Here is a 144,179-nt window from a genome sequence, read left to right as displayed (position 1 = left end):
CTATTCGTTACCTACCTCCCTGCCATACCGTAATAGTAGGGCACTCAGCTGGAAAGAGTTAAGAGAAAAACAAATCTACATTTTTAAACCAAACTCTCATCTAAACCAAACTCTCATCTAGTTTTCTCTTCATTACAGTTTTCAGCAGTTTCTAAATGCTACTGTGCTACAGCAATTACATCATGGTGTGTGTGTATGTGTAATATATATATATATATATCTCTATCTATCTTTTGTTCACTTATGCAATCACTATGGGATGCAGATTCTCAGAACCAGCTGATTAATCTGTGTGGAAGATGTATGTGACATATGCATTATGCTCCAAGGGGCTGGTGCTTTGTGTCAGTACTAATGAACACAGACACATCCGCTTGCAGTGGGACATTGATATAGAGAAGAACAATAAAACAAGCAGGAGCAGGAACAGAAACAAACTGAGGAAGTGAGATTGACATTAAGCAAACAGGAATTTAGCAGATAGATGAGAGATGTGAGCTCAGGTAGATTGGAAATTATATTCATGGCAAAGTAAAGACCTTACCTATACTCACAAGTTTGCAAACTATTTACTGATCATAAAACATAAAAACTATGAAAAACGATCCATGGTTGTAAACCACACTGGGCGCAGCACAAATTTTACTTTAAAGGGACACTGTCACCTGGATTTCACTTACTGAGCTATTAACATCACCACATCAGTCTCCACGATTTATATTAAAATATACTAGTATTACTGCCCTGTGTTTGTAATTTGTCTAGAAAATCGCTTTTATTAATATGCTAATTACCTCAATAAGGAGCCCAAGGGGCTGTCCCTCCGGCCGTTGGAGCCCAGCCGCGCCCATTATCTTGGAGCCCAGCACCACCCCACTCTTTATTTATTCACTGCTCATCGCCGATGTAATGTGTTTGTTGCGCCCGAAATATTGCGCATTTCCGGGTCCAGCGAATATGGAGCATGTGCACTTCGTTCTGTAAGGCCAATGCCAGGATGCTGACTTGAGTATCCAAGGTGCATGCACAAGATTTCGGGCGCTACAAACACATTACGTCGGCGATGAGCAGTGAATAAATTAGCAGTGGGGCAGTGCTGGGCTCCAACGGCCGGAGGGACAGCCCCTTGGGCTCCTTATTGAAGTAATTAGCATATTAATAAAAGTGATTTTATAGACAAATTACAAGACACAGGGCAGTAATACTAGTATATTTTAATGTAAATCGTGGAGACTGATGTGGTGATGTTAATAGCTCAGTAAGTGAAATCCAGGTGACAGCGACCCTTTAACTGTATTTATTTTCATTCCGGTCAGTGGGAGTGATCCAGAAGTAGAGCACAAAATCAAAGAAACATCAATTTCTTTATGGCTGCCCTGAGGTTCCTTTAAAAGGAATCTATCATCTCTTAAACACCCCCACCACCAAACTAGAGTAAGCGGTGTATCGTAAAATGATGCCAAGTCTAATTTTGTAATTTGTGTATTCACTCGCTTTTTAACGTTGTGCTACCCCAAACCTGCAGTAAACTGCATTCAGATGACTCCCAAGCTCACGCACATAATGGAGAAGACTCCAAGAGGAGTCTTCTCAATGCATTTTATGGTTGGTTTGTAGGAGCACAGCATCATAATGTGAGTATGAAGATACAAATGACATATTTGGACTCAGCATGATTTACATCATACACCATTTGCTCTAGTTTAGGAGCTGACAGATTCCCCTTAAATTACTACAAGCGGCTGCTTATAGGACACACTGCACACGGTCATTACAGACCCTAGTCTGTTCACAGGAAAGCTTCAGTGATGTGAAAAATATTTAGAAATCATGAGTTCTTATAATTTTGCACAGTTGCAACAATAGACCTGAGGCTACTGGGCCCTAATACAAAATCGGAACGAGGACTCCCACCTACCTTATGGTACTGTATGTGTATCTCTTTTACATGGCAAAAGGGTCCTTAGGTACCAAGTCCTAAGTGCAACTGCTACCTCAGCACCCTCTACGACTACATAGCTTTTTGTTAAACTTGACAAATAACTAAGCTCCAAAATGCATTACGTTCTGTTTGGTTGCATTCCCATACCAGAAAGCAAACTGCAGCACGCTGCGGTTTTCTGTCCGGCATGGGATGCAGAGCAAAACGGATCTGGCACCATTGACTTGCATTGTGTGTCATGCCGTTGTGCTCCGCATCCCATGTCGGACAGAAAACCGCAGCTTGCTGTGGATTGCTCTCTGGTATGGGAACGCACTCAAACGAACACAATCGAAAACTGATCCGGCATCTATTGACTTTCAATGGTGTTCATGTCGGATCCGTCATTGCTATTTTAAAGATAATACAATCAGATCCATTCACAACGGATGCAGCCAGTTGTATTATAAGAAACGGAAGTGTTTTTGCTGATCCATGCCGAATCAGGCAAAAACGCAAGTGTGAAAGTAGCCTAAGTGTGATCTCCCCCTCCTTATCTATTCCGTGAGCTCCGGAGTTGAAAACAAACATAGTGGGAAGTAGGGGAAAGGATTTCACAGCAGCATAGTGCTGGCAGATTCCACAGAAGGGAGACACTCTCTGCTTCTGCGTGAAATACATCTAGCTGTGCAGCTGGAGCAAGAAATAAAATGGCTGAAAAATATTTTAGGGAAGCCCAAAGAACACCTTTTTCCTTCACAGGAATTGATTGTAGAAAGAAGCACAGCCATTAAGCAAACTTTTTTTTTTTTTAACTGACGTACGCTTTAAAGTTACACAATAAAAACGTTTTAGTTATGAAAATAATTTGTTTCTTTGTCAATGCATTCAAAGGCCTATAACATTTTCACTTAAAATGTCATTATCAATTAACTGCATACAGTACATAGAACATACTAACATATACACAAACAATAGAAGAAAAAAAAGAAGATATAAGTAGTAAATGCTAAACTAAATCCTGACATAAAAATACTAAGTAGCTGTGCCCAGCATTGCCCTGCCCAAGTGTTAGAAGAAGAATAGAAGAAAAGAGAGACAAAAAAGCTATACCATATTAGCAAACCAGTGTTAATTACCTATCCATGTTCACATATGGGATTGAGACATGTATCCATATAGCCCATTTTTATGAAGGTCTCTGGCTAGGTAAACCCCATGTAGAGTTCTTACAAATGATACTGATTCACTTTCAACATTACATTCTCTAACCTTGGAATCTTCCCTGATTTCCAGTTTGACACAATTACTAATCAAGCCACAGTGAAAACTATTTGGGTAATCCATCAGCAACTAATAGGAAAAATGTGCATACAACGGTCAGGTAGAGCAAATTCAGGTAGGTGAGGAATATGCATACAACTTATTTGGAGACTAGCCCCAAAACTTCCTGCCAAAATGTTGTTACTTTAGGGTACTCCTACTATATATACTAGCCTCACATTAGTGCCATCATCTGGCAGAATTTACCCAACCAAATTGGTGTTGGATACCATCTAATATTTTTACCTTTACTTCTTCATGGCTTTGTGAGGGCTTGTTTTTGCAGGACAACTTGCAGTTTTTATTGGGCCAATTATGGGGTATATACAACTTTTGATCAGAATTTATGAAGTTTTAAGAGAAAGAGTAAACAAAAAAATGCAATTTTTGTGTCATTTTAATTTTCATGAGTCAATTTGACTTTTTTTTTCCCCAAAGACCGATTTGGGAACTTTTTTATTGCCATGCGTTGTACTTGTAACTATAAATTCTTACAGAGTGCCTATTTGACCCTGCCAATGGCCGGGCCTAATAGATGACCATACACAGCAGGTGTGGAAGCAGTTGTTAGGTCCCTGGCTGCCATTGCAATCCCTTAGCACCCCTAAATTGTGTCATAGGAGGTCCAAAGGCTAAGATAGGTCAATATTGATCATGACATTTAAGGGATTAAACAATTGGGTTAAGAGTTATCTATGATCCTGGCCATAAGAGTGGTGTGTCAACTGTGTAATACAGCTGGCACCTGCAAATTAAGGAGGAATTCAGAGAGACCCAGCCTATTAGAATTCATTACCGGCATCCCCAATCGCTGCACTGGGATGCCGGTATTAACCCAGAAGCATGTACTTCTGATCAATGCATCTGAAAGCTGTAATGTCCCTGATCGGCATTATTGCTGGTCGCACTCATTAGCCACGGCCCTCTGCTGTTTGAAACAGCAGAGACCCGCAGGCCATGGTGCCCGCTGCATGCGCGAGTGGGCGCCATGCTTAAACATTGATCCAGCGCCGTACATGTACGGCGCTGACAGCAAAAGGATTTAACATATTGATTTAAACAATATGTCATTTTTCTTTGAAACATTCCTTTTAAGTGATTTAAAAAATGTTTGTTTTGTAATAATCACATTTCCAAAATTGCACATCATATAAAATATAGTAACTGCATACTGCAATCACTTAAAGCAATCATCCCACCAATTTTTTTTTTTTCAGAGTTAAACCCAGCCCATATTTATAAACATTTTTAAATTTAAACTTATTAAAGAATGCTTATATCTACAGATACTACCTTAATAATGTAATGGCTATAGAGGCACCTGTTGTTTCCATTAAACAGCCTCTCTAAGTTCGGCTCAGTAAAAGTGCTGAGGTGAACAGACATGCTTAGTCTGCTTCTATACTGCTTCAGGTATCAGGAGGGATCCCTGGCGTGGTGAGCTGGTGGCTAAGTCTTCTCTGCTTCTCAGAGGAAATACTGAGCAAGTGCTATTACAGTAATGCAATCCTTTATCACTAGCTCAGCTTACCACAGCAGGGATCCCTTCTCATACCTATAGCAGCATAGAGGCAAACTGAGCTTGTCTGTCCACCTCAGCACTGTTAGCCTTCATGCACACGACTGTGTGCCGGCCATGACCGTGCCGCAGACCAGAAATTGCGTTCCTCAATGCACAGGCACCAACTGTGTGCCCGCCGTCTGTGGGACACAGACCCATTTACTTGAATGGGGTCCATAATCCGCAGAGCAAAAAAGTAGTGCATGCACTACTTTTCTGCGGTGCGGAGGCACGGACAGAAAACCCACAGAAGCACTCTGTAGTGCTTGTGTGGGCTTTCGATCCATGCCTCCGTCCCCAGCGAATGGACACGGGCTGCCTACGGTCGTGTGCATGAGGCCTTACTGAGGTGGACATATAAAATAAGATTAAGATAGCATTACTGTAATTGCGCTCACTCAGCATCTCCTCTGAGAAGCCCAGGGGACATTGCAGTTTTAGAAGCAGACAGTTCACCTAAACCTCCACATACCTATAGGAGCAGAAAGAGAGCAAGAGGCAAGACTGAGCAGGTGCATCCACCTCTGCACACTTGCTGAAGTAGATGTAGAAATGCTGCTCAATGGAAACAGCAGGGGGCACTATAGTAACATTATTCCTGGGCTACCTGCATATGAGCAATATTTTAATAAGTCTAAGTGCAAAAATGTTTTCATAATTATGGGATGGATTAAGTAATGAACAATGTTTTTCCTGGAATTAACCCCATATTACCACTGTGGTAAAAATATTGTTAAATAAGTAAATACCACCACCGTCAACAAGGCTTTTCAAATATATATTTTTTTAACTTTGTCTTAAAATGTTTTGTTTTTTTTAGTCCGAAAATATTACAAATTCAAGATTTGGATCCTACTAATTGCACATAAAAAAGCAAAAATGTTGATGAGACCACCCTGCAGTGAAGGACACGGAATTAAATCAGTATATGGTGTCTCTGGAAAGCTATTACCATTACAGTGATGAACAGGAAAATCCAAATGGCAGATGCCGTGTATGGGGAAACTCAGCAGGTCGGCTTGTCTCTCATTAGCAATGATTACATTGAATGACAGCCATACAGTCACCTTCATCAGACTCCAAGCTGGATGAAGTGAACACCAGTTCAGTTTTATACGGTTCTCAAAGGTACAATAGTTCAACACACACTTAACGGAAGGCATTCTATTCCCATCTGCAGCTGCCGTATTACACTCCAATTTCTACCAAAGTAAAGCTGTCACGTGCAGTCACAAATGAACCCGCTGAACAGAATGCATGTTAAATACTACAAAAAATAACTACTGAGTTTGGATTTGCTAATGTATGAAAATTCATCAGTGACAGCTTCTTTTTTTTTTTTTTTTTTCAGATGAGCTGATATGAGACCCTTTTAAAGAACAGGTAAATTAGGTGTGAACCCAAACTCTGTGACCCCCAAGATTAGGAATCCAAATCTCATTGATGGCCAGGGAGCAAGAAGAATATGTACTGTTTCTCATCAGAACAAACAGGAAGGGATCCCTTAGTTGTTTTGACACTCAGGGGTGGGATTCAAATTTTTAACAGGTCCCCTACTCAACTGTGGACACGCAACGTCACGACACATGTTTACTTATACATACACCATATATATGCAACACACATAAATACACCATATACAGGTGAAACTCGAAAAATTAGAATATCGTGCAAAAGTCCATTTATTTCAGTAATACAAATTAAAAGGAATTGCATTAATGCAGCTTAAAATTAGAATTTTGTGAAAAGGCTCAATATTCTAGGCTTAAAGTGGCACACTCTAGTCAGCTAATTACTCCATACCCCCTGAGCAAAGGGTACCTCAAAATTGTGACTTTGGGGTTTCATAAGCTGTAAGCCATAATCATCCAAATTATAACAAATAAAGGCTTGAAATATCTCACTTTGCATGTAATGAGTCTATCTCATATGTTAGTTTCACTTTTTAAGTTCCATTACTGAAATAAATGAACTTTGCATTATATTCAAATTTTTCGAGTTTCACCTGTATATGCAACACACATAAATACACCATATACATGGTACACATACATAAATACACCAAATACGTGGTACACATACATAAATACACCATATACGTGGTACACATACATAAATACACCATATACGTGGTACACATACATATATACACCATATATACACTATACACATACCACCCAACTTTTAAAAAGCCTAAGGAGCTAAAAACTTTGGAATGGAAGTGCTCATCTCCAGCTGCCGCTGAGGGAACTGGCCTTTATAGAAAGTGAATCCACATGATCTACCTGCTCACTAACCAAGAACAAGCATTTGACGCTCCTCATCCTCTGCAACAGCTGGGCATTAGTGATGTCGCGAACATAAAATTTTCAGTTCGCGAACAGCGAACGCGAACTTCCGCAAATGTTCGCGAACTGGCGAACCGGGCGAACCGCCATAGACTTCAATAGACAGGCGAATTTTAAAACCCACAGGGACTCTTTCTGGCCACAATAGTGATGAGAAAGTTGTTTCAAGGGGTCTAACACCTGGACTGTGGCATGCCGGAGGGGGATCTATGGCAAAACTCCCATGGAAAATTACGTAGTGGACGCAGAGTCGGGTTTTAATCCATAAAGGGCATAAATCAACTAACATTCCTAAATTGTTTGGAATAACGTGCTTTAAAACATCCAGTGTGTGTATACGATCAGGTATGATGTTGTATCGATCAGGTAGTGTAAGGGTTACGCCCGCATCACAGACATTGACAGACCAAACTCCCCTTTTAATGCACCGCAAACAGTTCATTTGCACAACCGCAAACTCCCCATTTGCACAAGGTTGGATACCAAGCTAGCCACGTCCCGGTGATGTCATTGAAGGTTTCTTCCTCCACCCAGCCACGTACAACACCAAGGGTCCCCGAAAGGTCAATTGAATTGATTTTTCGAACGGGGAGATGGTTAAAAAAACGCTGGCTCCCTCCCCTTTGTTTTTATCCACGGTGACTGCGTCTGCGCCGTGCAATTTACTGTCACACCCGATATGAGTGGTATTTTCTGTAGTACTATTCTCATCAGTTTAATCCCTCTAACGTCCCCAATCTGGGTGCCATTTATTGAATAGATTTTTCGAACGGGGAGATGGTATCAGTGGTTGGCACTGGCAGTGGGCACACTACAGTCAGTAGAAGCGGGCCTGACACACACTGGCAGCAGGCAAGCAACTGAAATTACACTAAAGTGTAAAAATTAAATGCCTTATTTATCGGCAAGCTACTGTGCCACCCGGTATGAGTGGTTGGCACTGGCAGTGGGCACACTACAGTCAGTGGAAGAGGGCCTGACACACACTGGCAGCAGGCAAGCAACTGAATTTAGACTACTGTCTAAAAATTAAATGCCTTATTTATCGGCAAGCTACTGTGCCACCCGGTATCAGTGGTTGGCACTGGCAGTGGGCACACTACAGTCAGTGGAAGCGGGCCTGACACACACTGGCAGCAGGCAAGCAACTGAATTTAGACTACTGTCTAAAAATTAAATGCCTTATTTATCGGCAAGCTACTGTGCCACCCGGTATCAGTGGTTGGCACTGGCAGTGGGCACACTACAGTCAGTGGAAGCGGGCCTGACACACACTGGCAGCAGGCAAGCAACTGAATTTAGACTACTGTCTAAAAATTAAATGCCTTATTTATCGGCAAGCTACTGTGCCACCCGGTATCAGTGGTTGGCACTGGCAGTGGGCACACTACAGTCAGTTGAAGTCGGCCTGACACACACTAGCAGCAGGCAAGCAGCTGAAATTACATTAAAGTGTAAAAATTAAATGCCTTTTTTAAGCAAAGTCCTGTGCCAGCCGGTATGAGTGGTGGGCACTGGCAGTGGGCACACTACAGTCAGTGGAAGTCAGCCTGACACACACTGGCAGGCAACTAACCTTAGATTAAAGTGTAAAAATTAAGTGCCTATTTTTTAAGCAAAGTCCTGTGCCACTCGGTATGACAGGGGTGGGCACTGGCAGTGGGCACACTACAGTCAGTTGAAGTCGGCCTGACACACACTAGCAGCAGGCAAGCAGCTGAAATTACACTAAAGTGTAAAAATTAAATGCCTTTTTTATGCAAAGTCCTGTGCCAGCCGGTATGAGTGGTGGGCACTGGCAGTGGGCACACTACAGTCAGTGGAAGTCAGCCTGACACACACTGGCAGGCAACTAACCTTAGATTAAAGTGTAAAAATTAAGTGCCTATTTTTTAAGCAAAGTCCTGTGCCACTCGGTATGACAGGGGTGGGCACTGGCAGTGGGCACACTACAGTCAGTTGAAGTCGGCCTGACACACACTAGCAGCAGGCAAGCAGCTGAAATTACATTAAAGTGTAAAAATTAAATGCCTTTTTTAAGCAAAGTCCTGTGCCAGCCGGTATGAGTGGTGGGCACTGGCAGTGGGCACACTACAGTCAGTGGAAGTCAGCCTGACACACACTGGCAGGCAACTAACCTTAGATTAAAGTGTAAAAATTAAGTGCCTATTTTTTAAGCAAAGTCCTGTGCCACTCGGGATGACAGGGGTGGGCACTGGCAGTGGGCACACTACAGTCAGTTGAAGTCGGCCTGACACACACTGGCAGGCAACTAACCTTAGATTAAAGTGTAAAAATGAAGTGCCTTTTTTTTAAGCAAAGTCCTGTGCCACACGGGATGACAGGGGTGGGCACTGGCAGTGGGCACACTACAGTCAGTTGAAGTCGGCCTGACACACACTAGCAGCAGGCAAGCAGCTGAAATTACACTAAAGTGTAAAAATTAAATGCCTTTTTTATGCAAAGTCCTGTGCCAGCCGGTATGAGTGGTGGGCACTGGCAGTGGGCACACTACAGTCAGTGGAAGTCAGCCTGACACACACTGGCAGGCAACTAACCTTAGATTAAAGTGTAAAAATTAAGTGCCTTTTTTTAAGCAAAGTCCTGTGCCACACGGAATGACAGGGGTGAGCACTGGCAGTGGGCACACTACAGTCTGTGGGCCTGCAGCTCCTCACACACAGGCAGGCCAGGCAACTGCAATATGTATATAAAGGAAAAAAAAAAAGCAGACTAATGTTGCAGCCCTAAAAAGGGCTTTTTGGGGTGCTGTCAGGACGCTGTCCTTACAGCAGAGATCAGATGAGTCTTTCAGGACTGGAGTGGACACTGAATTCACTAGCCTAGCTATCGATTTCCCAATTAAATCAGCAGCAGTTACAGTCTCCCTCCTCTCACTAAGACTGCAGCTTCAGAATGAATCTAAAATGGATGCTGTGCAGGAGGTGGGAGGGTCTGGGAGGGAGGGTATGCTGCTGATTGGCTGGAATGTGTCTGCTGACTGTGAGGTACAGGGTCAAAGTTTGCTCAATGATGATGTATAGGGGGCGGACCGAACATCGCATGTGTTCGCCCGGCAGAGGCGAACGCGAACAAGCTATGTTCGCCGGGAACTGTTCGCCGTCGGATAGTTCGGGCCATCTCTACTGGGCATGTGGTCACTCACTGGTGATAAGAAGAAAAATAGGTTGTCTTTGGATTTTATTCGGACTAATTTTTTAGTGTAATGTTACTGCAAAGCACGAGTGATTCCAATAATAACCATGCAAAGCTGGAGGGAAATCTGATTCCTTCAATTTGTTCTGCAGATACTATCACTGAAATATAGCTGCTATTAATTACAGCTTGTATTATGTGGATTGACCTGTAGTCAATGTGCTGATATCGACATTATATTAGGATATGGCATTGAGCTCATCTCAAATGTAAAGCTGCACAGATGAAAGAGTAGCCGAATACATAAACCCAGTAACAGGATGTAAAGGCACACTTATTAATATGAGTTAGGCAAGGAAGGCTGAGACAAGCTGCTTAGAAGCAATTTTGCAAACCATAGAAAAAGGAAATTAATATTCATGATGCAGCCATTAAAGGCCAGGCTAGAAAGCATACGTGTGGTGTTATATATTATTAATGTTCTGAAGGTTGTTTCAGTGAGGGGCACTGATGCAGTTTTGGAAGCCTAAATCAGGAATGGATCATAAAAGGTGAGAACGTATAAAGGACAAATATGACTTCTCCTCTGAGCATTTGGCCATACCCTTATAGAGTTCATTTATAGAGCTGTATCAGATGGAATTATTATTTCATTGTAGATACACTGTAGACTCAATCTGGAACACAGAGGGGGAAAAACGACTGGTCCTTAAAGGGGTTGTCTCATGATTAATATAAAACAATGAAAATCAGTCATCATAAAGTAGATGACAATCTCTTTTTAACAAAGCTAGAACCAGCCCTGTACCTGACATGGATCCTCTCATTCCTTCTCATTCATTTTCCAAACGCTCTGCTAGATTTATTTCAAACTGAAAGCTCAGGGGTATATAATTTTTGCTGCAGCGGTTACCCTATCACAACTCAGGGATGTGTCCTTTCTGTGGCAGCTCATGCCCTATCACAGCTCAGGGGTTGGTCTCTCTCCCTGTAACTGTCACAGCTTCTAACAGTAGATACAGTTGGTGGCAGTTAAAGGGGTTGTCCGGGTTCAGAGCTGAACCCGGACATACTCTTATTTTCACCCAGGCAGCCCCCCTGAGGCTAGCATCGGAGCATCTCATGCTCCGATACGCTCCCTTGCCCTGCGCTAAGTCGCGCAGGGCACGGGCTCTTTTGTTTTCAATAATACAACTGCCGGGCGGTAACTTCCGCCCGGCAGTGTGTTCGGTGACGTAACCGGCTCTGAGGGGCGGGCTTTAGCTCTGCCCTAGCCATTTTACTGGCTAGGGCAGAGCTAAATCCCGCCCATCAGTGCCGGTGACGTCACCGGGGTTCCTGTCAGCCCCATGGAGAGCCCACCGGAACTGCTCCGATGCTCATGTCAGGGGGGCTGCCGGGGTGAAAATGGAGGGATGTCCGGGTTCAGCTCTGAACCCGGACAACCCCTTTAAAGGATGGAACTGAGCATGTGCAACCACATCAGTTAGGTGGACTGAGAAATTAGGAAAATAACCAACTTCCGGTGGCACTATGCATGAAATCTATTATAATGAATAGCTCAGCGGCTATACACATTTTTAATTACATGCAATTACAAAACTACTCAGATCTAGGAGCTGGTTTGAAAAATTTAGAATATTTTTTATGGTATATATAAATAAATATGTTATACTACACTACACTAAATTGCATTTAAGGTACCTGAGTTATGCATCAACTATATTTACTTGAGATATAAATTTAAATCAACCATAAAATGTAGCATGATCGTGGGGGTTCCAAATTTTACTGTGACTGTTAGCAAACACTGCTGGCACCTGCCGGATCCCATTCACAATCATGGGGTTATTCGAGATCCGGTATGCAGCAGTGTTTTGCCCTTTGTTTTTGCCAGAATGTGCAAAGGAGGCTTCTGCTGGAACCTCTGAAGTAGATGTGCATGTACCCTAAGGGGTGTGATGGGTCACTCACAAGAGGGCCCAATTCAGATTCTTGCCATAGGGCCCAGTAATTTCTATGTACGCCCCTGCTCTTGCATATAACAGATCTCAAAAAGTTAATGCACCTAAAACCTAAACCTACCTCTACACTATTTTAACTCGCTCTATAATTCCTGAAAATTTATTTCTAGAAATGCCAGACAAGAGGGGTGTTTTTCATAATTATTCTCTATGTCTTCATGACAATACCTTTGGCCAGTGATGGTGAACATTTTAGAGACCGAGTGCCCAAACTGCAACCCCAAACCCACTCATTTATCGCAAAGTGCCAACACGTCAATTTAACCTGAATACTATAGTCCAATATAGTATATCTTCCATGTACTTTATCAGTTAGCTATAATAGCCTGCCTACAGTCAATGCGCTGCCTGTGCTGTTCATAGTGCGCAATGCGCTGATCAATGGCAGGAAAAGTCTAGGGCATATTGGTACATCATAGACAATTTCCAGGGGGCGGGTGCCCACAGAAAGGGGTTTGAGTGCCCTCTCTGTCACCCGTGCCATAGGTTGGCCACCACTGCCTTAGGCTTTTAAAGTACAGGACAGATTGAACAAGTGTCTGCTGTACAACTCATCTGTTACAGAAACTCTTGAAAGAACATGGCATCTCTTTTTCAAGAAAATATAAATCCTTATTGGAATCCATAAATCACAGATGTGTGATTATGGCTTGCCTCATACAATACAGCTTTGTAATCAAGAAGGAGACAGTGAGGGGAGCAATAATACTTATAATACACATATGGGAACTGAAAGAGGTATCGTATTTTCCGGCGTATAAGACGACTTTCTAACACTAGAAATTATTTTCAAAAGTCGGGGGTCGTCTTATACGCCGGGTATACTCAGATCCGATGGTATATTCTAACCCCCAGGCGTCCCCATGGTGACGGGGACGCTTGCATGGGGGTTAGAATATACAGGATCCCGCCGCTTTACAGGAGTACATTTATAAACTGTAATCGGTAACTTTAATCATCGCTCATCTGTTTACTAGGATACCTTACTCTCAGCTCTGGTAATAGCAGGCAGTGCGGGCGGCGCTCACTCACTGATGTCACATGCCTGCTTCTCGCACTAGGCGGCGCAGGCGCGTGACGTCAGTGAGTGAGCGCCGCCCGCACTGCCTGCTGTTACCGGAGCTGAGAGTAAGGCATCCTAGTAAACAGATGAGCGATGATTAAAGTTAAAGTTACCGATTACAGTTTATAAATGTACTCCTGTGAGCGTCGGGGAGGGGGATCTGTGGATGGCACTGTTTAGGGGAGGGGGATCTGTGGATGGCATTGTTTAGGGGAAGGGAATCTGTGGATGGCACTGTTTAGGGGAAGGCAATCTGTGGATGGCACTGTTTAGGGTAAGGGAATCTGTGAATGGCACTGTTTAGGGGAAGGGAATCTGTGGATGGCACTGTTTAGGGGGGGATCTGTGGATGGCACTGTTTAGGGGAGGGGGATCTGTGGATGGCACTGTTTAGGGGAGGGGGAGCTGTGGATGGCACTGTTTAGTTGAGGGGAATCTGTGGATGGCACTGTTTAGGGGAGGGGAATCTGTGGATGGCACTGTTTAGGGGGGGATCTGTGGATGGTGCTGTTTAGGGGAGGGGGATCTGTGGATGGCACTGTTTAGGGGAGGGGGATCTGTGGATGGCACTGTCATGGGGTGGATCTGTGGATGACACATATAGCATAAGAAGCTATATAGTGTCATCCATAGATCCCCCCCATAGCAGTGTCATCCACTGATCCCCCTCCCAATAACAGTGCCATCCACAGATCCCAGTCAGTTCCCTGGACTGGCGAAGATCGTCTTGAAGACAGGGAGGGCTGGGCATTCAGGGGTAGTCTTATACGGCGAGTATAGCCCAAAATCTATATTTTAAATGGAAAAGTTGGGGGTCGTCTTATACGCCCGGTCGTCTTATACGCCGGAAAATACGGTATATACATAATCAGGGGCAAAGGAAACAAGGTCTCCATATAGGAGCTAGAAAATCCAAAACCTACAAACCGGATTCCAAAAAAGTTGGGACACTATACAAATCGTGAATAAAAACTGAATGCAATGATGTGGAGGTGCCAACTACTAATATTTTATTCAGAATAGAACATAAATCACGGAACAAAAGTTTAAACTGAGAAAATGTACCATTTTAAGGGAAAAATATGTTGAATCAGAATTTCATGGTGTCAACAAATCCCAAAAAAGTTGGGACAAGGCAATTTTCACCACTGTGTGGCATCTCCCCTTCTTCTTACAACACTCAACAGACGTCTGGGGACCGAGGAGACCAGTTTCTCAAGTTTAGAAATAGGAATGCTCTCCCATTCTTGTCTAATACAGGCCTCTAACTGTTCAATCGTCTTGGGCCTTCTTTGTTGCACCTTCCTCTTTATGATGTACCAAATGTTCTCTATAGGTGAAAGATCTGGACTGCAGACTGGCCATTTCAGTACCCGGATCCTTCTCCTACGCAGCCATGATGTTGTGATTGATGCAGAATGTGGTCTGGCATTATCTTGTTGAAAAATGCAGGGTCTTCCCTGAAAGAGATGACGTCTGGATGGGAGCATATATTGTTCTAGAACCTGAATATATTTTTCTGCATTGATGGTGCCTTTCCAGACATGCAAGCTGCCCATGCCACACGCACTCATGCAACCCCATACCATCAGAGATGCAGGCTTCTGAACTGAGCGTTGATAACAACTTGGGTTGTCCTTGTCCTCTTTGGTCCGGATGACATGGCGTCCCAGATTTCCAAAAAGAACTTCGAATTGTGACTCGTCTGACCACAGAACAGTCTTCCATTTTGCCACACTCCATTTTAAATGATCCCTGGCCCAGTGAAAACGCCTGAGCTTGTGGATCTTGCTTAGAAATGGCTTCTTCTTTACACTGCAGAGTTTCAGCTGGCAACGGCGGATGGCACGGTGGATTGTGTTCACTGACAATGGTTTCTGGAAGTATTCCTGAGCCCATTCTGTGATTTCCTTTACAGTAGCATTCCTGTTTGTGGTGCAGTGTCGTTTAAGGGCCCGGAGATCACGGGCATCCAGTATGGTTTTACGGCCTTGACCCTTACGCACAGAGATTGTTCCAGATTCTCTGAATCTTCAGATGATGTTATGCACAGTTGATGATGATAGATGCAAAGTCTTTGCAATTTTTCGCTGGGTAACACCTTTCTGATATTGCTCCACTATCTTTCTGCGCAACATTGTGGGAATTGGTGATCCTCTACCCATCTTGGCTTCTGAGAGACACTGCCACTCTGAGAAGCTTATACCCAATCATGTTGCCAATTGACCTAATTAGTGTTAATTGGTCTTCCAGCTCTTCGTTATGCTCAAATTTACTTTTTCCAGCCTCTTATTGCTACTTGTCCCAACTTTTTGGGGATTTGTTGACACCGTGAAAATTGGAATCAACGTATTTTTCCTTTAAAATGATACATTTACTCGGATTAAATGTTTGATCTGTCATCTACGTTCTATTACAAATAAAATATTGACATTTGCCATCTCCACATCATTGCATTCAGTTTTTATTCACAATTTGTTTAGTGTCCCAACTTTTTTGGAATCCGGTTTGTACTAACGAGATAGAAGTGAAGACAAATAAGTCTGAAGACAAATAAGTCACAGGGGCCTGATGAGATACACCCAAAATTATTAAAAGAGCTTAGTGGTGAGCTGGCAAAACCGTTAACAGATTTATTTAACCAATCATTAGTAACAGGAGTCGTCCCGGAAGATTGGAAATTGGCAAATGTCGTGCCCATTCACAAGAAAGGTAGTAGGGAGGAATCGAGCAACTATAGACCAGTGAGTCTGACATCAATAGTAGGCAAATTAATGGAAACCCTAATAAAGGATAGGATTGTGGAACATCTAAAATCCCATGGATTGCAAGATGAAAAACAACATGGGTTTACTTCAGGGAGATCATGTCAAACAAATATTATAGATTTTTTTGACTGGGTGAATAAAATAATAGACTGTGGAGGTGCAGTAGACATCGCATATCTAGATTTTAGTAAGGCTTTTGACACTGTCCCACATAGAAGACTTATCAATAAACTGCAGTCATTGAGCATGGACTCCCATATTGTTGAGTGGATTAGGCAGTGGCTGAGTGACAGACAACAGAGGGTTGTAGTCAATGGAGAACATTCAAAACAAGGTCATGTTACCAGTGGGGTTCCACAGGGATCTGTACTGGGACCAATTTTGTTTAATATCTTCATAAGTGATATTGCAAAAGGCCTCGATGGTAAGGTTTGTCTTTTTGCTGATGACACAAAGATATGTAACAGGGTTGATGTTCCTGGAGGGAAACGCCAAATGGAAAAGGATTTAGGAAAACTAGAAGAATGGTCAGAACTCTGGAAACTGAAATTTAATGTGGATAAGTGCAAGATAATGCACCTGGGGCGTAAAAACCCAAGGGCAGAATATAGAATATTTGACACAGTCCTGACCTCAGTATCTGAGGAAAGGGATTTAGGAGTAATTATTTCAGAAGACTTAAAGGTGGGAAGACAATGTAATAGAGCAGCACGAAATGCCAGCAGAATGCTTGGATGTATAGGGAGAGGTATAAGCAGTAGAAAGAGTGAAGTGCTTATGCCGCTGTACAGAACACTGGTGAGACCTCACTTGGAGTATTGTGCGCAGTACTGGAGGCCATATCTCCAGAAGGATATAGATACTCTAGAGAGAGTTCAGAGAAGAGCTACTAAACTAGTACATGGATTGCAGGATAAAACTTACCAGGAAAGGTTAAAGGACCTTAATATGTATAGCTTGGAAGAAAGAAGAGACAGAGGGGATATGATAGAAACTTTTAAATACATAAAGGGAATCAACTCGGTAAAGGAGGAGAGCATATTTAAAAGAAGAAAAACTACCACAAGAGGACACAGTTTTAAATTAGAGGGGCAAAGGTTTAAAAGTAATATAAGGAAGTATTACTTTACAGAGAGAGTAGTGGATGCATGGAATAGCCTTCCTGCAGAAGTGGTAGCTGCAAATACAGTGAAGGGGTTTAAGCATGCATGGGATAGGCATAAGGCCATCCTTCATATAAGATAAGGGCCGGGGGCTATCCATAGTATTCAGTATATTGGGCAGACTAGATGGGCCAAATGGTTCTTATCTGCCGACACATTCTATGTTTCTATGTTTCTATAAGTTGCACAAAAAAAAAAGACAAATAGAAGGAACAGCATGTTATAAATTGAGGGGTAGACACAGTTGGCAGAGGACTCTGTGCAAGACGATATATAAGCCCCTTCATCTCACATAGCTCACCACCCACCACATTGGCTTGGAGTAATTTTAGCCGATTCCTCAGTACAAAACAGCTTCAGGTCCTTCCGCAAAACTTTAACGTTATTCTTCTTTAACCATTCTTCTTGGTAAAACAACTTGCTGCAAGACCCACATTCTCTTGAGATTTGGCTCATGGACAGATGTCCTGACATTTTTCTTTAGAATTTGCTGGTATAATTCAGAATTCATTGTTTCTATCACTGATGGCAAGCAATCTTAGCCCAGGTGCAGCCAAACAGGTCCAAACCATGATACTACCACCACCCTGTTTCACAAATGGGATAAGGATTTTATGCTGGAATGCAAAATTTTCCTTTTTCCAAACATAAAGCTTCTCATTTTAACAAAAACGTTCTATTTTGGTCTCATCTGTCCAGAAAACATTGTTCCAATAGCCTTATGGCTTGTCCAGGTGATCTTTGGCAAACTGCAGATTGGCAGCAATGTTCTCTTTGCAGAGCTGCAGCTTTCTCCTTGCACTTCTTCTATGCACACCATTTTGTTTAGTGTACTCCTGATAGAAAGGCCTTTAGTTGCTTGGAGGTCACCTTGGTTTCCTTTGTGACCTTGCGGACTATTACAATCCTTGTTCTTGGCACGATTTCTGTTTGTCGACCACTGCTGGAGAGGGTTATAATGGTCTTGAATTTCCTCCATTTGAATACAATTTGTCTGACTGTTGATTGGTGGAGCTCAAACTCTTTAGAGATGATTTTTAACCTTGTACAGCCAGATAAGCATCAACAACTCTTATTCTGAGACATTCAGAAATCACCTTTGTTCTTGTCATGATTCATTTTCACAAACATGTTGTGAAAATCTGAAAAATTCTGAAAAAAATTCAGGAAGTTCTGAAGGGTTCACAAAATGTCAAGCACCACTGTTTGCAGAACTATAAATTTATCAGTAGTTGCTAGGAAATGGATTAACTCAGCCTTTTACATTAATCTAATAGGACACAGAAAGCTGCTAACTGCTTTTAGGAAGGAAGTGGGTTGTAGTACGCGTATCAACCCTGGTCTATACAGAAGTAAAAACTCAAAGATGACAAGAAACAAGTGATGATGATAAACGCATGGTGGCACAAATGGTTGGAAGAGATGTCAGTCAGGTAATGAAGCAGACAGATAATTATGATGAAAGTCAGGTAATAAAACAGATGCTGGAAATTAACCAAGGATAACAGACAACTAACCTTGGCTCAAGCTTTCCCTGACTCTTTCCCTAGATCTCCCACTGAATACTGACTCTCAAACCAAACTTCACTGTCCCGAAAAAATAACACCGTAGAAAACCAACTACTGAAATTTTAAGATAACAGCAGGGGGACTCTATAACATACAGACAAAAAAATCAAAAGTTTTCAGAGCTGAACAAGGCAAAGCAGAAACAAGTAAATAAAAGCTAACTACACAAATCAGAAATAAGGACTGGACAAGAATACTCATATGAACCAACTGGACAAGGAAATAGGTACTAGAAATATACAAGAATTTACTGGATACAAACACAAAATGCTCATGTCATCACCAGCAACTTACTGCTGAAGCTAACCAATCAAAAAAAAAAAACTGCTCTTCCAAAGGAGCTTGGTTGTAGCAGAGAGGTCCGCTGACCTACATTAATGGATCAATTATGAGACACACAAAAAATTGAAGGCCCTAAATCTAAGACTTCAAAGTAGAATTTTGAATGTTTTGATACCCAAGAAATGGAAATAGAAAACATCTTCATTATGATGTTGGGAAATTTTTTTTTTGATACAACAAAATTACTAGCTTTACTTTTCTCAATGTCAGAGAAGAGATTGCTGATATGTACATTCGAACGACTTGTACAGCCTGCAGATGCTTCTCTGTATTTTATAAAAGTTAGTTGCACACTTTGCATATCCTAGCTTCACATGTAAACCACCCTTTCATGGTTAAAATTGTCTTAGTTAATTTCTCACTTTTTAAATAACTTTGGTGATAAATGTTGCCCAAACAATGGAGCCCTTAATATTATATTTAAGATTCTCATCCAGTAAGATGCCATGAAATAGTAGAAGACAATGAAGTAAAATGTCTTTGACATTAGATACTTTTTGGTAAATTTAAAACGTCTCCCCTATCAAAAGGAGTCTGATTGATGGGGGTCCAACTGTAGGCACCTCCACCAATCACAAGAACAGGGGTCCAGTATGACCTCTGCCTTTCTATTCATCTCTATGGGACTGCTGGACTGCTTCTCTTCGACAGTCCCATAGAGATGAATTGAGCGGCAGCACAAATGTTGGACTATTGCTCCATTTTTACGGGGAGATACAGGACCCCCTTCTTATTATATATTGGATTTCCCAGCAGTTAGACCCCTACTGGTTAGATACTTATCCCCCTATCTTTGGCACAAACCCTGTAAAAGGGCTTCTCATATGAAACGTATTACTTTCCAATAAACAGGGCATTTCAAATTAACTATAATTGCAAAATGCACATAATAAAATATTGCTAGGTTTTCTCCTGCACCTGAAATCCTGTCCCACCTTCTCCTGCATTAGGTGGTGAACCGACAAGCTTAGTAACTTCCCTGTTCCTTTACTCCCCTAAGTGGAGGTGTAGTGATTAATAGAAGTATAGATAGCTACATTTCTAGACATTGGAGAAGGAAATTAAAGATCTGACTGCAATGCTGCTGCCTGCCAACATAAACAGAAGAGACCAGAGTTGCAGGTGGTTGAGTAAAGAAGCTACAACAGGTGAAAATCACACTGGACAGCAGCATTTTTAAACCCAAAAAAGGAACCAGAAATTTTGAGTACTGTTCATGTAGGAGAAAAGTGCAGAAGGTGCATGGAGAATGCTGAACCAGAGGTCAAGTAAGTATAGCCCAAAAACAACAGCAAATGTAGAGCAGGTTTATTCAATCACAAATGATAAAAACACAATGTGCAAAAAGGAAAAAATAAGTATTTCCCTGCTGATCAGCTGTATGAAGAGGAGGCGGCGCTCGTACTAGCACTGAATCTCGCTTGCAACAGTGCGCAGTGTATTTACAAGTGCTCTTCCCATTCTAATGAAAGTGCATGAAATTGCACTGCTGAGATGAGTGAAATTATGTGCATTGTCATCTTGAAGGGAAAGCAACGCTCTCTTAAGAGACGCTTCCTCTCGAAACAGCAGAGAGTCGGACCCCCGCAGATCTGATATTGATGACCTATCCTGAGGACAGTTCATCAATATAAACCCCTGCCCAATCCCTTTAAGGCAGTCTGAAGGGAAGATGTGACACAATACACGATAAATATTTCTACTTGTGACAGAATGCACTATAGGGTTTTATAGATCAGAATGTTACACCACTTTTTATACCAGGTTATTTATATTACTATATACTTTTTATGTTTTTGCCCAAAGATGCGCCAAAATCTGTGACAAAACAAGGTGCAATAAAAGACTAGACCATAAAATGGCGCAAAAGTTGTCTAAAAAAAAAATCGTATCTAGAATGTCAAAAATGAAACAAAGTTTGGAGCATATACATATGTCTTATTTTCTGACACAAATGAAGACACGTTCCAGGCACAGTGACATTGATATACCCCCCCCTTCCTTTTCCAGATACCAGCTTATGGCGATAGCAGTATGGTATCCATATATCTGGTCCACTGGGGTGTGAAATTACACCTAAAGGATATACAGTATGATGTACTGGATATCTAAAGACAATAGTGTAATAATGTGTTTGAAAACTTTACTTTTATTAACAAATGCTAAGATAAATAAGCCCTATTTTCTAGAAATCAACCATGCAGGCATACGTATGTCTATATATTCCATGTGCCACGGGAAGGATGATCTAATAGATTATTTTTATTGTTCAGAGGTCGTTTCACTTAATAAATGAAGGTTCATTTGGTAACGGTATAGGCAAAAGATCAGTGTCAACCGCACAATTTGCCTCATTAATATGAGACAGATCAGTGCTATTCAAAAGAGCTTATTTTCCTGGCTGGATCCGCATCCAATCTGCAATTTTGCGGAACGGGTACGGACCCATCCATTTCAATGGAGCCACAAAAGATGTGGACAGCACACTTGTGCTATCCGCATCCGTTGCTCCGTTCCGTGGCCTCGAAAAAAAGATCGAACATGTCCTATTCTTGTCTGTGTTGCAAGAGTGTGCAAAGCAGTAATCAAAGCAAAAGGTGGCTACTTTGAAGAACCTAGAATATGACATATTTTCAGTTGTTTCACACTTGTTTGTTATGTATATAATTCCACATGTGTTAATTCATAGTTTTGATGCCTTCATAGTCATGAAAATAAAGAAAACTCTTTGAATGAGAAGGTGTGTCCAAACTTTTGGTCTGTACTGTATATGCATTGTTCAGCCCCTGATACATGGCATATATAGACATACATATATCTGCATGGTTGAGTTCTAGAAAATGGGGCTTATTATCTTAGCGTTTTGTTAATAAAAGTTAGATTTTACAACATATTACACAATTCTCTCTCTGTAGTGTTTAGATAGCAGTATGGCATCTGAATTCATATCTCCAATATTAGGCAAATCCAAAAACACAACTATGAAGTCAGTTTTAAATAGAGAGAATTATTCCATAATTGCTTATATAAATATAAAACAATAAAATATTTCAACTGAGAGAATTATCATTTAAGTAATGAATGAAATATCATATAGCCAGTGCCACTGCATCAGTGCCCCAAATTAAGTTTGAAATCATAAGTGTGGTTTAATGTATCAGTATTAAATTGCATGTTTATTCTCCACTGCTCCACATTTATATAATGGTTTGTATCACTTTGATGTTTCTGTTTTTATAATCACTGTTGATTGGTCTGCTATTTCAGTGGGCGATATATAGCACAGATGCTTTCTGCTTGATTACATGCTATGATTATGAACTATTGTATGAAATGTGTGAGCAATTCCTAATGCAGATGGTTTTATCCTTTCATTGTCTGTAACAACACTAAAAGTTGTAATCTGATCTGATCAGTGTGTTGGACTTCTAGTTCTACTCTTTACCATTAGAGATGAGTTAATTTTCCAAAATTCATTTTGTGGTCGATTCTGCCATCAGTCAATATTAAAACTGCCCCAATTGCCTTGAAAAGTCATGTATGATGTTCAGAGGTCTCTTAGGACTGTAATCATCTCCTATCAAGCCTTTTAACGCCAAGACCGCATTAATATAAAAGTACCACATTACTTCAATTTTAAGTTCTATGTGTGGCCTTTGACTTTATTCTAGGGTCCACCTAGAGGTTGGCGCAGCAATGAGGAGGACACTTTAGCTGAATTTGCAACTTAACTTTACTCCAGCAGTAGGCACTGTGCTTAGCAGTTACGGTCACAATTGAGAACGTAGCTTGGTGGTCACAGATGTATTAAAGATTGACAATTACTAAGGGCAACTGAACAGCTTAAAGAGGTTGATATCAGATTTCTGGGGGCTCAAAAACGACACAGCCCCCTCTGCGGATGGAATTGGTAACAGCAGCACTGCTCACACTGAAATGAATGGGAGTAGTGCTGCAGTTAGCAGCTTCATTCACTACATAATTGATAGAGCTAAGTAGTTTGAATGCTGACTTCAAGCCCCCAGAGCTATAAGGCAACAGCTGATCGACGTTGTGCTGGGTGTCAGACCCCCGCCGATCTGATATTGATGGCTTATCCCAAAGATAAATCCTGGACAACCCCTTTAAGTATCAGTCTTTTCTAAGGGTACATAGCCCTTTGGTTACAAATCTCTCCCTGAGGGCACTCAGCACACTGGCCACAGTCTCTGACAACATCTCATGCTAACAAGATATGGTGAGGCATGTGGATCAGTGATATCTGGTCAGGTCAAGCTATGCAGTAAAATGCTGAGAAATGATGCAGAGTTTGGTAAAATGCAGTTAGCTGCATTTCTTCATATTAAAAATCCACATGGACATTTCCTTAGTGATCTACAGACCTGCTTACGCGTTTTGAATGTGTAACTGTCTCTCCTCCTTCAACTAAGCCTCGACATCTGAATGGATGCACACCGCTAATTGGCGCTTGGCTCTGTTTAAAACCCCTTTAAAAACATTAGATATAAGAAGACGACTGACACATAGAGAGGGCAGACATCAAACACCACAGGTGAGCTTAACCCTAAACTCAAAGCATGTATGGAACAACTTTCCACCCCTTACATATTGGTTCAGACAAGTAGGCTCCAAAATATTCAAGTGATTTTTCCTTGTATCTCTCTATATGTGCCACGTTTTCTGAAAGTCTGAGATCTCACCTTGACCAAGTGAATTTGTCTTTTTTATTTCACAACTCCTTGAGTATCCATTTGACTAAAGGGGTTGTCCCATTTAGACAACTTATCCCCCTTTCTCAGGATAGAGGATAAGAGTCTGATTGGTAGGAGTCCGATTGGTAGGAGTCCAACTGCTAGAGGCCCCCACATTTGAATGGATCAGTAGACATGTCTGTCTGTATGACAAATTAGGAAATAATGAGATCCGCACACCCTGTTGGGTAATGGGTGCCCACGAAGGACGAAGAATCGTCACGTAGCAGAGTGAAGAAATTCGTGGCACACCGGAATTAATTTGATGCAATTTAATTAATTGATTGATGTTCTATATCATTTCATATATTCATATATATATATAATTGATACATTCGGATAGGAACAAAATTAAACTCGTATAACGTGTCCCAACGTTTCGGCCATATGTCTGGCCTTTTTCAAGGGATCTGTAGTTTCTGTTTGTGGAGGTCTCCACAAACAGAAACTACAGATCCCTTGAAAAAGGCCAGACATATGGCCGAAACGTTGGGACACGTTATACAAGTTTAATTTTGTTCCTATCCGGATGTATCAATTATATATATGAATATATGAAATGATGTAGAACATCAATCAATTAATTTAATTGCATCAAATTAACTCCGGTGTGCCACGAATTTCTTCACTCTGTCTGTATGACAAAGAGATGAAATTTTTTTATAAAAAACTGGAGACAGCACGTCCAAAGTGATGGAATTTAATCGGGATGCAACGTTTCGCCTTAGACAGCCTTTGGCATGCACATACACCACTAGGTGGGGTTACAAATACCCACAAGATAATTACATAAATGGGAGTGATCCCTGAGACCCAATTACTTTCATTGGGGTCAAGGGGCGTGTATACAACATAATACAATATACCCATACAACATACAATGACTTAAAGACAGTGGGAGGTACCTGTATACTCCATTGTGCCCATGGTATAGACCCATGTGGGATGCCAAGTTCTCATACAGTTGAATGGAACGACATGCGTGACCACCATTCCATTCACTCTCACTCCCCACTTGTATAATCCCCACCAATCAGAAATGTATTCTAGATAAGGGATAAGTTCTTATGGTGGTACAAGCCCTTTGATGTTCTGCTCAAAGTGGAGAGCAACAGAAAGTTCAACTCATCTTTCACTGACATCACAGTGAAAGATGCATTGGTACCTTTTTATAAAGTGAATTTCTTTATTATCATGATATTTTTAGATTTACGTATCCAGTGAGAGGTAGGCAGTCTGAGTCCCTCTATGCAGCTGGCAAACAGGCTTTTGAGAGTATTAAAGGGGTTGTCCAATTAAGATAATTTATCTCCTATACACAGAATGGGGGATGTGTATGATTGGCAGTTCTGACCACTGAGGCCCCTGCCAATTGCAAGAACGGGGACTGGTGCACCCCTGTTTGAATAGAGCAGCAGAGAAACATTATTCACCTTCATGGGGCTGCCAGACCTCTCACTGGATACGTAAATCTAAAAATATCATGATAATAAAGAAATTCACTTTATAAAAAGGTACCAATGCATCTTTCACTGTGATGTCAGTGAAAGATGAGTTGAACTTTCTGTTGCTCTCCACTTTGAGCAGGACATCAAAGGGCTTGTACCACCATAAGAACTTATCCCTTATCTAGATTACATTTCTGATCGGTGGGGATTATACAAGTGGGGAGTGAGAGTGAATGGAATGGTGGTCACGCATGTGCACTGTCGCTCCATTCAACTGTATGAGATCACCAAATAGAAGCCAAGTACAGTGCTTGCCTATCTCCAGCAATCCCATAGAGTTTAATGGAACAGGAGTGCACACACATGACTCAAGCACCTCATTCCTGAGATCATGCGGGTCCCCTTTAGATAGGTATCCCCTATCCTGAGGATGAGAGATAAGTTCTTATGTTGGGACAACCATAAGCTAAACTGATAAATTGATAACTGTGTTAATATTCTCTTAGTTTGCAAATGTAAGTGTTGGAATTCTTGAGAAAATGTAATTTTATTGATCATTTGTCTTATCAGTTAACTGCACAGCAGAAAGGAGCAGTGAAGGAGGAAAACATGTGATTTAATCATGCCACTGATACCCTCTTGTGGTAAGAAATGCAACAACATGCAATATGAAGTTCCATATAATTTAAAGGGAATATGAATAGACTTTTGCTGCGCTATCTGAGCACGCCATAATCCGGTGATAGAGACCCTGATTCAAATGCAGGGTTCCTTACCTTTTTTGTGCAGTCGCTTTCTTTAAATCCTTCGTGAGTAGCTGCAGCACGACCTGAGCAATGAAGTTCACTCAATGATATGCATGATTGACAACTTTCTCCTTATGCACAATATAGGAAGAAAACTGTCAATCATCCACAGAGGGCAGATGGTACATAACTTACCCTACCTAGTCTTGTGCTAAAATAAAAAAAAGTCTGTTTTTTTTCCCATCAATCTGCACTCAATCCCCCATAATGATTAAGTGAAAATAGAATGTTAGAAATCTTTGCTAAATTATTGACAAGGAAAAACTAAAATCTTGCACTGATATTAGTATTCAGACTCTATACTCAGTATAGCACCTTTGGCAGTGATTACAGTCTCCAGTCTCCGTGGGTTATGATGCCACAAGGTTTGCATATCTGGATGTGGGGATTTTCTGTCATACTTCTCTGCAGATCCTCTCAAGGTTTGTCAGGTTGGATGGAGACTTTTGATAAAAAGCCATTTTCAGGTTGTTCCAGAGATGTTTGATTAGGTTCAAGTCAGGGCCCTGGCTCAGCCACTCAGTGACATTCACAGAGTTGTTCACTACTTCAGTGTGGTCTTGGCTGTGTGCTTAGGGTCATTGTCTTGTTGGAAGGTGAACCAGTCTGAGGTCCAGAGCATTAAGAATATCTCTGTACTTTGCTCTATTCAGCTCTCCCTCAACCCTAACCATTCTCCCTGTCCCAATTTCTGGAGAAAAAAAAACACCCCACAGCATGAAGCAGCCACCACCATGCTTCACTGTAGGGATTATATTGGGCAGACGATGACGCTAAGAATTGATGTAAAAAAGTTCAATACTAGTTTCATCAGACCAGAGAATCTTGTTTCTCACAGTCTGAGTCCTTTACGTGCTTTTTTTGCAAACTCCAGGGCATTCATCTGTGTCTTTAACTGAGGAAAAGCTTCTTTCTGACCACTCTGCCATAAAGCCCAGATTAATAGAGTGCTGAATTAATGACTGACCTTCTATACATTTCTCCCATCTATCCACAGCATCTTTGGAGCTTAGCCAGAGTGACTATTGGGTTCTTGGTTACTTCTATTACCAAGGCCCTTTCCGCCCTATTACCAAGGCCCTTTCCCCCCTATTACTTAGTTTGATAGTGCAACCAGCTCTAGAAAGAGTCCTGGTTGCTCCAAATATCTTCCATTTAAGAATTACTGAAGCCACTGTGCTTTTGGGAACTTCCAGTGCCGCATCCATTTTTTGCATCCTTCTCCAGATCCATGCCTCCACACAATTTTGTCTCTGGGCTCTATGGGCAGTTCTTTCCTCTTCATGGCTTGGTTTTTTCTCTGATATGCGTCATTTGTGAGACCTGATATTGACAGGGGTGTGTGCAGTACCCCAGACCTGGGGGTATCTGTAATTGTTTAATGTTTTATATGTAATGTTATGTAGTTTTCATTGTATTGGTCGTATATTCAAGCAGGGAAGATATGGATAGCAAAAGATTGGCAGGGACAAGGCTAGCAACCCTCTTCCTCCCCTCTTGTTAAGAGTGGGCTGGTCCTACTCCCTGCCAGGAAGGGGAGTTCCAGTCTAGTAAGACAGAGAAAGAGAGTTCCTGCTCGGATAGTGAGGGAGTGAGGAAGAACAAGCTAGAGCTCCTACTCCCAGAAACTGTATCTAATTCCCCTGTGAGACCAATACTCCAGAGGGATACTCAGGAACTAGATCAAATTCTCATGTGAGACCAACACTTCAGAGAGATCAGCAAAATTCAAGCGCACATCAGAAAGAATATTTTAGAATTAATGATAACCTTGAAACAAATAGATTTGCACTATGGAACACACACAAGGCATATATTAGAGACCTTTTAATCAAATATGGCAGTCACCATAAAAAAGAGAAACAAAAGAAACTCAAGGAGAAACTAGACACCCTTAAGAGAGCGGAAAAGGAACATTTAACACATCACAATCCACAAAACTTATCCAACATAGCAAAACTAAGAGATGAAATCTGGTTCATATTGCTAGACGATTATGAACATTATATATATGAAACTGAAATGACAATACTATAGCCAAAATAAAGCCTCTTCATTTATGGCAAACCGAGTCAAAACTCATAAAACTCTTTATCTTCTCCATTCAGACCAGACCACCGTGATAATTTCTTTCAGCCATCTCACGTCTCTGCAGAGTTTGACAGACATCTTAGTTTCCTACTTTTCCATCATCCTCCAATTAACATCCCATCATGCACCCCCAATACTGAGAAGCTGTGCTCCCCAAAACTATACTGCAAAAAGAACTGTGCTAAGCTGATGCTGTGTCAGGGTGCCCCCAAAGTAATGGTGCTCCCAAAGTCCCAACAATAGTAATTATTTCTTTGCCAGAGTGCATTTAGTAGTAATAGTGCTCCTACAGTGCCCCCAACAGTAATTGTGTCCCACAAGTAATAATGCTCTCATAGTCCCCCAGTTGTAATAAAGCCCACCATAATGCCCCGATAGTAATAATTCTTTTTATAATGTGTGACAGTAGAACCCCCCCCCCTTATAATGTGCCCCAGTACAAAAAATGCCTCGTTGTGTGGCAGTAAAAAAAGAAATACCTCCTCTTAGTGCCCCCAGTAGAGCCAATGTCCCCAGAGTGCCCTCATGTGTTCCAATGACCTGTACTGTGTGCCACTACAAAAAATACTTAGTGCCCCCAGTTGAGCTTAGGTGCCCATAGTGACCTTATAATTTGTGCCAGTATAAAATACTCCTATATAGTCCCCCCAGAAGATGCCCCCATAGTGCTCCTTCCTCGTCTCCATAGTGCCCTCCATAATGTGGCACTATAAAATGCCCCTATAGACTGCCCCACATAGATACCCCCATAATGCTCCTTTCCTCCCTTCCCCATAGTGGAATCAAAATGGGTGCCAGTATTAAATGCCCCTATATAATGCCCTCATAGTGCTCTTGTCCCCCACTTCTCCATAGTGCCCACCTATAATGCGTGCCAGTATAAAGGGCCCCCAGTAGATGCCCCCATAGTGCAATCATACACGCACTCTCCACATACATGGACGTAGTCATACACGAACTCTCCACATAAATGGACGCAGTCATACACGCACTCTCCACATACATGGACACATTCATACACACACTCTCCACATATATGGATGCAGTCAGAAAACACACACTCTCCACATACATGGACGCACTCTCCACATACATGCGCTCACCATATACATAGATGCACTCATACACACACTCTCCACATACATGGATGCATTCATGCACACAGTCACCATATACATGGACGCACACATATACAATACACATATATAGACACCCAGCTTTCCTGCTGTGCCTCTCCCCCATACTCTAATGCCTCTGCACTTGTGCCATGCAGGATAGCAGGGAAGCTGGATGACATTTCATGATATAATTCACCCAGCTTTCCTACTGTACTGCAGGTCACATGTGCCTAGTCTGGGAAAGCTGAATATAACCGCAGTAGTTCCCCTGCTACTTACATCACTGGTGCAGTTGTGACAATCCAACTGATGCTCAGCTTGCTGGGCAGGGAAGGTTCAGGCTGCAGGAATCGCTTCGCGTGTAGAAAGGGGCGGGACTATTATAGCTCCGCCCACATAGGGCCATCCTGTTGCTGGTCACTGTCCATCATAAAAACTAAGGAGGGGAGAGGCGGAGCAATGTCACTGATGTCAGGAGGTCAGTGACAGAGGTGCAAGTGCAGGACTCTGGACCCGTGCAGGAGAAGTCAGCTGCTCTGACAGGGGCCGAAGTACAGTGACTGCTCCCGGGCCCCTTCTGAGCTCGGGCCCGAAGCAGCTGCTTCCCTGATAGTTACGCCACTGGGAAGCGCTCATCTCCACTCCTGCCCGGCTGCTGCCTGCCACATTAATTTAAAAAAAAAAAAACTCGGCTGATTGTGTTCGCCCGGCTCACCGGGAAAGATGCCCGGTCTGCCCTATGGCCAGTCCAGCCCTGCTGGAAAATATACAACGATTCCTCAACTCAGTAAATTTACCCAAAATCCCTAGGTCCCAATTGGAGTCACTCAACACTCCTTTCTCCAAACAAGAAATCGAAAGAACCATCATTTCTATAAAGCCCAAAAAAGACCCAGGATCCGACGGCTTTTGTAATGAATACTATAAAAATTTCTCAGACCTACTAACCTCATACATCCCAGAGGTATTTAACCTAGCACTTTCAACAGGTTATTTCCCTAAAAAATGACACAGGCCACCATAATCAGTATCCCTAGATAAAGATACCTCTATAGTAACTAACTATCGCCCAATATCCCTTATTAATACGGACATTAAACTTTACGCAAAAATTATCTCCTCAAGACTGTCGAACATTGTCCCCCTCCTAATAAAATCAGACCAAGTAGGCTTTGTCACTAGTAGACAAGCTTCAGATGGTACCCGCAGATTTATAAACATCCTCAAGTGGATTGAAATGGAAAGAGCGCCTTCTCTGCTACTTTCATTAGACGCAGAGAAGGCGTTCGATAGAATACATTGGGGATATATGTTCGCTACACTTGAAAAATTTGGCTTCTCAGGCCCCATTCTAAAAGGTATTTAAGCCTTGTACCAAAATCCCTTAGCAAGAGTACTGACGAACAGTTTGCTTTCAAACCCATTCCTGTCACGAGGTAGCGTCACGGGTATTAAGATAGAGCGGAGGTGCACCCCCTGAGCTGCCACCCGGTCCCCTGTCCCTGCCTACTTGCACCACCCGCCCTATGTGACGGGGCGCAACTGGGCGACAGTCCCTGACCTGAGTGAGTGCAAGCAGAGAGATAGAGACAGGAGGGAAGCGGACAGCCAATGAGAGGTAGCACTCGAGCGGACAGAGAGGTGGAACAAGCAAGGTACCACCAAAAATGGAAGGGCGAGGCAGGTCAACTAGCCGGGGTCAGTCCAGGAGGTCATGTCAGTACGAGGGAGGAGACAGAGACAGATCCGAGAGCGGGCCGAGGTCAAAATACGGGAGGTAATGTCAGTACAAGAGAAGAGGCATAGACAAAATCCAAAAGCAAGCCGAGGTAAAAATCCGAGAGGTAGCGTCAAGGTTCAGGGAGCAGGCAGAAGAGGTGTCAGGAAGCAGATCAAGGGTCAAATCCAAAGGAAAGCTTAATAACAATAATAATACACAGCCTAAGGGACCAAAATCACAGGCAACCTGTAGCCAGCTGTCACAGCCAGACAGCTGAGAAGCGCTCACAGGAGCTTCTCAGATCCTCCTCCTTGAATTTCTTTGTTTTGGTTTAGTTTCTCATCTCGTTAGTCTATCTCAGCTGTCATGCAGTTGGACTAATTGCTACCCTTTAAGTTCCTCCCCATAATGCAGTAGTGTGCGGCTGATACAACTTCCTGGAGTGTGTGTGCATGCTGTTCCCAGTTCCCAGTTCCCAGTCCTCAGTCCTCAGTCGTCAGTTGTCTGCAAGATAAGTGCTGTTTATGTATTTATGATTTTGTCTTTTCTGGATCCAGGTGACCCTGACTCCCTCCGTGTCAGTGTAGGGAGCCGGTGGTCGTGTCCCTTCACTATTGTAGGGTCTTCAGGTAATAGATAGCCGAGGAACGTGGATATGCGGCCATCCACCTTTGGGGTGTTCGCATAGGCTGAGCAGTGAGGGAGAGCGGCAGGTCTATTGCAGGGGTCTCCCTTTGTTCCTTAGTTGTGGATCCAGAGAGACATTGTTTATATGGTATTGTCTTGTTTCCTGTACACCATCCGTGACATTATCAGCCGCCAAAACCGTCTCAAGCATGGATCCGGTTTCACTTTTGGCTGAACGCTTTCAGGGTCTTTCTTTGGAGGTAGCTGATCTCCGTAAGACTTTTTCTCAGTTTCAAGTGACCGGTTCAGCTTGCGTTCATGGAGTTTGTGCTGAGCCTAAGATCTCGCTCCCGGATACGTTCTCCGGGGGTAGTGAAAATTTTGTGCGTTTTAGAGAGGCTTGCAAACTCCATTTTCGCCTTCTTCCCCATTCTTCTGGTGATGAAGAACGGAGGGTGGGGATCATTATATCGCTGCTCAGGGGTAACGCTCAGTCCTGGGCCTTTTCGCTGCCGGAGGGGGCACGGCCCCTTCGTTCAGTGGATGAATTCTTTTTAGCCCTGGGTCAGATATATCATGATCCGGATCGTATTGCTCTGGCTGAGTCTAAACTACGTCTGTTATGCCAGGGTAAACAATCCGCAGAGATATACTGTTCAGAATTTCGGAGATGGGCAGCAGATACGGGTTGGAATGATGCTGCACTCCGAAGTCAATTTTGCTATGGTCTTTCAGAGGGATTGAAAGATGCATTTGCCTTTCATGAAAGACCTACCTCCTTGGATTCTGCTATGTCTCAGGCTGTTCGTATTGACAGGCGTCTTAGAGAGAGAGGGGAGATCTCTCCTTCCTGTCATACTCAGTCCCGGGACAGTGCAGCGGTCTCATTCTGTGCACAGGGGTCTCAGTCGCTGTCAGCCCCTTCTGTGCAGGAGACCATGCAGCTGGGGTTGATTGCCTCTGACAATAGAAGATTCAGCCCGCAGGGGAGGGTTTGTTTTTGTTGTGGAGGTATAAATCATCTGGCAAATGTTTGTCCCTCTAGGAGATTCAGGCAGTTTTCTGGGAGTAATAAAGAGACAAAAAGGAAAAAATCTTTTAAATATGTTCCGTCTGTTACTATTGGCAGGGTTGAGGCGGAAATTGAAGGTTTTCCGTTTGCTTGTAGTTCCCGTTTTGTCCTGCCTGCTAGGGTGGCGCTAGAGAGCAAGAGCATTTTTTGTGAGATTTTTGTGGATAGTGGAGCAGCTGTCAACCTCATTGATAATCAATTTGCAATAACTCATGGTTTTTAGGTATGCACTTTGGGAAAGGATATTCCTGTTTTTGCTATTGATTCAGCTCCACTTTCTCAGAAATCATTAAAGGGCATAGTTCACAATATCCGTTTAATTGTGAGTGATGCTCATGTTGAGGATGTGTCATGTTTTGTCCTTAGCGGTTTGCCTACTCCTCTAGTGTTGGGGCTACCCTGGCTCACTAAACATAACCCCACCATTGATTGGCAAGCGAGGCAAATAAATGGTTGGAGTAACTTTTGCAGAGAGAATTGCCTCATAACATCTGTTTCTGAGGTTTCTACTAAGACTGTACCACCTTTCCTCTTTGAATTTTTGGATGTCTTCTCTGAGAGTGGAGTTCAGGGTTTACCTCTGCACAGGGAGTATGATTGCCCTATTAATCTCATCCCAGGCGCCAAGCTGCCTAAATCTCGTTTATACAATCTCTCCCAACCTGAGAGGGTCGCTATGCGGGCTTATATCTCTAAGAGTCTGAGAAAAGGACACATACGACCCTCGAAGTCACCTGTTGCCGCTGGTTTTTTCTTTGTTAAGAAAAAAGATGGTTCTTTAAGACCTTGTCTGGATTTCAGGGAGCTGAACAGTATCACTATTCGTGATCCTTATCCGCTTCCTCTGATCCCGGACCTGTTTAACCAGGTTGTTGGGGCTAAAGTCTTTTCCAAATTAGACCTAAGAGGGGCATACAACCTGGTTAGGGTCAGAGAAGGAGACGAATGGAAGACGGCTTTCAATACCCCTGAGGGCCATTTTGAGAATTTGGTTATGCCTTTTGGTTTGATGAATGCCCCAGCCGTTTTTTAGCATTTCGTCAACAGCATTTTTTATCATTTAATGGAAAAATTTGTATTAGTGTATTTGGATGACATTTTGATTTTTTCTCCTGATTTCAAGACTCATAAGGAACACTTACGTCAGGTCTTGCTCATCCTGCGGGAGAATAAATTATACGCGAAACTGGAAAAATGTGTGTTTGCGGTTCCAGAAATCCAATTTCTGGGGTTTCTTGTCTCCGCTTCTGGTTTTCGCATGGACCCCGAGAAGGTCCGTGCTGTGCTTGAGTGGGAGCTTCCTGAGAATCAGAAGGCGCTGATGCGTTTTTTGGGCTTTGCCAATTATTACAGGAAATTTATTTTGAATTATTGCTCTGTTGTTAAACCACTCACTGATATGACCAGAAAGGGGGTAGATTTTTCTTCCTGGTCGGTAGAGGCGCGTAAGGCCTTTTCTAATATCAAGGAGAGTTTTGCTTCCGCTCCCATCCTAGTACAACCTGATATTTCGTTACCCTTCATAGTTGAGGTTGATGCTTCTGAGGTAGGGGTGGGTGCGGTCTTGTCTCAGGGTTCCTCTCCTGCCAAATGGCAACCGTGTGCCTTTTTCTCAAAGAAACTCTCCTCCGCAGAGAGAAATTATGATGTGGGAGATAGGGAATTGTTGGCCATCAAGTTGGCTTTTGAGGAATGGCGCCATTGGCTAGAGGAAGCCAGACACCCTATTACCGTGTTTACTGACCATAAAAATCTGGCCTACTTGGAGTCAGCCAAGCGTCTGAACCCGAGACAGGCCAGATGGTCTTTGTTCTTTTCAAGGTTTAATTTTGTTGTTACGTTCCGCCCTGGGGTTAAGAATGTGAAGGCAGATGCCCTGTCACGTTGTTTTCCGGGAGGTGGGAATTTTGAAGACCCGGGTCCCATTTTGGCTGAAGGTGTGGTGGTCTCTGCTCTTTTTCCTGAATTGGAGGGAGAGGTGCAGGCAGCCCAGTCAGAAGCTTATGATCTTTGTCCTCCTGGGAGGTTGTTTGTGCCTCTCGCTTTGAGACACAAGATTTTTAAAGAACACCACGACACGGTCCTTGCTGGGCACCCGGGGGCAAGAGCCACACTGGATCTCATCGCTCGGAGATTCTGGTGGCCTGCGCTTCGTAAGTCGGTTGAGGGTTTTGTGGCAGCTTGCGAGACTTGCGCTCGTGCCAAGGTCCCTCATTCACGGCCATCTGGTCCTCTCCTTCCTTTGCCCATTCCTTCCCGTCCTTGGACACATCTGTCCATGGACTTCATAACGGACTTGCCTCGTTCCTCGGGGAAGTCTGTGATTCTGGTGGTGGTGGACCGTTTTAGCAAAATGGTGCATTTTATCCCTTTTCCTGGTTTGCCCAATGCTAAGACGCTGGCGCAGGCATTTATTGACCACATTGTCAAATTGCATGGGATTCCTTCAGACATAGTCTCTGATAGGGGCACGCAGTTTGTTTCCAGATTCTGGAAGGCTTTCTGTTCTCGCTTGGGGGTTCGGTTGTCATTCTCTTCTGCTTTCCATCCGCAGTCGAATGGCCAGACAGAGCGCGTCAATCAGAATCTGGAGACATATCTGCGCTGTTTTGTGGCAGAGAATCAGGAGGATTGGTGTTCTTTTTTGTCCCTTGCTGAGTTTGCTTTAAATAACCGTCGTCAGGAGTCCTCTGATAAGTCACCATTTTTTGGTGCATATGGGTTCCATCCGCAGTTTGGGACTTTCTCGGGAGAGGGCTCTTCTGGTTTGCCTGATGAGGACAGATTCTCCTCGTCTTTGTCATCTATTTGGCAAAAGATTCAGGATAATCTAAAGAGCATGAGTGAGAGATATAAGCGTGTGGCGGATAAGAGACGTGTGCTTGGTCCGGACCTGAATGTTGGTGATCTGGTGTGGTTGTCTACCAAGAATATCAAATTGAAGGTTCCCTCCTGGAAGTAGGGTCCTAGGTTTATTGGGCCTTACAAGATCCTGTCTGTCATCAATCCTGTTGCCTACCGTCTTGATCTTCCTCAGACTTGGAAGATCCATAATGTTTTTCATAAGTCCTTATTGAAACCTTATGTTCAACCTATTGTACCCTCGCCTTTGCCTCCTCCTCCGATTATGGTTGATGGAAATCTTGAATTTCAGGTCTCTAGGATTGTGGATTCTTGTCTTGTCCGCGGTTCCCTCCAGTACCTCGTTCATTGGGAGGGTTATGGTCCTGAGGAGAGGATGTGGGTCCCAGTGACGGACATTAAGGCCTCTCGTCTCATCAGGGCTTTCCATAGGTCCCATCCTGAGAAGGTGGGCTCTGAGTGTCCGGAGTCCAGTCCTAGATGGAGGGGTACTGTCACAGCCAGACAGCTGAGAAGCGCTCACAGGAGCTTCTCAGATCCTCCTCCTTGAATTTCTTTGTTTTGGTTTAGTTTCTCATCTCGTTAGTCTATCTCAGCTGTCATGCAGTTGGACTAATTGCTACCCTTTAAGTTCCTCCCCATAATGCAGTAGTGTGCGGCTGATACAACTTCCTGGAGTGTGTGTGCATGCTGTTCCCAGTTCCCAGTCCTCAGTCGTCAGTTGTCTGCAAGATAAGTGCTGTTTATGTATTTATGATTTTGTCTTTTCTGGATCCAGGTGACCCTGACTCCCTCCGTGTCAGTGTAGGGAGCCGGTGGTCGTGTCCCTTCACTATTGTAGGGTCTTCAGGTAATAGATAGCCGAGGAACGTGGATATGCGGCCATCCACCTTTGGGGTGTTCGCATAGGCTGAGCAGTGAGGGAGAGCGGCAGGTCTATTGCAGGGGTCTCCCTTTGTTCCTTAGTTGTGGATCCAGAGAGACATTGTTTATATGGTATTGTCTTGTTTCCTGTACACCATCCGTGACACCAGCAGGTTGCCTGTATTTATAGTGGGGAGTGAGGGTCATGTGACATGGCCAGCATCACATGACCGACAGACAGACAAGTCGAGCACCGAGTGATCAGCTCGGCGCTCAAGGCAGAGCCTCCCAGCTAGCAAAGCCGCCCTGGGAACGAGGTCGAACACAGATCCTTGCTCCCGAAGCTAAGCAGCAGGTCTGCGGCGGTTGGGAGACCGAGTGCGCCTTCGGCACCCCATTATACATTCCCTCTAACAATTAGAACACGACAAGGCTGTCCTCTATCTCCCATTTTTTTCATTCTAGCATTAGAACCTTTTTGCCGAAACTATTAGAACGTCACCAGAGATTTCAGGTATAAAAATTGGAGACAATACTCACAAAATAGGACTGTTCGCAGACAATATCATCATCTGCACAACAGACCCCTTAAAATCCCTAAATAAAATACAATCCTTAATTCAAAACTTTGGCTCTCTCTCATACTACAAAGTAAATGATACAAAATCCCTCATATTAGGCATGAATCTATCTAACAATATGAAGTTTATTATCCAAGCTACTTTTCCATTTAAATGGCAGAATAATAATATCCCCTACTTAGGCATTAAAGGTGTTGTCCGAGTTATTTTTTTGTTCTTTCTATGTTCCTAACTAGGCAAATATAACAACTTTACAATTAACTCACTTTATCTGCAGTGCCTGGTTTATCAGATTTGACTGAGGGTCACGTGACCTGTGATGTCAGCTTCTCTCCCTGCTCTGATAAAGTTTGTTGCACAAGCCTGTAAGCGAGACGTCACTGTGCTGGCCACGCCCCCCTTCACTGCCGGGCTGCCTGCTCTCTCCTAGGATTCTTAACCCCTTCAGCTGCACAGACTGGGTAGCTGCAGGCAGTGACAATTCTGGGCACAGGAGCTGACAGACTAGAGAGAGCATTGCACAAGAAGGTAGGGGGAAGATCCTGTGTCTATTAGCAGTATCATTATACAGGGGGGACTTGTAGTTCTACACTTGCAAGTTGCTGTTGATTCTCCCAGCACTCAGGGCAGCTCTTGTATCCACTCCCTTAGCAGTGTCATTATACAGCTGGGACTTGTAGTCCTACACATACAACATGCTGCTGAGTCTCCCAGCAGGCAGACATGTCACCCAGGGCAGCTCTTGTAGCCACTCCCTTAGCAGAGCAGACATGTCACCCAGGGCAGCTCTTGTAGCCACTCCCTTAGCAGAGCAGGGGGAGGGGCAGAGATTGTTTTTATTGCATATAAACAAAGGGCCAGAAAAGAACCAGGGAAATGAAGAACTATATTTTTTTTTTTTGCATAAAACTTGCCTAGCTTAGTGATATATTGCTGCCCATCAGATTTTCAGTGCTATATATTTTTTTTTTCATAACTCGGACAACCCCTTTAATCTTTCATTCCCTGTTGAAACCATGATTATTAAAAATGTACTACTTAAACTACAAAAAGAACTGACCCATTTGAACTCATACGAACTTTCCTGGTGGGGCAGATTAGTACTATACAAAATGTTAGCGCTACCCAAGATACTATACTATTTCCGCACCATCCCTCTTTCTGTCCCAAGAAAAGCTAATACAAAAACTCCAGACTCAACTTAGCAGATTTATTTGGTCAAACAAACCTCCAAGAATAGCAACTGGAATTTTAACCAGGCATAAAAAACATGGAGGCTTAGGACTTCCTGACATAAAAACTTACCATCTAGCAACTATACTAGACCAATCTTTTGCATTGTGGCTCCCAAGGAAAGACAAATTATGGGTAGACATAGAAGAAAATATGGTCTCTTCGATAAAATAACATGTTCTCGCATGGTATCGCTATATTGATGACCTTTTGATTTTCTGGCAGGGCACAGTGGAACAATGCACTGAATTTGTCAGCATGCTGAATACCAACTCACTCAACATCTCCCTTACTCACAAGATTTCGGATACTACTGCCGACTTTCTGGATCTGCGACTGAAACTGGACGACCAGGGTATTCGTACATCGCTTTTCCGTAAAGAAACGGCAACGAATAGTCTGTTACACTTTGACAGCTTTCACCCGGCCCACCTGCGGAGAGGGATCCCTAAGGGCCAGTTCCTAAGATTACGCCGCAACTGCACCACCACCCCCGACTTCAGTGAGGCTTCTAAGGATTTGACGAATAGATTTCGAGCACGTGGCTACCCCAAAAAAGTAATATCAGGGGCATTTGAAGTCGCTAAGACGACAGATCGTCTGGAATTGTTGAAGCCGAAACCTAAACCTCGGAGCACTCAGGTCCATCTTATCACCAAGTATAATAACCAATGGCGTGATTTATACAAAATATTAAATGCACATTGGCATCTCTTGTTGGCGGATCCCAAGCTGAGTGAGCATGTGAATCCAAGTCCGAAGATCATTGCACGTAGAGCCCCAAATCTACGAGACAAACTGGTACGTAGCCATTTTCAGAGGCCTACACTGGGGTTGGGGAGGGGTGTTAGAATGCGTGGGACATACCCATGCGGAAATTGTAACATCTGCCAATTTATGATCTGTGCTGACTCCTTCTCTACCTGTAGGCTCCCGGCCGTGATATCTTTGGATCACTATATCAACTGCCGCACAAGAAATGTGATCTACGCACTCATTTGCGAATGTGGGAAGCTATATGTGGGCCAGACCGGCCAGGAGGTACGGAAACGTATTCAACAACATCTATCAAATATAGCCTTGGCTCGACGGGATCGGACCCAAGCAAAGAAACCGCTAACTTCGGTCGCTGCACACTTTTTGGATTGTCATCAGTGCATAACCTCTGGACTGAAGATTGCGGGACTTGACTTGGTGCGCATGAATTTGAGGGGAGGATCGGCCACCTCTCAGCTACTACGTCTCGAGTCCAAATGGATCTTCAACTTGGACACAGTCGCCCCTCATGGATTAAACGAGGAACTTACGTTTACTGGCTTTTACCATACTTGATACGGGGCTCGCTTCTGAACCCAGTGGTGGGGCCTTCGACTTATGTCGCTACTTTCACATCCTGATATCTGGGGTCCATGACAAAAAGTATGCTGGGTTCATATCAAATTGGTCAACCTCTCTGTTGGCCACCAGAGTATCAATAGTGGGGGTAGATTAGGGGGTCCATGCTCCATGTGCATGCGTTTATTTCTATAGCGCGTCGTTTAGGCATCGCATGGAGGCTGGCATTAGCCACAAATATTGGCATATATTGGGCATTGGGCATCCATTGTTTGTATGGGGGCTTAAACTGGGGGTTGCAGATGGGAGCAAGCACCTATATGGCTTGCGTCTATCACTATTTTCGGTGCTTTAGTGTTATAACGATTATATTTCATATATGTATTGACTTATCAATTTCATTTCTTACAGGTCTCTTTCACCTATTCACTCTCATTCACTCTTTCACACACACTTCACTTTTATCCACCATTCTTTTCACTTCCAGACTCGTGGTCTTTTCCACGTCTTCATCACTCAATAACTATTATTATCATCATTTTTTTTTTTTTTTATTTATTTATTTATTTATTTTTCCTTCCCTCTTTAGGTCCTTCACAGGTTCTGGATCTTATATTAGGGTCATCCATCATTGTGCACGGATACTGCATAATAATTATGTGCATCATTGTTCACTTTTAGCCACTTATATGTCCTTGTAGAGATGTATATTGTGATTACGGGCAATGCCATGAGCTTCAGTGTTTCAGTGTTTGAATGTGTGTATTTTTCATATATATTTGTATGCTGATATAGGCACTGACAGTGTCATATATAATACATGTCTATGTTTTTTCTTTATGTATTATATACATGAATTGGTATATATTCTGTATCTTATGTTTGTTTGTCCATCTGTGCCCACATTTCTATGCATTTGCTATATTATATGTTTTATGTATTTATTTGTATTCGAACTCATGGGTGCACAAGAACTTCTGCCCCAGCTTCATGTAGAGACAGGTACACAGACTAGGTTTTGGCCTGTCTATGATTATTATAGTATATCATCATATTGCCCCCATCTACATATGCTTGCTCCTTCTATCCCCTCCAGTGTGCTGAGATGCCTCCGATGCCTCCAAACGGATGCTGGCCGCATCGTGCGCTCCACCAGTCACAGTGGAGCGCACTATGCGTTCCACCATGCGTTCCACTGCGGCACCCGACTTCCGGTTAGGTGATGACTCACTTCCGGTTCGGGAATGCCGCCTCCTCTGCTGACCAGCTTATCTGGTATCGTTATTGTGATTATAATTGTCTGTATGTATCTATGCCAATGTATTACTCCAGTGCCCCTTCTCCCTTGCTTATTATATGGCTGAGTTTTGGCTGGTGGAACGCATATGCGTTCCACCAGCCGATCATGTGACTTCCACACTTCCGGTTTGATGATTGGATATGCTCACATACCACCCACAGCTCTTCCCACTGCACAGGTGAATGAAATTACATCTTATCTAATACCCTTTATAATGTGACACCCCAACATACAGTTCTTTACCCCTGAGGAAGCCGGATTGCTCCGGCGATACGCGTTGGGCGCTTGTCATTTTCCAGGTCCACTGCACCAGCTGGCTACGTAGGTTTGGCTCTTGTCATTTGACCGCATGTTGGTCTGTTTTTATCTGTATTGCTAGTGGTCTTACCTTACCTTGCATTTGCTTCATGGTATTTATTACAGTTCTTTATAAGCTGGTTGATAACGTATACACCTATTTTGTGGTAATTCAGTGGACCTGTGTGTGTCGGTTATATATATCTTATTGCATACCGCACTTTGTTCTAATATTGTATACAATTTTTTAATGCGTGTTTTGTTGTCGTGTCTAATAAACTTTATATATATTTTTAATATGTCTTTATGATCGGATGTGCATTTATGGGGTGGCTTCTTTTGACTCACTCTTGAGTCAGGTCATTTGTCATATGCAGTTATACCACCCTTTGCACTCCCTGAATTATTAGGTGTGCCCCCTGTCTCTTTATTCTTCGATAAAATAAAATAACAAATAACACAACAGAAAAATAAGATAAAAAGATAGAGATCCGCTCCTGATGAAACTGGTGTGGCGAAACCTGGGTCGAGCGGTGTTATAACCACGGAGATTTTATTCTGTTTTATGCCTATTGATCTTATACCTTTGTGAGTATAATAAAAGCTATTACCATTGGAAACATTGGTGGACCTTCAGTATGTGCCTGCACCTTTATATCTACAGAGGGGTGGTTTTGTGACCGAGATTATCCTCCTGTGGAACCTCGTTGTTTGGCATCACCTAAAAGCTGTCGTATCGTATCCTGATCAAGTCCTTTGAATCACAACCAAGTGAGGCAGCGCGACACCTTCCTTTGAACAATAGATATAAATATAAATAGACCACATGAACTTCATTCCTTACTCCTAGCCTCTTCAATAGGCAAAGTTAAAAACTCTTTACTCTCCCTTCCTACAATAAAGAAGACAACAGAGGCATGGAAGACGTACATTTCAACATGCTCCCTCTTCCTAATTTTAAAAACACTAGATATCCCCCTACAATCATTAGAAATACTTATTCCGGATCTATCTCTTACATCGTGGATCAAAGCGGGTATTAGCCACATCCAAAACTTATATAAAGATAACACATTGCATAACTTCCTATACCTGCAAAACAAATACAACCTAAATAAAGCAGACTTATACAAATACTTACAAATTCGTACCTTCCTAAACAATACTACGCTATCACCTCCAGCGATTCCACCCCAGGCACTTATCTATTTAACTAATCGATTAGGTAAATCATAAAAAGGAATTCAACTGTTCTATTCCCAACTTTCAGAACCCTACTTAGAATCTCACACTTCACATATCAAAAAATGGGAGAGAGATTTAAATATGAAGATCTCTTTGTCCCAATGGAAAAAAGCTTTCCCAATGTCAATTCACAGTTCATCCTGTACTGAACACCATGAAGCATATTGTAAACTTATATATAGATGGTACTACACACCATACAGACTATCTAAGATTTATGAAAACACATCTAGTATATGCTGGAGAGGTTGCAAACAGATAGGAAACCTCACCCATATATTCTGGTAGTGCCCACTCATATCCAATTTCTGGCAAGGAATCAACAATCTTATTTTAAACACTATAGGAGTGAAACTACCCTTCAGATGGGAAATATTTATTTTATGATTAAACCTAGATAACCTCCCCCCCCCCCCCAAAAAAAAAAAAAAAAAAAAAAAAAATTCTGTCATATACTTACAGCTTCTCTACAAAGTATAGCACAACTTTGTAAATCTACAGTCGTGGCCAAAAGTTTTGAGAATGACACAAATATTAGTTTTCACAAAGTTTGCAGCTAAACTGCTTTTAGATCTTTGTTTCAGTTGTTTCTGTGATGTAGTGAAATATAATTACACGCACTTCATACGTTTCAAAGGCTTTTATCGACAATTACATGACATTTATGCAAAGAGTCAGTATTTGCAGTGTTGGCCCTTCTTTTTCAGGACCTCTGCAATTCGACTGGGCATGCTCTCAATCAACTTCTGGGCCAATTCCTGACTGATAGCAACCCATTCTTTCATAATCACTTCTTCGAGTTTGTCAGAATTAGTGGGTTTTTGTTTGTCCACCCGCCTCTTGAGGATTGACCACAAGTTCTCAATGGGATTAAGATCTGGGGAGTTTCCAGGCCATGGACCCAAATTGTCAACGTTTTAGTCCCCGAGCCACTTAGTTATCACTTTTGCCTTATGGCACGGTGCTCCATCGTGCTGGAAAATGCATTGTTCTTCACCAAACTGTTGTTGGATTGTTGGAAGAAGTTGCTGTTGGAGGGTGTTTTTGGTACCATTCTTTATTCATGGCTGTGTTTTTGGGCAAAATTGTGAGTGAGCCCACTCTCTTGGATGAGAAGCAACCCCACACCTGAATGGTCTCAGGATGCTTTACTGTTGGCATGACACAGGACTGATGGTAGGGCTCACCTTTTCTTCTCCGGACAAGCCTTTTTCCAGATGCCCCAAACAGTCAGAAAGAGGCTTCATCGGAGAATATGACTTTGCCCCAGTCCTCAGCAGTCCATTCACCATACTTTCTGCAGAAGATCAATCTGTCCCTGGTGTTTTTTTTGGAGAGAAGTGGCTTCTTTGCTGCCCTTCTTGACACCAGGCCATCTTCCAAAAGTCTTCGCCTCACTGTGTGTGCAGATGCGCTCACACCTGCCTGCTGCCATTCCTGAGCAAGCTCTGCACTGGTGGCACTCCGATCCCGCAGCTGAATCCTCTTTAGGAGACGATCCTGGCACTTGCTGGACTTTCTTGGACGCCCTGAAGCCTTCTGAACAAGAATTGAACCTCTTTCCTTGAAGTTCTTGATGATCCTATAAATTGTTGATTGAGGTGCAATCTTAGTAGCCACAATATCCTTGCCTGTGAAGCCATTTTTATGCAACACAATGATGGCTGCACGCGTTTCTTTGCAGGTCACCATGGTTAACAATGGAAGAACAATGATTTCAACTATCACCCTCCTTTTAACATGTCAAGTCTGCCATTTTAACCCAATCAGCCTGACATAATGATCTCCAGCCTTGTGCTCATCAACATTCTCACCTGAGTTAACAAGACGATTACTGAAATGATCTCAGCAGGTCCTTTAATGACAGAAATGAAATGCAATGGAAAGGTTTTTTTGGGATTAAGTTAATTTTCATGGCAAAGAAGGACTATGCAATTCATCTGATCACTCTTCATAACATTCTGGAGTATATGCAAATTGCTATTATAAAAACTTAAACAGCAACTTTTCCAATTTCCAATATTTATGTAATTCTCAAAATCTTTGGCCACGACTTTACATCTACCCTGCCCATCTCGCAGATAATTAGGAAAGTTAATACTAATTGCAGATTCGAAAAGATGATAGCAAAAAGCAATAATAAATCAAATAATTACCAAAAAGTCTGGGCACTATGGTGGGCTACAACATACACCACGCTATTAAACACATAAGAGCAATTGAACATAAACCTAACTTTTATAGACAAGGTGGAATTAAACCCTGTTTTTTGTTACTGTTTATATTTTTATTTTTTATTTCATTTTTTTTAATGGTCCATGTTATAAAGAGTCTCATCTCATGTTTTATATGATTAACAGGAGACACTGCACTCTATTGTTCTTTACTGTACTTTATTGTCCTTTAATATCTTGTAATTGATGTTAAACTATTAAAAACCTATTAAATGAGAGAAAGCATCCATGTGAAAAGACAGCAAGCAGAGTGATCAGCAAAATACAGCTTTACAGACATTGGGACAAGGTGAGGGTATGCAGCTCAGACACCAATTGCCTAAATACTGCTGGATGGGCCTCAGGTTATCTTTTGAACTAAGTAAAGAGAGACTTTTATGTGTTTATTTCTGGCCTGATTCTTCAAACTACGTTACCACTGTACAGAACCCCAAGAAGCGACTTCCTGAGGGCGTACATCGTAACACATTTCATTAGGGCCACTACCACCCATATCATCTGCATCAACTCCTCAGGGGCTTGCTGCATATGTCTTTCCAAATCATCCAAAACTTGATTTTTTTTTTCTATTTTTGCACAAGACAGCAACATAACAAAATAGGGAAAAAAGTGAAAGGATTTGAAGACTTTCTGAATGCATTGTATATTTCTCATAAACTCCCACACAATTTTAAAAATTGGTAATTGCGCTAGAGATTTTTATTTAAATCTCTCAGACAGTCTGTGGTATATGATGTCAAAGCTGATTCAATTCTTTAATTCTAGTTCTTTGTTGGTAAAAGAATTAGTTTCTTTGTCTTGATCAAGCTTATTCTAGTTCAAAACATACAAATATAGGTAAGGATTTAATAAAAATAGTAATGAAGACAGATTGAAATTTGAAAGATCTATCTATCTATCTATCTCTCTAACCTGTCACCAAATACTAAAGAAAAATCCTCAAGGCAACTATCTACAGGCAACTAAGCAACAGTATTAGGCAATCACAAGTATATAAAAAAAAGTCAATGGTTTTATATTGCCATCTAGAGGTAAATATTTGTACTGTTTCAGCTATAATGGCAATACTCAAAATTTATTTTTACATTTTCTTTTATTTTCAAGATAATCAATTTCATCTCCTGATATTTCAGTTTTAGCAAATACTTGCATTCCCTATGAAACAACAGTTCTGAAGCATCTTTTCTTAAAATTTGTATTGTGTCATTCCTATGGTATTCTTCCTAATGAATGAACTGACAACTATGGTTGAATTTACACATTACATTATTTACGATTACATTACACATGCAATTTTAATCAGATTTTTTCTGCAGCATCTGGTTGGATTTTTGCAAGCTCCTTTCTGATGAATGAAACAGCTATATGCATTTCTGCACTTCTGCCATGTAAACATAACCCAAGTCATTCTGGTTAGAAGTGGTAGACCTTCTATCAGGAGTTAGCATCAGAAAATCAGTCCCTCTCTCAACTGAGGTTAGCCTCTGAGGTCTGCTTGATGGCACAACCTGGTCTCATTACGTGAAAATTTTCTTTTGGGAAGTTCTATTTATGGCCCATATGGAAATCATCATTCACTGGATGGCAAACAGACCACTATTCCAATAGGTGTTGGTTTTCTGGTGCTCTTCACCCACAACCAATTCATTTTAGGTTATCTTTAAAGAGGACCTGTCACCACCAAACGCAATACAATCTGAAAGCACCATGTTATAGGGCAGGAGGAGCGGAGCAGATTGATACAGATTCAGTTAAACCTGTAATTTATACATTTATATGTTTGCTTTTTCCACTTTCTTTGAAGATCTATTGGTACAACAGAAAAGAGTTACCAGTGGCTGACAGCCATCTCTCATGCACACAATGCCATCAGTCACTGATAATACCTCACTCCTGTACCGATAGCTGTTCACAGTTGGTAGAAGAAGCAGAGATATAAATGTCTAAATTATAGGTTTTACTGAATCTTTTTCTACAGAAATATACATCAATCCGCTCAACTCCTCCTGCTCTATACTGTAACATGGTGTTTTCAGATTGCATTGTATTTTTTGGTGACAGCTTCTTTTTAAAGATGAGTGAATGTATTATAAATTAATCAGATTTGTAATTTCACAACAATTCTTGAAAACAAATCAGCTCTCATTTTACTTTTAAAATTCAGAACACTAATGAGGGAAACAGTGCAGGAAAGTTGGAGATGGAGGATCACATGACCCTAGGTGGGGCCTTAGTCGGCAGGCATGCCCGTGTAGTGTCCCACTAGGTAGGGGTGGGCACTACACAAGGGTCACGTGTTACTCCTACTCCTAAGGAACAGTGATGTTATATTTAACCATGCATTTTACTGTATTTTTTACTGTGTGCTTTTCCATGCAATGTTTCCCCTGTGTCATGCATAGCAGGCCTATGAGGGTGTAGTTAGGCATCCTAGACACTAGAGGGAGATAGAGAGCCCCTAGTATAAATGTTCAGGCCCAGACAGGGAGGGGTCAGAAGTCTGTAGTCAGGAGTCTGTGGACACAGAAGTGAGAAGGCATCTTAGCCAGAGATATGCTGAGGGCCTCCTCCTGACATGCAGCTAGATAGTCCAGGCTGCTAGCTACTACCAGGAGGCTAGTGAAGGATTATAGCCTGCCTGTAGATAAAGTGAGTCACAGTTAGCTCAGAAGATTACCCCAAGGGGAGAGATGTACCTCCTGGGAGAGACCTGCAGACACCCTCCAACCAAGCAAGGACAGTACAACCAGCTCAGATAAGTAAGCTGATGGGCAGAGGTACTATAAAATAGAAGCAAGGGTCAATACGGGAGGAAGATTTATTTACCAAGGATTAAAGCCAGCATTTAGGCATCCGGGCCTTGGGATACAGCCAGCCAGAATAGCTGTGGAGATAGTGCAGCCTGGACTGTGAAGCATTAATTGTATACCCTCCAAGTATCTTGCAAGATTATACCTGCCATTATTGAATGTAAGCCTGCTTGTGGAACATATGCTAAAAGGGACTGCATCATTACTAACTGTATGTACAAAGTTTGGACTGTTTTAAGTAAAGCAACGTTTGGTTCATCATACTATCTGTGTACCTCCATTACTGCTCCTATAAATCGGTGTGCCACCGTTACAGGCACTGGCGTCACGATCCTTAAAGGGACCTTGCCCCAGGCACTCAAAATACCTGTAACATCCAGGGCACCTCATCCACCATCAGGCCTGGTCCCTACATACAGAGTGTGCCCCAGAGGAACTTGTGTCTATCTCTCCTTCACTGCCGCATGCCTGCCCAGGGTTCTCCAATACAGTGAGTAACCCTCGATTGACCATAACAATGACCTCACTGCGCAATACCCTGCAGGTCTGGCGTGCTGCACCCGCAATGCTTTGCAGTCAGTATAACAGCCAATCAGGAGGGAAGATATTGGCTGGTCTATCAGGCTCTGTGCTACCGTGAAGCACAGAGGTCATTATGAGCTCACAGAATGGGGTGGCTCTACCAATCCGTAGGATAGAAAAGGTGCTCACTATCTAAGTGTTAACTCCAAAAACACCAAGAGGTTAATAAATTGTAAAAAATAAAGATATGGCACTCAATATCTGGAGGACTGCTCAAAGCAAATTACTTTATTATTACTACTACTATAACAGTTCTCAATTGTTAAAAGATTTAAAATATCATACAAGATACGTAAGTTGTACAGAAATTAAATAACAAAAGGATAAAACATCACAAATGACGATAAGATAAAAATCACTTGAGGTATAAATGTGTATGTCAGACAGCTTATAGGTGCTTTCTGAATTTCTGATTAGTCCACCACAGAAAAATTGGTTATCAGCACTATAGGCTGTTTGTTAGTGATTCTCTGAGATTTTCGATAGTCACCAATTCTTCAGTTAGTAAAATAATAAGCGATTCTTGATGTTATAACGCAATGTTAGACTTTATGAAAGTCATATTATTCTTATAACACAGTTCTTAAGTTTGTCAAATTGTAGAAATTCAGGAATTATTAGCTCTGGGTGGCGTCCCACCTATTTTCGAGCTGCCTTATTCCCTTACATCCAACCTCTGAGTGCGGCTTTTTCCTTTTGGTCGCCGTTCCTTCAGCGTCCCACGTGTTCAGCTTCTCCTTAGCTTCAATTAGGTGAAGAGTGGAACTGTGTCATTCCAGGAAGCTATCAAGCATAAGTCTTTATGTAGGACGGATCAGTCACTTGAGAGGTTAAAACGGAGGTAGAGTTGTAAGTGTCCTTGCGTACGCCAGAATAGTGGTAATGTGGGGTCCAGGTTCCTCTCAGATGCGTTTCGAAGTCCCAAAAGGTACTGACTTCTTCCTCAGTGGTGACCTGGCTCCCACTAAACCACCTTTTTATATCCTCTTTCCTAATTGGTTCCAGATGTCCCAAAATATCAGGGACATCTGGGACAGCTGCCTGCAGATGAGGTGCTGGCTTATTTAATATCCAAGTCATGTCTCAAGGCTTATTTTAAGAGCTGAACATTGACTTATAGGATAGATGCCTTACATCTGGTGGCATTTGAGGCAGAGCTTGTTAAGAGCTCATTTGCATTCCTTCCCTCCCAGAATTCCAGAGGAGCATGTATGGCCTATAAGTCTCCTCACACTGAATAAGGTGCTCTCTCCCTAAGGAGAGTTAGTTCCCCCTTGCTTGGACACAGGTCTCTCACCCAGTTAAGCCAGTACTCGCTACTCTGCACTGATGAGGGGCAATCATCCTGAAACAGCTTTCTGCAGATGAGGTGCTGGCTTATTTAATATCCAAGTCATTTCTCAAGGCTTATTTTAAGAGCTGAACATTGACTTATAGGATAACTGCCTTACATATGGTGGCATTAGAGGCAGAGTTTGTTAAGAGCTCATTTGCATTCCTTCTCTCTAAGCATTTTATAGGCATATTCCTAGCATTACCAGCAGCATTTATTTTTTTTGCATACGCTGCACAATTGCATGTTTTTCTTTCCAAAAACTGTCTCAATTTTTCAAATGACCATTAATTGGGCCTGCATTTTTCTTACCAAAAAGAACAACTGCAATTTTTCAATCATTTGTAAGTGCACAATTTAGTGCATTTTAGTGTGTTCTCAGCCAGAGACATCAAATTAGGCCCGTATTTTTTCCAAAAAAACAGTTTTCTCATATAATAATCAGTGTACCAAACCTGTCACTTGTCATTCTTTAAATCTTCATAATAAATGTCTGGTAAATGAAGTAGTGGGAAACCAAAGACTGTGCATATGAGAATGTGAGTGGCTGTAGTAGTACAAACAGCAGTAACAGCACAGTTGACACCAGCTGTCTGGCTAGTACTGGTAGCAGCAGGCTACGGTTCTCCATCCAGTTGGCAACAGATTATTAATGAGAACAAAGAGCATGACATTGTGGACTGCATGGCTTACTCCTCCTTTCAGTCACTGCAGGATGACAAGGAATTCTGACAAGGAGTCTGACACCTTGCCTTCGAGCCAAGGTTCAGCGCAGTCTCCTGCTCTTAATCCTTGCAAACCCAGAGAATCCTTTTAATTGTAATATTTCTGTGTTCACTGGCCCCTCCTAGTGGGGCGCCTTTCTTTTTTTTCTTAAGAGTCAAAAACACTCCATGTACTATGGAAGATACTCAAGATAATCTTCTTGTTGATGAGTTATGTGAGAACAGTGAGCATTTGGACTGCCATGAGGAGGAGGTTCACATGGAAGAGGGGAACCTGATGACTAAAACGCATAACTGTGTTGGCGGTAGTAGTAGTGGCACTAGTAGCTACGGTGGTGGCAGTAGGGGCAATGGTAACTGTGGCGACAGTTGCACTTGTGGCAAATACAGAGGAGAGAATTGTGAGGGGGGCCAAGTAGCCCATGATGACTTATCATTAGAGTTGAGCGAACACCTGGATGTTCGGGTTCGAGAAGTTCGGCCGAACTTCCCGGAAATGTTCGGGTTCGGAATCCGAACCCGACCCGAACTTCGTCCCGAACCCAAACCCCATTGAAGTCAATGGGGACCCGAACTTTTGGGCACTAAAAAGGCTGTAAAACAGCCCAGGAAAGAGCTAGAGGGCTGCAAAAGGCAGCAACATGTAGGTAAATCCCCTGCAAACAAATGTGGATAGGGAAATGAATTAAAATAAAAATTAAAAAAATAAAAATTAACCAATATCAATTGGACAGAGGTCCCATAGCAGAGAATCTGGCTTCACGTCAGCAGAGAAACAGTCTCTTCATGCCATAGCAAAGAATCTGGCTTCATGTCAGCAGAGAATCAGTCTCTTCATGCCATAGCAGAGAATCTGGCTTCATGTCAGCGCAGAATAAGTCTTCATGTCATAGCAGAGAATCAGGCTTCACGTCACCCACCACTGGAACAGGCCACTGTCACATATTTAGGCCCAGGCAGAGGAGAGAGGTCCCGTAACAGAGAATCTGGCCTTATGTCAGCGCAGAATCTGTCTTCATGTCATAGCAGAGAATCAGGCTTCACGTCACCCACCACTGGAACAGGCCACTGTCACATATTTAGGCCCAGGCACCCAGGCAGAGGAGAGAGGTCCCGTAACAGAGAATCTGGCCTTATGTTAGCACAGAATCTGTCTTCATGTCATAGCAGAGAATCAGGCTTCACGTCACCCACCACTGGAACAGGCCACTGTCACATATTTAGGCCCCGGCACCCAGACAGAGGAGAGAGGTCCCGTAACAGAGAATCTGGCCTTATGTCAGCACAGAATCTGTCTTCATGTCATAGCAGAGAATCAGGCTTCACGTCACCCACCACTGGAACAGGCCACTGTCACATATTTAGGCCCCGGCACCCAGACAGAGGAGAGAGGTCCCGTAACAGAGAATCTGGCCTTATGTCAGCGCAGAATCAGTCTTCATGCCATAGCAGAGAATCTGGCTTCACGTCAGCAGAGAATCAGTCTCTTCATGCCATAGCAAAGAATCTGGCTTCATGTCAGCAGAGAATCAGTCTCTTCATGCCATAGCAGAGAATCTGGCTTCATGTCAGCGCAGAATCAGTCTTCATGTCATAGCAGAGAATCAGGCTTCACGTCACCCACCACTGGAACAGGCCACTGTCACATATTTAGGCCCAGGCACCCAGGCAGAGGAGAGAGGTCCCGTAACAGAGAATCTGGCCTTATGTTAGCACAGAATCTGTCTTCATGTCATAGCAGAGAATCAGGCTTCACGTCACCCACCACTGGAACAGGCCACTGTCACATATTTAGGCCCCGGCACCCAGACAGAGGAGAGAGGTCCCGTAACAGAGAATCTGGCCTTATGTCAGCACAGAATCTGTCTTCATGTCATAGCAGAGAATCAGGCTTCACGTCACCCACCACTGGAACAGGCCACTGTCACATATTTAGGCCCCGGCACCCAGACAGAGGAGAGAGGTCCCGTAACAGAGAATCTGGCCTTATGTCAGCGCAGAATCAGTCTTCATGCCATAGCAGAGAATCTGGCTTCACGTCAGCAGAGAATCAGTCTCTTCATGCCATAGCAAAGAATCTGGCTTCATGTCAGCAGAGAATCAGTCTCTTCATGCCATAGCAGAGAATCTGGCTTCATGTCAGCGCAGAATCAGTCTTCATGTCATAGCAGAGAATCAGGCTTCACGTCACCCACCACTGGAACAGGCCACTGTCACATATTTAGGCCCCGGCACCCAGACAGAGGAGAGAGGTCCAGTAACAGAGAATCTGGCCTTATGTCAGCGCAGAATCAGTCTTCATGTCATAGCAGAGAATCAGGCTTCATGTCACCCACCACTGGAACAGGCCACTGTCACATATTTAGGCCCAGGCAGAGGAGAGAGGTCCCGTAACAGAGAATCTGGCCTTATGTCAGCGCAGAATCAGTCTTCATGTCATAGCAGAGAATCAGGCTTCACGTCACCCACCACTGGAACAGGCCACTGTCACATATTTAGACCCAGGCAGAGGAGAGAGGTCCCGTAACAGAGAATCTGGCCTTATGTCAGCACAGAATCTGTCTTCATGTCATAGCAGAGAATCAGGCTTCACGTCACCCACCACTGGAACAGGCCACTGTCACATATTTAGGCCCCGGCACCCAGACAGAGGAGAGAGGTCCCGTAACAGAGAATCTGGCCTTATGTCAGCACAGAATCAGTCTTCATGTCATAGCAGAGAATCAGGCTTCACGTCACCCACCACTGGAACAGGCCATTGTCACATATTTAGGCCCCGGCACCCAGACAGAGGAGAGAGGTCCCGTAACAGAGAATCTGGCCTTATGTCAGCGCAGAATCAGTCTTCATGTCATAGCAGAGAATCAGGCTTCACGTCACCCACCACTGGAACAGGCCACTGTCACATATTTAGGCCCAGGCACCCAGGCAGAGGAGAGAGGTCCCGTAACAGAGAATCTGGCCTTATGTCAGCACAGAATCTGTCTTCATGTCATAGCAGAGAATCAGGCTTCACGTAACCCACCACTGGAACAGGCCACTGTCACATATTTAGGCCCAGGCACCCAGGCAGAGGAGAGAGGTCCCGTAACAGAGAATCTGGCCTTATGTCAGCACAGAATCTGTCTTCATGTCATAGCAGAGAATCAGGCTTCACGTCACCCACCACTGGAACAGGCCACTGTCACATATTTAGGCCCCGGCACCCAGACAGAGGAGAGAGGTCCCGTAACAGAGAATCTGGCCTTATGTCAGCGCAGAATCAGTCTTCATGCCATAGCAGAGAATCTGGCTTCACGTCAGCAGAGAATCAGTCTCTTCATGCCATAGCAAAGAATCTGGCTTCATGTCAGCAGAGAATCAGTCTCTTCATGCCATAGCAGAGAATCTGGCTTCATGTCAGCGCAGAATCAGTCTTCATGTCATAGCAGAGAATCAGGCTTCACGTCACCCACCACTGGAACAGGCCACTGTCACATATTTAGGCCCAGGCACCCAGGCAGAGGAGAGAGGTCCCGTAACAGAGAATCTGGCCTTATGTCAGCACAGAATCTGTCTTCATGTCATAGCAGAGAATCAGGATTCACGTCACCCACCACTGGAACAGGCCACTGTCACATATTTAGGCCCCGGCACCCAGACAGAGGAGAGAGGTCCCGTAACAGAGAATCTGGCCTTATGTCAGCACAGAATCTGTCTTCATGTCATAGCAGAGAATCAGGCTTCACGTCACCCACCACTGGAACAGGCCACTGTCACATATTTAGGCCCCGGCACCCAGACAGAGGAGAGAGGTCCCGTAACAGAGAATCTGGCCGTATGTCAGCACAGAATCAGTCTTCATGTCATAGCAGAGAATCAGGCTTTACGTCACCCACCACTGGAACAGGCCACTGTCACATATTTAGGCCCCGGCACCCAGACAGAGGAGAGAGGTCCCGTAACAGAGAATCTGGCCTTATGTCAGCACAGAATCTGTCTTCATGTCATAGCAGAGAATCAGGCTTCACGTCACCCACCACTGGAACAGGCCACTGTCACATATTTAGGCCCCGGCACCCAGACAGAGGAGAGAGGTCCCGTAACAGAGAATCTGGCCTTATGTCAGCGCAGAATCAGTCTTCATGCCATAGCAGAGAATCTGGCTTCACGTCAGCAGAGAATCAGTCTCTTCATGCCATAGCAAAGAATCTGGCTTCATGTCAGCAGAGAATCAGTCTCTTCATGCCATAGCAGAGAATCTGGCTTCATGTCAGCGCAGAATCAGTCTTCATGTCATAGCAGAGAATCAGGCTTCACGTCACCCACCACTGGAACAGGCCACTGTCACATATTTAGGCCCCGGCACCCAGACAGAGGAGAGAGGTCCAGTAACAGAGAATCTGGCCTTATGTCAGCGCAGAATCAGTCTTCATGTCATAGCAGAGAATCAGGCTTCATGTCACCCACCACTGGAACAGGCCACTGTCACATATTTAGGCCCAGGCAGAGGAGAGAGGTCCCGTAACAGAGAATCTGGCCTTATGTCAGCGCAGAATCAGTCTTCATGTCATAGCAGAGAATCAGGCTTCACGTCACCCACCACTGGAACAGGCCACTGTCACATATTTAGACCCAGGCAGAGGAGAGAGGTCCCGTAACAGAGAATCTGGCCTTATGTCAGCACAGAATCTGTCTTCATGTCATAGCAGAGAATCAGGCTTCACGTCACCCACCACTGGAACAGGCCACTGTCACATATTTAGGCCCCGGCACCCAGACAGAGGAGAGAGGTCCCGTAACAGAGAATCTGGCCTTATGTCAGCACAGAATCAGTCTTCATGTCATAGCAGAGAATCAGGCTTCACGTCACCCACCACTGGAACAGGCCATTGTCACATATTTAGGCCCCGGCACCCAGACAGAGGAGAGAGGTCCCGTAACAGAGAATCTGGCCTTATGTCAGCGCAGAATCAGTCTTCATGTCATAGCAGAGAATCAGGCTTCACGTCACCCACCACTGGAACAGGCCACTGTCACATATTTAGGCCCAGGCACCCAGGCAGAGGAGAGAGGTCCCGTAACAGAGAATCTGGCCTTATGTCAGCACAGAATCTGTCTTCATGTCATAGCAGAGAATCAGGCTTCACGTAACCCACCACTGGAACAGGCCACTGTCACATATTTAGGCCCAGGCACCCAGGCAGAGGAGAGAGGTCCCGTAACAGAGAATCTGGCCTTATGTCAGCACAGAATCTGTCTTCATGTCATAGCAGAGAATCAGGCTTCACGTCACCCACCACTGGAACAGGCCACTGTCACATATTTAGGCCCCGGCACCCAGACAGAGGAGAGAGGTCCCGTAACAGAGAATCTGGCATTATGTCAGCGCAGAATCAGTCTTCATGCCATAGCAGAGAATCTGGCTTCACGTCAGCAGAGAATCAGTCTCTTCATGCCATAGCAAAGAATCTGGCTTCATGTCAGCAGAGAATCAGTCTCTTCATGCCATAGCAGAGAATCTGGCTTCATATCAGCGCAGAATCAGTCTTCATGTCATAGCAGAGAATCAGGCTTCACGTCACCCACCACTGGAACAGGCCACTGTCACATATTTAGGCCCAGGCACCCAGGCAGAGGAGAGAGGTCCCGTAACAGAGAATCTGGCCTTATGTCAGCACAGAATCTGTCTTCATGTCATAGCAGAGAATCAGGATTCACGTCACCCACCACTGGAACAGGCCACTGTCACATATTTAGGCCCCGGCACCCAGACAGAGGAGAGAGGTCCCGTAACAGAGAATCTGGCCTTATGTCAGCACAGAATCTGTCTTCATGTCATAGCAGAGAATCAGGCTTCACGTCACCCACCACTGGAACAGGCCACTGTCACATATTTAGGCCCCGGCACCCAGACAGAGGAGAGAGGTCCCGTAACAGAGAATCTGGCCGTATGTCAGCACAGAATCAGTCTTCATGTCATAGCAGAGAATCAGGCTTTACGTCACCCACCACTGGAACAGGCCACTGTCACATATTAAGGCCCCGGCACCCAGACAGAGGAGAGAGGTCCCGTAACAGAGAATCTGGCCTTATGTCAGCACAGAATCTGTCTTCATGTCATAGCAGAGAATCAGGCTTCACGTCACCCACCACTGGAACAGGCCACTGTCACATATTTAGGCCCAGGCACCCAGGCAGAGGAGAGAGGTCCCGTAACAGAGAATCTGGCCTTATGTCAGCGCAGAATCTGTCTTCATGTCATAGCAGAGAATCAGGCTTCACGTCACCCACACTGGAACAGGCCACTGTCACATATTTAGGCCCCGGCACCCAGACAGAGGAGAGAGGTCCCGTAACAGAGAATCTGGCCTTATGTCAGCACAGAATCTGTCTTCATGTCATAGCAGAGAATCAGGATTCACGTCACCCACCACTGTACCAGGCCACTGTCACATATTTAGGCCCCGGCACCCAGACAGAGGAGAGAGGTCCCGTAACAGAGAATCTGGCCTTATGTCAGCGCAGAATCAGTCTTCATGCCATAGCAGAGAATCTGGCTTCACGTCAGCAGAGAATCAGTCTCTTCATGCCATAGCAAAGAATCTGGCTTCATGTCAGCAGAGAATCAGTCTCTTCATGCCATAGCAGAGAATCTGGCTTCATGTCAGCGCAGAATCAGTCTTCATGTCATAGCAGAGAATCAGACTTCACGTCACCCACCACTGGAACAGGCCACTGTCACATATTTAGGCCCCGGCACCCAGACAGAGGAGAGAGGTCCAGTAAAAGAGAATCTGGCCTTATGTCAGCGCAGAATCAGTCTTCATGTCATAGCAGAGAATCAGGCTTCATGTCACCCACCACTGGAACAGGCCACTGTCACATATTTAGGCCCAGGCAGAGGAGAGAGGTCCCGTAACAGAGAATCTGGCCTTATGTCAGCGCAGAATCAGTCTTCATGTCATAGCAGAGAATCAGGCTTCACGTCACCCACCACTGGAACAGGCCACTGTCACATATTTAGACCCAGGCAGAGGAGAGAGGTCCCGTAACAGAGAATCTGGCCTTATGTCAGCACAGAATCTGTCTTCATGTCATAGCAGAGAATCAGGCTTCACGTCACCCACCACTGGAACAGGCCACTGTCACATATTTAGGCCCCGGCACCCAGACAGAGGAGAGAGGTCCCGTAACAGAGAATCTGGCCTTATGTCAGCACAGAATCAGTCTTCATGTCATAGCAGAGAATCAGGCTTCACGTCACCCACCACTGGAACAGGCCATTGTCACATATTTAGGCCCCGGCACCCAGACAGAGGAGAGAGGTCCCGTAACAGAGAATCTGGCCTTATGTCAGCGCAGAATCAGTCTTCATGTCATAGCAGAGAATCAGGCTTCACGTCACCCACCACTGGAACAGGCCACTGTCACATATTTAGGCCCAGGCACCCAGGCAGAGGAGAGAGGTCCCGTAACAGAGAATCTGGCCTTATGTCAGCACAGAATCTGTCTTCATGTCATAGCAGAGAATCAGGCTTCACGTAACCCACCACTGGAGCAGGCCACTGTCACATATTTAGGCCCAGGCACCCAGGCAGAGGAGAGAGGTCCCGTAACAGAGAATCTGGCCTTATGTCAGCACAGAATCTGTCTTCATGTCATAGCAGAGAATCAGGCTTCACGTCACCCACCACTGGAACAGGCCACTGTCACATATTTAGGCCCCGGCACCCAGACAGAGGAGAGAGGTCCCGTAACAGAGAATCTGGCATTATGTCAGCGCAGAATCAGTCTTCATGCCATAGCAGAGAATCTGGCTTCACGTCAGCAGAGAATCAGTCTCTTCATGCCATAGCAAAGAATCTGGCTTCATGTCAGCAGAGAATCAGTCTCTTCATGCCATAGCAGAGAATCTGGCTTCATATCAGCGCAGAATCAGTCTTCATGTCATAGCAGAGAATCAGGCTTCACGTCACCCACCACTGGAACAGGCCACTGTCACATATTTAGGCCCAGGCACCCAGGCAGAGGAGAGAGGTCCCGTAACAGAGAATCTGGCCTTATGTCAGCACAGAATCTGTCTTCATGTCATAGCAGAGAATCAGGATTCACGTCACCCACCACTGGAACAGGCCACTGTCACATATTTAGGCCCCGGCACCCAGACAGAGGAGAGAGGTCCCGTAACAGAGAATCTGGCCTTATGTCAGCACAGAATCTGTCTTCATGTCATAGCAGAGAATCAGGCTTCACGTCACCCACCACTGGAACAGGCCACTGTCACATATTTAGGCCCCGGCACCCAGACAGAGGAGAGAGGTCCCGTAACAGAGAATCTGGCCGTATGTCAGCACAGAATCAGTCTTCATGTCATAGCAGAGAATCAGGCTTTACGTCACCCACCACTGGAACAGGCCACTGTCACATATTTAGGTCCCGGCACCCAGACAGAGGAGAGAGGTCCCGTAACAGAGAATCTGGCCTTATGTCAGCACAGAATCTGTCTTCATGTCATAGCAGAGAATCAGGCTTCACGTCACCCACCACTGGAACAGGCCACTGTCACATATTTAGGCCCAGGCACCCAGGCAGAGGAGAGAGGTCCCGTAACAGAGAATCTGGCCTTATGTCAGCGCAGAATCTGTCTTCATGTCATAGCAGAGAATCAGGCTTCACGTCACCCACACTGGAACAGGCCACTGTCACATATTTAGGCCCCGGCACCCAGACAGAGGAGAGAGGTCCCGTAACAGAGAATCTGGCCTTATGTCAGCACAGAATCTGTCTTCATGTCATAGCAGAGAATCAGGATTCACGTCACCCACCACTGTACCAGGCCACTGTCACATATTTAGGCCCCGGCACCCAGACAGAGGAGAGAGGTCCCGTAACAGAGAATCTGGCCTTATGTCAGCACAGAATCAGTCTTCATGTCATAGCAGAGAATCAGGCTTTACGTCACCCACCACTGGAACAGGCCACTGTCACATATTTAGGCCCAGGCACCCAGGCAGAGGAGAGAGGTCCCGTAACAGAGAATCTGGCCTTATGTCAGCACAGAATCTGTCTTCATGTCATAGCAGAGAATCAGGCTTCACGTCACCCACCACTGGAACAGGCCACTGTCACATATTTAGGCCCCGGCACCCAGACAGAGGAGAGAGGTCCCGTAACAGAGAATCTGGCCTTATGTCAGCACAGAATCTGTCTTCATGTCATAGCAGAGAATCAGGCTTCACGTCACCCACCACTGGAACAGGCCACTGTCACATATTTATGCCCCGGCACCCAGACAGAGGAGAGAGGTCCCGTAACAGAGAATCTGGCCTTATGTCAGCAGAGAATCAGTCTTCATGTCATAGCAGAGAATCAGGCTTCACGTCACCCACCACTGGAACAGGCCACTGTCACATATTTAGGCCCCGGCACCCAGGCAGAGGAGAGAGGTCCCGTAACAGAGAATCTGGCCTTATGTCAGCGCAGAATCAGTCTTCATGTCATAGCAGAGAATCAGGCTTCAAGTCACCCACCACTGGAACAGGCCACTGTCACATATTTAGGCCCAGGCACCCAGGCAGAGGAGAGAGGTCCCGTAACAGAGAATCTGGCCTTATGTCAGCGCAGAATCAGTCTTCATGTCATAGCAGAGAATCAGGCTTCACGTCACCCACCACTGGAACAGGCCACTGTCACATATTTAGGCCCAGGCACCCAGGCAGAGGAGAGAGGTCCCGTAACAGAGAATCTGGCCTTATGTCAGCACAGAATCTGTCTTCATGTCATAGCAGAGAATCAGGATTCACGTCACCCACCACTGTACCAGGCCACTGTCACATATTTAGGCCTCGGCACCCAGACAGAGGAGAGAGGTCCCGTAACAGAGAATCTGGCCTTATGTCAGCACAGAATCAGTCTTCATGTCATAGCAGAGAATCAGGCTTTACGTCACCCACCACTGGAACAGGCCACTGTCACATATTTAGGCCCCGGCACCCAGACAGAGGAGAGAGGTCCCGTAACAGAGAATCTGGCCTTATGTCAGCGCAGAATCAGTCTTCATGTCATAGCAGAGAATCAGGCTTCACGTCACCCACCACTGGAACAGGTCACTGTCACATAATTAGGCCCAGGCACCCAGGCAGAGGAGAGAGGTCCCGTAACAGAGAATCTGGCTTTATGTCAGCGCAGAATCAGTCTTCATGTCATAGCAGAGAATCAGGCTTCACGTCACCCACCACTGGAACAGACCACTGTCACACATTTAGGCCCAGGCACCCAGGCAGAGGAGAGAGGTCCCGTAACAGAGAATCTGGCCTTATGTCAGCACAGAATCTGTCTTCATGTCATAGCAGAGAATCAGGCTTCACGTCACCCACCACTGGAACAGGCCACTGTCACATATTTAGGCCCAGGCACCCAGGCAGAGGAGAGAGGTCCCGTAACAGAGAATCTGGCATTATGTCAGCACAGAATCTGTCTTCATGTCATAGCAGAGAATCAGGCTTCACGTCACCCACCACTGGATCAGGCCACTGTCACATATTTAGGCCCCGGCACCCAGACAGAGGAGAGAGGTCCCGTAACAGAGAATCTGGCCTTATGTCAGTTCAGAATCAGTCTTCATGTTATAGCAGAGAATCAGGCTTCACGTCACCCACCACTGGAACAGGCCACTGTCACATATTTAGGCCCAGGCACCCAGGCAGAGGAGAGAGGTCCCGTAACAGAAAATCTGGCCTTATGTCAGCGCAGAATCAGTCTTCATGTCATAGCAGAGAATCAGGCTTCACGTCACCCACCACTGGAACAGGCCACTGTCACATATTTAGGCCCAGGCACCCAGGCAGAGGAGAGAGGTCCCGTAACAGAGAATCTGGCCTTATGTCAGCACAGAATCTGTCTTTATGTCATAGCAGAGAATCAGGCTTCACGTCACCCACCACTGGAACAGGCCACTGTCACATATTTAGGCCCAGGCACCCAGGCAGAGGAGAGAGGTCCCGTAACAGAGAATCTGGCCTTATGTCAGCACAGAATCTGTCTTCATGTCATAGCAGAGAATCAGGCTTCACGTCACCCACCACTGGAACAGGCCACTGTCACATATTTAGGCCCCGGCACCCAGACAGAGGAGAGAGGTCCCGTAACAGAGAATCTGGCCTTATGTCAGCACAGAATCTGTCTTTATGTCATAGCAGAGAATCAGGCTTCACGTCACCCACCACTGGAACAGGCCATTGTCACATATTTAGGCCCCGGCACCCAGACAGAGGAGAGAGGTCCTGTAACAGAGAATCTGGCCTTATGTCAGCACAGAATCAGTCTTCATGTCATAGCAGAGAATCAGGCTTTACGTCACCCACCACTGGAACAGGCCACTGTCACATATTTAGACCCAGGCAGAGGAGAGAGGTCCCGTAACAGAGAATCTGGCCTTATGTCAGCACAGAATCTGTCTTCATGTCATAGCAGAGAATCAGGCTTCACGTCACCCACCACTGGAACAGGCCACTGTCACATATTTAGGCCCCGGCACCCAGACAGAGGAGAGAGGTCCCGTAACAGAGAATCTGGCCTTATGTCAGCACAGAATCTGTCTTCATGTCATAGCAGAGAATCAGGCTTCACGTCACCCACCACTGGAACAGGCCACTGTCACATATTTAGGCCCCGGCTCCCAGACAGAGGAGAGAGGTCCCGTAACAGAAAATCTGGCCTTATGTCAGCGCAGAATCAGTCTTCATGTCATAGCAGAGAATCAGGCTTCACGTCACCCACCACTGGAACAGGCCACTGTCACATATTTAGGCCCAGGCACCCAGGCAGAGGAGAGAGGTCGCGTAACAGAGAATCTGGCTTCATGTCAGCACAGAATAAGTCTTCATGTCATAGCATAGAATCAGGCTTCACGTCACCCACCACTGGAACAGGCCACTGTCACACATTTAGGCCCTGGCACCCAGACAGAGGAGAGGTTCATTCAACTTTGGGTTGCCCCGCAATATAATGGTAAAATGAAATTAAAAATAGTATTGAATGAGGAAGTGCCCTGGAGTAGAATAATATATTGTTAAGGGGAGGTAGTTAATATCTAATCTGCACAAGGGATGGACAGGTCCTGTGGGATCTATGCCTGGTTCATTTTTATGAACGTCAGCTTGTCCACATGGGCTGTAGACAGGCGGCTGCGTTTGTCTGTAATGACGCCCCCTGCCGTGCTGAATACACGTTCAGACAAAACGCTGGCCGCCGGGCAGGCCAGCACCTTCAAGGCATAAAAGGCTAGCTCTGGCCACGTGGACAATTTGGAGACCCAGAAGTTGAATGGGGCTGAACCATCAGTCAGTACGTGGAGGGGTGTGCACAGGTACTGTTCCACCATGTTAGTGAAATGTTGCCTCCTGCTAACACGTTCCGTATCAGGTGGTGGTGCAGTTAGCTGTGGCGTGTTGACAAAACCTTTCCACATCTCTGCCATGCTAACCCTGCCCTCAGAGGAGCTGGGCGTGACACAGCTGCGTTGGCGACCTCTTGCTCCTCCTCTGCCTTGGGCTTCCACTGGTTCCCCTGTGACATTTGGGAATGCTCTCAGTAGCGCGTCTACCAACGTGCGCTTGTACTCGAGCATCTTCCTATCACGCTCCAGTGTATGAAGTAAGGTGGGCACATTGTCTTTGTACCGGGGATCCAGCAGGGTGGCAACCCAGTAGTCCGCACACGTTAAAATGTGGGCAACTCTGCTGTCGTTGCGCAGGCACTGCAGCATGTAGTCGCTCATGTGTGCCAGGCTGCCCAGAGGTAAGGACAAGCTGTCCTCTGTGGGAGGCGTATCGTCATCATCCTGTGTTTCCCCCCAGCCACGCACCAGTGATGGGCCCGAGCTGCTTTGGGTGCCACCCCGCTGTGAACATGCTTCATCCTCATCCTCCTCCACCTCCTCCTCCTCATCCTCGTCCTCCTCGTCCTCCAGTAGTGGGCCCTGTCTGGCCACATTTGTACCTGGCCTCTGGTGTTGCAAAAAACCTCCCTCTGAGTCACTTCGAAGAGACTGGCCTGAAAGTGCTAAAAATGACCCCTCTTCCTCCTCTTCCTCCTGGGCCACCTCCTCTTCCATCATCGCCCTAAGTGTTTTCTCAAGGAGACATAGAAGTGGTATTGTAACGCTGATAACGGCGTCATCGCCACTGGCCATGTTGGTGGAGTACTCGAAACAACGCAACAGGGCACACAGGTCTCGCATGGAGGCCCAGTCATTGGTGGTGAATTGTGTCTGATCCGCAGTGCGACTGACCCGTGCGTGCTGCAGCTGAAACTCCACTATGGCCTGCTGCTGCTCGCACAGTCTGTCCAGCATATGCAAGGTGGAGTTCCACCTGGTGGGCACGTCGCATATGAGGCGGTGAGCGGGAAGGCCGAAGTTACGCTGTAGCGCAGACAGGCGAGCAGCGGCAGGGTGTGAACGCCGTAAGCGCGAACAGACGGCCCGCACTTTATGCAGCAGCTCTGACATGTCGGGGTAGTTGCGAATGAACTTCTGCACCACCTAATTCCGCACATGCGCCAGGCAAGGGATGTGCGTCAAACCGGCTAGTCCCAGAGCTGCAACGAGATTTCGCCCATTATCGCACACCACCAGGCCGGGCTTGAGGCTCACCGGCAGCAACCACTCGTCGGTCTGTTGTTCTATACCCCCCCACAACTCCTGTGCGGTGTGGGGCCTGTCCCCCAAACATATGAGTTTCAGAACGGCCTGCTGACGTTTACCCCGGGCTGTGCTGAAGTTGGTGGTGAAGGTGTGTGGCTGACTGGATGAGCAGGTGGAAGAAGAGGAGGAGGAAGCTGAGTAGGAGAAGGAGGAGACAGGAGGCAAAGAATGTTGCCCTGCGATCCTTGGCGGCGGAAGGACGTGCGCCAAACAGCTCTCCGCCTGGGGCCCAGCCGCCACTACATTTACCCAGTGTGCAGTTAGGGAGATATAGCGTCTCTGGCCGAGCTTACTGGTCCACGTATCTGTGGTTAGGTGGACCTTGCCACAGATGGCGTTGCGCAGTGCACACTTGATTTTATCGGACACTTGTTTGTGCAGGGAAGGCACGGCTCTCTTGGAGAAGTAGTGGCGGCTGGGAACAACATACTGTGGGACAGCAAGCGACATGAGCTGTTTGAAGCTGTGTGTGTCCACCAGCCTAAATGACAGCATTTCATAGGCCAGTAGTTTAGAAATGCTGGCATTCAGGGCCAGGGATCGAGGGTGGCTAGGTGGGAATTTACGCTTTCTCTCAAATGTTTGTGAGATGGAGAGCTGAACGCTGCCGTGTGACATGGTTGAGATGCTTGGTGACGCAGGTGGTGGTGTTGGTGGTACATCCCATGTTTGCTGGGCGGCAGGTGCCAACATTCCTCCAGAGGCGGAGGAAGAGGCCGAGGCGGCATCAGCAGCAGCAGAAGAGGCCGAGGCGGCAGCAGCAGCAGCAGAAGAGGCCGAGGCGGCGGCGGCAGCAGCAGAAGAGGCCAAGGCGGCAGCAGCAGAAGAGGTAGCAGGGGGAGCCTGAGTGACTTCCTTGTTTTTAAGGTGTTTACTCCACTGCAGTTCATGCTTTGCATGCAGGTGCCTGGTCATGCAGGTTGTGCTAAGGTTCAGAACATTAATGCCTCGCTTCAGGCTCTGATGGCACAGCGTGCAAACCACTCGGGTCTTGTCGTCAGCACATTGTTTGAAGAAGTGCCATGCCAGGGAACTCCTTGAAGCTGCCTTTGGGGTGCTCGGTCCCAGATGGCGGCGGTCAGTAGCAGGCAGAGTCTCTTGGCGGCGGGTGTTCTGATTTTGTCTACTGCTCTCTCTTTTGCTACTCTTTTGGCTCGGTCTCACCACTGCCTCTTCCTCCGAACTGTGAAAGTCAGTGGCATGACCTTCATTCCATGTGGGGTCTAGGACCTCATCGTCCCCTGCATCGTCTTCCACCCAGTCTTGATCCCTGACCTCCTGTTCAGTCTGCACACTGCAGAAAGACGCAGCAGTTGGCACCTGTGTTTCGTCATCATCAGAGACGTGCTGAGGTGGTATTCCCATGTCCTCATCATCAGGAAAAATAAGTGGTTGTGCGTTAGTGCATTCTATCTCTTCCACCCCTGGGAAAGGGCTAGGTGGATGCCCTTGGGAAACCCTGGCAGCAGAGTCTTCAAACAGCATAAGAGACTGCTGCATAACTTGAGGCTCAGACAGTTTCCCTGATATGCATGGGGGTGATGTGACAGACCGATGGGCTTGGTTTTCATGCGCCATCTGTGCTCTTTCTGCAGAAGACTGGGTGGGAGATAATGTGAACGTGCTGGATCCACTGTCGGCCACCCAATTGACTAATGCCTGTACCTGCTCAGGCCTTACCATCCTTAGAACGGCATTGGGCCCCACCAAATATCGCTGTAAATTCTGCTGGCTACTGGGACCTGAGGTAGTTGGTTCACTAGGACGTGTGGCTGTGGCAGAACGGCCACGTCCTCTCCCAGCACCAGAGGGTCCACTAACACCACCACGACCATGTCCGCGTCCCTTATTAGATGTTTTCCTCATTGTTCCCGTTCACCACAATTTGGAGAATGGCAAATTTGGGAATAGTTTTTCAACCCAGAACAAAAAGTGTGCTTTTACTGTCACTACAAATAACTTGACCAGCTAAAACAGTACAGATTTGGTTGAATAGAAATGTGAGGCCTGTTTTTTTTTTGCGCTGTGTGACAGGTATAGGTTTAATCACAGAATTAGACTTGTATCTGCACGGTAGCGCGTGTCTTAGGTTTTTCTGAATGACACTATCAGCACCTTCAATGTAAGATATCCTTTTTGGGATAGATTTCAAGTAGGCCTCATATAGCAGAAACTAGTTATTTTGAGAATGGCAAATTTGGGAATAGTTTTTCAACCCAGAACAAAAAGTGTGCTTTTACAGTCACTACAAATAACTTGACCAGCTAAAACAGTACAAATTTGGTTGAATAGAAATGTCAGGTCTATTTTTTAGGCGCTGGGTGACAGGCTCAACTTGCCCCTGATGTAGTATATGGCCAAAAAATAACCACACTATTGATGGTTAAATGCACTTGGGTGACATAGGCTCAGCCTGCACCAGATGTAGTATATGGCCAAAAAAAAAAACAGACTGTTGATGGTTAAATGCACTTCGGTGACACAGGCTCAGCCTGCAGCTGATGTAGTATATGGCCAAAAAATAACCAGACTGTTGATGGTTAAATGCACTTCGGTGACACAGGCTCAGCCTGCAGCTGATGTAGGATATAGCACAAAATAACCACACTATTGATGGTTAAATACACTTGGTGATAGCTTGTGCTGGCGCACCACAAGCCACAAAATGGCCGCCGATCACCCCAGAAAAAAGTGATCTAAAAACGCTCTGGGCAGCCTCAAAAAAGTGAGCAAGTCGATATTAGCACTTCAATGATCCACAGCTGCAGATCGATCACAGAATGAAGTCTTTTGGAGGAGTTAATCTGCCTAATCTCGTCCTAACGTCGCAGCTGCAACCTCTCCCTATGCTTGAATCAGCAGAGTGACGTGCAGCGCTACATGATCCAAGCTTATATAGAGGATGGGTCACATGCTGCACTGGCCAATCACAGCCATGCCAATAGTAGGCAAGGCTGTGATGGCCTCTTGGGGCAAGTAGTATGACGCTTGTTGATTGGCTGCTTTGCAGCCTTTCAAAAAGCGCCAATAAAGCGCCGAGCACCGAACCCGAACCCGGACTTTTAGGAAAATGTTCGGGTTCGGGCCGTGTCACGGACACCCCAAAATTCGGTACGAACCCGAACTATACAGTTCGGGTTCGCTCATCCCTACTTATTATAGTTTGATAAAAGTGCCAGGGAAGGTGGGGACTATGATGATTATTGTGTTAGACAGGACCTGGTTGCTGGATCGGGGTGCTGAGGAGGAGGTGACATCAGAGGAGGATGGTGGCCATAGTGGCAATAAGGAGCAGTGGCAATGTATAGCTAAAACATCCAAAAATCTGACAGAGCCAGATCTGCTTCTATTGTGGTCACCTTGGGAACTGGTGATGTTGCTAATACTATGGACTCAGGCTGAAAACATGCCAGACCTAGGGCAAGCTCAGCTGCTGGCAGTTCTGTGCAAATATACCAAATGGAATTTTTTCTTCACAGTTCCAGCAGACAAAACCTTTGCTATGTCCAAGATCTGAAGGATGAAAATAAGCCGTGGATGTAAGGACAACTGCGGCATCAACTATGTCATCCCCCTGATATTTTTATTACAGCAAATGCTGATGCAGCAAGGAATGGTGGAAGAACAGCTTCCGCATCTTTCCGCCCACCCTGTAGCTGTTGGGGACCCGCAAAGACAAAGTCCCATGGAGGTGGAAGTGGAGGAGAAGGAGCTACCACTAGACAAAGAGGTGCAGGAGGAGTTGGTGGTGCAGGAGCATGCTGCTGCTGATGACGACACTGGCCATGATGACCAATCATCACAGTGTGGGTAGAGCTAAAAAGAACTTGGTCCTTGGCACGCTGGCGAGCATGGCAAGCTGCATGTTTGCTTTCTTACATTCTGACAGGCATATTGTAAGCATCGAGCAAACTGATGACTACTGCATTGTTATGGTTTTAGACTGTTGCTATCAAAGCAAAATGGGGGAATGTTTTCATGATGCCAAAAGGGATTCAAAATTGCTGTTCTAACAGGATACACTGTGTACACAGCTTGCAGCTTTTGTTGAGCAGATGCCTGCCACCCAAATGTCTGTCAAGAACTCCCCTCTCGGTCCCCACTGAGTCATCAACCTCTCTGCTCCCATATGTAGCAAAACCTGCTGCAGCACAAACAGCAATTAATTCAATTTGATGAATATGATGGAACAGTGTTTTTATGTGTCAGCTTGGCCTGGCACATATCAGCAAACAGATATGTACTGCCTGAACAACCAGGTTCAGTCCTACCTGGACTGTGGCCTTCCTCTAGCACATACCCTATTCCCTAACAGTGATCAGAACTGGCCTAGTTTGCTTTTACTGTATTGTCTTGTTCAGCCTCCAATGTCATCTCAGAGAGGGTGTTCAGCACAGCAGGTGGCGTTGTCACATTCAAACAGACAAACTTGTCTTCCGCATGTGTACAAAACATGACTTTTGTCAAAATGAATGGTACAAAGATCCTTGAGGATGTTTACACAAATCTCCGGCCTCGTCCATGAAGTACTATATTCACATTGTACTGTACCTGCTCTCAAAAAAAGGAAAATTTTGTATGCTTGTTCAAAACAATCCACTGCTTATTCTGATACCATCATGTGTATAAACATGAGAATGGATTTGCCCTCATTAAAACATTATTTTTGGCTGCTTGTTTAGAACAAGCTACTGCTTCTTCCAATACTACCATGTATGTGTATAAACACAGGCTGGCATCTGCCCTGGTTAAGGCATAATTTTTGGACCACTTGTTCAGAACAAGCCACCTTTTTTCAATAATCCCCATCTGTTCCCCATAATGGACAATGTTTTGGACATTTTTTTTTCTTTAAAAATCATAAATCCAACTGTGCAGTTTCTTTTTAAACATGCTGTTTGTTAACATCAATACCCATGCACTTACTCATAGCTATTAGTGTTGATCACGAATATTGGAATTGCAAATTTTATTGCAAATATCGGCACTTCGAGAATTCACGAATATTTTGAATATAGTGATATATATTCGTAATTTCGAATATTCAATATTTTTTTTAAATCAGTACACATGATCCCTCCCTGCTTCTAGCTTGTGCACCAATGAGAAGGCTGCAATATCTTTGACTTTAGGAGTAGTGTTGATTGCGAATTTTCATAATGCCAATTTTCGTAATGAGAATTTTCTTAATGCAAATATTTGTAATGAGAATCAAAGAGATCGTGAAAACTCAGATCCGATGGTATATTCTAACCGCCAGGCGTTCCCATGGTGACAGGGACACTTGTCAGGGAGGAGTATGCCAAAGACGAATATTCTAAAAAACTAATATATTTGTTTTTTAGAATATTCGTAATATTCTAAAACAAGAATATATAGCAATATAGCAAATATTCTAAAAACAAAAACAAATGTAGAACAATTTAGCTAATATAGTGCAATAATCTTTTTTTTTAATAGTTGTAATTTTTTTCCAATCTGAACTTCAGATGTGAAAAAAATTACAACTATTAAAAAAAGATTATAGCACTATATTAACTAAATTGCTCTACATTCATTTTTTTTGAATATTCGCTATATTGCTATATATACTTTTTTAGAATATTCGTAATATTCTAAAACAAGAATATATAGTAATATAGCAAATTATAATATTACGAAAATTCGCATTACCGAAATTCGCAATTAAGTTAAGCAGGGAGGAATCATGACTTCAGATGGAAAAAAAGACGAATATTTAAAAAAACTAATATATTAGATATAGTGCTATATATTCGTTTTTTTGAATATTCATAATATTCTAAAACAAGAATATATAGCAATATAGCGAATATTTGAGATTTTTTTAAAATCAGTACACATGATCCCTCCCTGCTTCTAGCTTGTGGACCAATGAGAAGGCTGCAATATCTTTGACTTTAGGATTAGTGTTGATTGCGAATTATGCAAATTTTCATAATGAGAATTTTCGTAATGCGAATTTTCGTAATATTATAATTTGCTATATATACTTGTTTTAGAATATTACGAATATTCTAAAAAATGAATATATAGCAATATAGCGAATATTTGAAAAAAAACTAATATAGAGCAATTTAGCTAATATAGTGCTATAATCTTCTTTCTCTAATAGTTGTAATTTTTTTCTCATCAGTAGTTTATATTGGAAAAAAATTACAACTATTAAAAAAATAGATTATAGCACTATATTAGCTAAATTGTTCTACATTCGTTTTTTTCGAATATTCGCTATATTGCTATATAATCTTGTTTTAAAATATTACGAATATTCTAAAAAACTAATATATTAGTTTTTTAGAATATTCATCTTTTTTAAAAAAAATCTGTACAGTTGTTCCACTTTGGCATACTCCTTCCCGACAAGCGTCCCCGTCACCATGGGAACGCCTGGGGGTTAGAATATACCATCGGATCTGAGTTTTCACGATCTCGTTGATTCTCATTACAAAAATTCGCATTACGAAAATTCTCATTACAAAAATTTGCATTACGAAAATTCGCAATCAATACTACTCCTAACGAATATTCTAATTTGCAAATATTCTACGAATATTCTATGAAATATTCGCGAAGTATCGCAAATTCGAATATGACCCCTGCCGCTCAACACTAATAGCTATAAATGTCAGTGTCACTCTGACATTAATTACTATTGCTGTCTTTATGTTAAAGAGAATGACAAGAGAGGAAAAGATATGAGTCCTAAGAGACTTCAGAGTATCATACACAAATTTTTAGGCCAGTTCGAGCAGTTTTGCTTTGGGTAGAAATTATTCGGATTGGAATCAAATTTTTTCACTGACTCGTAAGAATCAGACCCAATATGAATTTAAAGAAATTTGTTAGTTTCTAGTTATCTTCTGTTGCAGCAATCAATGTACATTGTGGTTGTGATTTGTCTTTATGTACTTTTGGATGTGACTACATTTTATGCATATTGTGATATTTAGAAAAAACTATACAATTTAAGATAATACACTATAAACGTTACCATTAAGTAATACGAAGGTTTTCCCCTGAAGAAGCTAGAGTGAAACTCAGGTCAGGCATATTTGGACTTTTGGTGATGATTGATTTTATGCTATTGAAAAAGTTTTATCCTGCTAGTGAATAAATTGTCCTTGTTATATCTTATGTTGTGGAACTTCACTATATATTTTTCTTATTGAGGATTTTGCAAGAAGATTCTGTTCTGCTGTTGATGGTGTGCCATTGAAAGAGTGACAGAACAAACTTGGAAGGAGGATCAGACCGTGAAAAAAGATCAGAAGAAGGAGCTGGATTAACGGAGAAGGAAATATACTTACCTTTTAGAGACCGCTGCTGAGAGAATCGGGGCGCAGATCCAGTAATATATTGCATTGACACTTTAGATTTTGCTTTTGCTTGCAGTTTTATTGTCATATGCTTTGCATACACTCATCATTCAATAAAGCAAGTTTTAAAGAAAGAAACATAACCCAAGTAGGGAGGCAGGCAGGCCGAGCTCCAAAACTGCCAGAATTCATACCTCTGGACATATGTTGAAACAACTTGCATTTAAATCTAGCCTGGCCCAGGTCTTGGCCCTAGATGTGGATGTTAAAACTGGTATCAGAATGAGCAGATAGGATATTTTGAGCTGTAAGAAATGATGACTAGAGATGAGCAAATCGAATCCCACAAAGTTGAATTTCGATAAAAATATCAGGATAAATTCGATTCGCCTAGAATCCGAATTTCCTCCTGCTTTGTGTCAGCTAATCGATTTATCCTGAAATAGTATAAAAAACAAAAATATTTAAACTTACCTCCTCCATTTGCTTGCGACGGGCCACCAGCCTCCATCTTGCTTAAAGAGCTCGGCCGAAATCCCTTGCGGCGCGAGATTACATTATCACGCTGGCCAGTGTGATGACGTCATACATCACCATGCCAGCCGGCGTGATGACGTAATCTTGTGCCGCACGGGATTTCAGACAAGATGTAATAGTTTTTTTATTAATTTACACTGTTTTTAAACTCAGATGCCGCAATCATGTATAAAACGTACAAAACAAATGCGCTTCGTGACGAAGTAATTCGTCATGAAGCAAAATTTTTTATTTTATTTGGCGAAGCAGCCAAATCTAATTTTGAAGAAATTCGCTCATCTCTACACATTACCAATGTATTTATTCAATTTGATGTTACATCTATACATAAAGATCCCTTCTGTATCTCTGTTTCTTCTAACTAGACTAAGGTTCATTTAACTTTTGCATTCTGTTCTACTGCATACAGTTGCCTATGTTGCCTATGTTGCCCATTGACACTTATTTTGAAAAAAATGTATACAAGGTGTTATATGTTGACTCTTAAGAAAATGTACACTGCTCAAAAAATAAAGGGAACACAAAAATAACACATCCTAGATCTGAATAAATTAAATATTCTTCTGAAATACTTTGTTCTTTACATAGTTGAATGTTCTGACAACAAAATCACACAAAAATAAAAAAATGGAAATCAAATTTTTCAACCCATGGAGGTCTGGATTTGGAGTCACACTCAAAATTAAAGTGGAAAAACACACTACAGGCTGATCCAACTTTGATGTAATGTCCTTAAAACAAGTCAAAATGAGGCTCAGTAGTGTGTGTGGCCTCCACGTGCCTGTATGACCTCCCTACAATGCCTGTGCATGCTCCTGATGAGGTGGCGGACGGTCTTCTGAGGGATCTCCTCCCAGACCTGGACTAAAGCATCTGCCAACTCCTGTACAGTCTGTGGTGCAACGTGACGTTGGTGGATAGAGCGAGACATGATGTCCCAGATGTGCTCAATTGGATTCAGGTCTGGGGAACGGGCGGGCCAGTCCATAGCATCAATGCCTTCGTCTTGCAGGAACTGCTGACACACTCCAGCCACATGAGGTCTAGCATTGTATTGCATTAGGAGGAACCCAGGGCCAACCGCACTAGCATATGGTCTCACAAGGGGTCTGAGGATCTCATCTCGGTACCTAATGGCAGCAGTCAGGCTACTTCTGGCGAGCACATGGAGGGCTGTGCGGCCCTCCAAAGAAATGCCACCCCACACCATTACTGACCCAATGCCAAACCGGTCATGCTGGAGGATGTTGCAGGCAGCAGAACGTTCTCCATGGCGTCTCCAGACTCTGTCACGTCTGTCACATGTGCTCAGTGTGAACCTGCTTTCATCTGTGAAGAGCACAGGGCGCCAGTGGCGAATTTGCCAATCTTGGTGTTCTCTGGCAAATGCCAAACGTCCTGCATGGTGTTGGGCTGTAAGCACAACCCCCACCTGTGGATGTCGGGCCCTCATATCACCCTCATGGAGTCTGTTTCTCACCGTTTGAGCAGACACATGCACATTTGTGGCCTGCTGGAGGTCATTTTGCAGGGCTCTGGCAGTGCTCCTCCTGTTCCTCCTTGCACAAAGGCGGAGGTAGCGGTCCTGCTGCTGGGTTGTTGCCCTCCTACGGCCTCCTCCACGTCTCTTGATGCACTGGCCTGTCTCCTGGTAGCGCCTCCATGCTCTGGACACTACGCTGACAGACACAGCAAACTTTCTTGCCACAGCTCGCATTGATGTGCCATCCTGGATAAGCTGCACTACCTGAGCCACTTGTGTGGGTTGTAGACTCCGTCTCATGCTACCACTAGAGTGAAAACACCGCCAGCATTCAAAAGGGACCAAAACATCAGCCAGGAAGCATAGGAACTGAGAAGTGGTCTGTGGTCACCACCTGCAGAACCACTCCTTTATTGGGGGTGTCTTGCTAATTGCCTATAATTTCCACCTGTTGTCTATCCCATTTGCACAACAGCATGTGAAATTGATCGTCACTCAGTGTTGCTTCCTAAGTGGACAGTTTAATTTCACAGAAGTGTGATTGACTTGGAGTTATTTTTTGAGCAGTATATATATATATATATATATATATATATATATATATATATACACACACTCACCTAAAGAATTATTAGGAACACCATACTAATACGGTGTTGGACCCCCTTTTGCCTTCAGAACTGCCTTAATTCTACGTGGCATTGATTCAACAAGGTGCTGATAGCATTCTTTAGAAATGTTGGCCCATATTAATAGGATAGCATCTTGCAGTTGATGGAGATTTGAGGGATGCACATCCAGGGCACGAAGCTCCCGTTCCACCACATGCCAAAGATGCTCTATTGGGTTGAGATCTGGTGACTGTGGGGGCCATTTTAGTACAGTGAACTCATTGTCATGTTCAAGAAACCAATTTGAAATGATTCGAGCTTTGTGACATGGTGCATTATCCTGCTGGAAGTAGCCATCAGAGGATGGGTACATGGTGGTCATGAAGGGATGGACATGGTCAGAAACAATGCTCAGGTAACCCGTGGAATTTTAACAATGCCCAATAGGCACTAAGGGGCCTAAAGTGTGCCCAGAAAACATCCCCCACACCATTACACCACCACCACCAGCCTGCACAGTGGTAACAAGGCATGATGGATACATGTTCTCAATCTGTTTTACGCCAAATTCGGACTCTACCATTTGAATGTCTCAACAGAAATCGAGACTCACCAGACCAGGCAACATTTTTCCAGTCTTCAACAGTCCAATTTTGGTGAGCTTGTGCAAATTGTAGCCTCTTTTTCCTATTTGTAGTGGAGATGAGTGGTACCCGGTGGGGTCTTCTGCTGTTGTAGCCCATCCGCCTCAAGGTTGTGCGTGTTGTGGCTTCACAAATGCTTTGCTGCATACCTCGGTTGTAACGAGTGGTTATTTCAGTCAACGTTGCTCTTCTATCAGCTTGAATCAGTCGGCCCATTCTCCTCTGACCTCTAGCATCCACAAGGCATTTTTGCCCACAGGACTGCCGCATACTGGATGTTTTTCCCTTTTCACACCATTCTTTGTAAACCCTAGAAATGGTTGTGCGTGAAAATCCCAGTAACTGAGCAGATCGTAAAATACTCAGACCGGCCAGTCTGGCACCAACAACCATGCCACGCTCAAAATTGCTTAAATCACCTTTCTTTCCCATTCTGACATTCAGTTTGGAGTTCAGGAGATTGTCTTGACCAGGACCACATCCCTAAATGCATTGAAGCAACTGCCATGTGATTGGTTGACTAGATAATTGCATTAATGAGAAATAGAACAGGTGTTCCTAATAATTCTTTAGGTGAGAGTATATATATATATATTGCTTTAATTACATTTAACAATCCCCCCAAAAAATATTAAGTTCTACTTAACATACATAGGTAGATCGCTGCCACACAGTGGATATTGCTGAAGTAATCACATATATATAATATTTAATTAAATTGAAAGATCCCCCTTCCAAAAAAATGTTTTAATTCCAACCATGTGGAAACTGAATATACATGCACCTGCACTTCTTATAACAGGCACAGCCAGCCACAGGTCCTGTCTCCTCTTTCCCTGTCTGTCAGCTGACTTGCTTCTCTCTATTGTGTACAACACACACAATTCTTCTTTGGAATCATAGCCTTTCCCTTCACTGTCCCTGGCAATAAGTTTGATTGATTTCTTACGGATTGATTTTTCACTTTCCCTGACTCCTTAAGATCATTTTCCTGGCAGACATTGCAACACCTAACCACCCTCTCTCATAGCACAGCACAGAATGACGCCACCTCCCTGCATGCTGCAGCACTGATTGGCTGACAGACAGCTTGTATGAGCCAATCAGGGCAACCCCCCCACCCCCCACACTTCCTCTCAGGGTCAGGTGAGAACCCTTCTTCCACCCTAGTGCTTTTTCCCTGCCATGTGCACTAAAAGGGCGCTAAACAGCCTTTTAGTGAATTCGTCTGAACTGGTTCGCTCATCCTTAATCAGTATATTAAACACGGTTTGCTCTTCATGCTTCTTTTCTTCATTCAATTGAAAGTCTTTTTAGAATGTTTTTCTAATATGAAACAATGTATCAGTGCTGCTCAAGTGTGCTTTAAATTCTAAACACTGATAGACATGGTGGTTCAGTGGTAAGGACTGTTACCTTGCAGCATTAGTATCCTAGATTTGCTTCTGACCTATGACAATATCTGCATGCAGTTTGTATGTTCTCCCTGTGTTCATGTGGAGATCCTCTCATGCTCCAAAGCATAGTTATAGGAGAACACCACCCAGACTTCCCAGATGCATAGCTATGGAGGGAAAATAGCCCACAAACCTATATCACTAGAATTTTGTAAGTTTATAGTCCAAGTTGCAGATTTGTATGAAGGTGACTTGTCACATATGTCTGTTTTAGAAAATAATTGTAGTTATTAAATCTAAAAATTCTTGAATATATTTTCTGTGTTGTACAATTCCTTCTTTATTCCTAATTGAATTGTAAGAATAAATTGCCAACTGGATGTACCTCTACCCACTCTGACACTATCCAATCATTGCTGGCAAAGATAAGACTGTGAAGGAACATATCCTTTATAAAAACTTGTAATAGGAATAACAAAGGGAGTAAAAGATGATCGGTCCTCTTTAAATGAGGTCCCTGATATCTGCACCCATGAAAAGGCCATAGTTCTGGTTGAATGGGCCATTATCTTTCCTGGTGATAAAAGTTGTTAAAAAGAGTAATAATCTGAAATAGTGCATTTGATCCACCTTGCACATACAGGTATATCCTTAGATGTCTTCTTTTATTTATTCTTTCCCAAGAAATGAATTAGCAGATAAGAGTCTAACCTGAAGTCTTTAGTGCTTTCCGTATGTTTAGTACTATTTTAGTTTCAGGAACTTACCAAATTATGTTGCTTATTTCTTGAATGCCATGAAAATCTTACACAGCATTTGCATAAAGTGGCAGATCAAGGCTTAGAACTATTCTATTGTCCACAACCCTAAGGTATGGTTCATTAAATGAGATAGCTTGACTCTCCCCAAGATGTCCTGCTGAAAACACAAAAAAAAAAAAAAACACTTGTGTCGCTGGTGACAGATTGCCTTTAAAGAGGATGTTTCATTGGACTGTAAGAAATTGGTATGCTTACCAGATAGGGCAGCCCCTACAGATGCCAATCCAATGGCAGCAAAGAGCATCACAGCCTGGGAGAAAAATAAAAAAGCTCACCTTCTCCCTGGCTGTGACGCTCTACACTGCAATTGGACCGCGCTACAGCCAGGGATAAGGAGACTCCCAATGAGAAACCTGTCTGTCTCCTCCCTGTACTAATAGTTTAAAGTAACATATGAGGCTCCAAAAACAGTGGGGGACACGGCACCTGAACGGAGGGGTATGTTAAAGAAAAAAAAAAAAGTTTTGGCATCTGTTGGGGCCGCCCTATCTAGTAAGTATACCCGTTTCTAACAGATTATTCCATGAAAGGTCCTCTTTAAGTGTTCATGCACATGGTCAAATTATGCCTTCTTTGAAAAGCCATATATTTAGAGTCATGGGTTGTATTGAACCTTATCATGAGACAAGGCTTTCCTGATTTCCCCAAAGCTATAATATGGAAACATGAAGAAGCCCTTGATGTCAGTGGAACACACTGGAAAGATTGTAGACCTGATTTGCTTTAACTTGGCTTGAACAATAGAATAGGCACAATTAGTTTTCCTTTTTTTTATTGCAATAATGTCCCAATCAACAGCATATGCAAAATGTTCAAATAATCACTTCTTTACCTTTAGATTTTCAGTTAATGCATTTTTAAAGTGGGTGAAAGGGATGAGACAAGCATCTCCTGAAAATACATACATTGGTGAGATATACAGTACAGACCAAAAGTTTGGACACACCTTCTCATTCAAAGAGTTTTCTTTATTTTCATGACTATGAAAATTGTAGATTCACACTGAAGGCATCAAAATCTATGAATTAACACATGTGGAATTATATACATAACAAACAAGTGTGAAACAACTGAAAATATGTCATATTCTAGGTTCTTCAAAGTAGCCACCTTTTGCTTTGATTACTGCTTTGCACACTCTTGGCATTCTCTTGATGAGCTTCAAGAGGTAGTCCCCTGAAATGGTTTTCACTTCACAGGTGTGCCCTGTCAGGTTTAATAAGTGGGATTTCTTGCCTTATAAATGGGGTTGGGACCATCAGTTGCGTTGAGAAGTCAGGTGGATACACAGCTGATAGTCCTACTGAATAGACTGTTAGAATTTGTATTATGGCAAGAAAAAAGCAGCTAAGTAAAGAAAAACAAGTGGCCATCATTACTTTAAGAAATGAAGGTCAGTCAGTCAGCCGAAAAATTGGGAAAACTTTGAAAGTAAGGGCTATTTGACCATGAAGGAGAGTGATGGGGTGCTGCGCCAGATGAACTGGCCTCCACAGTCACCGGACCTGAACCCAATCGAGATGGTTTGGGGTGAGCTGGACCGCAGAGTGAAGGCAAAAGGGCCAACAAGTGCTAAGCATCTCTGGGAACTCCTTCAAGACTGTTGGAAGACCATTTCAGGGGACTACCTCTTGAAGCTCATCATCAAGAGAATGCCAAGAGTGTGCAAAGCAGTAATCAAAGCAAAAGGTGTCTACTTTGAAGAACCTAGAATATGACATATTTTCAGTTGTTTCACACTTGTTTGTTATGTATATATTTCCACATGTGTTAATTCATAGTTTTGATGCCTTCATAGTCATGAAAATAAAGAAAACTCTTTGAATGAGAAGGTGTCCAAACTTTTGATCTGTACTGTATATATATATATAACCACTTGCAAAGAATACAATGAAATGAAAGTGCAGTCAGTCTTTCTACAAAAGCATTTTACACATACAATTTAATAACTACCTCAGCTGTCCATTAGACTCAAAGAACCACGTTAGAATATCACTATGGTTTGGAAATTGCTTAAGGGAAAAAAATAAAATAAAAAATAATTATCTGGCATTTTCTATCAATGTGGCAAATGTATAATACAGAAATAGGAAATAAAACTACATAGCGTTGGGTGGCGTGGTCAACCTTAGCAACAACACCATGTGAATCGAAATCAAGCTAAAGCTTAAAAGTCCATTGCACGATGGACTTTTGCTATTTTCATCGAGGCTTGCAATAATGCTGTTGGTAGTAAACGGTATTTACATTTCAATTAATATGAAAATGAACGCTGAACTAATTAATTTTGGCTTATCCTTTATATATTAAGAAAGTGGTCAAAATAGTTTCCATATTGTTCCATATTGCTTCTGCGCAGATATGGGACTATGAACCATCTCTATATAGCTGGTGATATTATTTTAAAAGGGAATGTTTTACTTTGTGCCGCACAGAAAAATACACTTTTTAAGCCAACTTCCTATTTATATACAAATATTATAAGAACACATAGCTACAGTGTCATCTTTCCATATGCCACTTATACAACACAAAGGAGCATCTTTTTGCCTGTAAAATTCAAGTTTTTTTTTTTAATAAAGAATCCAAACTGAATATGTTTGTCAATACCGTAATAATAATGAATCCCGTGAGGCCTGTTTATGGCCCATCTGTGTCATTTAAGGGGATATACACTTTCACATCCTTTTTTTCACCAATCTGATAAACCAAAAGTAAAAAAACAAAACCAACAACTTGGTAAATAGATTCTGATTAAAAATAACCTACAGCTCCTATGCAGACCTGTGCATCCATGGTAACAGACTACCCAAACCCTGTGTGTAGTCTGATCCTGCACTATAATATATTATATTGTATATAATATTCTCAGTAGGTTCGCTATAGGGGGGGGGGGGGGGGGGGGGGGGGGGGGGGAATCGAACGAATGGTATGACTACAGGATAAGGCTACACAGGGTTGGATTGTAGTCAGTAATCCTAAATACACTTAGGTCTACATGGGAGCTGCAGCCACAAAACGTTTGATTTTTTATGAAGACCATCTGAAATTTTATGGTTATTTTTTTATTTTATTTAAGGCTTACTAGATCAACAGAAAAAAAAAATAAAAAATAAAAAAAAGGTTGCAAAGGTGTAACACACCCTTTAAGATGGACAGAAACTTAGGCCTCTTTCACACGGGCGAGTTTTCTGCGCGGGTGCAAAGCGTGAGGTGAACACATTGCACCCGCACTGAATCCGGACCCATTCATTTCTATGGGGCTGTGCACATGAGCGGTGATTTTCACGCATCACTTGTGCGTTGCGTGAAAAATCGCAGCAAGCTCTATATTGTGCATTTTTCACGCAACGCAGGCCCCATAGAAGTGAATGTGCAAGTGCGGATGCGGTGTGATTTTCAGAATGAAAGTCCATTCACTGTATTATTTTCCCTTATAACATGGTTATGAGGGAAAATAATAGCATTCTTTAATACAGAATGTTTAGGTCAATTGAGGGTTAAAAATATAAAAAAAATTTAACTCCCCTCCTCCAATTGATCACGTAGCTGCCGGTCTCCTGTTCTTTCTTTAGGACCTGTGGTGACATCACTGTGCTCATCACATGATACATCACCATGGTGATGGACCATGCGATGAGCACAGTGACGTCACCACAGGTCATTTGACAGGTCCTGAAGAAAGAACAGGAGAACGGCAGCTACGCGATCAATTGGAGGAGGGGAGTTATTTTTTTTTAGTTTTTAACCCTCAATTGACCTTTTACTAAGCATTCTGTATTAAATAATGCGATTATTTCCCTTATAACCATGTTATAAGGGAAAATAATAAAATCTACACAACACAAATTCCAATCTCGAACTTCTGTGAAGAAGTCCGGGTTCGGGTACCAAACATGCAGATTTTTCTCACGCACGTGAGAAATGCATTAAAACGCTTTGCACTCGCGGGGAAAAATTTTTTGCACATGTTCCCGCAATGCACCCGCATTTTTACCTGCAACGCCCGTGTGAACCCAGCCTTAGGGGGGAGATTTATTAAACTGGTGTAAAGTAGAACTAGCTTAGTTGCCCATAGCAACCAATAACATTCCACTTTTTATTTTTGACAGCTCCTTTGGAAAATGAAAGGTGGAATCTGATTGGTTGCCAGTTCTACTTTACACCAGTTTGATAAATCTCCCCCTTAGTTTTGCATGATGGTGTCACCATCACACACTGCTCATATGCTACCTATGTGGCATGCTATCAATGCACCATGGGAAACAGTGCAAAAAATATATAAAAAATAAACAGTAAATCGGCCTCATTGCATTACACAGAATTTGCAAACTCTTCAAGGAATATACTGAATACGTTTAGAACCTTCTTACATGGTATCGGTCAGCATTCTCTTTTAGAAGGACAGCATCTGTCAGCGGATTTGAGAGCTGGATGAAATAGTCTTATATAAGTGCTTCTCTACTAAAACCCTTGTTCTTTCTAAACATGATGAAAACAAACCTTCTTTGGAACACATTTGTTACTGGCTTTTAATTTCAGAAAAGTAATGAATCAGTTTGTAATTTGTCATCAATGGTTCTTGGTGGATGGCCAACACAGAACACATTAAAACACATCAAGAGTATAGAAAACATATAGGATTGATTACTTTAAAGAGGATTGTAACAAGCAACATTTTTTTTCTAAATGCAACATAATTTTCATATTTGACACTTCCATTTTTTTTTTCTTAGAAAATCACAAAACTTGTGGCATTTACAAAAAGTTACCTTTCCTAAACTATTGCACTTGTCACACTGTTCAGCTGGCATATATAAAAGAAAAGACTAAGAAAAGGAAACAATCAGAATGGAATGTTCCACTGGGACTTGTGTGTATGCAATGACTGAAATGGCTTTGAAGACCATTCGGATCTTTCTCCAGTGTGCTATGCCCTGTGTATAAATTAGGGGCTGCTAAAGAATGCTTTCCCCCAGAGAACAAGTGATACTACAAAGCCATAACTGGTTACAGTTAAAAATCTGTGTACAGTTTATCTTAAAATGTACAGAAAATATAGAGCTTGTAAAAAAGGAACTAAATCAATGAATGGAGATAAGATTGTTTAGGTGTCCACTGGATCTCTTGCTGGAAGATATAACTACCAAATCCTTTATTAACAAATGCTACATTTTCAAAAGGAAAAAAAAAAAATGAAACATCAGCAGGCAATAAAAGTTTTGTATTCAAGTGCATCATCATTTCTCTCTGTAATAGGTCAAGTATGCTTTTAAAGATTCGGGGAGAGGTAAGCACAGAATTCTCTCGCGAAGAAGGTTCTGTGGAGGCTCCTCAGCTTTCAAAGCTTCACTGTGATCCTTTTCTTCTTCTTTGCTGTCCTCATCAATTTTTTCCTCCTCATCACTATCTAAGGCTTGAGGAATTAGCTGATTTCCTACAAAGACATAGGTGTTTATGCGGCGTCTACGGCACCGTCGCCTTTTCCGCTTTGGAGCGGCTTTCGGAGGAATTCCTTTGGCCTGCATCTCATCGTTTATGCAGTTCCTAAGTGTGCGCCGAATATAGATACGAGCTAGGTCCTGTAGGCTCCTTACAGTACAGGCAGCTAGAAGAAAAATATATTAAATGGAAGTCATTATCAGTTGTAAACATCTCTGGTTACAATACGCAGTTACAGGGCAATTTTTCACACTGCAGACTCTTTGCTGCGGCCTTAACAGATCAGGATTCACTGTGACTGAGGCAGCTCTCTCCTTCTCCTGGAAAGAAGTTCAAGCACAATCTGAGGTACCAATCATTACATATATACTAATGGGAACTGTAGTTGCGTTTTATTTTTTTTATTTGCCTTATAGTTCAGCAAGTTGTATTATAAAGCTTTTTCTTAAAGGCTATGTACAACTTCTGAGGCAATTTTTTTTAATTATTGCATTTTACTCGTTTTGGGCTACAAATCATTTTTTCAACTGGTCTTTATTAAAAATATTCAGACGTTCTGTCACAAAGGGTTAACCGTCGAGCTGTGAGATTCGTACTTTCACTTATAAATTAAGCCTCATCTCTAAATTACTAAAAGGTTATAAACACTTATTTAAGCCACATTCTAATTAGCAATATAAGAATTGAGCTATAATGAGTGTTTACTAGGTCAGAGATCAGGATCTGTCAGCTCAGCCCCCATTGCCCCACCATAAAAATACAAAGCCTGCTACTAGAGAATCTCAAGGCTGTACAGAGAAAGAGGCTCAGAATTTTTAATAAAGACCAATTGAAAAAATTATTTTTAGCTCAAAATGAGTGCAATGCAATAAAAAAAAAAAAAAAAAAAAAAAAAAGATGTACGGTACATAGACTTTAAAGTTTATTCTCTATGGCCTAATGGGAATGCTTTATAATTTTTTAAGCGTTTGTTAAGATGCTTGAAAAGAACAGATTTCAACTTGTAGCATATTGCTGCACATATATGTCATACAGGACAAATATATGTGAGCAGTAGAGATGAGCGAATGGATTCTTCACTTCACTTAAAGGGGTTTTACCATGATATACATTGTCTGATAGGTGAGGGTTCCACCGCTGGGACCAGCACCTACAATGAGAACGGAGCGGGGAAATGAAATGCCCATGCGCAGCCGCCCTGCATTCATTTCTATGGGGCCGCTGAAAATAGCCGAGAGCTGGCTCGGCTATTTTCGTCTGCCCCATAGAAATGAATGGGAGCAGGGGCCGATCGTGCGCGGCGCGCTCCCATTCACTTCTATGGGAGCAGCGTGAGCAGCACTTGGTGGTGGATGAACCCCGGGAAATCCGGGGTCCTCCAGCCACAGCTCTCCCCGCTCCGTTCTCATTATAGGTGTGGGTCCCTGAGGTGGGACCCGCACCTATCAGACAATGGTGACATATCCTAGTGATATGCTCCCATTGTCTGAGAGGTGAATACCCCTTTAACTGCAGTGACTCAGTATGACTACAACATTTTGATAGGAGTTGCGCGTCCTGTTCCATTAAAAGTGCTAGTTTCAGTGCCAGAGGCTACAGATAGCAGCTGAGTGGGGGTGCAGAGTGTCGAACCCTCACTGAATGGATACTGATGACCTATCCTGAGGATAGGTCATCAACATCAGAAGCCTGGAAAACATCTTTAAAATCTGTGTTGTAATAATTAGGTAGTGAAGAATATTAACCACCTCCGGACCGCCTAACGCAGGATCGCGTTCCGGAGGTGGCAGCCCTGCGCACAGTCACGCATATATGCGTCATCTCGCGAGACGCGAGATTTCCTGTGAACGCGCGCACACAGGCGCGTGCGCTCACAGGAACGGAAGGTAAGAGAGTTGATCTCCAGCCTGCCAGCGGCGATCGTTCGCTGGCAGGCTGGAGATGTGTTTTTTTTTAACCCCTAACAGGTATATTAGACGCTGTTTTGATAACAGCGTCTAATATACCTGCTACCTGGTCCTCTGGTGGTCCCCTTTGTTTGGATCGACCACCAGAGGACACAGGTAGCTCAGTAAAGTCCCACCAAGCACCACTACACTACACTACAACCCCCCCCCCCGTCACTTATTAACCCCTGATCACCCCATATAGACTCCCTGATCACCCCCCTGTCATTGATCAACTCCCTGTAAAGCTCCATAAGACGTCCGCATGATTTTTACGGATCCACTGATAGATGGATCGGATCCGCAAAACGCATCCGGACGTCTGAATGAAGCCTTACAGGGGCATGATCAATGACTGTGGTTATCACCCCATATAGACTCCCTGATCACCCCCCTGTCATTGATTACCCCCCTGTAAAGCTCCATTCAGATGTCCGCATGATTTTTACGGATGCACTGATAGATGGATCGGATCCGCAAAACGCATCCGGACGTCTGAATGAAACCTTACAGGGGCATGATCAATGACTGTGGTTATCACCCCATATAGACTCCCTGATCACCCCCCTGTCATTGATTACACCCCTGTCATTGATTACCCCCCTGTAAAGCTCCATTCAGACGTCCGCATGATTTTTACGGATCCACTGATAGATGGATCGGATCTGCAAAACGCATACGGACGTCTGAATGAAGCCTTACAGGGGCATGATCAATGACTGTGGTGATCACCCCATATAGACTCCCTGATCACCCCCCTGTCATTGATCACCCCCCCTGTCATTGATCACCCCCCCCTGTCATTGATCACCCCCCTGTAAGGCTTCATTCAGACATTTTTTTGGCCCAAGTTAGCGGAATTATTATTATTTTTTCTTACAAAGTCTCATATTCCACTAACTTGTGTCAAAAAATAAAATCTCACATGAACTCACCATACCCCTCACGGAATCCAAATGCGTAATTTTTTTTAGACATTTATATTCCAGACTTCTTCTCACGCTTTAGGGCCCCTAGAATACCAGGGCAGTATAAATACCCCACATGTGACCCCATTTCGGAAAGAAGACACCCCCAGGTATTCCGTGAGGGGCATATTGAGTCCATGAAAGATTGAAATTTTTGTCCCAAGTTAGCGGAACGGGAGACTTTGTGAGAAAAAAATTAAAAATATCAATTTCCGCTAACTTGTGCCAAAAAAAAAAAATTTCTATGAACTCGCCATGCCCCTCATTGAATACCTTGGGTGTCTTCTTTCCAAAATGGGGTCACATGTGGGGTATTTATACTGCCCTGGCATTCTAGGGGCCCCAAAGCGTGAGAAGAAGTCTGGTATCCAAATGTCTAAAAATGCCCTCCTAAAAGGACTTTCGGCACCTTTGCGCATCTAGGCTGCAAAAAAGTGTCACACATCTGGTATCGCCGTACTCAGGAGAAGTTGGGGAATGTGTTTTGGGGTGTCATTTTACATATACCCATGCTGGGTGAGAGAAATATCTTGGTCAAATGCCAACTTTGTATAAAAAAATGGGAAAAGTTGTCTTTTGCCAAGATATTTCTCTCACCCAGCATGGGTATATGTAAAATGACACCCCAAAACACATTCCCCCAACTTCTCCTGAATACGGCGATACCACATGTGCGACACTTTTTTGCAGCCTAGGTGGGCAAAGGGGCCCACATTCCAAAGAGCACCTTTAGGATTTCACAGGTCATTTACCTACTTACCACACATTAGGGCCCCTGGAAAATGCCAGGGCAGTATAACTACCCCACAAGTGACCCCATTTTTGAAAGAAGACACCCCAAGGTATTCCGTGAGGGGCATGGCGAGTTCCTAGAAATTTTTATTTTTTGTCACAAGTTAGTGGAAAATGCTGATTTTTATTTTTTTATTTTTTCATACAAAGTCTCATATTCCACTAACTTGTGACAAAAAATAAAAACTTCCATGAACTCACTATGCCCATCAGCGAATACCTTGGGGTCTCTTCTTTCCAAAATGGGGTCACTTGTGGGGTAGTTATACTGCCCTGGCATTCTAGGGGCCCAAATGTGTGGTAAGGAGTTTGAAATCAAATTCTGTAAAAAATGACCAGTGAAATCCGAAAGGTGCTCTTTGGAATATGGGCCCCTTTGCCCACCTAGGCTGCAAAAAAGTGTCACACATGTGGTATCTCCGTACTCAGGAGAAGTTGGGGAATGTGTTTTGGGGTGTCATTTTACATATACCCATGCTGGGTGAGAGAAATATCTTGGCAAAAGACAACTTTTCCCATTTTTTTATACAAAGTTGGCATTTGACCAAGATATTTATCTCACCCAGCATGGGTATATGTAAAAAGACACCCCAAAACACATTCCTCAACTTCTCCCGAGTACGGAGATACCAGATGTGTGACACTTTTTTGCAGCCTAGGTGGGCAAAGGGGCCCATATTCCAAAGAGCACCTTTCGGATTTCACAGGTCATTTTTTACAGAATTTGATTTCAAACTCCTTACCACACATTTGGGCCCCTAGAATGCCAGGGCAGTATAACTACCCCACAAGTGACCCCATTTTGGAAAGAAGAGACCCCAAGGTATTTCGTGATGGGCATAGTGAGTTCATAGAAGTTTTTATTTTTTGTCACAAGTTAGTGGAATATGAGACTTTGTAAGAAAAAAAAAAAAAAAAAAAAAAAATCATCATTTTCCGCTAACTTGTGACAAAAAATAAAAAAAGTTCTATGAACTCACTATGCCCATCAGCGAATACCTTAGGGTGTGTACTTTCCGAAATGGGGTCATTTGTGGGGTGTTTGTACCGTCTGGCCATTGTAGAACCTCAGGAAACATGACAGGTGCTCAAAAAGCGGAAATTCACATTTTTGTACCATAGTTTGTAAATGCTATAACTTTTACCCAAAGCATTTTTTTTTTACCCAAACATTTTTTTTTTATCAAAGACATGGAGAACAAAAAATTTAGAGCAAAATTTATATATGGATGTAGTTTTTTTTGCAAAATTTTACAACTGAAAGTGAAAAATGTCATTTTTTTGCAAAAAAATCGTTAAATTTCAATTAATAACAAAAAAAGTAAAAATGTCAGCAGCAATGAAATACCACCAAATGAAAGCTCTATTAGTGAGAAGAAAAGGAGGTAAAATTCATTTGGGTGGTAAGTTGCATGACCGAGCAATAAACGGTGAAAGTAGTGTAGGTCAGAAGTGTAAAAAGTGGCCTGGTCTTTCAGGGTGTTTAAGCACTGGGGGCTGAGGTGCATATAATGTAGTATAGTAAGTGTATATGGGAATAAAAACGTTTTAGTGCTCTCAGATTCTCAAGCACTGTGGCTCCACAGAGCCTTCCCCATTTGTGTTTGTGAATCACAAACAGTCTCTAACACAAAGTTATCATTGCTCGTCATGTTAAAGATACAGCGGACCTGGTCATATCGCTGTTTCTAAGCACATGCTAGGCTCACACTCCTCCTCCCTCCTGTATACTCTTACACACAAGTGAGATCAGTGCTGAGGCTGCTGTAATCACAGGACACATGCAGCTTGCAACTCACCATTTGGGTAGGATATTCAAACTATTTTAGCTATAGCTCTATATTTTCTGCTCCTGCAGCTGACATCAACAGGAAGGAAGTAAAGTAATACAAGTCTCCTTCTACCTATATTGAAATCTATGCATTATGACTGGTTAATAAACATGAGTAGTGGGGGAAAAGAATAGAGGGCTTTTGAGGAGGGGTTGAAGTAAAATAAATTTTATGTACAGTGATTGGGGCACATGACAATAATTGTGACATGTATATAACGCACACCGTTCTACAGACTCTACATCAAATTTTTTTTTTGTAGCAAAGTCTACCAAGTAGAAATATAAAGTCGTTTACCAAGACTTTATAACTGATGATCTATTCTCAAGATAGGTCATCGGTATCTGGTGGGTGTCCAACCGATCAGCTGTTTGAACCAGCGCTCCTGTGAGCGCCGTGGCCTTATCGCAGCTTACCAAGCACAGCACCGTACATTGTATAGCAGCTGTGCTTGGTATTGCACTCAGGCTTATTCGCTTCAAAGGGGCTGAGTGGCTCCTAGGCCACAAGACTGATGAACGTGTCAACACTGGCCTAGGAAAAGCTGAGAGAAGGCTGTGGCGCTACTGTGAGCGTCGCTGCCTTCTCGAACAGCTGATTTGCAGGGGTCCTGGGTGTCAGACCTCTATCCTGAGGATAAGTCATCAGTTATAAAGTCTCGGAGAACTCCTTTAGGCTACATTCACACGTCAGTATTTTTCTATATCCTGATTTTCGGTCCGTTTTTTGCGGATCCGTTGTTCCTGAAAATGTTTCCGTATGTCATCCGTTTTTTGCGGATCCGCAAAAAACTGAAACATGTATAAATTTCAATAAGCAAATAAAGTTGTTTGGATTTCTTTGAAAAAAAAATAATTAAAAAGTAATTTCCAGGAACGGAATCCGCATAAAACGGATGACATACGTAATGACATCCGAATGTCTTCCGTTTTTTGCGGATCCATTGACTTTGTATTGTACCAGGATCCGAATTTTGCGGAAAAGAATAGGACATGTTTTATATTTAAACGGACATGTGGAACGGAACAACGGAAACGGACACATTGTGTTGTCCGTTTGTTTCCAGGACCCATTGAAAATGAATGGGTCCAGATCTGTTCCGCAAAAAACGGAACAGATCAGGAAATAAAAAACGGACGTGTGAATGGACCCTTAAGAGGGTTTTGTGGGAACTGCTCAGCTGAGCTTTTCTTTGTTGTCGTTTGTTGTCTTTCATAGCCAAAGGTACACTCAACATTACAGCGAAAATTAAAGGCAATTTGTCACCACATACTAGTAGCTAAAATGGCCGGCGCTGGGTGCTCCATTCCTGTACAGTGTTTGCACAAAATGTGCTACTATCCGACTTAATAGGCCAGAGTGAATATGTTTTTACTTCTTGGCCAGCGCAGCATAGCAGACAGGGAGCGGAGCCTCTGGGTAGAACATACCGCTCTCATTGTACCTAGTGGGTAATTTGCATATCATAAAAAGCCTATTTTCTCTGGACTGCTGATGCATAAGGACATGCCACAGATATCACTGACTTAGAACTAGAGTGGCCGATCGTTTTACCTACTGGTATGTGGTGACAGATGCCCTTTAAAATTATTTATGTCAAAGTAAAATAAGTTAATACTTACGCAATTTCACAGTTTCAGATTTGTGATTGTCATTCTTACTAGGTTGCATCAAGGGGGCAAAAGAAACAGCTAAAATGTTCTTACTTTCCCATGTATTCTGTCCTGTTCTCTGGATCTGTGTAAGCTAAAGAGTTGAAACCAAGCATGTTAATAGTTAGACAAAAGCATTACAATGGTTGTACAAATATATTGTGGTGATCCCGAATCATCAGGATTTAAAAGAATGAAAAACGAGGCAAGGGCACCTGCTCTAGGAGCAATGAGGGTGTTGCCATTAATCCTAGAGACACAGCTTTCTCTGCAACTGCCATGCTCTCTCCACTTTGATTGACAGGGCCAGGCAGGAGCGATCACGTTTACACTGTCAAAGTGCACAGAAAGCCGAGCCTCTAGGAGCAAAGGCAACGCCCCCATTGCTCCTATAAGCTCATTTGCATATATTAAAACATAATTTTTCTCAGCAAAGCAGACACACATGAACATGGGGCCAGGACAGATGCCTTCAGCTGCCAAGCGCACATTTAACAGGTTATCCAGTTTCATGGGTACAAATCTGCTGACAGATGCCCTTTATGTTCACATGTTGTATATTTAAAGGTTTTTTTCTGAGACTTTTACTACTGATGACCTATCCTCAGTATCTGATCGGTGGGAGTCTAAACCATGGGACCTCCGCCGATCAGCTGTTTAAGAAGACACCGGCGCTAGGAGTAGTTGCAAGCCCTTCTCTCCGCTTAGTCAAGGCCATGTGACATCATGCTTATTAGTGCATAACTGCTGTTAGCACCGCTGCCTTCTCAAACAGCTGATCGCCAGGGATCCTTTGTGTCGGACCCCCACTGATCTGATACTGATGACCTATCCAGAGGATAGGTCATCAGTAGTGAAGTCTCAGAAAACCCTTTTAAAGAAGCCATTATTAGAAACCATGGGGGTTATTTACTATCAGGTATATACGCCATGTACAATTTCTGGTGTATATCTGGTGCAGATAGGTTATTTGCACCGCAATCTACGACTTTCCCCCACTGACACCAGGTCTAAAAAAGGGGGCATGGTGTGGGCAGGGAAGGGAACGGGCTGACAGGCCCATCTCATTCATCATGTTATATGCCTGTAAGGAAGCTGGCTTACATTTAGACGGGCGGTGGATGCGCCTCTACATAACTTCGGTAGATCCACCGCTAGCACAAGGGGTTTTTCAAACCGAAGTCTAAATCGCCGGTCCTAATAAATGATCCCTCCCCCATGTATTTTAAGCCCTCTTTCTCCTCCACTTAAGTCAATGGTATGTAAGTGATAGGGTGGCAGTGGTTTGAAAATAAATAAATATGCCCTAAAAAGGGGATGGTTAAAAATCCCCCTGACAAGTGAAAGATTTTTTTTTATTTATTGGATTTAGGCAAACAAAAATACACAGCCACTGACTTGCTTTATTTAAAACATTTACTATAAATTTTAGTCCTATTAGCACCAATATATTTGGCCATAAACACATCTGTCAAAAGGCGACGCTTCTGTCACACCTTTGCACAATAGAAAACTATGGGTACATCAGTATAGAGAATGGGTCTGTATTCAGGAGGATACATGTCATGTTATTCTCCAGTTTGGCCGACAACATTTGGTCTGAAAACATTACAGAAGATCTCACTTACCATAGAAATGTAGTACAGTTTTACCAGCACAAGGTGGCCAGCGGATCTGCCTTCTGCTCATCCCAAATCTCAGCACCTGCATTCTTGGCAGCCATGGTTTATAATGTGAATACACACTCCACATGAGCACACTACAGGTCTAAGGGCTGAGACACGACCCATATAAGCTGCTATACTACATTATACTACATTACCGGATGGTCAGGCCAAGGAGTTAGCTAATGAAGTGACAATGATCTGGATGGAAAGATACTATTACAGCTTACCTACGGACCTGGATATTGTAGTATGGTCAATGACTTTTCCTCATTTTATACCTGCTTCCACTGACTTACCTACAGCTAAATGTGCAACAGAAAAATTTAAAGTGACTGAATCACTATTTCATTGAGATTCTATAGACCACCCTCCTAGTACTATGCTGTAGCAGGTGCTTGGGCACCTAGTGAATATTCCCGCACTGTATGTGAAAGGTAGAACATGGTTGTGGTCAGCACCACTCAGGCAGGGAAGCATCATAACTAGCATATGGCACGCAAGTCAAACTGGAGTAGAGCGCCATTCAGCAGCTGCGACAGCACAATTTCTAAGCATCTTATCTGGTGACAGGTTTCCTAAAGTGGGGGGTTCACCTGCGTGTAGCGTTCTGATCGCAAAGGACGTAACTACAGGTGTGCATGGTCTGGTTCACCATTAAACGACACTAAATCAGTCACTGTTGGTTCACACCATGCTTAGCCCTCTGTTGGGCTATACATTTGATTACCCGAGAATGGTATTCATATATATCTACACTGGGACAGAACCATTCCCTGCAATGAGCCGTACAGCGGGGTGTGAACCCTTACCTGAAAATCTTGGGTAAAATGGTGAACCTATGCTTAATTAAACTAAACTGCATCTTGAAAAAAATATAGGCAGTGGGTGAATTTATCATGATTTTATTTTGTGCCACATTTATAAAATGTCACGTTGTTTGATAAATTTATCTCATCATTAAACCCAACACTTTTGTCTAGAAAAGCTGCTCCAGTTTTTCTACTCCTCCCTCCTACTGGAGTGAGATTGCAACTTTATAAAAAAGTCTCAGTGATGAATCTGGAGTGAAACTCATTAACATCGCTAACCATGCCCACTTTCTCACCCATATTTTATTTTATTTTTTTTAAGTCCAAAAAGTTGCAAAATTAACCTGAGATGAGTCCTGTCCCTGACTCATCTCAGGTTAATTTGCATATGTATCAAATCTTTTTTTTTTTTTTTTTTTTTTAACAAGAGCTATGGGGACTGGGTATTGCGGATGTGCTAGTGGCCGTCTAGCAACCCATGTCCTCAGCTCTATACACAAAATCCAGGGGACAAGTTCCCTTTAATATAGACACAACAATATACCAGAATATATTAAAGTGGTTTACCGGGGTCCAGATATTGATGACCTATCCTTAATACCAGATCACCCGTCACCCCACTGACCGGCTGTTCGATGCAGCTGCCAGAACCACCATTTTGAACCAGAAGCACAGCTGTGTTGTCGCCATGCCACTTTACTGCAGCGCAACTCCCATTCATTTAACCCGGCATGGCCACTACACTTGTCTCCCAGCTCTGTTCAAAAAGGGTATTTCTGGTTCAGGCAGCTGCAGGGGCGTGGGTGCCAGGTGTTGGACTCCCAATGATCTGATATTGATGGCCTATCTTATCCTGAGGATCGGTCATCAATATTTGGAGCCTGGAAACCCATTAAAATTAAAATAAAAAGGTAAAAAAAAACAAGGTATCACCTGGTCTTCAATAGGCATGACTAAAATTCCTCCAACTTTCAACAAAATTTTCATGTAATTTTCATGGTCTTTCTGGACACCAGCACCACAATAAATCCGATCATATTGTGGACTGTCTGATGCTATCTCCAAACAATTTCCAACAACGAAATTAGGCTCGCAAAATTCAAATCTGAAATCCAAAATGTAACAAATCAACACGTACAGCATTCAGGTAGACTTGGTTGGTCAATGCAGTAAATTGCCCTGCACGGTGATCAGTAGTGACGGCTTATAGCCAGACGCCTTATGTTATGGGATTTATACTAGGAGCTGTGGCAGTAGGCAAAACAAACATATGCTATGCTGTGATGGATCAATACAACCAAAAATAGTGACTTGTATAAAAGATGTAGTCTTTCTTTTACCTTGCCTACATCCAACACAGAAATACATTAGTCACATATTTGTGGAATCACTTTAAAAAAGGTATTGCTCAAAAGTTGATAAAATGAGAAAAAATTTCACCTATTCAAACCCCCAACAGCCTCTGTTTACTTGTCCTTTCATGTGACCGCTGCAGCCAATCACAGGCCTCAGGGTTATTGTGTCATACATGCTAGCATCATTTCAGAGGCCGGTGATTGGCTGCAGTGATCAAGTGCATATACTTTCACATACTGTAACTACAGGACAAGTAAAAAAAGAAAAAAAAGAACGGTGAGGTATTCGACAGGTGGATCCTATTCTAGGTCAATGGTCACCGTTGGCATAAGTCGTGTGACATATCTTAACTTTGTCATGGTTTCCTTTTGAAAACCATGACGCAGAGGTGACCATAGCCTTATAACCACTGCTTGGCATGCAGCTTCATTCTCTTGTGAACAGCCTCAATCGTTCCAATAGCTGCTACAGTTTCTCAGATACAGTTGCAAGAAAAAGTATGTGAACCCTTTGGATCTATATGGATTTCTGCACAAATTGGTCATAAAATGTGATCTGATCTTCATCTAAGTCACAACAATAGACAATCACAGTCTGCTTAAACTAATAACACACAAAGACTTAAATGTTACCATGTTTTTATTGAACACCACATCACAGTGCAGGTGGAAAACGTATGTGAACCCCTAGACGAATGACATCTCCAAGAGCTAATTGGAGTGAGGTGTCAGCCAACTGGAGTCCAATCAATGAGATGAGATTGGAGGTGTTGGTTACAGCTGCCCTATAAAAAACACACACCAGTTCTGGGTTTGCTTTTCACAAGAAGCATTGCCTGATGTGAATGATGCCTCCCACAAAAGAGCTCTCAGAAGACCTACGATTAAGAATTGTTGACTTGCATAAAGCTGGAAAGGGTTATAAAAGTATCTCCAAAAGCCTTGCTGTTCATCAGTCCACGGTAAGACAAATTGTCTATAAATAGAGAAAGTTCAGCCGTCCTGTAAAGATGACTGCAAGAGCACAGCGCAGACTGCTCAATGAGGTGAAGAAGAATCCTAGAGTGACAGCTAAAGACTTACAAAAGTCTCTGGCATATGCTAACATCTCTGTTAGCGAATCTACGATACATAAAACACTAAACAAGAATGGATTTCATGGGAGGATACCAGAGAGGAAGCCACTGCTGTCCAAAAAAAACATTGCTGCACATTTACAGTTTGCACAAGAACCCCTGGATGTTCCACAGCAGTACTGGCAAAATATTCTGTGGACAGATGAAACCAAAGTTGAGTTGTTTGGAAGAAACACACAACACTATGCATGGAGAAAAAGAGGCACAGCACACCAACATCAAAACCTCATCCCAACTGTGAAGTATGGTGGTGGGGGTATCATGGTTTGGGGCTGCTTTGCTGCATCAGGGCCTGGACGGATTGCTATCATCGAAGGAAAAATGAATTCCCAAGTTTATCAAGACATTTTGCAGGAGAACTTAAGGCCATCTGTCCACCAGCTGAAGCTCAACAGAAGATGGGTGTTACAGACAACGACCTAAAGCATAGACTTAAATCAACAACAGAATGGCTTAAACAGAAGAAAATACGCCTTCTGGAGTGGCCCAGTGAGTCCTGACCTCAACCGATTGAGATGCTGTGGCATGACCTCAAAGAAAGCGATTCACACCAGACATCCCAAGAATATTGCTGAACTGAAACAGTTCTGTGAAGAGGAATGGTCAAGAATTACTCCTGGCCGTTGTGCACGTCTGATCTGCAACTACAGGAAACGTTTGGTTGAAGTTATTGCTGCCAAAAGGAGATTCAACCAGTTATTAAATCCAAGGGTTCACATACTTTTTCCACCTGCACTGTGAATGTTTACATGGAGTGTTCAATAAAAACATGGTAACATTTAATTATTTGTGTGTTATTAGTTTAAGCAGACTGTGATTGTCTATTGTTGTGACTTAGATGAAGATCAGATTACATTTTATGACCAATTTGTGCAGAAATCCATATAATTCCAAAGGGTTCACATACTTTTTCTTGCAACTGTATGTTAGGCCAGAGAATACAGATTAAATTAGTCAGAACTCACTTGTCAAAGCTATCACTATACTTAATGAAAGCCTCCAATTTTTCCTTGGCATATTCCACCACATCAGAATGCAACTCAACCCCATGGTTAATGCCAAATGGACCTACGACATAAAAAAAGCAGGTTAACACAGATTAAGACCAGAACACGGTAAAATAAAATATGACCACGTCTAAAAACAGTCTGGATTCTTTACCCCCTTCATCGAGTGGAGCAGCCATGTCACAGCTCGGATAAACTCCTAAGCAGTTGTAAATATAGTGATCCCTCAAGATGCAATGGCTTCAGGAAACAATATTTTCAACATACAATGGTCTTCCCTCGACTATCGTAGGTTGAAATTAGACTCAACGTACAATGTCCCAGACCCAGATCGAATCAATAAACATGGTAATTTCATTGGTGAAACACCTTTATTAGTTGTCTAGAAGATCCTCTGTGGTACTACATGTCCTGTACTGCCCCGTCTGAGTCAGGATGAACTGCTCCTTTAGACACCAGGTGAGTGGTGGCTTCATTTTTTTTAAACCGGGTACATGTATGTACTATGCAAGAAGCTCCTGCCCTCACCATAGAAAGTGATTTACAGCTTTTTGTATAGACTTGCTTCATCTGTCTCAGTCATCTGTTTACATTTTTCTAAAAACTTTACTTATTTTGGGATGACATTTTGGGGCTTTGGAACCAATTACTGGTTTTCCAAAGGAGTTATGGACTACCGTTACAATGCTTTGAGCTCACAATAGTCACTCCGCAACCAATTAATATTCTAATTTGAGGAACCACTGTACTCTATAGGGGTTGTCTCATGCAGAATTTTATAACATAAATGATTATAAACATTTTTTGTATTTACACTTTATAACTGGAGATATTCCAGTAATGATGTTAGTATAGTGCCACCAGCTGTTTCTATTGAAAAGCCTTTCTGTGTCCACTTCAGTAAACATACCGAGGTGGACACACATGCTCAGTCTTCCACTCTCTGTTCTTTCAGGTGTGCGGAAGTATCCCTGGTGGGGTGAGTCGGCTGCTACTGAAGCTGCAATATCTTCTATTATTCTCGTTGGAGATGCTGAGGAAATAATAAGCGAGTGAGACGGCATTGCTTGATCAGCATCTTCTTTGAGAAGGAGAGCAGACACTGTGGCTCCAGAACACCAGGCTCATGATACCAGAAGCAAGAATATGCAGGAATCAGCACAGAAAGCCTGTTCAATAGAAACAGCAGGTAGCACTATACGAACATTAGTCCTTGAATATCTTTAGTGTTAAATCAACTCCTAATTATTAAAATCTTTAAATAATGCCTATATCTAAACACAGAATAACCCCTTTACACATGACAGTCACATGCCAGAATAGTGATCACAGTATTCTAGCTGTCACTAGACCATGTATTGTACGGTTTACCGTATATTACAGGCACAACACCAGGCCTCCTGCCAGTTTTACTAAACCAAACTAAGGTAAATTAGGCTATTTTCACACTGCCGTTTCTGGGTCCGCCTGTGAGATCTGTTTCAGGGCTCTCACAAGCGGCCCAAAACGGATCAGTTCAGCCCCACTGCATTCTGAATGGATAAGGATCCGTTCAGAATGCATCAGTTTGGCTGCGTTTGGTCTCCGTTCCGCTTTTGAGGCGGACACTAAAACGCAGCTAGCAGCGTTTTGATGTCCGCCTGGCGATGGGGAGCCAAACGGATCCACCCTGACACACAATGTAAGTCAATGGGGACGGATCCGTTTTCACTAACACAATATGGTGCAATTGAAAACAGATCCGTCCTCTATTGAATTTCAATGCAAGTCAAGACTGATCCGTTTTGACTTAGACTTTTTTTTTTATGACTAATACAAACGGATCCGTTATGAACGGATACAAGCGTTTGCATTATCGGTGCAGATCCGTCTGTGAAGATACAAGACGGATCCGCACCGAACGCAGGTGTGAAAGTAGCCTTACGCGTGCAGTAGAATCACTAGAGTTATGGGTACTCTGACTGCAAATTTGGGCCCCTTTATGACTGGGCGATTTTCCATTTTGTTTTGTTTTTTACTCCCAACCATAACTTTTTTATTTTTCAATTTACACAGCCGTATGGCACCATTTATGGTTGCATAAAATGTAGTGGGCAAAGGAAAGACATTTCAAATGGGATGGAATAAAAAAAAAAAATTCTGCTGCAGTTTTATGAGTTTTGTTTATGTACTGTTGATGCATTTTTATTTTCGGTAAAGGGGGGGGGGTGACTTTAAATGTTACATATTTGGAAAAACTTTTTTTTGTTTCTTTTTTTTTTACACTTTTTAATAGTTCCTCTAGGGAACTTGAACAAGCAATCATCAGATTGCTTCTCTCATAGACGCCAATGGATCAGCATTGGAGTCTATGAAAATATTCACTGTGTTCATATGAACCCTTACCACAGGCTCCACAGGAACTAATAAGCGACAGCCTCGGATCATCAAGGAGGACGAGGCTGCCGCACACACGATCTGGTTCCCTCAATCCTGGTTTGCGGCCAGGAGTGCATTCTCCCAGTTTTTATCCTCACAGATGCAGTGGTCACATTTGACCACGGCATCTGAGGAGTTAAATGTGTGCGTTCAGTGTTTTTGTTGATCGCATACATTAGCCCCAGGTGCCTGCCGTTTAAAACAGCAGGCACCAGGCATTTATGATACCCGCGAATGGGTGCCATATTTAAATACTTGGCAGGCAACGTATAATAAATAAATATATATATATATATATATATATATATATATATATTTATTTATTAGGCGGTCGTGAACAGGTTAAAATGTGACAATGGTTGATTTTGCCAAAAGATACTAACGCCAGGCACGCAGTGTAATACATGAACACTTTGGCTTTACATTCTGGCTCATAGAGGGGGTTCCAGGCAGGGCACAACCATGTGCACCTTAGAAAGCATCTCTCCACTCCACTGCTAGACTTAAGGGCTCATTCACATGACCGTAGGCCAGCCGTGCTGCAGACCAGAAATTGCGGTCTGCAATGCACGGACGCTGGCCATGCGAATCCTGCATTGTGGCGCAGACCCATTGACTTAAATGGGTCCGCAATCCATAATATATGGCAGAAGATAGGACATGTCCTATCTTTTGTGGTGTGGAGGCATGAACCTGAAAGCCCAGGGAAGCGCTTTGTAGTGCTTCCAATCCGTGGCATATTTTGAGGATTGCGGACCCATTCAAGTCAATGGGTCTGCGCCGCAATGCAGGATTTCTGCAGCTGTTTGCGGCCTATGGTCGTGTGAATGAGCCCTAAAGAGGTTTTAAATGTATCCCCTATTACGACCTGTGGAGGTCAGATTGCTGGAAAACCCATGATGAGAATGGAAGTCCTGAGGTTCCCCCACCTATCACAAGGATAGAAGTCCTGTGGCTCCCCAACGATTACAAGAATGAAAGTTCTGTGGCTCCCCCACCTATTAAGAAAATGGAAATTCTGTGGCATCCCAACCTATTAACCCCTTAAGGACTCAGCCCTATTTCACCTTAAGGACTTGGCCAATTTTTGCAAATCTGACCAGTGTCACTTTAAGTGCTGATAACTTTAAAACATTTTGCCTTATCCAGGCCATTCTGAGACTGTTTTTTGTCACATATTGTACTTCATGACACTGCTAAAATGAAGTCAAAAAAATTCATTTCTATGTATGTAAAAAAAAATTGCAAATTTCCAAGTTTCAATTTCTCTACTTCTATAAAACATAGTAATACCTCCAAAAATAATTACTTTACATTCCCCATATGTCTACTTCATGTTTGGATCATTTTGGGAATTATATTTAATTTTTTGGGGATGTTACAAGGCTTAGAAGTTTAGAAGCAAATCTTGAAATTTTTCTGAAATTTTCAAAAACCCAATTTTCAGGGACCAGTCCTGAAGTCACTTTGCGAGGCTTACATAACAGAAACCACCCAAAAATGACCCCATTCTATAAACTACACCCATCAAGGTATTCAAAACTGATTTTACAAACGTCGTTAACCCTTTAGGTGTTCCACAAGAATGAATGGAAGATAGAGATACAATTTCAAAATTTCACTTTTTTGGCAGATTTTCCATTTTAATAATTTTTTTCCAGTTACAAAGCAAGGGTTAACAGCCAAACCAAACTCAATATTTATGGCCCCGATTCTGTAGTTTACAGAAACACCCCATATGTGGTCGTAAACTGCTGTATGGGCACACGGCAGGGGCGCAGAAGGAAAGGAATGCCATACGGTTTTTGGAAGGCAGGTTTTGCTGGACTGGTTTATTTGACACCATGTCCCATTGTGACAGGATGCCCGCTGAATGTTTTCAGCGGACATCCTGTTCCGATCACCGCCCGCAGCGCCGCAATCTAGTTTTAAACTTAGGGCGAACCGGTACGTCCGGAGTCCTTAAGGGGTTAAGAGAATGGAAGTTCTGTGGCTCCCCCACCTATTAAAATAATGGAAGTCCTGTGGCTCCCCGCATGAATGGGCCAGTGGTCAAACATGCACACTGCTGCTCCAGTCATCACTATGGGACTACAGTACAGAAATTGATGAGTACATCTTTTGCAGTTGATTTCAGTTCCATTGTGATTCTAGTATTTTTTCTGGCAAAAAAAAAAAAAAGCCACAAAAGTCCCAATACACCCAATTATACTGGTCATAACTCTGTCACGTACAGAGCATCTGCAGAACACAAAGGAAAGATAAATCAGAAACCTATTTAACCCCCTTAGAGACAGAGCCTATTTTCATTTTAACATTTTAGATTATTATTTTAGGGGGGGGGGGGGGGGGTCAAAATGACAAAAAATAAATAAGAAAATAAAAATAAAATAAAAATAATGGCAAATAGTGTATTTTTTTATCTGTTACTGCGTTCACCACATAGGAATTTTTTTTTATATTTTAATAGTTCAGACGACGGACGCAGCGAAACCCAATATGTTTATTTTTTTATTGTTTATGTATTTTTAGATGTAAAATTGGGAAAGGGGAGTGGGGTGATCCAAACTTTTAATATATTATTATATTTTTTTGTTTATAACTATTAGCCCCCATTGGGGCCTTGTTCATGGGATCTTTTGATCCTCTCTCCTATTCACCCTAATAGAGATCAATTAGGGTAAATAGGATTTTTACTCCCTCCATTCTGAGCTGTGCCTCGTGCAAAGCTCAGCATAGAGAACGTAATGGCAGGCTTGGTTCGCTTCAGAAGCATCCAGGCTGCCATGGCAACCGATCGGAGACTCGCTATTTCACTGAGGGGGCTCCGATCGGAAGGCTTCACTCACAGGTGCCACGATCAGCGGCCCCCATCAGTGATTGACAGCCTTCCATCTATGACTGTGCATACAGAGATAGCTGTCAGTCACTGATAGGACTGCCTCCTTGACTTCATACATATATAAATACATACATTTACACAAATGTATGTATTTTGCAGTCCACAAAACGCAGATCTGCAAAAAATAAAGTTTGACGTCAGTGTTGCATCCTTTTTTTTGTGTGGACCCACTGTAACAATGCCTATGTTTGTCTGAAAACAGATGCGGACAGCATGTGATGTGCTCTCCGCACCTTTTGCAGTCCTACTGAAAGGAGTCTGTATCCAATCTGCAAAAAATGAGGATCAGATGTGGACCAAAAATTGTTGTGTGAATGGGGCCTATGCATAAATATAAATGTATAACTACTTTCACAATCCTTTCCAACAAGACTATGTCAATCTGCTCCGCTGCTTCAGCTTTATAACGTGCTGCCTGCAGATTACACTGCACATTCATGCCGACAGGTTCCCTTAAAGATTTGGCAGGGATTATAACACCTGTATGTCTTGGCCTCCTTGACCACTAAAGAAGCAAAACTCCGGATTATCAATTTACCGTATTTTTCGCCCCATTCCGTTATGGCAGCGCTCCTTAGTACCGGAGGACCAGAAAGCGGTGAAGGCTCTGTACTCACCGCTTCCTGGTCCTCGGCTGTGCACACGCTCTCCGACCTCACGCTGTGCGCTTCAGTTCACAGCGCAGCCGACGGCAGGATGAAGAGGATCGTGCTGGAGGAGAGGAGCGGCGTTGTCCAGGAGCAGGAGAGGCAAGTGGTTTATTTTGCGATTTGAGGCTTCTGAATAATGGCTTAGGGCTGATTACATATGGCTGGGGGCTGATATTAGGCATGGAGGACTGATATGAGGTCTGTTTGGGGGGTCATTCACATTGGGGCTGTGAGCTGAGGTCTGATTAATATTGGGGGTCTGACCAGAGGTGTAATGAATTTTATTTTTTTCCCTATTGTCCTCTAAAACTAGGTGCGTCTTATGGGCCGATGCGTCTTATAGGGGGCGAAAAATACGGTACATTACTAAACTAAAGTGACATAAAAGACAAAGCAGTGTATAATTTAACCCTTGAAGAATGGAGCGATTTTCCATTTTTGCGTTTTACTTTTTTACTCCCTGAAGTCATAACTTTTTTTTTATTTATTTTTTCAGTTGACAGCCATGAGGGTTGGTTTTTTTGCAGGACAAGTTGTGCTTTCTAATGGAATAATTTAATATTGCATGATGCAGGGGTACTCGAGTACTTTTTGTAAAGGTCCATTAACCTGAGTCTGTCATCGGGTCCAGGTCTGAGCCACAATAAAATGCAAGGACGACAATACCGGTGGCATGTAACACACTGCAGCAATTTCTTTTTACAATACGATACACCTCTAATCCCATCCAACAGTAATTGTGCCCAAACACAATAAAAATGTCCCCTTAGTGCCACCTACAATATTGATGTGGCTTCCCACACAGTATGATGCCCCTTCGGTACCCCCACAGAGTAGGATGCTCCTAAATGCATGTCCACTAGGATGTCTGTTAAGTGTTCCCTGCACAGTGATGGCCCCTTAAATGTCCCCCCCCCAAATTAATGTATCCCTTAATTCTCCCTGAGTAGCATCCTTTAAGTGGCTACACAGACAGAGTCTTGCCCTCTTAAATGCCCCCACAGTATGATGTTCCCTTAAGTGGCCCAACTCAGGTGTGATGCCCCATATTACCTCGTTTAAATAATCATCTACCCCACATTACCCAACTGTCAGGTCCTCCCCGCTTCTTCATTATTCATCGGTTGTTCAGGACTGGGAGGCGGGATGAAATTACGTCACCGTGCCTGCTGCACTGAGCCACTGAAAGCACAGCGTGGTGCAAGCTCCACTAATAGTAGATATGCCCCCTTAGAGCCCCCTCACACCAGATATGCCCCTTTAGTACCAACTTCACAGTAGATATGTCCCTTCGGTGCCCCTTACACTAGATCTGCCCCTTTAGTGTCCCCCACACTAGATATGACAGTTTAGTACCCCTTTGCAGTAGATAAGCCCTTAGTGCCCGCTCATACTAGATATTCCTTTAGTGCCCTCTCACAGGAGATATGCCCACTAAGTGCATCAATAGCGATATAGTTTTATTTATAAAAAAAAACAAAAAAACAACGCACTACTTACCTAGCTCCCACTCTGCCGATGAATGGAGCACATCATCCTGGGGCTTGCGCTTTTCTCACTTAGCAGGCGTGATGACGTCATTTCTTCGCTGCTGGGGTCAGAGAGCATCGGCCAGGGAATGGTGGAGCAGGGAGCTGCTGGCTCCCTGCTTCACTACGGTATTCAACTGTATCCGCGTGCTTAGGACGCAGATACAGCTGGATGCGGGACACACAGGGGTATGGACAGCGGGTAACAGAGTTCCAGATTTGGACCTCGGTCTGCCTGTTGAGTACCCCTGATGTAGTGGGAAGCTGAAAAAAAAAAAAAAAATCAAAATGGGTTTGGATTAGGAAAAAAAAAAAAAAATTTCGCCATACAATTTAGTTTTTACCGCATAAATATGATGCGTTATCTGGATTTTGCAGTGATACCACGTTTATGCATCCCTCACACAGGCAGTGTTCAGTCCGTGATTTCCATCAGTGATTTTGAGCCAAAACCAGGAGCGGCTCAGAAGTCATAAGCTTTTTCTTGCAAAACATTTAAGCAATCCGAACTTTAAGTTGGACACAGGGACGTGCGAAATAGAGAACCATGTCCCAACCGGTGATGGGTCATCTCATTTAGCAGCTGCAAAGGCTTTCAGCAACGTGTCACAACTGCTTTTGCAATATTGTGCTGCAGCCACTCATATCGGGCTGGGTTTGGACAACTCTGGGTCAGATGTACACCATTTATCCCCCATACAGATAAATCTACACACCCATTTATTACACATTCTGCAATAGCATTTGGTTATTTTGGTCTGTATGTTCTGTGGCTGGAGCTCCATTTCATCCCGATACTGATCCCATATAGCAGGGGAACACAACCTTTTATTGGTTCAAGGGCCACTCTGTAATACCAACTCACTGCCAAGGGCATCTGTCAGTAGATTTGTACCTATGAAACCGGCTGACCTGTTGTATGTGCGCTTGGCAGCTGAAGAAGTCTGTATTAGGGTCCATTCACACCTCCGCAAACTGCAGAACAGCAAAACACGGATACCGGCCATGTGCGTTCCGCATTTTGCGGACCGCACATGGCTGGCACTATGATAGAAATGCCTATTCTATCAAGGTGTAATGGCAAGGCCCCCGCTGCTCCTAGAGGCTGATTAGCATATAATAAAACATACTTTTTCTCAGCAGTACGGGCTCCTATGAACATGGGACCAACACAGAGGCCTTCAGCTGCCAAGTGCACATGTAACAGGTCAGACAGTGTCATAGGGACAAGTCTGCTGAGAGATGCGCTTTAAAGTGTAACTGTGCTCCGGCCTGTGCAGCCTTCGTCACGGCAGCCAGTAATCCGTACTCCAGTACAGTGCTGACAAGCCAGCGCTGTACCACAATGAGGATTTTAAGAAGGGGTAAAATCTAGGACTTTGGCTCCTTTTTTCAGATGGACCCGCACCTATCTCTAGAACAAAGAGAATAAGAGCGCACCACACGTGCGTGGTCGCCCTCCATTCATTTCTAGGTGTGGGACCCACACCTATCTGACGTGGGTGGCATATCCTAGAGACATGCCAACACTGTTTAAGGCGAGACAACCCATTTCAAGGGGTATTATTATCAGAGACAATTAGGGCATATCAAATGTACAGTGTATGCCATAAATGTCCGATTCCAAGATTCCCACCCATCAGTAAAAAAGCAGGCCCTTTCTCCCCCAAGAAGCACTTTAGAGAGGGGGAGACCATGCATGCATGTGGCGCTCTTCCTTGTACATTATGGGTGTTGTAGTCACAGCCTAGCATTTTACAACATCCATAAACTACAACAGAGTGAGCCGCATACCTAGAAAGCCACCTCTCTAACTCTCATCTATTCAGAGATTTCATTCTCCTGATAGGTGGGGGAACCACAGATGGCTACACAGTACACCATTAGAACTGGCCCACCCTGGTTCCTGAGCGGTGTGCTACTCTTCTATCTGATATGGAACATACATGTGAGAAATCTGATGGCTGGAGACCGCGCAGAACAGCAGCATGGGCCACAGCTTGTGCACCCCTTCTCTACACAGAGGTGCCGGCAGCCACCATTAGACAAGCTTCCCTAGTGGTGGCAGCCAGAACGGTGTCCTTTAAAGGCTACAGTATATGGGGGCATTTTGTTATTACTATTGCATTGTACTCATTTTGAGCTGAGATGGTCTTTAATAAAAATATGGAGCCTTTTTCTGTACAGGGCCAGGATGCTCTAGTAGCAGCCTTTGGATTTTCTCTCTTTTCCGACAGTTGAGGAGCTGACGGGCTCCTTATCGCTGACATTACAAACACTCAGTTCTTATCTTACTGATAAGAATATGGCTTAAAATATAAAAACTACAGTTTGCAAACCAGCCCCTGGATCTGAATCCTTTTGTAATTGCATGTAATTAAACATTGAGTATAGCTACCAAGTTATTCAATAAACCATATCTGTATTGTGCCACCTGCTGTTAGTTTTTTTGACCTGCTCACTGAGATGGCCGCACATGCTCAGTTTTATCATTCAACTGCCTCCTGAGTTATGATAGGGAGAGACGAGACGGGGCGTTTATTGAATTGAGCTGCAGCAGAAAAGACATAGGCCTCTTTCACACGGGCGTCGCGTGTGAGGGACGGACAAGATTCGGGTGCGTTGGGGGAAAATGCGCGATTTTTACGCGCGAGTGCAAAGTGTTTTAATGCGTTTCGCACTCGCGTGAGAAAAATCGGCATGTTTGGTAACCAGACCCGAACTTCTTCACAGAAGTTCGGGTTTGGGATCGGTGTTGTGTAGATTTTATTATTTTCCCTTATAACATAGTTGTAAGGGGAAATAGCATTCTTAATACAGAATGCTTAGTAAAATGTCCATTGAAGGGTTAAAAATAAACAAATTTACCTCACCCCATCGACTTGATCGCGTAGCGGATCTCCTCTTCTTTCTACTTTCCTCAGGACCTGGCTAAAGGACCTTTGATGACGTCACTGTGCTCATCACATGGTCCATCACCATGGTGATGGACCATGTGATGAGCGCAGTGACGTCACCACAGGTTCTTTTCATCAAAAAATAAAGTAGACATGCCAGGCTAAGCATTCAAGTGGATTAAGGTGAGTTTATTGTTTTTTTTAACCCCTCCATCACTATTTTACTAAGCATTCTGTATTAAGAATGCTATTATTTTCCCTTATAACCATGTTATAAGGGAAAATAATGAAGATCAGGTCCCCATCCCGATTGTCTCCTAGCAACCATGCATGAAAATCGCAATGCATCCGCACTGCGATTTTTACGCAGCCCCATTCACTTCTATGGGGCCTGCGTTGCGTGAAAAACGCACAATATAGAGCTTGCTGCGATATTCACGCAACGCACAAGTGATGTGTGAAAAATCACCGCTCATGTACACAGCCCCATTGAAGTGAATGGGTCCGGATTCAGTGCGGGTGCAATGCGTTCACCTCATGCATTGCACCCGCACGGAATTCTCGCCCGTGTGAAAGGGTCCTTAAAGGTGCCACCTTGATAGAAATCTAGCAGAGCAATGAATTGGAGATCTCTGGATCCATGTGAAGCACAGGGCTGGCTAGCTTAGTTAGAATGCGGTTGTCATGTACTATATGTCTGATTCTAATTTTTTTACATTACTCATGGGATAACCCCTTTAAATAAGTGTTTATGACCTCTTAGTATTTTTTTTAATGATAAGGGTTATTAAATGACAAAGTACCAGTCGCACAGCTAGAAAAAAACTCTTTATGACAGAATGGCTAGACATTTTTAATAAAGACCAATCAAAAAAATTTATTTGTAGCCCAAAATGAGTGAAATGCAATAAAAAAAAAAAAAAAAAAAAAATTGCCTCCAAAAGGTGTACATAGACTTTAAAAAGGGATCCTGTCAGAAATACTGCTTTCCCCCTAAAACTGTTATCCCCCCCTATACAGGGGCTAGGGAGACCTCTCTTATCTGCACTACAGCACTTTGAAGAAATCCTGGCTTGCATGCAGATTAATCTCTGCGATCTTAGTTGCAATCCCTCCTATCTAGGCTTCACTGATGTTTCCAACGTCACTGTCCCCTGTAGAGATGTCACTCTATACTTGCCAGCGGATACTACAAGATTAAGTTACATGTGACATTTTTTCAAAGTTTACAAAATGCTGACATGTTTCCTTTGGTGCCATGTATTTACAGGGGATCACATGCTGTACATAGTAGCACCACTGCTGAGGCCAGTGACTGGCTGCAGTGGTTTCATGTACAGCACATGAGGCAGGACAAGTAAAATGGAGTTCAATGATAGTTTAGGGTTTTATTTTTTTTTATCAACTTTCCTGTACTTTGGCAGTTTTTTTTTGTCAAATACCAGGGGGTGTAGCTACCATTATCCCCTTCGCTAAGACATTATATGCAACACCTTATTATCGCTTCAGTAGCCTAATCCAACTGCAGACCAGGGAAGAAGCCATTGCATTGGTGTCTCACTGGAAACGTGTGAATCCCTGTGGACGTGTTCCAATATATCGGGATCACTTCTGCTTCCAGTGGACACTTCTGACATTGCATCTCACCAGACATTTACATTAGTACAGTATAATGGTATACAGCATCCTGTAGGCACAATGACTACTGTAACAAGATTATTCTAGGAAATTTACAGAAGCAGGAAAATGGTTTACCTAATATAAGGCCCACCATGGTACTTAAGTATCCAGTTCCACTTCCAAGATTAAGAAAAGACAATCCTGGTTGAAGTTTTAGGGCCTCCATGACTTCAGAGTAGATGCACGGTGCAGACAAGTGTATGTTGCCATGCTTCCAGGCCAAGTCCTTATAAGCATTGTCCCTGTATCCCTCCAGGTAATATTCCCCTCGATCGATTGCTCTGAAGGCTTGTTCTACTTTCTCAGTGCGTATATACTGTGCTTCTTTAAGATTATCAATCAGATCATCGTTGTCTTCCCCAGCACTTACCGCTCCTCCCATCTTCTATCAATTGCTTTCAAATGATTTGGTAAGACATTCGCCAAGCACAGAAGAAAGGGTCAGCAGATCGCTCACTTGTGCGAGGTCAAATCTAGCAGCTCATCGGGGCACCTGCTGTTCATGCACCCTGCAGAAGAAACACTGCAAAGGGATTAGGATTATAAAATCTTATAAAATCTGCAAAAGTCAGAAGCAAATAAAGTCATAAAAAAATACATTACACGTGACTGGGAATATTAAAAACTGAGGATATTTGCATAATCTCGAAATACCCCAAAGACAAAGTGTTCACATGCAAGTGCTAATGTAGTAATTGGCTATTTCATATCACCTTATTTATTTTACTGCATTTTAACTTTAAATAAATCAAAGAAAATGTAACAAAAAAAAAAAAAGAAGGATAAGGGTCTGACCATTGGGGGCCCTGATGATCATTAGAATGGGGGTCCATGTTCCCTCGTTTGTATGTAGCGGTGTACACACATGCGTGCTGCTGCTCTATTCAACTCTATGGGGCTGCCGGAGATAGCCGAGCGCTTGTACAGTACTATCTCCGGCAGTCCGACAGTTGAACAGAAGCGGCAGCACTCATGCGTGTCCGATGCTCCGGTCAAACCGTGGAAACTAATGCGACAACACCTTTAAGGAGGACTATTTTGGCCTTCAGACCCCCATGTTTTTTCGGAGTGGTATATGTTTTTCTAATTTTAGGCAGTAATGACATCTTACATTTGAATACCATGTTGTGCCGCCACATCCAAAGACCCAAATTTAATTTTCCTCCCCAATGAGCCGTGCCAGGACTTAAGTTGTAGACTTGATTGGTACCATTTTGGACAGTATTTTTTGGCATATTTTTTATTTTTTTTTAAAGAATATGAGACGAATGTGAATTTTTCCACAGGTACCGCAGGCTGGTGTGGAAATAAAAAAAAAAGAAGTAGAAAACCCTTTAAAAGAAACAAGAGAATTGGAGCTGTGGGTCATATAAATGTTCTAACCCCTATAGTGTATTATGGTGCATTGTTGGGACCACAACCCAAACCTACCTCTACCCCAGTCTGCACAAAGTGATGAGTAGGTGCAATCACACTGCACCCACTGTAGTGCCATGACATGGGGCTCCATCCAAAATTCATTAAACAATGTTACCATGAACACTATGTCACTGTGGTCTACTGGTCATACCTGAGGAATCATTTTAAAAAAGGATATAAAGAACTGTATGATGGCGGACGCAACAGACTCTTCACAGAGAAACATAAGGCTTTTAATATTGATGAACTATCCTCAGCTGTATGAAGGGAAGCTGCGCACGTGCCGTCTCCTGTCTCTCTTCCTGCTCGCCATAGACATAGCAGCGGCCAGCAGGAAGAGGGAAAGGAGACGGCACGTGCGCACGCCTTCCCTTCATACAGGTGCCGGACCCCCGCCGATCTGACATTGATGACCTATCCTGGGGATAGGCCATCAATATTAAAAGCCCAGAGAACCCCTTTAACAACGATTAACCACATTGAGAATGGTTTCATACAACGCACGTTTCTTTAAAAACAGTTTTTCAGCCAAAAGTGGATTAAAAAAAATATATAAATATATAAAAAGGGCTGGCTTGTACTTCTCCTTCCTGCTGTATTCACTTCAGGCTTTGCATCAAATACTGGCGCAGGGTTTAAAGAATGCCGTCTTAAAGTTCAGAGGAACAGACATTTCCCAGAAGAGACTAAGGTTTACTCACAAGTAGTTGGAAAAGTATACATGCCATTCAGAACGGTAAATCAGCTTAGACTGACAATAGAAAAAGCTCAAAGTAAACTAAATAAATAGCTGATCCAATAGATGACAATAAAGGGGCAGCGTCCCCATTAGAAAAGGCGCATGCCATGGCAGACGATCTGAAATGAATAAAATAATCAGATTCAAACAGTATTCCCATCAGGAACATGCCATACGCGTCCGATAGGCGTGGGTCTCACCACTTCAACAGCGGAGTCAGCATGCATGACCCCCTCTCTATTCCGGGGCCCAGTTCTGGAGATGGGAGCGGGTCCCACAAGTAGGTTTCTACACACATACATATATCATCGTAAAGGAACTCGCCTACTGTAGCCCGATCACTTCCAGCATTGTTGCTCTGGTCACTAAGTGTTTGGCTGCAGCCAATCGGCTTCAACGGTCTCATGCTGTATACCACTGAGGACAGTAATTGGCTGCAGCGGTGTCCAGTGTATACAGGTACGTCAATGCCGAGGCCAAGATGATAAAGCCTTGGCTGGAGGTTCGGAGGCGGAAATGAAATGGGCGACCAGACATAATTTTTTTTATGACAATTGCTGAATGAACTGGTCATTCCTGATAACCTCCTGCTCGTCATTTACATGCAGCAGTCACGTCCACTGTATGGGGTCGAGGGACCGTTGCTGCCATCATTCATCCCCATAGAGCGCTGTTTACATAGCACGGTATGCCAACCAGAAACTAATATATAGGTGCCCGCTTCAGACAAGGAATGAGCATTTGCCTGTTCATCCGGTGATCACAGGGCTGCTATTGGGAACCAGAGTTCCTAATAAAACTCATTTACAATAAATGCTTGAATCTTTGGCCAGGGGCCTTAACCCCTTAAGGACCTTGCCATTTTCCACCTTAAGGACCTTTTTTTAATTTGACATGTGTCACTTTATGTGGTAATAACTTTGAAATGCTTTTAGTTATCCAAACTATTCTGAGATTATTTTCTCGCAATACATTGTACTTCATGATAGTGGAAAATTTTAGTCAATATAATTCCCATTTATTTATTAAACAATACCAAATTTACAGAAAATTTTGAAAAATTCACAATTTTCAAAATTTGAATTTCTCTGCTTTTAAGGCAGTGATACATCATAAGGCTACTTTCACACTAGCGTTCTGCTGTCCGCTCGTGAGCTCCGTTTGAAGGGGCTCACGAGCGGAGCAGAACGCTTCCGTCCAGGCCTGATGCAGTCTGAATGGATGCGGATCCGCTCAGACTGCATCAGTCTGGCGGCGTTCAGCCTCCGCTCCGCTCGCCTCCGCACGGCCAGGCGGACAGCTGAACGCTGCTTGCAGCGTTCGGGTGTCCGCCTGGCCGTGCGGAGGCGAGCGGATCCGTCCACACTTACAATGTAAGTCAATGGGGACGGATCCGCTTGAAGATGACACAATGTGGCTCAATCTTCAAGCGGATCCGCCCCCATTGACTTTCAATGTAAAGTCTGAACGGATCTGCTCAGGCTACTTTCACACTTAGAAAATTTTCTAAGTTTTAATGCAGACGGATCCGTTCTGAACGGATGCGAACGTCTGCATTATCGGAGCGGATCAGTCTGATGAAACATCAGACGGATCCGCTCCGAACGCTAATGTGAAAGTAGCCTAAAAGAGTTATCACTTTACATTTCCCATATGTCCACTTTCATGTTTGCATCATTTTGTAAATGTAATTTTATTTTTTAGGATCCTATAAGGCTTAGAATTTAAGAAGCAATTTTTTACATTTTTACGAAAATTTCCGAAACCCACTTTTTAAGGACCAGTTCAGTTATGAAGTCACTTTGTGGGGCTTACATAGTGGAAACCACCCATAAATGACACTTTTTGTAGAAACTACACACCTCAAGTTATTCAAAACTGATTTTACAAACTTTTTTTTATCCCTTTAGGTGTTCCACAAGAAAGGAAATTGGGAGATTAAATTTAAAAATTGCACTTTTTTGGCAGATTTTCCATTTTAATTCATTTTCTTCCCGTAACTTATCAAGGGTTAACAGCCAAAGAAAACTCAATATTTATTGCCCTGATTCTGCAGTTTACAGAAACACCTCATATGTGGTCGTAAACTGCTGTATGGGCACAGGGCAGGGAGGGCAGATTTCACTGGGATAATTTTAAGTTGCCAAATGACATTTAAAGACCCCCTGATGAACCCCTAAAGTATAAACTCCAAAAAAGTGACCCAATTTTCGAAATGACTGGATGAGGTGACATTTTGGGGTACATATGATTTTTGCTCTATATATTATGCTTTTTTGTGAGGCAAGCTAAAAAAAATGGCTGTTCTGGCACAGTTTTTATTTTTTACGGTGTTCACCTAACTGGTTAGATCATGTGATATTTGTATAGACCAGGTTGTTACAGAAGCGACAATATCAAATACGTCTACTTTAAATTTTCTTTTGTTTCAGTTTTACATAGTAAAGCATTTAAAAAAATAAAATCATGTTTTTGTATCTACTTTTTCTGAAACCTATTTTTTTTATTTTTCGGGTGATTATCTTATGTAGGGGCTCAGTTTTTGCGGCATGAGGTGACAGTTTGATTAGTACTATTTTGGAGTACATACGATTATTTGATCTTTTGGCATTACACAAACAAATGTGTTATTTTTATATAGCAGGTTGTTATGGACACAGCAATACCTAATTTGTCTATTTATATTTATTTTTCACAATAAAAGCATTTTTAAAACAAAAAATATATATTTTAGTGTCTCCATTTTCTGAAAGCCATATCTTTCATTTTTTGGGCGATTGTCTTAGTTAGGGTCTCATTTTTTGCGGGATGAGATGCAGGTTTGATTGGTATTATTTTGGGGTACATATGACTTTTTGATCACTTAGTATTACCCCCTTTTTTTTTTTTTAGATAAGATGACAAAAAATGTAACCCCTCCAGCGCTGTTTTACTTTGCATTCTGTATTCAGAATGCTATTATTTTCCCTTATAACCATGTTATAAGGGAAAATAATAATGATCGGGTCTCCATCCCGATCGTCACCTAGCAACAGTGCGTGAAAATCGCACCGCATCCGCACTTGCTTGCGGATGCTTGCGATTTTCACGCAACCCCATTCATTTCTATGGGGCTTGCGTTACGTGAAAAACGCACAAAGAGGAGCATGCTGTGATTTTCATGCAACGCACAAGTGATGCGTGAAAATCACCGCTCATGTGAACAGCCCCATAGAAATGAATGGGTCAGGATTCCGTGCGGATGCAATGCGTTCACCTCCTGCAACGCATCCGCGAGGAATACTCGCTTGTGTGAAAGGGGCTTTACAGAACACCGATCCCAAGACCGAACTTCTGTGAAGAAGTTCGGGTTCGGGTACCAAACACGCGCGATTTTTCTCACGCGAGTGCAAAACGCATTACAATGTTTTGCACTCGTGCGGAAAAATCGCGGGTGTTCCCGTAACGCACCCGCACATTTTCCCGCAACGCCCGTGTGAAAGAGGCCTAAGGCCCCTTTCACATGGGCGTTGCGGATTGCGGCCGGATGCGTTCAGGGTGCGTTCAGTGAAACTCCACTTTGCAAGTAAGTTCAGTCAGTTTTGTCTGCGATTACATTCAGTTGTTCAGTTTTTTCCGTGCGGGTGCAATGCGTTTTGATGCGTTTTTCACGCGCGTGATAAAAAACTGAAGCAGGTTTACAAACAACATCTCTTAGCAACCATCAGTGAAAAACGCATCGCACCCGCGCGGAAATCTCGCCCGTGTGAAAGGGGCCTAAGGGTCCATTCACACGTTCGTGGTGTATTGCGGATCCGCAATACACCCAGCCGGCACCCCCCCATAGAACTGCCTATTCTTATCCGCAATTGCGGATAAGAATAGGACATGTTCTATTTTTTTGCAGAGCTGCGGCCCGGAGCCGAAGTTCGGGGCCGCGCTCCGGAAATGCGGATGCAGAGAGCACATAGTGTGCTCTCCGCATCCATTCTTGCCCCATTAAGAATGAATGGGTCCACACCCGTTCCCGATATTGCGGAACAGATGCGGATCCATTTGCGGACGTGTGAATGGACCCTCACAGGTTGCCTAGGAGACCCAGCCTGAGGCTCCCTCACATGCCGCGATTAGAAGGGGTTAATCCGCCGGCATCGGCTTGTACAGCGATGCCGGCGAATACAGCAGGGGCCCGGCTACCAGAGACTGCCGGGCCCCTGCAGTGATCGTTCGTCAAAATGCGTGAACGCACCTGCCGCCATGACGCACTATTACGTCATATGTTGGGAAGGGGGTTAAAGGCTATGTACACCTTTGGAGGCAATTTCAATCAGATAAGAACTGAGCTACAAAGTGTGGTGATGGACCATGTGATGAGCGCAGTGACGTCACCAAAAGGTCCTTTTCTCCCAGGTCATCAAAGAAGAAGAAAGACGACAAGCCGGGCTGCGCGAACAAAATATTTTAACCCCTCCATCCCTAATTTACTTAGCATTCTGTATTAAGTGCTTTTAAATGCTATTATTTTCCCTTCTAACCATGTCATAAGGGAAAATAATAAAATCTACACCACACCTAACCCAAACTTCTCCGGGTTTAGGTCCGGGTACCAAACATGCAGATTTTTGTCACGCGCGTGCAAAACGCATTAAAACGCTTTGCACTGGCGCACCACAATGCACCCGCATCCTATCCGGCCCTCACATGCGATACCCGTGTGAAAGAGGACTAAGAGCTGAGATAAGGAATCCTTCTGCTCCTGGTCTGATGGAAAACACAGAAAATCCAAAGGGCGCTACTAGAGCATGTCAGCTCTGTACAGAAAAAAGGATGTTATATTTTTAATACAGACCTATTTAAAAAAAAAATTTTAGCTCAAAATGAGTACAAAGGCAATCATTTAAAAAAAATTGCCCCAAATGTGTACATAGCCATTAACCCCTTAGGGACCCATGACGTATCGGTACGGCATGGTTCCCGAGTCCTTAAGGACCCATGACGTACCGGTACGTCATGTGTTGTTCCGATCACCGCAGCCCGGTGATCAGAACAATGTGCCTGCTCAAATCATTGAGCAGGCACCTCGGCTAAATGCGCGGGGGAGCCCCGTGAACCTGTGGGGGGGACCCGATGGCATGGAAGGCAGCGCAATGCCTAAGGAAGGCATTGCGCTGCCTTCCGGTGAAGAGCCTGTGAGATCCAGCCCCCTGGATCTCACAGGCCAGAAGCTATATGAGTAATACACACAGTATTACTCATACAGCCAATGCATTCCAATACAGAAGTATTAGAATGCATAGGCCTAAAACATGATTTATTTTGTTTCAAAAATATTATTGTGTAAAACTTACATAAAAAAAAGAAAAGAAGTATACATATTAGGTATCGCCGAGTTCGTATCGACCGGATCTATAAAAATATCACATGACCTAACCCCTCAGATAAACACCGTACAATTTTTTAAATAAAAACTGTGCTAAATAAACCATTTTTTGTCACCTTACATCACAAAAAGTGTAATAGCAAGCGATCAAAAAGTCACACGCACCCCAAAATAGTGCCAATAAAACCGGTTTCTTTCAAAAAAGAAATCATTGTGTAAAACTTACATAAATAAAAAAAAAAGTATACATATTGGGTATCGCCGCATCCGTGACAACCTGCTCTATAAAAATATCACATGATCTAACCTGTCAGATGAATGTTGTAAATAACAAAAAATAAAAACTGTGCCAAAACAACTATTTCTTGTTATCTTGCCTCAGAAAAAGTGTAATATAGAGCAACCAAAAATCATATCTACCCTAAACTAGTACCAACAATACTGCCACCCTATCCCATAGTTTCTAAAATGGGGCCACTTTTTTGGAGTTTCTACTCTAGGGGTGCATCAGGAGGGCTTCAAATGGGACATGGTGTCAAAAAAAAACTGTCCAGCCAAATCTGCCTTCCAAAAACCGTATGGCATTTCTTTCCTTCTGCGCCCTGCCGTGTGCCCGTACAGTAGTTTACGACCACATTTGGGGTGTTTCTGTAAACTACAGAATCAGGACCATAAATATTAAGTTTGGTTTGGCTGTTAACCCTTGCTTTGTAACTGGAAAAAAATTATTAAAATGGTAAATCTGCCAAAAAAGTGAAATTTTAAAATTGTATCTATTTTCCATTAATTCTTGTGGAACACCTAACGGCGGGTTCAGACCTGAGCGTACTGAACGTACGGTCTGTACGCGCGATTGTACGGGTGTTTACAATTGCGGACAGAAGCGAACGCCCATTGTCGCGCGTTCCCGGAAGTCTATGTATGTGAACGCGCGACACTACACCCCAAAGAAGCTCCTGAACTTCTTGGGGCGTCGGGCGTTTTACAGCGCGATTGTACGCGCTGTAAAACGCCCAGGTGAGAACCATGCCGATAGGGAGGCACTGTAAAACGCTCAGGTCTGAACCGGCTGTAAGGCTCAGTTCACACCTGAGCGTTCTGAAAGGAGCGCTCTGTATGCGCGATTGTACGGGCGTTTACAAGCGCGCATACAGAGACAAAGTGAACACACATTGTCGCGCGTTCCCGAAAGTCTATGTACGGAAACGCGCGACAAACGCCCAAAAAAACGCTCATGTACTTGTTTGAGCGTCGGGCGTTTTACAGCGCGATCGTACGCGCTGTAAAACGCCCAGGTGAGAACCATTCCCATAGGGAAGCATTGGTTTCTCCTTGTTGAGCGTTTTACAGCGCGTTTGAATGCGCTGTAAAACGCTCAAGTGTGAACCCAGCCTAAAGGGTTAACAAAGTTTGTAAAATCAGTTTTGAATACCTTGAGGGGTGTAGTTTATAGAATGGGGTCATTTTTAGGTGGTTTCTATTATGTAAGCCTCGCAAAGTGACTTCAGACATGAACTGGTCCCTAAAAATTGGGAAGATTTGCTTCTAAACTTCTAAGCCTTGTACCATCCCCAAAAACTAAAATATCATTCCCAAAATGATCCAAACATGAAGTAGACATATGGGGAATGTAAAGTAATAACTATTTTTGGAGGTATTACTATGTATAATAGAAGTAGAGAAATTGAAACTTGGAAATTTGCAATGTTTTACAAATTTTTTGTAAATTTGGTATTTTTTTATAAATAAAAATTATTTTTTTTTACTTCATTTTACCAGTGTCATGAAGTACAATATGTGACCAAAAACATATAAAAATCTCAGAATGGCCTGGATAAGTCAAAGCGTTTTAAAGTTATCAGCACTTAAAGTGACACTGGTCAGATTTGCAAAAAAGGTGAAATAGGGCTGAGTCCTTAAGGGGTTAAAGGGAACCTGCCACCATGAAAATGCAATGTAAGCTACATGTTATAGAGCAGGGGGAGCTTTGTGGGAAAAGATCCAATATAACTTGTATTTTATACATTCGCATTCCTGCTCATTCTGGGCGGTCCTATCAGTGATTGACAGCTATCTGTGTATACACAGTCATAGAGGGAAGGCTGTCAATCACTGATAGGACCGCCTCCTGGACTTCAAAGCCCAGAATGAGCGTAAATGTATAAAACACAAGCGTTACTGAATCTTTTTACATAAAACTATATATCTATCTGCTCAGGTCATTCTGCTCTATAACATGCAGCCTGCAGCTCAGATACCATGTTCCATATGACAGGTTCTCTTTAAAGAGACCCCATTAAACCGTTTTTTTTTTTTTTCTTTACTAATAATCCCTATAGTGCGATCTCATGATACATAAGCAAATTAATCATTTTGGTTCAGTAGAATTTGCTAAAAATCGATTTTTAAAATATGCTAATTACCTTGCTACCAGCAAGTAGGGCGGCTACTTGCTGGTAGCAGCCGCATCCTCCGATGGTAATGACGCCCCCTCGGCATGCTGATTGACAGGGCCAGGGAAGGGAATCGTTCTCTGCTGGCGCTGTTAGAATTTGAAATCTTGCGCCTGCGCCGTACCTGGCTTCAATCGGCGCAGGCGCACTGAGAGGCGGCCGCTCGCTCGACCGCTCCATCCTCAATGCGCCTGCGTCGATGATGTCATCGCATACACCCGGAAGAGAATACGGGTGTATACACACATACATATACACACAGAGTAATTCTGATATATTATCATAAAGATATATATAGAAAGAGTCGTGATGGACAGGCAGAGAGGGACAGGCAGAGAGGGACACAGAGATGGATACGCAGAGATGGACAGGCAGAGATACATACTCAGAGATTTATAGGCAGAGATTCATAGGCAGAGACGTCCATCTCTGCCTGTCCATCTCGACTAATATATATATATATATATCTATATATCTATATATCTATCTTTATGATTTCGGGAGAGGGGATTGTTGCAGCCAATGCGAGGACGAGCCTCCCTAGTGTCACCCGCGATGCTAGGGAGGCTCGTCTCCGCCTGCCATCGGCTGCTCCCGCACCCATTGATTTAAAAGTGTCTGTTCACATTTCAGTATTTTTTTACTGACCGTGGGTCAGTAAAAAATCAAGGGGACACGCACTACTTTGATCTGTGATGCGGACCAAGCATGCCCATTGAAGTCTAAGGCCTCTTTCACACAGGCGTTGCGGGAAACGGTGCGGGTGCGTTGCGGAAACACCCGCGATTTTTCCGCGCGAGTGCAAAACATTGTAATGCGTTTTGCACTCGCGTGAGAAAAATCACGCATGTTTGGTACCCAAACCCGAACTTCTTCACAGAAGTTCAGGTTTGGGTTCGGTGTTGTGTAGATTTTATTATTTTCCCTTATAACATGGTTATAAGGGAAAATAATAGCATTCTGAATACAGAATGCTTAGTAGGTGATCAATTGAGGGTTAAAAAAAAAAAAAAAAATTAACTCACCTTCTCCTCTTGTTCGCGTAGCTCCCGGTCTATTCTTTACTTCTCAAAAGATGAACTATCGGCTAGGACCTGTGGTGACGTCAGATCACATGCTCCAATCACATGTACCATGTGATTGGAGCATGTGATCTGACGTCACCAAAAGGTCCTTTAGCCGATAGTTCATCTTTTGAGAAATAAAGAATAGATCGGGAGCTACGAGAACAAGAGGAGAAGGTGAGTTAATTTTTTTATTTTTTTTTAACCCTCAATTGATCACCTACTAAGCATTCTGTATTCAGAATGCTATTATTTTCCCTTATAACCATGTTATAAAGGGAAAATAATACAGTTTATAGACTGTCACCTAGCAACCATGCGTGAAAATCGCACCGCATCCGCAATTGCTTGCTGGTGCTTGCGATTTTCACGCAACCCCATTCACTTCTATGGGGCCTGCGTTGCGTGAAAAACGCACAAAGAGGAGCATGCTGCGATTTTCACGCAACGCACAAGTGATGTGTGAAAATCACCGCTCGTGTGCACAGCCCCATAGAAATGAATGGGCCAGTATTCAGTGCGGGTGCAATGCGTTCACCTCCCGCATCGCATCCGCGCGGAATACTCGCTCGTGTGAAAGGGGCCTAAGGGTCTGTGAAAATCACTGACACACATCCATGTTGTGTCCGAGTTGCATCCGTTTTTCACTGATGATTAAAAGTAGATTCTTTGGAAATTAATTTGCAGCTGAGCAACGTCAGTGAATTACGGATGACACACTGATGGTAAAACGGACACACGGACCAACCACGGATCCTTCACAGATGAAAACGCGTACGCTTCTTTTCACGGACGTGACAAAAGACATGGAAATGTGAACGAGGACTAAAGCAGCTGTCAGTCTGGAGGAGAATGAGGGAGCAGCTGCAGAGCTGACAGGCTGCTAGAGGAAAAGAGAAATAGTAAGAATATATAGAAATGTGACATCATCATCACTGAACGGACCCACATAATAAAATTATGTTATTTTTACCACACAGTGAATGCCGTAAATAAATTCCACAAAATAATGTGAAAAATTAGTTTTTTTTACCTTTCCCCCTAAAAATAAAATAAGTTATTTATTACACTATATATACAGCCCAAAATAGTTTAAAAAAAAAAAACAAAACAAAAAACTACAAACTAATCCCGCAAAAAAAAAAAAAAAAAAAAATTGTTGTTCCTGCTCCTAGAGGCTCCGTTCTCCCACCTTTGTTGCCTCCCTCCAAGTCCTGATTGACAGGGCCAGACAGCGCTCGCATCTGTCTGCCAGCCCTGTGCTCTGGTGAAATCTCACGCCGTTCAGTCTTTCCCTCACAGCGTCTGCGGGATTAGGTCATGTGACTTTTTTTTATAGAGCAGATCGTTAGAGATTTTTTTATTATAAATTAAGGGGAAATGGGCGTTTTTTTACTTAAAAACTTTATTAATATAAATAGAGTAATACACCAACAGGTTGCCTAGAAGACCAAGCCTGAGGCTGGATCTCCTGGGCACCCGTAGAATGCAGGTCCCGATGCTGTACAAGGCATTGGGCAGCCTCTGCACGGCATCGGGCTTCCTTCTGACACATCGAGTCCCCGCCACAGCAGCACGGGGACTCGATGCGATCTCTCACAAACCCCTTCTATGCCGCGGTCCGCGCTGACCACGACATAGAAGGGGTTAATCCGCTGGCATCGGCTTCTACCCGATAACCATGACGTACTATTTCGGGAACGTAGTGGCTTCCATGACGTAAAAGTACGTCATATGTCGGAAAGAGGTTAAATCCAGGAGGACTCAGAGAGATATGTTTCAAAACTGGTGTAACGGAAAACTGGCCTCATTGGCCATAACAACCAGATTCTATTTTTTATTTCTCACAGCTTCTTTGGCTTAAGTGCCCAGATTCCACCTTTCATTTTCCTGTTTCCCAAAAACACTGTTCTTGATAATTTACGGGCTTTTTTTTTTTGCGTTCCGTATACGATCCGTATATGGAACCATTTTAATGTTTCAGTATTTCCGTTAAAAAATAAAACATGTCCTATTATTGCCCGCAAATCACGTTCCGTGGCTCCATTCAAGTCAATAGGTCCACAAAAAAAACGGAACACATACGTAAATGCATCCGTATGTCTTCCGTATCCGTTCTGTTTTTGCGGAATCATCTATTGAAAAGGTTATGCCCAGCCCAATTTTTTCTATGTAATTACTGTATACTGTATATGCCATACGGAAAAACGGAACTGAAACACAACGGAAACAAAAAACGGATCCGTTAAAAAACAGACCGCAAAACACTGAAATAGCCATACGGTCGTGTGAAAGAGGGCTTAGTGTTTCACAACGTTATTAATCACTCAATAGTCACATTTAAAAATTGTAAAAAAACACTTCCTTATTTTCCGTGAGCCATAACTTGTTTATATTTCCAGTCACATAGCTGTATGAGGGCTTATTTGTTCCGGGACAAGTTGTACTTTCTAATGCCACCATTAATTATGGCATAAAATGTAGTGGGAAGCAGGAAAAAAAATCCAAATGGGATGAATTGGAAAAAAACCGCAATCCCTCCACCGTTTTACGAGTTTTGTTCCCACGGCAAAACTGACCCATGCCCTTCATTCTCTGGGTCAGTACAATTACAACGATACCCTATATGTATAGGTTTTTTTATGTGTAAAAATAAATTTAAACTTTGAGAAATCACTATATTCTGACCCCCATAACTTTTTTATTCTCATGTCTACTGAGCTGTTTAGGGGCGCATTTTTTGCGGGACAATTCATAGTTTTTATTGATACCACTTTGGAATGTGCATGACTTTTGGATCACATTTTATTTCATTTTTTTGGGTAAGAGAAGCAATGAAAAAAAATGGCAAATCAGCCATTTTGGCCCTTTTTTCCGTTACGACATTCGCCGTATTAGATTTATTTTTTTAGATTTTAATATTATGGGCGTTTTCGCTTGCGGTGATGTTTATAGTTATTGTTATTTAGATTTATTTTTTTATTATACAGAAAGGGGGGCGATTTAAACATTTTTTAATTTATCATCACTTTAAGGCCGAATGCACACGGCCGTGTTCCGCAGCCGAGAGCGGTCCGTGGTATGCCGGGCTGGATTCCTGGTCAGAGCAGGAGCGCACGGCGTCATTGGTTGCTATGACGCTGTGCGCTTCATGCCGCCACTGCTGTACAGTAATACACTCGTATAGTGTATTACTGTACAGCAGTGGCGGCAGGAAGCGCACGGCGTCATAGCAATTAATGACGCCGTGCACTCCTGCTCTGAACAGGAATCCAGCCCGGCATACCACGGACCGCTCTCGGCTGCGGAACACGGCCGTGTGCATTCGCCCTAAGGCTCATAAATGACCTTATAAATGATGTTTTTTAATTTTTTCATTTTGACCCATAAGGGATTAAAAAAAATGACTTTCTTTGCATTTTGCTAATTTCTTATGTTGGCCTGCCATCTGGTGGCCAAAATAAGAATTGCAGCATTAATGCTCTGAATTTCTTCATAGAGACAAAGCGTTCAGCACATGTACTGAAGTCCTGATTGGCCGCACGAGGCTTCAGTACTAAGCCCGCCGCATTCAGGTGCCGTGATCTCACTTGATCACGGCATCTAAAGCATTTAATTACCGCGATCTGTATTATTGTCGGTTGCGGTAATTAGCTGCAGGTCTTTGCTGTTTGAAACAAGCGGGCGTCATGCTTGCACAGCGCTACCAGCACTGTACATGTACGGCGCTGGTATCGAAAGGGTTAATGTCTGACATTCACCAGCAGGGGGCGCCACAGTGGTGCAACCTGCTGAGAAATGCTGGAGGCAGGCCTGGGACCTACACCAGGCCCCGGCCTCGTGCGCGGGCATCGCCACCTTGCGATCTCATATGCGGGGTGCCGATGGGAGACAGAGGGAGTCGGCTTCCTCTGTAACCGCTTACATGTCGCGGGCGCAATTGCCTGCAGCATTTAAGGGGTTAAATGGCTTGGATCAGAACTCTTGCAAGTTCAGGATATTAGAGCAGGAGCTCATTTTGGGGTTTATATACTGTATTAAATAACTTATTTTATTTTTAGGGATTTTTTTTTTTTAAAACAGCAATTTTAACATTACTTTGTGGGATTTAGTTATACGGTGTTCACTGTTTGATATAAATACCATTTTATAACTTTATTCTGTGGGACGCTATGATTATGATGTTTATATATTTCTCTCTTCTCCCAGTCAGCCTGTTAAGACACTTTTTATTAATAGGCAAATTAGGTCTTTGGTGCAATGAGAAGTCACCATTGTTCCTGTTGCACCCAAACTCTGCTCCTTTCTGGTCCCAGCCCCTCTCTCGCTGCTTTGCCACTGCCTGGCTGTGTCATCATTAGGGCTCATGCCCGTTTTATTTTGTCCCCATCAGATTCACATTTTTTGCAGGTCAGATGCGGACCAAATCCGTATGTCCATTCCATGGCATCCACAAAAATATGCATTATGGATAGGACTGTTCTATTATGGACCAGACATTCCGGTATCTGTGTTTTGGATATTCGGGCGGCAAAACAGGCAACGGTCATGTGCATGAGCCCTTATTATTTACTGATTGGATAAATAGCTGCAATCAATTTGGGGTGCCTGTATGTGACGTCCCTGAGCCACAGCAATTTTCACAGTTGAAGACCACGTATCAAAAGCCGTACGTGTTGCTGCAGTTTTGCCTTACGGGGGTTGTCCAATTTCAGAAGGAAACTGGACAACACCTCGGACTCGTCCGAAATAGTGAACAGGTAAGTACTTACCCGACAGATCCTGCGCCCTCAATCTCTGACTTACTGGCTGCATCAGCGACATCACAACACAAGACTGCTGCAGCCAATTACTGGCCTTGTCAGATGCACTGCTGAGGCCAAAGACTGGCTGCAGGGGTCACGTATTGTTAACGTGACATAAGTGCTGTAGTTTGTTAAATAAAATCTAGCCAGAACTGGCAGCTCGGGATCTGTCAAGTAAGTACATACCTGTTCTTCAAAGGATTTTCTGAGACTTTAGAACTGATGACTTATCCTCAGAATAGGTCATCAGTACCTGATCGGTGGGGGTCCGACACCCGGGGACCAATCAGATGTTTGAGAAGGCAGCGGTGCTCCTGTGAGAACCGCGGCCTTCTCAGCGCTTACCAAGCACAGCGCCGTACATTGTATAGCGGCTACGCTTGGTATCACAGCTCAGCCCCATTCTATGGGGCTGAGCTGCTCCTAGGCCAAGTGACCGATGAACGTGATGTCACTAGCCTAGGAAAAGCTAGAGAATGCCAGGGCGATCAAGGGACCGCTGGTGCCTTCTCAAACAGACGATCGGCGGGGTCCCGGGAATCTCGGAAAACCCCTTTAATTTCAGGTGGATCCCTGGGGTTGTCCAGTTTCTTCTGAAAACCAGACAACCCCTAAAGGGGTTACATAACTGCTAGATAGTTGGGGGTATGACCACTGGGGCGCACACCAAAACAAGGGAGCGGCAGTTCAGCATGAACATTCTAGAGATAGCAGAGCAGCATGGACTGGCAATGCCCAAGGTTAACCACAGCTCCTCTCAAACGGGAGAGGCAAGAGCCCCATTATGGCATTCAGTGGGGGTCCCAGTGGTTAGACCACAATCTAGCAGTTGTACCCATCTAGTAAATAGGTGATAACTGCAGAGATCTCGTTATAACGGATACCAGAGAAGACAACAGGGGCGACCCGTGCATCTGTGTCCTCTCCTCTGCTTTCTCTTCATCTGACCTGCAAACTCTGAACCACCAGGTCATGGACAAACAACAAATGAAACCATGGAAACAGATTGGAAATACCCATTGTAATGGTGGGAGTTTTTCAGACCAGCAGAGGTCGCAATAACGCCTGTAGAAGCATCATTGACGCTTGTTCAGACCATTTGCTACCTGGAAAAAGTCTAAGGCTACTTTCACACTAGTGGTTTTGCTGAATCCGGCAGGGTTCCGGATCCAGCACTGATAATTATAATACGGATCCAGTTCTATTATATTTAACATAGCAAGAACAGATCAGTCATGAACTCAATTGAAAGTTAATGGGGGACAGATCCGTTTTTTATTGTGGCAGAGAAAACTGATCCGTCCCTATTGACTTGCAATGGGGGTAATGCCGAATCCTTCTTGCTCCGCATCCCAGGACGGAAAGCCAAATACAACGTGTTGCGGTTTGCTCTCCGGTATGGGAACACAACTAAACGGAATGCATTTGAGCACTCCGTTCTGTTCAGTTTTGTCCCCATTGACGATGAAAGGGGCTCAATACTGAAAAAAAAATAAACGCTTCGGTCTTGTCCCCAATAACGGAACTCAATACCGGAAAACTTTAACGCTAGTGTGAAAGTATCCTAAGGCATACCAATACGCCTTAGACTTTTCCCCGACATTCAGCACTGTGAACGGCACAGGCAGCGATGCTTCCGGTGCCTGCAATAACCAATACCAAAGCTCCTCACAGCTCGGAGCTTTGCTATTGGTTAGTTTGGGCAAACGCTGGAGCAATACAGACCTCTGCAGCAGGGGAAGCTGGCGGGAGATGAAAGGAGGAGGGGCCGGCTCCCAATCAATGGCTGTACCAATGAGAGCAGGGCGCACTGCTCAAGGGCCACAGCAGATATGTCCCAGACATCAAGAAGACTATGTCTGGACATCAAGATGGAGGCACAGAACAAGGTGACCGCAGCAGCCTGTGATGTATGTGGCGCAGCCTGCGTGTCATGTATGTGGCGCAGCCTGCGTGTCATGTATGTGGCGCAGCCTGCGTGTCATGTATGTGGCGCAGCCTGCGTGTCATGTATGTGGCGCAGCCTGCGTGTCATGTATGTGGCGCAGCCTGCGTGTCATGTATGTGGCGCAGCCTGCGTGTCATGTATGTGGCGCAGCCTGCGTGTCATGTATGTGGCGCAGCCTGCGTGTCATGTATGTGGCGCAGCCTGTGATGTATGTGGCGCAGCCTGTGATGTATGTGGTGAATGCTATTATAGCCAAGTGATAACGTACAGGGAAGATCCAGTATATTGGTTTGTACTTTGTCCCTTAGCTATAATTGCCTGCTGTTATTTAGATTAGTAATGGTTCCCCCAAATAAATACCCACCTCTTAGGCCTAGTTCACACGAACGTATGGCTTTTATAGTTTTTTGCAGTCCGTTTTTCACGGATCCGTTGCTCCGTTTTTGAGTTCCGTTGTGTTTCCGTTTCTGTTCCGTTTTTCCGTATGGCATATACAGTATACAGTAATTACATAGAAAAAATTCTGCTGGGCATAACATTTTCAATAGATGGTTCAGCAAAAACGGAACAGATACGGAAGACATACGGATGCATTTCCGTATGTGTTCCATTTTTTTTGCGGACCCATTGACTTTAATGGAGCCACGGAACGTGATTTGCGGCCAAATATAGGACATGTTCTATCTTTCAACGGAACGGAAAAGGAATGCATACGGAACACATTCCGTTTTTTTTGCGGAACCATTGAAATGAATGGTTCCGTATACGGACCGTATACGGAACAGAAAAAAACGGCCCCTACACCCGCAAAAAAAAAAGGTTTGTGTGAACTAGGCCTTAGGCCACGTTCACACCACCACTATATATTTCTGTTGTTCTGCTCCATTAGATGAGCAGAACAATGAATATAATGGAAGTGCTGGATCGGGCATGTAAGGCTGGGTTTTTGTCATAAGTTCAACAAACACAAATACCGTATATGTTAACAAGACGCCACAGACAGACGCCATACTGTGGCATCCGTCACCATAGAGTTCCATAGTGTACCATGTTTTTCCATCTTGTAAAATCCAGCAAAAAAAAAAAAATGCATAGGCTAACAATACATATACTTTTTCTTTTCACAATGGAATTCTATGATGACAGATGGCACAGTATGGTGGCGTCTGTTAACATATATATGTTTTTTGTGTGTACATTAAATGTATGACAAAAACTTGATGTGAACCCAGCCTAGCTGACAGGGAAGAAGCTGAACAGAGTATTTTTACTCCTCAGAGCGACCTGTGCAGAGCAGACCGCTGCTTACTAATGGAGGAGACGATGCAGGACCTGCACGGACACGCGGGAGGTTCGGACAGTTAGCACTGGTTACCCAACATATCATTATGACATGTTCTCAGCCGCAAGAGAAAGCTGGAGTAGTTGTCCGCGGTGACTAATAAGGCTGTCTGTAACTGCTTCACTTTTCCCCTCTTTCTTTGGTACATCTTTTGCAGTGCTTAAAGGGTTAATTCCTTTTCATAAAGCAATCGCTTTAGGATCGGTGGGGGTGGTTCTGATCCTGAGATCGAAGGGTTGTAACGCTAGCTTAGTTCCACTTTTTCCCTCCAGAGCGGCGCTCCTAGCCGTGGGCTGCACTGCAGTTCCCCCCACAGAGGGTGTCTAAAGCGCCACTATGCAGGTTAACAGAAATAAGCACCGTAAGGCCCCGTGCACATGGCGACATGCGTTTTGTGGTCCACAAACAGGACATGGACACCGGCCGCGTGCTTTTCCCCACCACTTGCAGAGATGTCCTATACTTGTCCATGGAACAGACAGGAATAGGACATGTTCTATCTGTTTTGCAGGGACACAGGACGGACACACGGATGTGGACAGCACACGGTGCGCTTTCTGCGACCCCCAAGGTCCAGACCCGGAAGCCCACAGAGGACCTTCCGGGTCGGTGCCTCCGCACTGCAATACACAAAGCATGTCCTCTCCATCACTGCATCGTGAGGATCACAAACCCATTGAAGTCAGCGGGTCTGCACGGAGATGTGGAGGGCACACAGCCGATGCCTGGGTACATTGGTGCCACTGTCATCTGCATGGGGCCCAATTCCTAGAGTAGGCTTCTCACTCATGAGCCCCCAGTGTTCAGGGGCACAGCTCTGCCACATAATGCCCAGTGGTCCTGTCCTTACATTCCAGGATATCTATAGCCTTGTGGAGACTGGCATGGTGCCCACCACCACTTCTACTCTTGCATGCTGCCCATTCCTAGTGGAGTTTCAGATTCTTTACACTTTTTTCTCTACCAAGTTGGCAAACAAGCAGAAAAAAAAAACTGAAACCCCGGCTGGCACAGGTTATGGGGTCACTCTGGCACCTTCTGCTTGGAATGGCGTGGTTAGTGGGGTCAATCCTGCTGTTCTTATGGATTAGCAGGTTTCTTTTTTGCACAAGGTCCTGCCATATTGTCTTCCCTCACAGGCCCCTGCCATGCAGTCCTGTGAAGTCACTGTTCACATCTGCAGTATGGCTTCCGTTTCCAGCGAGAGCTGCATCTGCCATACAACGGGTGCAGACTATGGGGGGCATTTATCAAACTGGTGCAAAGGAGAGCTGGCTTAGCTGCCCATAGCAACCAATCAGATTCCACCTTTCATTTTGGACAGCTCCTTTGGAAAATGAAAGGTGGAATCTGATTGGTTGCTATGGGCAACTAAACCAGCTCTACTTTAAAGAGCCTAATAAATGACCCCCCCAATGACTTATAATGGGGTCTGTCAGACATTCGCTGTAAATAGCCAAGTTGCTTTCAAAAATATGGAGAACCTGAATAGATGAACAAGGGCCTACAGTTCACATCTCAGGAGACTGGGTAGCAACTGTTCACGCCAGCCAATCACATCCCAGCTCACAACCTTGGGAAATGAGAGGCGCAACATGATTGGTTGCTAAGGAGAGCCCTGCACGGTGACGTCCTCACATAGAGCGGCACATGGGCTCAAAAGCTAAAACCGTCATCTGTCACTGCAGCTGTGCCCTGCATGACGTCAGAGCGGCCCATCTTCTGACGTCAGCACCAGGATCGCGGTGCTCCAGCTCAGCCATAGCCGGGCCACTGCCGAACAATAGGTGGAAAGTTTTCATGCCCGGCTGACACGAGCGCCGCCATCTGGAGACGGGGCTCCACGCGACAACCTGACGTCCTGTGCGGAGGAGAAGCCGCTAACTGCGCCACAAGCTGGGGGAGGAGGGAACAGCTCGAACTCTACACTGAGTGCAGCCGCCATCCCAACAACTCACCGTGAGAGGCCGGCCCCGTGTGCTCTCCGTGTGCGGCCCGGGGTGAGTGGCGAGGCAGAGCGGGGGCCGCGGGCACTGACCGCGGAGCACAGACAGGCCCGTGTGCCCGGACTCGTTATTTGTTTTGATGCGCGCGATGCACTCTGGGAAGCTGGGGGGTGGGGGTGCGAACAGCTGAGAGGATGTAAACAGTGTAGCAACGTGACCGGCTACAGCGGTGACCAATCAGAGCGCGACTATTCCAGGACGAGGGTGCTGACGTCAGTGACGTGGGCGGGGACTGTTAGTATAATTAGCGTTTCTGTGGCGAGAGGCGCAGTGGTGGTCGTGTCCTCGCCCTGTGTGTCACGGCGGCAGAATCAGTGCCAGCCCCGTGCGCCGCTGCGTCTGTCAGACATGGCCGTCCTTTGTGTTTCCTGACGTCCGGCGCCATGTGACAGGGCTGTGGAGGATTCACCTGCTGGAACTAATAGGCCTCACGTGCATGGCCATTGCCCGGCTGTGACCGTATTGTAGACCGCAATATACTGGTACCCTCACAGATGCGGGCCCATTCACTCGAATAGGTCTGGCACGGAAGCATTGCAGAATTCTCTCCGTGCCTCCGCACCGCAAAAAAGTAGTGCAAATTGAATGGGTCTGGATCTGCAATCCAACGATCACGGAACAGGCGATCAACGGTCGTTGTCCTGAGTTTTTTTTTTTTTTTTCTCCCCTTGATAGAACTCAGTGCCCCCGTAAGGGTGGACTCACACGCGGGGTAATTTGGGGCCATGTATTTGGCCACAGTGAATCCATGTGTGATATTTCCGGAGGATTTGCTGTGGCTAATTCTGGTGCAGTGTCTTAAGGGGTTTTCCAGTTGTTAGATTGGTGGGGGGGGGGGTCCTACAGCTGGGACCCAAAACTGATCACGAAAACGGGTACCGCGTACCCCTCATAGCCTCCTGAGATGAAGAGATGTGCACTCTGCCGCTCCATTCATCCCTATGGGAGTTCTGGAAATGACTGAGCACAGGCTCCGCAGCTCCTGTGGAGAAGAATTATTGCACATGCTTGACCTCCTGCTCCATTCATTTTGGGTTCTGCAAGGGTTATAGGGTAACCGTTTTCTTGACTGGTGAGGTCACACACCTGTCTCATAGTAATGTGGTGGAATTGGAAAAAAAAAACAATTCCTCCACAGGTTATGTTCCCACGGTGTTTCGTTTGTGGCAAAACTGACCCATGCCCTTCACTATCTGGGTCAGTATGATTACAACGATACCCCATACACACCTTACATCACCATATTCTGACCTCCCCATAATATATATATATATACACACACACACTTATGTCTACCGAGCTGTATAGGGGCTTATTTTTTGCGGGACAATCTGTGTTTTTTTATTGATACCATTTTGGAGTGTGTGTGACTTTTTGATCACATTTTATTAAATTTTTTGGAGTAAGAGAAGCAAAGAAAAAATGGCAAATCTGCGTTTTTGACCCTCTTTTCCGTTACGCCATTCGCCGTATTGAAAAATGTTTTTATATTTTAATAGTATGGACGTTTTTGGTCACGGTGATACCCATGATTTTTTTATTTGTTATTTAGGTATTTTTTTATTATACGGAAAGGGGGGTGATTTAAACTTTTTTATTTATTTTATTTATTTTTTGTAATGATTTTGAAGCTCATATGAGCCTATAAATTCTGGTGTTTTTTTTTTTTCCAGTTTGTGCAATCAGGGATTTTTAAAATGAGTTTGCCTGTCAATTGCTCATTTCTTAAGTTGGCCTGTTATCTGGTGGCCAAAATAAGAATAGCAGCGTGAATACTATAAGCCTCGTCAGCGAGGCTCATAGTATTCAGAGCAACTACGGACGGCCCCATTGGCCGCAGGTGGTGTCGGTAGGAAGTCCTGAAGAAAGAGCTTCTGGGTTTTTGCACATTAACCACCTCCCGACTGCCTAACGCACAGATGCGTCCGGAAGGTGGTTGATTCATTCCTCCTGGACGCATCCGTGCGTCATCTCGCGAGACGCGAGATTTCGGTCAGAGCCGGCCCGCGCATGCGCATCGCGGGCCGGCAAAAGTTAAAGAACAAGTTCGTCACCAGCCTGCCAGCAACGATCATTGGCTGGCAGGCTGGCGATTTTCAAAAAATCCAATCACAAGCCGTATAACAGATCATATTAGTAAATATGATGTGTTATATGGCTTGTCTGCTCCTCTGCTGGTCCTTTTCGTCGGTTGGATCCAGCAGAGGAGCAGACTGAACTGTGAGTACACCAAACACTACACTGTAGCCCCAGATCACCCCCCTGCACCCCAATTAACCCTTTGATCGCCCCTGTCAATCACTAGTGAAAGGAAAAAAAGTGATCAGTGTAAACTGTCACTTTTTTTTTTCCACTGGTATTGACTGTTAGGTTTTAGGGATAGTTTAGGCCCCTTGGTTAGGTAGTTTAGCGTCAGTTAGCGCCCAGCCCACCGCACCGCACCGCAGTCACTTATTCGCTGTTTAGCGTATCGCTAATCAGCATTTGTACTTTTATAGTATCTGTAAGTGATCAAAACTGATCACGGTCAGATCTATAATAGTATTAGTGTCACTTTAGTTCGCCCTCCACCCAAAACGCAGTGTTTGCCCGATCAGGCCTGATCGGTCGCCCACACGTGCGTTCACCCACGCCCGCCCCGCCGCAGTGACAGAAAATATATATTTTTTGATCACTGCACATTCACTTTACACGCACTGCGGCGATAAAAAAATCAGTTTTGATATTTTTTTATCAATCGCAGCGGCCTCCGGTACTTCGCTAGCCTCCCCTTTGTAAGACAGGTTTGCTTTTTTTCTTGGGTAGTCTCAGGGAATACCCCTAAATTTAGTAGTCCAAAATGTCAAACAGGGGGTATTCTTCTGAAGAGGCCTACAGGATTCTGACCCAGTCGGATGAGGAGTGGGAACCCTCATCTGACGAATCTAGCGGGTCAGAATATGAACCTGTGGAAAGCAGTGGCTCTCTGACCCAAAGTTCGGACGAGGAGGTTGAGGTCCCTGACAGCACCAGGCGTACCCGGCCCCGTGTCGCTAGACCACAGGTTACGCAGGATCCGCTTCAAGAGCAGCAGAGTGGGGCTGTTGCTGCTGGATCACGTGGTGAGGCATACACCAGCAGCGCAGCCCTTCCTGGACCTAATACCAGCACTGCCGTACAACATGGTGAAGTAGCGAGCACCAGAAGGGCAGTTGAAGCTGCTACGGTGGCACGTGCAGTAGTTACCCCGTCGCAGCCACCGCACAGACAGGCCCGTAGAGCCCCTAGAATCCCTGAGGTGCTGGCAAACCCTGATTGGCAGTCACCAACTTCAGCCGCACCATTAGTTCCCCCTTTCACCGCCCAGTCTGGAGTTCGGGTTGAGACGGCTCAGATCGGTTCGGCCCTGGGATTTTTTGAGCTGATCTTGACTGCGGAGCTCTTAGACTTAGTTGTGGCAGAAACAAACCGGTATGCCACACAATTTATAACCGCAAACCCGGGAAGCTTTTATGCCCAGCCTTTCCGGTGGAAACCAGTCCAAGTTTCCGAAATTAAAATTTTTCTGGGCCTTCTCCTCAACATGGGTCTAACTAAAAAGCATGAATTGTGGTCATATTGGTCCACGAACCCAATTCATCACATGCCCATGTTCTCTGCTGCTATGTCCAGGACACGATTTGAGACCATCCTGCGTTTCCTGCATTTTAGCGACAACACCACCTCCCGTCCCAGAGGCCACCCAGCTTTTGACCGGCTCCACAAAATTCGGCCCCTCATAGACCATTTCAACCAGAAATTTGCAGATTTGTATACCCCCGAGCAAAACATCTGCATAGACGAGTCCCTTATACATTTTACCGGGCGCCTTGGCTTCAAACAATACATCCCAAGCAAGCGTGCCCGGTATGGGGTCAAATTGTATAAGCTCTGTGAAAGGGCCACAGGCTATACCCACAAATTTCGTGTCTATGAGGGAAAAGATCAGACCCTGGAGCCGGTCGGTTGCCCTGACTACCTGGGGAGCAGTGGGAAGACAGTCTGGGACTTGGTGTCACCCTTATTCGGCAAGGGGCTACCATCTTTATGTGGACAATTTCTACACAAGTGTGGCCCTCTTTAGGCATTTGTTTCTAGAACGGATTTGCGCCTGTGGCACCGTGCGACCTAGTCGCCGGGGCTTCCCCCAACGGCTCGTTACCACCCGTCTTGCAAGGGGGGAGAGGGCTGCCTTGTGTAACGAAGAACTGCTCGCGGTGAAATGGAGAGACAAGCGTGACGTTTACATGCTCTCCTCCATTCACGCAGACACGACAATCCAAATTGAGCGAGCAACCCGTGTCATTGAAAAGCCCCTCTCAGTCCACGACTATAATTTGCTCATGGGAGGGGTGGACTTCAATGACCAGATGTTGTCTCCGTATTTAGTTTCCCGCAGAACCAGACACTGGTATAAGAAGGTGTCTGTATATTTGATTCAATTGGCGCTGTATAATAGTTTTGTTCTCTACAGTAAGGCTGGGAGAACACAATCCTTCCTCAAATTCCAGGAAGAGATCATCGAGAACCTCCTATATCCAGAAGGTTCCGTGGCCCCATCCACCAGTGTAGTTAGCCGTCTACACGAGCGACATTTCCCCAATGTCGTTGCTGGTACCTCAACCCAACCGTCACCCCGAAAAAAATGTCGTGTCTGTAGCAGGAGTGGAATAAGGCGTGACACCCGCTATTTCTGTCCTGACCACCCTGCCCTATGCTTAGGAGAGTGTTTCTGGAAGTACCACACACAGGTACACCTAGCATAGGGATCACATCTCACCAGGACAGGCACACAGGGCTATTAGGGCCCATTCACTCACAGCTGCTGCAAACGTTTCCTTTCACATGGGACAAAGTGCATAACGTACTTCGCCACATCTTTGGGCGATTTGCGCTTTGCACATTGACCCATGGGGAAGGAGAGGTTTGTTCTATAAAGGTAAAAAAAAAACACCAGTAAGCAAAAAGGTTAATGTTCAGTTCAAAAAGTTAAAGTTTATATGTTCTCTTCCAAAGTTAATAAAATTATTGTGTTGCGGCCTGGTTTTTTCTTTTTTTTTTTTTACCTTCCAGGTGGACCAACCGATCGACTAGCTGCAGCACTGATGTGCATTCTGACAGAAGCATTGCGCTGCTGTCAGATTACACGCAAGTCGGTGTATGCGGCGCTGCAAGACGAGATTTCTCCCCTGCAGTAAAAGATACGTTTGCCGAGGCATATGAGCTGAGGAGGTGGCGGTGTTCATATGCTTTGGCAAACACTTTGTATATAAAAAAAAATAAAAAAATCCCGGCAATGATTTATTCATCCACATCGATTGATGTGAATGGAGAAATCTGGTTTGCCAGGGCATACGAGCTAAGTGGGTATGGATGTTGGGCGGAGCTCCTATGTCCTGGCAGACGCCTTTCCCCTCCTTTTTTTTTTTTGGCAGAGATTTTTTCATCCACATTGATCGATGCGAATGAAGAAATCTGTGCCGTTCATTTTTTTCTTTCAGCCCAGAGGCTGAACGGAAAAAAAAAATCTCATTACCTGTATGCTCAATATAAGGAGAATAGCAGAAACTCCTAATGCTGGGCATACATGTAATGATTGCGGAAACCCTCAAATGCCAGGGCAGTACAAACACCTCACAAATAACACCATTTTGGAAAGAAGATACCCCAAGGTATTCGCTGAGGGGTATATTGAGTCCATGAAAGATTGAAATTTTTGTCCCAAGTTAGCGGAAAGGGAGACTTTGTGAGAAAAAAATCAATTTCCGCTAACTTGTGGCAAAATTTTTTTTTTTCTATGAACTCGCCATGCCCCTCATTGAATACCTTGGGGTGTCTTCTTTCCAAAATGGGGTCACATGTGGGGTATTTATACTGCCCTGGCATCTTAGGGGCCCCAAAGCGTGAGAAGAAGTCTGGTATCCAAATGTCTAAAAATGCCCTCCTAAAAGGAATTTGGGCCCCTTTGCCCACCTAGGCTGCAAAAAAAGTGTCACACATGTGGTATCTCCGTATTCAGGAGAAGTTGGGGAATGTGTTTTGGGGTGTCATTTTACATATACCCATGCTGGGTGAGATAAATATCTTGGTCAAATGCCAACTTTGTATAAAAAAATGGGAAAAGTTGTCTTTTGCCAAGATATTTCTCTCACCCAGCATGGGTATATGTAAAATGACACCCCAAAACACATTCCCCAACTTCTCCTGAATACGGAGATACCACATGTGTGACACTTTTTTGCAGCCTAGGTGGGCAAAGGGGCCCATATTCCAAAGAGCACCTTTCGGATTTCACTGGTCATTTACCTACTTACCACACATTTGGGCCCCTAGAATGCCAGGGCAGTATAACTACCCCACAAGTGACCCCATTTTGGAAAGAAGACACCCCAAGGTATTCCGTGAGGGGCATGGCGAGTTCCTAGAATTTTTTTATTTTTTTGTCACAAGTTAGTGGAAAATGATGATTTATTTTTTTTTTTTTTCTTACAAAGTCTCATATTCCACTAACTTGTGACAAAAAATAAAAACTTTCATGAACTCACTATGCCCATCAGCGAATACCTTGGGGTGTCTTCTTTCCAAAATGGGGTCACTTGTGGGGTAGTTATACTGCCCTGGCATTCTAGGGGCCCAAATGTGTGGTAAGGAGTTTGAAATCAAATTCTGTAAAAAATGACCAGTGAAATCCGAAAGGTGCTCTTTGGAATATGGGCCCCTTTGCCCACCTAGGCTGCAAAAAAGTGTCACACATGTGGTATCTCCGTATTCAGGAGAAGTTGGGGAATGTGTTTTGGGGTGTCATTTTACATATACCCATGCTGGGTGAGAGAAATATCTTGGCAAAAGACAACTTTTCCCATTTTTTTTATACAAAGTTGGCATTTAAACCAAGATATTTATCGCACCCAGCTGTCATGGTCTTACCTGCTTGCTGCTCTCCTTCGTTTGACATGTGCTGGCGGCCATCTTGGTTTCTGGGTTTCTTGTAGCCTTCCACCCTGCGGCTCCTCCTTCCCCTGGGAGGAGCTGGATGCCTAGCTCATATATATAGGAGGTCTGTGGCTTCAGTTCCTTGCTTGGTCCTCTTGTGTTCACATGCTTCTAAGACTGCTGCTGCTTCTGGTTCCTGATCCTGGCTTCGTCTGACTACCCTTCTGGTTCCTGATCCTGGCTTCGTCTGACTACCCTGCTGGTTCCTGATCCTGGCTTCGTCTGACTACCCTGCTGGTTCCTGATCCTGGCTTCGTCTGACTACCCTGCTGGTTCCTGATCCTGGCTTCGTCTGACTACCCTGCTGGTTCCTGACCTCTGGCTTCGCAAAGACTCTGCTCGGTTTCACCATCCGTTTGGACTTTTGCTTTACAGCTTTATTTTCAATAAAGCCTTCTTATTTTCACTTATCTCTTGTTGTACGTCTGGTTCATGGTTCCGTGACATTAGGACCAAGCCATGAATTCTGACGGTACAGGGCCATCCTCGCTACCCACGCTGGTTGCCAGACTTGATCAGCAGGATCACCTGTTGGGTCGGTTCGCTGTGGCGTTGCAAACCCTGCTTGAACGCACGGCTCATTTCGCTCCCGTTGCCGATGGGTCGGTTGTCGCTCCTGGGCTCGCTCCTACTGCCGCTCCGGTTGTTGCGCCAGAGTCTACCCCGACACCTGTTGTTGCGCCTGCGGTGTTTCGGGGTATGACCGGTTCTGCCCCTCTTCCACAGCGCTTTGGGGGAGAGCCAACTCAGTGCCGAGGTTTCCTTAACCAGGTGGGCATTTATTTCGAGTTGCTGCCACATGCCTTTCCTACTGAGAGATCAAAGGTGGGCTTCTTGATCTCGCTGCTCTCGGACAAGGCCTTGGCCTGGGCCAGCCCTTTATGGGAGAACAACAATCCGGTGGTTGCCGAGTTTTCCGGTTTTGTTGCTTCTCTTCGGAAGGTATTCGATGTGCCGGCTCGTGCTGCCTCTGCTGCGAAGCTCCTTATGTCCATCAGACAGGGTTCACGATCCGTAGCTGAATACGCCATTGAGTTTCGTACCCTGGCAGCAGAGGTGGGCTGGAATAATGAGGCTCTGGTCGCTGCTTTCTCTCATGGTCTCTCGGATGCCTTGAAGGATGAGGTTGCAGCTAAGGACCTACCAGTTGAGCTCGAGTCTCTTATTTCTTTCCTGATTTTGATTGACACCAGACTCAGGGAGAGACCTTCCTTTAAGGAGAACCTGCGGAGGTCTTCTAACAGATTGGTGCCTACGTTTTCTGTCCCACCCGTGCCTCCCTCTCCTCCCACGCCTCCTGGGGATGACTTGTCTGGGGGTGAACCCATGCAGCTGGGGTTTGCTCGCCTGTCCGAGGGGGAGAGGGCACTCCGGAGACGTGAGGGCCGATGCATGTACTGTGGTCTCGGTGGGCATTTTCGGTTGGCATGTCCGAATCTTCCGGGAAACGCTCGTACCCTGAGATCCTGTCGGGGGCAGATCTTGGGTGGAGTCTCCTCGTCCCCGGTTTCCCGTGTTGACAAACCACTGATCACTGTTGTCCTCTCCTGGGTCGGGGGCTCGGTGACGACCCAGGCGTTGGTGGACTCTGGTGCTGGTGGTTTGTTCATTGATAGTGTGTTCGCTGCCGCCAATTCCATTCCTCTGCAGGCTCGAGGTTCCCCACTGGCTCTTGAGGCGATAGACGGCAGACCCCTTCTGCCGCCACACGTGACTCATGAGACCCTTCCAGTGGGGATAGCCATTGGTGCCGTTCACAGAGAGTCGGTCTGCCTCCAGGTTATTTCGTCTCCACACTACTCGGTGGTCTTGGGGTACCCCTGGCTCCAGAAGCATAATCCGACTTTCGATTGGAGATCGGTCGAGATCCTCTCGTGGTCACCGCAGTGTGGGGCTAGTTGCATCCATGGGTCTGTCAAGTTGCTGTGTACTTCCTCGGACTCTCTGTTGCCTCCTGAATATGAGGAGTACCGGGATGTATTCGATAAGGTGCGCGCGGTTGCCCTACCTCCGCACCGCCCATATGATTGTGCCATAGAGTTACAATCTGGTGCCGTTCCTCCTCGTGGCAAAGTCTATCCACTGTCGGTAGCGGAGAATGAGGCCATGGAGGAGTACGTGAGGGAGGCGCTTTCACGCGGACACATTCGCAAATCTTCGTCCCCGGCAGGGGCTGGATTTTTCTTTGTGAAAAAGAAGGGCGGTGAGTTGAGGCCTTGCATCGATTACAGGGGTCTCAATCGCATCACGATCAAGAACGCTTACCCGATACCCTTGATTTCCGAGCTGTTCGATCGCCTTAAAGGGGCCACGGTCTTTACCAAACTCGACCTGAGGGCGGCATATAACCTGGTAAGGATCAAGGCGGGCGATGAGTGGAAGACCGCGTTTAACACCAGGACCGGTCATTACGAATCCTTGGTTATGCCCTTTGGGTTGTGCAATGCGCCCGCAGTCTTTTTAGGAATTCATCAACGATGTTTTCCGTGACCTGTTGCAGCAGTGTGTGGTGGTCTATTTGGATGACATCTTGGTATATTCTGAATCCATGGAGGCCCACATTCTGGATGTCAGACGAGTGTTGCAACGGTTACGAGAGAACAAGCTGTTCGGTAAGCTTGAGAAATGCGAATTTCACCGATCCCAGGTAACCTTCTTAGGTTACATCATTTCCGCTGAGGGGTTCTCCATGGATCCTGAGAAGGTTTCGGCTGTCTTACAGTGGCCCCAGCCCAGTGGTCTTCGTTCCCTGCAGCGCTTTTTGGGCTTCGCCAATTATTATCGGAGGTTCATCAGGGACTTTTCCATGCTGGCCAAGCCTCTCACGGATCTGACCAGGAAGGGCAGTAATTCCCAGGTCTGGCCGCTCGAGGCCATCCGAGCTTTTGAGGCCCTAAAGTCCGCCTTTGTGTCGGCTCCGATTCTGTCGCATCCCAACCCTGGGTTGCCCTTTGTCCTCGAGGTGGACGCGTCTGAGACGGGAGTAGGCGCCCTTCTGTCTCAGCGTAGAACACCAGAGGGTCCTCTGCTTCCTTGTGGGTTTTACTCCCGGAAACTGTCTTCCGCGGAGTGCAACTATCAGATTGGTGACAGGGAGTTATTGGCCATTGTGCAGGCCCTTAAAGAATGGAGGCACTTGCTCGAGGGTTCGGTGGTTCCGGTTCTCATCCTGACGGACCACAAGAATCTGACCTACCTTTCTGAGGCCAAGAGATTGACACCACGTCAGGCCAGATGGGCTCTGTTCTTGTCACGTTTTAATTACGTGGTCTCCTACCTACCCGGTTCCAAGAACATCAGGGCGGATGCCTTATCACGGCAGTACTCCGAGCTGTCCAGGGAGGAGTCGATTCCGACTTCGGTCATACCTCCGAATCAGATCCTGGCCGCCATTCGCACCAGCCTGACCTCTCCCCTGGGTGAGCAGATTTTGGCGGCTCAATCTGGTGCTCCCTCTGGGAGACCCAACGGCAGATGTTTTGTGCCTGAGGAGTTGCGCACTCGGTTGTTGCGAACCTACCATAACTCCAAGACCGCGGGGCATCCTGGAAAGAATCAGCTGTCCTGGGCTGTTTCACGTCTGTTCTGGTGGCCTTCCCTACGTTCCGACATCGCCGCATATGTAGCGGCATGCTCCGTTTGTGCCCAGAGTAAGTCCCCTCGGCACCTTCCGTTGGGCCTTCTGCAACCCATAGCCACCGGGGAGCGTCCATGGTCACACCTGGGGATGGATTTCATTGTGGACCTCCCTGCATCCCGAGGCCATACGGTCATTCTCATGATTGTGGATCGGTTTTCCAAAATGTGCCACTGTGTTCCTCTCAAGAAGTTACCCTCTGCACAAGAGTTGGCCACGATTTTTGCCAGGGAGGTCTTCCGGTTGCACGGTTTGCCTAAGGAGATTGTGTCGGATCGGGGGAGTCAGTTTGTGTCCAGGTTCTGGCGCGCCTTTTGCTCCCAGTTGGGGATTCATCTCTCCTTCTCCTCGGCCTACCACCCTCAGTCCAATGGGGCCGCAGAACGATCCAATCAGGCCTTGGAGCAATTCCTTCGTTGCTATGTCTCCGATCACCAAGACAATTGGGTTGACCTCCTGCCTTGGGCTGAGTTTGCCAGGAACACGGCGGTGAACTCTTCCTCTGGGACGTCTCCCTTCATGGCCAATTATGGGTTCCAACCTGCCGTGTTACCGGAGGTATTCTCTCCCCAGGATATTCCGGCTGTGGAGGATCACCTTTCCGTCCTACGTGCTTCTTGGGTACAGATCCAGAAGTCCCGTGAGGTCTCTGCGCAGCGCCAGAGACTCCAGGCTGATCGCAGACGAGCGCCTGCTCCTTCCTACCAGGTCGGAGACCGTGTATGGTTGTCCACCCGCAACCTCAACCTTCGAGTGCCCACTCCCAAGCTGGCGCCTCGCTTTGTTGGTCCCTTCCGAGTGCTTCGCAGGGTAAACCCGGTAGCCTATGCCCTTGCGCTTCCTCCTGGCATGCGGATCTCCAACGTGTTTCATGTCTCCCTGTTGAAGCCACTGGTGTGTAATCGTTTCACTTCCTCGGCCTCGTCCAGTCCAAGTGGGCAATCGTGAGGAATATGAGGTGAGCAATATCCTGGACTCACGCCTGGTCCGCGGTCGGTTGCAGTTTTTGGTCCATTGGCGTGGTTATGGTCCAGAGGAGCGTTCCTGGGTTCCCTCCGCAGATGTCCATGCTCCTGCCTTGCTCCGAGCCTTCCACGCACGCTTCCCTCAGAAACCGTTTTGTGCTCCGCGGAGGAGGGGCCCTTGAGGGGGAGGTACTGTCATGGTCTTACCTGCTTGCTGCTCTCCTTCGTTTGACATGTGCTGGCGGCCATCTTGGTTTCTGGGTTTCTTGTAGCCTTCCACCCTGCGGCTCCTCCTTCCCCTGGGAGGAGCTGGATGCCTAGCTCATATATATAGGAGGTCTGTGGCTTCAGTTCCTTGCTTGGTCCTCTTGTGTTCACATGCTTCTAAGACTGCTGCTGCTTCTGGTTCCTGATCCTGGCTTCGTCTGACTACCCTTCTGGTTCCTGATCCTGGCTTCGTCTGACTACCCTGCTGGTTCCTGATCCTGGCTTCGTCTGACTACCCTGCTGGTTCCTGATCCTGGCTTCGTCTGACTACCCTGCTGGTTCCTGATCCTGGCTTCGTCTGACTACCCTTCTGGTTCCTGACCTCTGGCTTCGCAAAGACTCTGCTCGGTTTCACCATCCGTTTGGACTTTTGCTTTACAGCTTTATTTTCAATAAAGCCTTCTTATTTTCACTTATCTCTTGTTGTACGTCTGGTTCATGGTTCCGTGACACCAGCATGGGTATATGTAAAATGACACCCCAAAACACATTCCCCAACTTCTCCTGAATACGGAGATACCACATGTGTGACACTTTTTTGCAGCCTAGGTGGGCAAAGGGGCCCACATTCCAACGAGCACCTTTCGGATTTCACTGGCCATTTTTTACAGAATTTGATTTCAAACTCCTTACCACACATTTGGGCCCCTAGAATGCCAGGGCAGTATAACTACCCCACAAGTGACCCCATTTTGGAAAGAAGACACCCCAAGGTATTCGCTGATGGGCATAGTGAGTTCATGGAAGTTTTTATTTTTTGTCACAAGTTAGTGGAATATGAGACTTTGTAAGAAAAAAAATAAAAATCATCATTTTCCGCTAACTTGTGACAAAAAATAAAAAGTTCTATGAACTCACTATGCCCATCAGCGAATACCTTAGGGTGTCTACTTTCCGAAATGGGGTCATTTGTGGGGTGTTTGTACTGTCTGGGCATTGTAGAACCTCAGGAAACATGACAGGTGCTCAGAAAGTCAGAGCTGCTTCAAAAAGCGGAAATTCACATTTTTGTACCATAGTTTGTAAACGCTATAACTTTTACCCAAACCATTTTTTTTTACCCAAACATTTTTTTTTTATCAAAGACATGTAGAACAATAAATTTATAGCAAAATTTATATATGGCTCTCGTTTTTTTTTGCAAAATTTTACAACCGAAAGTGAAAAATGTCATTTTTTTGCAAAAAAATCGTTAAATTTCGATTAATAACAAAAAAAGTAAAAAAATCAGCAGCAATGAAATACCACCAAATGAAAGCTCTATTAGTGAGAAGAAAAGGAGGTAAATTCATTTGGGTGGTAAGTTGCATGACCGAGCAATAAACGGTGAAAGTAGTGTAGGTCAGAAGTGTAAAAAGTGGCCTGGTCTTTCAGGGTGTTTAAGTCATAGGGGCTGAGGTGGTTAAGATGCCGTGATTTCACTTGATCACGGCATCTAAAGCCTTTAATTACTGCGATCGGCAGCAGAGACCTGCTGGCCATGACACCTGCTGCATGTGCGAGCGTACGCCATGTTTACACATCGCTCCAGCCCCGTACATGTATGGCTCTGGTAGCGAAGGGGTTAATGTATGAATCCACCCTCATGGGGAATATTCACACACAGCAGATCTCCATGTGCTTACTTGTCATAATAACCACGATCCCTGGACCTTGTTCACGGCCTAGATGAGTATATAGAAAACTTGTATAGTAGGATATACATTATATATTTATATATATAAAAATTTAATAAAAAAATAAAAACCATCTGAACTCTCATTTGTACTTAAAATAGTTAATAATATGGTCGAATACAGCAAAATTGTGCTGAGCTGGGATAGATGTGAGTAATAGTTCATAGGACGCTGGCTATGATAAATCAAGAAATGTAAAGGGCATCTGTCAGCAGTTTTGTCTCTATGAAACTGGCTGACCTGTTGTATGTGCACTTGGCAGCTTTTGCGGTCTCGTTGAAGTGAATGGGTCCACATCCAACCCATAAAAAATACCCACTGGACGCGGACCGAAAATGTGTTTGTGTGCATAAGCCCTTAAGCTGTGCAAATGTACCCTAAGGGCCCGTCCACACAGAGGTTTTCAATAGGAGGCCACAGTTTATGTCAGTCATGGCCATAAACCGCAGCCGCACGAACGGCAGTGTGACTTCCTATTGAAAACAATGGATGCAGTTTCTATGTAGCTGCCTATTTTTTTTAGGTGTGGAATCTGCAGCATATTTTGCCTGCAAACAAACTCTGTAGACAGACCCCAAGAGCTTGTTCACACAGCGTATTTTGTGTTTGGGTTCCGTGTAGGGCTGCAGCAAACAATTATTTTAGCAATCGAGTATTCTACCGATTTATTTTTACGAATAATCGAGTAATCTAATAAAAATGAATTAATAGACTGTTTTCCTTTCTAAAGACTCATCAGACCCCCTGCCATCAGTCCCCAAGACCCTTCGTTCCCCCCTGTGCGATCAGGCCAAGTGCATCAGCCCCCCACCCCCCAAGTGCCATCAGCTCCTCCATGCCATCCATTGCCATGTCCCCCACTCCCCCAGTGCCTCCATGCCATCCATTGCCATGTGATGTCCCCCAGTGCCATCAGATCAGCCCCTCCATGGCATGTCCCCCAGTGCCATCAGATCAGCCCCTCCATGCCATGTCCCCCAGTGCCATCAGATCAGCCCCTCCATGCCATGTCCCCCACTCCCCTTGTGTCATCAGCCCCATCCATGCCATCACTTGCTATGTCCCCCACTCTCCCAGTGCCATCAGATCAGGCCCTCCATGCCATATCCCCCACTCCCCCAGTGCCATCAGCCCCTCCATGCCATCCATTGCCATGTCTCCCAGTGCCCTCAGATCAGCCCCTCCATGCCATACTCCCCGAGTGCCATCTGCCACTCCATGCCATCCATTGCTATGTCCCCCTTCCCCAGTGCCTCCATGCCATCCATTGCCATGTCCCCCTTCCCCAGTGCCTCCATGCCATCCACCATGTCCCCCATTGCCATCAGATCATGCCATGTCCCCCAGTGCCATCAGATATCATCAGCCCCTCCATGCACGCAAGGCCCTGCACCGCATTGCCGACGGCAGGCCACAGAGCGGTTAGTGAAAGGCTTCACTACGCTCAATGGTCACATGCATCGAGGATGTTTTTGCATCGATCAATGAATCGTTGCAGCCCTAGTTCCATGTTCCAAGCCGTGAGGAATCCAACTCCCATTGTTGTCAATGGGAATCCACCCTGTGCTGTTCATTTTGACGCGTATGATTTCCAAACCACCTCAAGAAAGGAAAAATCCACCATGTTAACATATCCCGTTAGTATTTTGCATCATAATTTGTAAGCCGAAACCAAGGGTGGCACCTACAGAGAAAAGTAAAATGGAAAGATGACCGTGAGAACATGGCCTAAGACCTGGGCTACACTGCAAAGTACGACTTCCATCCCATGAGCTGTGTAGTATTACTGCAAAGTGATGGTGCAAGCTCAGGGACTGCCATCACCTGCAAGTACCGTAATATACAGCCGACACTTCTCTCTCACTGCCAGGATTCTTGCAGTTTGACCCGCTCAATCAATGCTGACATTGCTAGAACCTAGTAGTTAGCGGGAGAGAGGGGGCTTGCTTTCTCCCTGGATGCAATTGTAGGATGTTGGGTGGTTGCTATGGCAGCCAGGAACCTAAAACAATCCCCC

The 144,179-nt window shown here is 44.2% G+C and overlaps 1 protein-coding gene across 4 annotated transcripts; it reads right to left on the bottom strand.

Moving 5' to 3' along the window:
• Nucleotides 1-81,529: 81,529 nt before the first annotated feature.
• PCMTD1 (protein-L-isoaspartate (D-aspartate) O-methyltransferase domain containing 1) lies at nt 81,530-128,709 on the bottom strand. Of its 4 annotated transcripts, none has more exons than XM_040432384.1 (6): nt 128,559-128,709; nt 107,547-107,994; nt 95,354-95,456; nt 92,831-93,002; nt 89,392-89,515; nt 81,530-82,397 (listed from the first exon to the last, which is right to left on the bottom strand). In XM_040432384.1, exons 2-6 carry the CDS (start codon nt 107,851-107,853, stop codon nt 82,030-82,032), a joined length of 1,074 nt encoding a protein of 357 aa, XP_040288318.1. In that variant the 5' UTR covers nt 107,854-107,994; nt 128,559-128,709; the 3' UTR covers nt 81,530-82,029. The 4 variants fall into 4 exon arrangements, with proteins under 4 accessions (XP_040288318.1, XP_040288320.1, XP_040288319.1 ...); XM_040432386.1 differs by having other exon boundaries at nt 107,842-107,994; XM_040432385.1 differs by having other exon boundaries at nt 107,547-107,980.
• Nucleotides 128,710-144,179: the final 15,470 nt, after the last annotated feature.

This window comes from Bufo bufo, chromosome 5 (assembly GCF_905171765.1).
Source record: "Bufo bufo chromosome 5, aBufBuf1.1, whole genome shotgun sequence".
In the NCBI taxonomy this organism is placed as follows: Eukaryota; Metazoa; Chordata; class Amphibia; order Anura; family Bufonidae; genus Bufo; species Bufo bufo.
The sequence above is the reverse complement of the archived record's forward strand: the minus strand, read 5'-3'. Positions and strand labels throughout refer to the sequence as shown.

What these genes read in the sequence shown, in the direction of transcription:
- PCMTD1 (XM_040432384.1), bottom strand. Translation starts at nt 107,853, where the DNA reads ATGGGAGGAGCGGTAAGTGCTGGGGAAGACAACGATGATCTGATTGAT. An exon ending in TCATGCCTATTGAAGACCAG is followed by an intron (nt 89,516 to 92,830) that starts GTGATACCTTGT and finishes TCAACTCTTTAG; the next exon opens with CTTACACAGATCCAGAGAAC. An exon ending in ATCTGAAACTGTGAAATTGC is followed by an intron (nt 82,398 to 89,391) that starts GTAAGTATTAAC and finishes TTTTTCTTCTAG; the next exon opens with CTGCCTGTACTGTAAGGAGC.